Below are 144,179 nucleotides of genomic sequence, written 5' to 3'. Positions count from 1 at the left end.
GGTTTCGTAATGGATGTTGGCTTCAAGAAGTGTGTATCCGAGCATGGAGTGTATGTGAAGACAGATACGAGTGACGAGGTGATTATCCTTTGTCTATATATAGACAACTTGTTGACAATGGGATGCAACGGAAAGTGTATTTCAAAGTTCAAGAGTGAACTTATAAAAAGTTTGAGATAAGTGGCCTTGGCCTCATGACATACTTCCATGGTATTGAGCTCCACAAGTCCAAAAGGGGACTGCTCATGCACCAAAGAAGGCATGCTCTTGAGATAATGAAGAAGTTTGAAATGGAGCATTGTAATGTTGTTGTCATACCCCAAAATTTGCCCGTTAATGTTACAAGGCATTTTTTAAGGCACTCCAACTTATTTTCCAAGGCATTGACCTTAAAGGAACAAAGACCCAACTCACAGATGGCCAAATCCAGAAAATGGCCCAGACTGGCATGCTCGCTAGGCGAGCAACTCCTTCGCCTAGCGAACCCTTCGCTACGCCACTCGCCTAGCGAAGCTTGCGAATACCAGAAAATTCTGGGCTTTATTCTGAGCCCATCAGGTCACAAAAATTATTATAAATAGCAGAGCTTCATTCAGAAAAAGGGGACAGAGGCAGACGGACAGAAACCCTAGCAAGGAAACCCTAACAGAAGCAACACAGAAAACCCTGGAGGCTAACCCAGAGAATTCAGAGCAACCCTAAAGGAAACCCTGAAGGAAACTCATCTGCACCAAGGTTACCTTCGCCCAACTCAATCCGGCGGCAACCCTAAGAGTGACTTGCCAATTCAAGGTTGCAATTCAGGTGCAAACAGGTTTGCATTACTATTACCGCTTTATGTTCTTAACTTGCATGTGGCATTATGATTGAATCTATAAAAATAGCTTAAGTTTTTGCATGTGAATTTAAGCATATATGAATATCTTGAACGTTTAACCATGTAATTTCTGTAATGGATGCCATAGGGTGTGAAGCTTTCTGGAATTGTACTGTCATCAAAACCAGAACCCGCAGTCGCTCGCTAGCACATCGCTAAGCGAGCATGTAGCGAGCATTCGCTAAGCCTTCGCTAGACGAGGCAGGAGCGAACGTGACAGTCGCTGATTTGTCTGTTCTGTTCTATGCTTATCTGATCCGTTTTATTCTAACCATGTGTTCTTTTGCCTGACATTCCTACCGCTGTGTTCCTTTTGTGGTGTAATTCTCGATTGCACCCTGATTTGGTATTCTGACCTGTTTGCTGAATTTTGTAAGGGTTCACATACTCCCGGAGAAGGTAGCTTGCTAGGTATTCTACTTTATTTGTGGGATACCCTTGTGGAGGTTCACCCTAATTACCTAATTGATTATGATGTGGACCTAATTACCTAATTGATTACAACTACCTAATTGATTGTAAAATGTTGCCTTTGAATATGTGATCTTGGACCTCTCTTTGTTGCCTTACGGTATTATGGTCATGTCCCGCGAATGTGGGGATACACTTAGCAAAGACCCTTCGATTAAATCATCATGTCCCTATAAAATAAATCATCGTCCCTCGAATGTTGCCTGCGAATATATGATTTTGTCCCTCGGTGACCCGTCGTTGTAGCCTACGGTTAAATGATGATCGTCCCTTCGAATGCTAAGGTATCCTTACAAAGGTTGCCTTCAATGACCAATCGATGACCCTACGATGACCCTTTTACATCCAAAGGATAAAACTACTTACTTCTCAATAGTAAGGACAGTTTTACCCTCATAAGGATAGGAAATGCCCATAAAGACCTTGGATAGGTATAACTCTTAATTGCTAACTCACAACCTAAAACGTTTTTTTCATACATCATACTTTGCAAAACATCTACTAGAAAATCACCACTTGGTATACATTCGTACTAGAATCATTGCCAAGTTATATTTTTCTAAACCGCTTTCAAAATTAAACGAGATAAATACTTCGTATACATTCGCACAAGAATCATTACAAAGTTAAACTCTCTTTTCAAAATATTTTTTAAGCAATTCACAAACACTTTTTCAGACAAACGTAAGTGATCAAGCAATTAAGAGCCCATGGATAACCATGGATACAAAGGGTGCTAACACCTTCCCTTTGTATAATGTACCTCCCGAACCCAAAATCTAATTAAGGTCTTTCCTGTTCTTTTCCACCTTTCCTTATTGGATAAAAGAAAAGTCGGTGGCGACTCTTGCTATCCGCGACATTTGCTTTCCAAAGCAAAAACACACAAAGTCAGTTCACCGTATGACAGAACTGGCGACTTTGCTGGGGACCACTTAAAGAGAGGTTACCTTAAAAACAAGATCACTTATTTAAATTGTCTGATTTACTTTTAAGGGATTGCTTGGGTATTTTATGCTTGAGTGAAAGATCCTACACCCGGATCTAGTGTACCTTAGGTAAGTAGCAAAAGATCATCACGACTATCCGGCGTATACTGGAATGGTCAAAATGATGGCTACAGTTAATGTGACACTTTGGATGTTCTGATGTTCCTCATGTTTACTTGAGGAGAAATTTGGCGTCTGTGTGGTGTCATCAAAGCATTAACCAGACCTTTAGAACCCTAATTGACTCATCTTGGCCATTAGAAAGTAGTGAGATAACTGACTTCGGTTCCGACTGGGGTTGGTTGAGACTCGATACTACACTCTTTGAGATTGGACTTTAGGGAAGCTTTGGTCAACCACTTGGTGTTGCACTGAAGTGGACTTAAGGGAAGGTCAATGATTGGAGATCCTTTTAGAACCCGGTTACTACTCTAGGACAGGTTGAACCAACCAAACTTCAGTGGGGAGGGTACTTACCTATGGAACTCATGCAAGCCTTAAAACTTAGGAATGATGATTGTGTGACTTGCTTGTGCTTGTTATTTACTTAACATCTTAACATCATAACATCATAACATCATAACATCATAACATCATAACATCATAACATCATAACATCATGGCATTGTACTAACCATTTCAAGGACTCTAAACATTGAAAACATTTCATACATTGCATAGCATAACATACATTGCATAGCATAACATAACATTGCATAACAGGTACTCTAAAGGGATCAATGTTCTCACGATCTTCCTATTGCAAACAGAAAAATGGACCTCGAACAAACTGTCAAAGATCTCTAGGCTCAGAATGCTCAATTCCAGGAGATGATCTTGAACTTATCCAAGGGGCAGGAGGAACTGAAGGCTCTCTTGCTCGAGAAGAAAAAAGACAAGAAACCTGTGAGTTACATTAACCCGGGAAGAAGACTTAAAGGACAGGTTACAGGAGTCAAGATTAGAGTTCTGAAGGATCAAGGAGAGGAGACAGAGAGTGATTCGGAAGAGGAGAATGTTGACCTCTTCAACCCTGAGGACGACAATGAAGATTATGAAAATGAACAGTACTCTCCAAAAGATGATAAGTATAAGTTGCTGGAAGAACGCATGCTAGCTATGGAGGGTCAAAAGACGCCCAGTCTGGATTTCGAAAGCTTATGTCTGGTCTCTGATGTGGTCATTCCCCGCAAATTCAAGGTCCCTGCTTTCACTAAGTATGATGGTGCGTCTTGTCCTCAGATGCATCTGAGAGCTTATGTGAGAAAGATTCAGCCGTATACCACTGATAGGAAGCTATGGATCCATTTTTTCCAAGAGAGTCTGGCTGGCATACAGTTAGAATGGTACTATCAGCTCGAGAGCTCTAACATCCACACCTGGACTGATTTAGCAACAGCTTTCTACAAGCATTACCAGTATAATTCTGAATTAGCGCCTACTTGACTACAGTTGCAGAATATGACTATGGGCTCTAAAGAAAGCTTCAAAGAATATGCTCAGAAATGGAGAGATTTGGCTGGCAGAGTCAAACCCCCTATGACTGATCGAGAATTAGTGGACATGTTCATGAGCACACTGACTGGCCTCATCGGGTTTCACTGAACTTATATTAACAGGTGAACATGTTGAAAGCGGCATTCGAAGTGGAAGGATACATGCGGCTACCTCTGATCCTCCGGAGACTCCTAGTGTCATCACTGCTCCTCTGCCTAATCATGACAAGACTGTCAATGCTGTGGAAGATGCTGATAGCAATTGCGACTTGGATAGCTGGATTTTCCCAACAATTGGTGACGGACTCGACAATTGGAAGGCTGAAGACACTATCCCGATTTCCTTTAGTCAGGAGTAATTGTTATTGTCTATTTTAGTGTTGCAAATTTTTTAATTTTTACGATTGAACTTCTTAAAGCATTGTGTCTATGCCCGGGGCACAATAGCTAATTTGTTAAGGGTTTTGTCATCTTCATAAGCATATTCACATTCAATAAATCAATGGACCTTTTTGCATTCAAATATTGCGCTCTTTATCTTTCCTGTCATCATTCAAACAAGCTATGCTTTCTTACACACACTCACGTAACAAATTGCCGATCCATATCCACTCTGGATCCTGTTGATGATAATTATGCTACTGTTCATTATGACTTTGAAAATCCGATCTACCAAGCCAAGGATGGAGGTGAGGAAAATTGTGAAGTCCCTGGAGAACTTGCCAGACTGTTACTGCAAGAAGAAAAGAATATACAGCCGCATGAGGAATCAATTGAAATTGTAAACCTGGGTACTGAAGTAGACAAGAACATTACTGAGGAAAAATCAAGAGATAATATGGAATGATGAATGTCAAGAAGCTTTAGACAAAATCGAGAAGTATCTCCAAGAACTTCCAATTCTTATGCCACCAGTTAAAGGAAGACCTCTAATCATGTATTTTACCGTGTTAGGAAATTCAATGGGGTGTGTGTTGGGGCAACATGACGAGTCTGGTCGAAAAGAGCATACAATATACCACCTTAGCAAAAAGTGTACCGACTGTGAAACAAAATATTCACTGCTTGAGAAGACTTACTGTGCTTTGGCTTGGATTGCTCGCCGACTAAGACAGTATATGTTGAATCATACCACTTCATTGATTTCTAAGATGGGTCCTATCAAATATATATTGGAGAAACCTGCTCTCTCCGGAAGAATAGCAAGAGTTACCACTGATAATGGTACCAATTTGAACAACAAGCTGATTACTGAACTCGGCACGCAGTTCAAAATAAAACACCATAACTCTTCTCCGTACCGGCCAAAGATGAACGGCTCCGTGGAGGCTGCTAATAAGAATATTAAGAAGATTATACAAAAGATGACAGTGACGTACAAAGACTGGCATGAAATGTTACCATTTGCTCTTCATGGTTATCGCACTTCAGTACGAACTTCGACAGGGGAAACTCCCTTCTCTTTAGTCTACGGAATGGAAGTCGTCTTACCTGTGGAAGTTCAGATTCCCTCTCTAAGAATCATGAAAGAGGCAGGTTTAGACGAGGATGAATGGATTCAGACTCGACTCGATCAGATAAATTTGATTGATGAAAAGAGACTTGCGGCTGTTTGTCATGGGCAGATATATCAGAAGCGCATGACCCAAGCATTCAACAAAAAGGTCAAGAGACGGGTGTATCAAATCGGCGACTTGGTGATAAAGCGTATCATTCTACCACAAGGTGATCCCAGAGGCAAATGGACCCCCACATACGAAGGGCCATTTGTAGTTAAGAAGGTATTCTCTGGTGGAGCCATGATACTCGCTACAATGGATGGCGAGGACTTCCCACATCCCGTGAACGCAGACATAGTTAAAAAATACTACGCATAAAAGAGACCCGCTAGGTCGACGTATCTAGGCAAAAGTAAGGGCATCCCGGCGAACCAAAAGGGTTCGGGCAAAAATTAGGGATAAACATATAAAAATGCACACCCGGCAAGTCGAAAACCAGAAAAGGCGGCTTGGGCAAAAAAGGGTATCCTGGTGGACTAAAAACCTGAAAAGGCGGTCCAGGCAAAAATTAGGGATTAAAAGCGTATGACTATGTCCCGTTCTCAGTCAGCTTCACCCAAGTCAAAGGGACTGAACAAGCCAATCACTTCTATCCGACAGCAGGAGATGAGATGCTTGAAGACATAATGACAGTAGCAGAATTAAAATCAATAGGACTTCTCCTTCATAGCTTTTTCTTTATGTTCTCGACAATTTCCTCTTACTAGGATTTCTGTCCCCGTGTATTCAAATTGCCTGTTTATAGGCCCTCTTTCAAAATCAATACAACTTTACTCCCAAAAAGATGCTTTTACTTTCTCTGTTTTGTTTGCGTAAGCGTCCATTGATTTAATTTGAATTGATATATGCATTTGAATATGATCGATGTTTATCAAATACATGCACAAAACGGAAATAGCAATTACTAAAAGACTTCAGGATCGAGGAGAAGGTCTAACCATGCTTTCCAACGAATCCGGTTGCTAATTCTATTCCCCAGCAAAACCAGTTATTCCCCAGAAGAAATTGGCATCACTGGACAGACTGGTCATCGCTTCCATCCCCAGCCAGGCTCTATTGAATATTTCTACCATCAGATAGAAATCAAGTATCCCCAGCTAAGAAAGGGTCATCAATACAAATATCTCCAACCAGAATATTGGGATTTATTTTCCCCTGGAAGAACCTTCCTCATGCATAGTTCATTCATTACATCATTTCACAGCATACGCATGCATACAACATTCACATTTATTTCCGAAAGCATAAAACATCTCATGCATCATGACATAGCATGAAGCTAACTTTATTTTTCAGGTTAATTATCCTCCTGATGCAGTCAAAATAAAGATCCAATTCAGACGGACATCTTTATCGATCGCGTTCAAGATTCACATACATCTCTCAGATATAATCCATATTCATTGCAAATACAACATATACAAATACTATCAGATATAGCCTAGCGTACGGTTCATTCTGATTCAGCTCAACATATGACTCCTTCAACTCAGATACGATCTAACGTACGATCCATTCTGACCTTCAACAACTCCAATACGGTCTAGCGTACGACCCATTTGGATCTTCAAAACCTCAGATACTGCCTAGCATATGGTACATTCCGGGGTGTAGTCTAGCGTACGACTACTTTCTTCTTCAGATACAGCCTAACGTACGGCTCATTCTGCAACTCCAATACGGTCTAACGTACGACCCATTTGGATCTTCAAATCCTCAGATGCTGCCTAGCGTACGGTACATTCCGGGGTGAAGTCTAGCGTACGACTACTTTCTTCTTCAGATACAGCCTAACGTACGGCTCATTCTGCAACTCAGATACGGTCTAACGTACGATCCATTCTGATCTTCAAATCCTCAGATGCTGCCTAGCGTACGGTACATTCCGGGGTGTAGTCTAGCGTACGACTACTTTCTTCTTCAGATACAGCCTAACGTACGGCTCATTTTGCAACTCAGATACGATCTAACGTACGATCCATTCTGACCTTCAAATCCTCAGATACTGCCTAGCGTACGGTACATTCCGGGGTGTAGTCTAGCGTACGACTACTTTCTTTTTCTGATACAGCCTAACGTACGGCTCATTCTACAACTCCAATACGGTCTAACGTACGACCCATTGGGATCTTCAACTCAGATGCGATCTAACGTACGATCCATTCTGACCCTTTTTTTCTGATACAGCCTAACGTACGGCTCATTCTGCAACTCCAATACGATCTAACGTACAACCCATTTGGATCTTCGACTCAGATACGATCTAGCATACGATCCATTCTGATTCTACCTTCGTCAGATACAGCCTAACGTACGGCTCATTCTGCAACTCAGATACGATCTAGCGTACGATCCATTCTGATCTTTCCTCCCCAGCGAAGTCACCCGCCTAATGAATAACTCATTCTGCAATTCAGATACGATCTAGTGTATGATCCATTCTGATCCTTTATCCCCAGTAGTGTATGACCCATTCTGATCTTTCATTATCGAACTTCCTGGATGGCATCTCTAAGCCCATCTCCATCAAGACTAACCTTTGATTAACAAGTGCAAATTTTTGGGGCATTCTAGTGTTCAATAATCTTCCACCTCCAGACCACGAATGGCATACGTGCCATTCTAACTCTCTTGGTTCAAGAATATTGAACAGGGGCAGCTGTCATACCCCAAAATTTGCCCGTTAATGTTACAAGGCATTTTTAAGGCACTCCAACTTATTTTCCAAGGCATTGACCTTAAAGGAACAAAGACCCAACTCACAGATGGCCAAATCCAGAAAATGGCCCAGACTGGCATGCTCGCTAGGCGAGCAACTCCTTCGCCTAGCGAACCCTTCGCTACGCCACTCGCCTAGTGAAGCTTGCGAATACCAGAAAATTTTGGGCTTCATTCTGAGCCCATCAGGTCACAAAAATTATTATAAATAGCAGAGCTTCATTCAGAAAAAGGGGACAGAGGCAGACGGACAGAAACCCTAGCAAGGAAACCCTAACAGAAGCAACACAGAAAACCCTGGAGGCTAACCCAGAGAATTCAGAGCAACCCTAAAGGAAACCCTGAAGGAAACTCATCTGCACCAAGGTTACCTTCGCCCAACTCAATCCGGCGGCAACCCTAAGAGTGACTTGCCAATTCAAGGTTGCAATTCAGGTGCAAACAGGTTTGCATTACTATTACCGCTTTATGTTCTTAACTTGCATGTGGCATTATGATTGAATCTATAAAAATAGCTTAAGTTTTTGCATGTGAATTTAAGCATATATGAATATCTTGAACGTTTAACCATGTAATTTCTGTAATGGATGCCATAGGGTGTGAAGCTTTCTGGAATTGTACTGTCATCAAAACCAGAACCCGCAGTCGCTCGCTAGCACATCGCTAAGCGAGCATGTAGCGAGCATTCGCTAAGCCTTCGCTAGACGAGGCAGGAGCGAACGTGACAGTCGCTGATTTGTCTGTTCTGTTCTATGCTTATCTGATCCGTTTTATTCTAACCATGTGTTCTTTTGCCTGACATTCCTACCGCTGTGTTCCTTTTGTGGTGTAATTCTCGATTGCACCCTGATTTGGTATTCTGACCTGTTTGCTGAATTTTGTAAGGGTTCACATACTCCCGGAGAAGGTAGCTTGCTAGGTATTCTACTTTATTTGTGGGATACCCTTGTGGAGGTTCACCCTAATTACCTAATTGATTATGATGTGGACCTAATTACCTAATTGATTACAACTACCTAATTGATTGTAAAATGTTGCCTTTGAATATGTGATCTTGGACCTCTCTTTGTTGCCTTACGGTATTATGGTCATGTCCCGCGAATGTGGGGATACACTTAGCAAAGACCCTTCGATTAAATCATCATGTCCCTATAAAATAAATCATCGTCCCTCGAATGTTGCCTGCGAATATATGATTTTGTCCCTCGGTGACCCGTCGTTGTAGCCTACGGTTAAATGATGATCGTCCCTTCGAATGCTAAGGTATCCTTACAAAGGTTGCCTTCAATGACCAATCGATGACCCTACGATGACCCTTTTACATCCAAAGGATAAAACTACTTACTTCTCAATAGTAAGGACAGTTTTACCCTCATAAGGATAGGAAATGCCCATAAAGACCTTGGATAGGTATAACTCTTAATTGCTAACTCACAACCTAAAACGTTTTTTTCATACATCACACTTTGCAAAACATCTACTAGAAAATCACCACTTGGTATACATTCGTACTAGAATCATTGCCAAGTTATATTTTTCTAAACCGGTTTCAAAATTAAACGAGATAAATACTTCGTATACATTCGTACAAGAATCATTACAAAGTTAAACTCTCTTTTCAAAATATTTTTTAGGCAATTCACAAACACTTTTTCAAACAAACGTAAGTGATCAAGCAATTAAGAGCCCATGGATAACCATGGATACAAAGGGTGCTAACACCTTCCCTTTGTATAATGTACCTCCCGAACCCAAAATCTAATTAAGGTCTTTCCTGTTCTTTTCCACCTTTCCTTATTGGATAAAAGAAAAGTCGGTGGCGACTCTTGCTATCCGCGACATTTGCTTTCCAAAGCAAAAACACACAAAGTCAGTTCACCGTATGACAGTTGTCACTACTCCAACTGAACTAATGTTGATGTTGTCTAAGAATGAGGATAAGCAAGATATTGATCCAACTCAATATAGGAGGTTGATTGGATCCTTTCGTTGCTTGTGTAATACGCAATCGTACTTGGCGTTTAGTGTCGATATTATGGGTAGATTCATGGGGAGACTGAAGGTGTCTCACTTGGAAACATTCAAGAGGATCCTAAGATATGTCAAAGGTTATGTTGGCTGCATAGTTCTCTTTCCCGCATCTGGAAAAGTTCAAAGCAAGGTACAATTGTTGATTCTACAACCGAGGCCGAGTATATTGCTGCCTCAAGTACAGCAAAGGAAGTTATTTGGATCAAAAAGTTTATTAGTGAACTTGGCATAGTTCCTAGCATTATGGATCCCATTGATCTCTATTGTGATAACAATGGTGCTATCGCACAAGCTAAGGAGCCTAGGTCTCACCAACGATCCAAACACATACTTAGGCGTTATCACCTCATTCGAGAGATAATAGATAGAGGATATGTGAAAATATTCAGAGTACCTACACTTGACAATATTGCTGACCCACTGACAAAGCCTCTTGCGCAGCAGAAGCATGATGGCCATATTAGATCTATGGCCATTAGGGGTATGCCTGATTGGCTCTAGTGCTAGTGGGAGATTGTTGGTGTAAGCCCTAGAGGCCAATACTTTTGGTGCTTGTATCGAATTATTTCAAGGCTTTTTCTTTATTACGTTTGTATAATAAAGTTCCTAGAATAGCTAGCCCGTTTAATGTATCAAGTGTGACTTGATCATGAGATCACATTAAACATAAGGACATTATTCTTAAAGTATCCGTAGTCGAGCTTTATTGTGAAGTGGGATAACATTAAAGCATTAAGACTATTATGTATATAGACTGATGATCACATCTCATGGATCATGGATAAGGAGTTATCAAGTCTTAAACATAGGTATGAATATTAAGAGTAATATTTATACTGGATTGACCCACTATGAGAATACTATATAGAAAGTTATGCAAAGTGTCATAAGTTATTCTCATGGTGATAATGGTGTATACCACCCTTTGACCTGAAACCACTATGGACCCTAGATGTAGAGTCGAGTGCTTTATTGTTAATCAAACGTTGTCCGTAACTGGATAACCATAAAGACAGTTGATGGGTACTCCACGAAGCATGTTGAGGGACATGAGTGACCTAGATGGAACTTTCCCATCCTGCATAACAAGATAAATGTCTATCGGCCCAATATTGAACTGGACAAGGATGACACGGTCTATACCTTGTGTTCAATATAGACATAAGGGCAAAAGGGTAATTCTACACATAAGTATTATCACAGAAGGATTTGTTATATCACGTGACATTTTCGTGTCTTGGGTAGTAGTGATGTGTTGCTAGATAGCGCTCACTGTTTATTATGTTAAATGCGTGATTTAATGTAATTACCAACGTCGCGAAAACCTACAGGGTCACACACAAATGACAGATTGATGAGAGATAGAGTAACTAAGGAACACCGTAAGGTACAGTGCACTTAAGTGAATTGTAGAACATCGTAAGGTACGATGTACTTAAGTAGAATACGAAATATGGTAAGGTACCACGCACTTAAGTGTTTTTGGGCATATTATAAGATATGGGCCACATACACTTAAGTGGGCTTTTTAGCTTGAAACCCACACAAATGGTTCTATAAATAGAACCCTTGTGTAGAAGCATTTGCTGCGGTTGCATTTTCTCTCTTTCTCTCTCTCTCTCTCTCTCTCTCTCTCTCTCTCTCTCTCTCTCTCTCTCTCTCTCTCTCTCTCTCTCTCACACACACACACACACACACACACACACACACACTCAAAGCCTTCATTCATAGCAGCTAGCACTGAGATTGAAGGAATCCGTTCGTGTGGACTGAGTAGAGACGTTGTCATCGTTCAACGTTCGTGATCGCTCCGTAGATCTGCATCAAAGGTTTCAATCGTCACAAGAGATCTGCATCAAAGGTTTCAATCATCACAAGAGGTAACCTTTCTATCACTGATCATGCCCATTCATAAGGATCACTAAAGGAGAAAATTTTAATTTCCGCTGCATTTTGGATCGCCAATCTCCTTCAGTGGTATCAGAGCCACTTACAAAACCATGAATCTGATAGCTGCTTATTTTCTATATTAATATGGTTAAAAGACATAATGAATCAATTAATTAAATGAGTAATTAAATTTGGCATCATGAGTGTACGAGTTGGATGATTGATGTTGACTATGCTTCGGAACCGACATTAGTATGGTGAAGCAGCGATACATCGATCGTCCATAGGTTACGCAATTGAGACCGATCAACTTATATATGATATAAGTAACCCTAATGCAAAGTACGGTATATATATGATATATTGTTTCTGTTTCGTTCATTCAAACACTAAATGGTTGTTTTCCTTTGAGCGATCAATGGTCATTTTCTTCGGAATCCGACATTAGTATGGTGAAGCAATGACCTGTTGATCAATCATACTGAATCGACAATCGAGGTGTGTTTGACGGTCTGAAATTGGTGCATTAGGGTTAGTGACGACACAAGGGTTGTGATGTTAAGGAGTTGTGTTTGACGGTCTCAAAGCGCTGTTTTTTTGGCCGCGTGATGATCGTCATGGACTTGTGACGATCGTAACAAGCTGGACATGACGGTCGTCACATGCTTTGTGACAGTCGTCACATTCACAGATCCAGAATTCTAGACGTTTCTGTTATTTTGGCCGCGTGACGTTCGTCATGGGCCTGTGACGGTCGTAACAAGCTGGACGTGACGGTCGTAACATGCTTGTGACGGTCGTCACATTCACAGAGTCAGAATTCTCGGGGTTTCTGTTTTATGACTGCGCAAGAGTTGTGACCGGGCAGCGGACCCCCGGCTAACTCTGCGTTGTGTGATCGGTCGCTGAAATTTAATTTGGTTTTAATTAATTAAAAGAATTAAAATTAATAATAATAATGTGTTTATTATTATTGTCTTGTGGTGATCAGTTATGGCCTTAGTTATCTTTTATTTTGTTTTGGGTTTTTTAAATACGACATGCGTGTCGTGCCTCTCCTTTTAATCTCTTAATGTAACTTCTTTTCTCATCTCAATCCCTCGTATGTAAAACGAGTTTCTTCTGTAATGTAATGTTATGAAGAAAGAGAAGAATTCAATATCAAAGGAAGACAATGTTATGAAGAAAGAGAAGAATTCAATATCGGAGGAGGACAACCTTGAAGATCTTGCTTGGAGAAGCTTAGATCGTTATTAGGTTAGCTTAGGTTCTCTCATTGGTTTGGGAGAACAATTGCGCTAGGGGCCATAACTGTTTCATTATGTATGTTGATGCATGTGAATGTATGTTGATGCATGTGAGAGAAGATTTATATGATAAATAAGCCGGTGAGATCAGAACAATTGCAATTCCCTCAAATTAAATATTAAGTTTATGCTTTCCAAGTTTTAGCACTCATCAAGACTAGTATCGGATAATGTAGGTTTCGCCTACGCGAGGTGCATGTTCTATATTAGTAAGGCGCGATAGGATAATTGTAATATCCAATTGCTAAAACAATGGGTCAAACTTAACTAAACAAATTATAATAAGATTATATATGTTTAGAAGCAAGAGTTGAATATGGTCCATATGATGGATTGGTATAAGGAGTTATTCACCCAACTGAAATTTTCGAGAGTTGTATTAGATACAATTGGAAGGAGTTCCTATCTAAATAACCTAGTTTTGTGTAATCCGCCTACGCGGACTTAGAACAAAGTGAAATATGGATCTCGACCCACTAGAAAATCTTCCAACGGGATTTTCCGAATCAAATGATGAGGGTCATTTGTTTTGAGTAAAATAGTGGGAGCATATTTAATTAAAGGCCTAATTAAATATGTCAATGATACTTATATTTTCATTAATCTCAACAAACACCTCTAACAAACATTTTGCGATCAATCCTTGACAAAGAAAAATTGTCTGGGACAAATTTTCTGGATTGGCACCGAAATCTGAGGATTGTCCTCAAACATGATAGAAAGTTGTATGTCTTGGAGAAACCTGTTCCTGAAGAGGAACCTCCTAGTTCTGCACCTAAGGCAGAAAGAGATGCTTATAAGAAGCATGTCGATGATGCCAATGAAACTGCTTGTCTCATGCTAGCTACCATGAACTCAGAGTTGCAAAAGCAACATGAGAACATGGCAGCGTTCGATATGATCGAACACCTGAAGATGCTCTATCAAGAGCAAGCAAGACATGAAAGGTCTGAAGTTTGAAAACCCCTTTTTCAAGGCAAGTTAACTGAGGGAGCCCCTGTAGGTCCCCATGTGCTCAAGATGATTGGTACGTGGAAAACCTTGAAAGGTTGGGTTTTCCCCCCAGAAAGGAACTTGCGAATGATGTGATCTTGCAATCGTTGCCAGATGGATTCAGTCAATTTGTCCTAAATTTCAATATGAATGATATAGACAAATCTCTTCCTGAACTGCTAGCCATGTTAAGAACTGCTGAGCAGAATCTGAAGACAAAAGGGAAGTCCATTCTGATGATCGGAAATGGAAAGAGACAGAACAAAAGGCCCACCAAGCAGGGTGATAAAGGGAAAGGCAAAGAAGTTGTCAAACCCAGACACACTGGTGCTGCTTTGAAGCCTAGTGGAGGCATAACAAAGGCAGGCACCTGCTTCCATTGCGGTAAGACCGGACACTGGAAGAGAAACTGCCCAAAGTACCTGGAAGATATGAAGAATGGAGTAGAGACTTCATAAAGATCTTGTTTAAGTGGAAAGATGACAAAGTCTCCATTCATAGGAAAAGGTGAAAGAGTTGATGATCTTTTGGGCCTCATACATACTGATGTATGTGGACCACTGAACATACCAGCCAGAGGAGGTTTTCAGTACTTTATCACATTTACTGATGATTTCAGTAGATATGGTTATGTGTATTTAATGAAACACAAATCAGAGTCCTTTGAAAAGTTCAAGGAATTCAAGAATGGAGTACAAAACCAACTAGGTAAGAATATTAAAACTCTTCGATCAGATCGAGGTGGTGAGTATTTAAGCCTAGAGTTTGATGACCATGTGAAAGAGTGTGGGATCCTATCCCAACTTACTCCTCCTGGAACATCCCAATGGAATGGTGTATCTGAGAGAAGAAATTGAACCCTGTTAGACATGGTCTGATCCATGATGAGTCACGCCGATCTTCCAAACTCCCTTTAGGGACATGCACTATTGACAACAGCTTACACACTTAACCGTGTTTCATCCAAAAAGGTTGAAAAGACACTATATGAGATATGGAGTGGTAAGAAACCACATATGTCTTACATGAAGACTTGGGGTTGCGAAGTTTCTGTGAAACGACAAACTTTAACTAAGCTTGAGCCCAACTCTGACAAATGCTTATTTGTGGGGTATCCTAAAGAAACAAGAGGGTATTACTTCTACAATCCTTCTGAGGGCAAAGTGTTTGTCGCTCGAACTGGAGTTTTCCTAGAAAAGGATTTTATTTCCAAAGGAATCAGTGGGAGGAAAGTAGAGCTTGAAGAAAATCAAGAATCACAAAGCATTGATACACATATGGAGGAATTAGAGCAGGAAACACAAGTAGTTCTGTAAGAGCAACCTGCTCAAGTAGAACAAGACCAGCGTAGGTCAGGCAGGATACGTCACCTACCTGAGAGATATGGATATCTCATAACTGATCAAGGTGATGTATTACTCATGGATCAAGAACAAAGATGAGCCTTGTGTCTACAAGAAGGTTAGTGGGAGCATGATCGTTTTTCCTGGTATTATATGTAGGTGACATATTACTCATTGGAAACGATGTCCCTACCCTGCAACAAGTAAAGTATTGGTTAGGAAAATGCTTTTCTACGAAGGACCTAGGTGAAGCAGCCTATATATTAGGAACCAGAATCTATAGAGATAGATCACAAAACTGCTTGGCCTAAGTCAGAGTACATACATAGACAAAGTGCTGAGACGCTTTAATATGTATGATTCCAAGAAAGGATTCATATCTATGCAACATGGCATGTGTCTACCAAAAACACAATCCTCTTCAACTAAGGAAGAAAGGGATCGCATGAATAAGATTCCATATGCATCTGCAATAGGATCTATCATGTATGCCATGTTATGTACTCGACCAGATGTCTCGTATGCTTTAAGTGCAACGAGTAGGTACGAATCTGATCCTGGTGATGCTCACTGGGTAGTTGTCAAGAATATCCTTAAGTATTTGAGAAGGACTAAGGACTCATTCTTGATATATGGAGGTCAGGAAGAGCTGGTTGTAATTGGATATACCGATGCTAGCTTCCAGACAGATAAAATGACTTTAGATCGCAATCTGGTTATGTGTTTTGCTTAAACGGTGGCACTGTGAGCTAGAAAATTTCAAAGCAAGGTACATTTGTTGATTCTACAACCGAGGCCAAGTATATTGCTGCCTCAAGTGTAGCAAAGGAAGTTGTTTGGATCAAAAAGTTCATTAGTTAACTTGGCATAGTTCCTAGCATTGTGGATCCCATTGATCTCTATTGTGATAACAATGGTGCTATCGCACAAGCTAAGGAGCCTAGATCTCACCAACGATCCAAACACATACTTAGGCGTTATCACCTCATTCGAGAGATAATAGATAGAGGAGATGTGAAAATATGCAGAGTACCTACACTTGACAATATTGCTGACCCACTGACAAAGCCTCTTGCGCAGCAGAAACATGTTGGCCATACTAGATCTATGGCCATTGGGGGTATGCCTGATTGGCTCTAGTGCTAGTGGGAGATTGTTGGTGTAAGCCCTAGAGGCCAATACTTTTGGTGCTTGTATCGAATTATTTCAAGGCTTTTTCTTTATTACGTTTGTATAATAAAGTCCCTAGAATAGCTAGCCCGTTTAATGTATCAAGTGTGACTTGATCATGAGATCACATTAAACATAAGGACACTATTCTTAAAGTATCCGTAGTCGAGCTTTATTATGAAGTGGGATAACATTAAAGCATTAAGACTATTATGTATATAGACTGATGATCACATCTCATGGATCATGGATAAGGAGTTATCAAGTCTTAAACATAGGTATGAATATTAAGAGTAATATTTATACTGGATTGACCCGCTATGAGAATACTATATAGAAAGTTATGCAAAGTGTCATAAGTTATTCTCATGGTGATAATGGTGTATACCACCCTTTGACCTGAAACCACTATGGACCCTAGATGTAGAGTCGAGTGCTTTATTGCTGATCAAACGTTGTCCGTAACTGGATAACCATAAAGACAGTTGATGGGTACTCCACGGAGCATGCTGAGGGACATGAGTGACCTAGATGGAATTTGCCCATCTTGCATAACAGGATAAATTTCTATCGGCCCAATATTTAACTGGACAAGGATGACACGGTTTATGCCTTGTGTTCAATATAGACATAAATGCAAAAGGGTAATTCTACACATAAGTATTATCACAGAAGGATTTGTCAGATCACATGATATTTTCGTGTCTTGGGTAGCAGTGATGTGTTGCTAGATACCGCTCACTGTTTATTATGTTAAATACATGATTTAATATAATTGCCAACGCCGCGAAAATCTACAAGGTCACACACAAAGGACGGATTGATGAGAGATAGAGTAACTAAGGAACACCGTAAGGTACGATGCAGTTAAGTGAATTGTAGAACATCGTAAGGTACGGTGTACTTAAGTAGAATACGAAATATGGTAAGGTACCACGCGCTTAAGTGTTTTTGGGCATATTATAAGATATGGGCCACATACACTTAAGTGGGTTTTTTAGCTTGAAGCCCACACAAGTGGTTATATAAATAGAACCCTTGTGCAGAAGCATTTGCTGCGGTTGCATTTTCGTTTTCTTTCTCTCTCTCTCTCTCTCTCTCTCTCTCACTCAAAGCCTTCATTCATAGCAGCTAGCACTGAGATTGAAGGAATTCGTTCGTGTGGACTGAGTAGAGACGTTGTCATCGTTCAACGTTCGTGATCGCTCCGTAGATCTGCATCAAAGGCTTCAATAGTCACAAGAGATTTGCATCAAAGGTTCCAATCGTCATAAGAGGTAACCTTTTTATCACTGATCATGTCCATTCGTAAGGATCACTAAAGGAGAAAATTTTAATTTCCGCTGCGTTTTTGATCGCCAATCTCCTTCATTTATATATATATATATATATATATATATATATATATATATATATATATATATATATATATATATATATATATATATATATATATATATATATATATATATATATATATATATATATATTATATATATCACTCCATATTCCAATTCTCTCCACCATTGTTCATCAATCTTGTGGTGCAAAATTCCAATACCAAAATCACGCAAACATTTTATTTTCTATGTTTGACTCCAGTTTAAAAAAAAGTATGGTCTAGAGATGCATCTCAGTATACTATTTGAGTGTATCCGAAGATGCATCTCTGAATAACCCCCTGAATCATTTCAAAACGTCACCATTGTCTCAACATCATAATGTTTTGAGACCAACTTATAGTAGAGTAAAAGCAAAGTAAAATCAAAGTAAAATGAAGTTATACTAAAGTTAAATGAAAGCAAAAAGTCATATGTTAATCCAAAAAATCAAGACCATACATAACATTTATCCTAAAATACTAAAAAATAATACAAAACCAAACATAAACTAACAATTGAGTATGTCTGATTCCCTGCCTCCTCCTCCGTCTGTACTGCACGGCATGCCGTAACTCAGCAACCATACATTCCACGATGGACAACTAGGGATTGTTATCCTCAAAGATTCATTCCCTTATGGCTCCTCTACCCATCTATGCAACACGCTGACAGACTGTCGTCACGCTCTTTGTCTGCTCATCCTGAACCACAAGTATCTCTTGGTTAGCTGGCCTGGGTGGCCTTGCAGGAGCATTTGGTGTCATGATAGTGTGTGACATCATAGAAACATGTCATGTAGCCCTCAACATAAGCCTAGTGTACATGAGCTAGCTCCCAATGGTACTCTTAATGTACCAGGTAACTCTCGAAATCATCTGGTATCACCAGTAGATATCTACAGAAGACGCCTGGAGGAGCGGACTCATGGGGAGGTCTCGGAATAATCTGCAAGTAGCCAAACTGGCTCATCACTCGCTCGGGAAGATAGGGATACATAAGAGATGACTCACATACCAACCATTCAGAGTATAAGGAAATGACGTCAAACTGACATGTCTGGCGGTGACCCTAGTATGGGTAGAAGAAAATGTCATTTAGTGTCATATGATCAAGAGAAAGTCTAAATGGACCGGTCATACCATTCCCCATGTACGAAACAAAACCTACTTCATGTGGTCAATCCTCGTCATAGGCAGGCGCAACTTCTCACCCGTTGATGTGAGGAAAGTAGGAGATGATTCATCACTGTAAATGGTTTGGATATAATATTAATAACAAATGTAACAAATGAATTATCAAAATAATAGTAACAAGAATTTACCGTAATAAGTGTGCAGCTCCCTGTCATTTGCTTTGTCTTTTAAAGACAACTCTCGACCATCTTCGAGTACAGGTATACCAAATAGGTGGGGGCCCGGTTGTACTCGTGAATCGCAATTAGGTCGGAGAAATACTTAAGGTAGACCACATCGACATAGGTTGCACTTTTTTCCACAAATATGGATGTTCCAACCAGGAAACAAGAGGTAACACCTCAATGCGCAATGTCGGTGGTACTCAACATGTACATCATCACCTTCGGCATCCAAGGCCCCCTACAAATGGTATTTATAAAGCTTTTCCAAAAAACTAAATCTTGCGTTAGCACCCTTAGTGTTATGCGCCTTATGTGCGGCGTTAGCAGAGTCAGCTCCCAAATGGGTGACCATCATGTCGACCCCTTCCTCTCGCCCGATCATCCCGAGGTCCAGTAATCTCCCCCTAGTGGGAAGATGCATAAGGCATGAAACATCATCTGAGGTGATTGTTATCTCGCTTATAGGTAGGTGGAAAGATGACGTTTCTAAATGCAACCTCTCAGCAAAAGCTGACAACATGTCGTTGTTTATGGTCATGTAAGCCGAAGAACATAAACCAGCAAGCCCGGGATAGCGAATAGCATCAATGAACCAAGCAGTGGTGGGTTGTGTCAGCTCCAAAATCTTTCTGCTGTTGTTAATCGTTTTCAAACAATAACCATCAGTATGAATTTAATTAGTCGACAACATATGTATTGCAAAAGAAAAGAAATATACATCTTCATGTCAGACATGCCTAGCAGCATGGATTGCATAAAGATGAAGTATGGAGATGTCAAATGGGCCTCGTGGATAACTCTCTAATGGGGGATTGGGATCGACAGCGGCATCCTCCTGGGCTTCAGGAACTTCAGGTTATGTTGCTTGTGAGGCGTGAGAGAGACGGCTACGAGAACCAGACGGGTGGAAGCCTCGGGGTTGTGATGTAAATGCACCATCAAACGAGTTATCAACAACTTGTGGGCTCGTGGTCCTCGATGCGGCCTCTAATGTTGTACCGACGCAGTTTGGGACACACGTCTGAGCCTAATCCGACCGGTGTTGTTATCGCCATTGCACTTGCTTTAGAAATAGAGACAGATATAAACAACATGTCCGAAAAAATTCACAAAATCACCCTTTTTTTTCCTGAGTTCAATCCAGAGACGCATCTCTAAAAACAATGTAAACCAAATTCGGAGATTCATCTTTGGACATACCTGCAATTGTCTCACCCATGGCAGATACATCATTTCTGCTCTAACAGTCCCAAAAAAATCTTAATGCATATTCTTCTACCTATCAATTTCATTTACACTACTATCTAATGTACCTAAAGTAACTAATGTATCCTAAAAAAACTAACTACAAATCAAAACATAAAAAGAAAACAAAATTTAAAAAACTTATCAAATGAAAATGATTGATGAGAATTAACGGTTTGAATGTTATGAGATGTTAAAAAGGAGGAGAAAGAGCTTCATTGATGCTTCAATGAAAGGATGAGATGCTTCAATGGTAGAGAGAGAGGTCAAGTGTTTTTTTAGAACTTTCGAGAAATGAATAAGGAGGAAGAGAGAAGGATTTGGCGCGCGATATGAAAGAAAAACGTCTAAAGTACACTCTGGACCATCCACAAATGTTTGAATAAATAATTATTACGAAGATACATCTTCAGACGCACTATTTACACATACGGAGATGCACCTTCAAATTAAATTTTAATGTAAAAGGATTGTTTCTTCAATTTGCTCTAAGAAATGACTAAAATAGGTATGTCCGAAGATACATCTCCGAACACTAGAGAGTCCGAAAATTTTAATAATGGTGTGGGATAAGATATAAGGAAGAAAAGAGTAATTCTCATTTATTTTCCTCTCCTTTATTTTCCTCTCCTTTCTCCAACCGGTCTCCTTCCAATGGCAAGACGGTAGTAGGCAGATCCGCTCGACAGATCCGTCCGTTACACTTTAACCATGTATGACAGACCTTACTCAGCACTCCACACTCCTGTACGGATGAGTGGCGTGAGTTACGCATGCTCTATGTAGACTGTTGTATGCAACAACTACGCTCTTATACAGACGAGTTGTGTGGATCTCAAAAGTTAAACCTAATGGACATATTCATCTAGGACAAACAATGTACTTCATTCTTAATTTTTTTTTAATAATATTATTGGGATTTCTTCCGGTGCATTCTATTGAATAACTCATTTGTTGTAATTATTTTGTGTTTACATATGTAAATAATATATGAATCTCAATAATTTTACTCGTGAAACTCATACACTAGATCCTATCTACCTAACTGATTCCTAACTGAATTTGAGTTGGCTTAACCGCCCTAACTATAAAGGTTCGGAATGCTGAGTTGACTCATATTTGGTGGTGTTATCTTCCGCCGGCTCCTTTAACAAAATCCAAATCCAAACCACTCGAGATTGAATCAAATTGAAGTTTATAACAAAACTGATTACCAGATAAAACAAGGAGAGAAAAAAACCAAATAGATTAATTGGGTCGATTTTCCGCTTCAAAAAACCCTAATATTTATAAAACATTAAGCATGGAAATTATATTGATGGATTTCCAAAAAATAAATATATCAATGGAGAACCAACACTAAAATAAAATGCGCTCAAAGCATGGACTTGAGTATGTAATGCCAAAACTATTTACACCTCCCTAGTCATCAAGAAACTTGCTAGGTTTCATACTTCAACACCAAAAACCCTGCACAAGTTTTCAGAGATATAATCTAATAAAGCTTTATTCTAGTAGCAATGTTACTCCTGCAAATGGGGCATAGCTCAAGATCTTGACCGCACTCGCAGCATGTCTGCAAATTAATTTTAAAAATTCACGTTACTAATCGGCAATCAATCATTTAAAATGTATGAGAAAAAGCAAAGTGGTCAGCTTCCTAACCTGATGTCCGCAACCAAAGGCCATATCCTTCGGATTGGAAAGGCAAATGGGACAAAACTGCAGCGATGACAAAACAGAATAGTTTATAGGTTTTGAATTTGTATTAAACCGTTTATGTTTAAGTAAACTTATCATTGCCACTTTGATCCATAAATAGACTTCTACATGAGGATCGAGAATGAAAATAGACAAGTAAAAATGCTACTTCAGTGACAGTACACTGTAGAAGCAAAAAGGCACCAGTAAGAGAAAGCAAAGAGACAAAGTACCTGATTATCAGAAGCAGAACTTGCATGTGGGTTCGTGATAACACTTGGTTTGTTGTGAGATGGCGCACTGGGGCGAAAATTGTTTTGATTGGAAGATTTTGGGGTGTTGAAAGACGATGTACCATATTGAGGTGGTGGTAGAGGAATCCTATGTATATCATTCCTTCTACGATTGCTGTTTGAAAAAACAATACACGGGGATTTCATATGCAGATTTTATATTCAAGTCCAATACAGCAAAAGCTTACAAAGAAAAAGATTCAACATTGTTACCTCAATATATTAAGTTCTAGTGTTGCCTTGTACTGCGAAGGTATTTCCATTAACGCAGAAAGTGCAAACTCGGCTTCCTTTCTAGACCGATCCATATTCTTTGACATTAATTCGGTGAAATTCACAAACTACACAATACAAAGCAAATAAGGAAAGAAATATAAAGTTTAGCATTGTTTAAAGTGTAAACAGAAAATGCTGTGTAGAAGCAACAAAATTGACTTGTTCTCTGAATAGGAGATACATGCCTGGAAATTATCAAATGCTCGAGCAGGTATGTTATCGTCAAATTCTTTCATCATGTCCCATGGCCCATCTCCAACTCCAACTAGTATAATTGACAGGGGATATTCACTGCAAGTAAACTCGTAATTATTTGTTATCATTTGTATACACATTATTATAACCAAGAAAAAGAAAAAAGAACCACAAGCAGATAAATTACCTAGCTTTCACAATTGCTTCTACAGTTTTTCTTTCTTGTGTACTCAATTGCCCACGCTCAGTGTCAACACTTCTTGTCACCTGCGAAAAGTTGACAGTCTTCAACATCAATCATTTATCATACTTAATCTCTAATTGCTAATTGATGGCCAAAGGCAAGCATAACCACAACGTGATAGAATGATGTTCCGCTAATGCTATCTCTATGTTTCATGCTAGTTCCATATGAAAACTATATAGCTAATTCTTACTTCGATTTCAATGTCATTTAGCAGCCACGTTTCACCATTAAACTTAGATCCTCTGAATTCATATAAAATAGAGATTATAAAAGAAATCTACCTAAGAAAACTATTTCATATCAAAGTTATGTGATAAAGCATTCAATTAGCCCATAATCTAACCTTGTATTGCAGTCTATATCTCTTTTTAGGTGGTGTTTTTAGAGGGTGAAAATCGGTCGGATCGCCCAACAAGTTATTGTATTATCTCTTTATCCCTTTTAACAAAAAAATATCTAACTCTACCAATAAATGTTACATTCATTTGATTACATGCGCAACCAAGTGTCAAGGTATCGAGTATTGAAGGAAGGTCTTAATTTCAGCATCAATAACAATCCCAACTTTCTACCCCTCGAAAGAAAAGAAAATCGTCAATAAAAAGAATCCATGTGCAAGCTACTTATACCACTTCTCAATTACATGATCTTGATATGCACTCGATTAAATAACAAGCAAATCTATTGTCACTTTCAGCTCTGGTAATTCTCTACCTGCCCATCTGCTATAATCAATAAAACATGGTATTGGCCTTCACTTTGCTCAACTATGGTGATTGCCATCTCAATGACAGGGGCGAATGATGTGGGTCCTGCCATGAATTGGGGGTGATAAATAGCATAAGCAAAGAGCTGAATGAAATACATATAAAGAATGAGATGAAATTTGACCAATGTCCAAATACCTGCAAGCCTTAATTGAGGGACCAATTCTCTATAACGTGACAACACTTCTTCAAACCCATGACAAAATCTATCCTCGGCATTGAAACTAAAAACTTCTTGGTCGTGTGTTGAAGCTGTCAATGTAAACCAACACACAATATAACTCACACAGACAGTAGATTATATCTTAAAGAATTAATGTAATAATTCACAAAAAGTATCTAATTTACCATCTCCGAATCCAAAACAAGGAATCAAGTTATCCTCATCAAAGGAGGACAGTGTTTTCCCAATGATAGATATAGCTTGTTCATAGGGATTTTGTTCATGCCCGATGTGATGAAGGCATTTCCTTTGAAAAGACCTTGCACCTAATAATACAAAGGCAAGTCATGCAGAGTGACACAAAGAAAAGAAGGAGAAAATGAAAATTAGTCAAACGAGGCTAAACCTGTCCACTCATTGCTTTTTGTAAAATCGATACCAACAATGAGATTGGAAGACTCTAAACCAGCACTTGCCAGAGCCTCAGTTACCTTCCAAAAATGGAAAAGAAAAACACTTCAGAATGTCACAAAAAAAACAAATAAATAGTACTACCTCTAGTCCTTAATATAAGAAAAAATAATTACTTTTTAGATTCATTGAAAAATCAATGTATCTGGATTATGTGTTGTTGAGATACATTGATTCTCCAATAAATCTAAAAAGTAAAATTTTTCTTATATTAAGGACTAGAGGGAGTAACCATCAGTATAGTGCCACTGTGATCTGACATTTACATTCTCCAAATACATAAACACCTTGAAACTAATCATTGCGCAACAGGTCAAAATGATGATGCAAGTATGTATTATTAAACACGAAGCATCAAACAGGTCCAAATGATTCAAAACCTAAACACTATTGTTTGTCAAAAACTTAAGAGCTTTAAAGTCAAAAAAAGGACCTGAAAATTACCTGTTCCAAACTAGTATAATTATCACCTATCCTTGTAAACTTCTTGTCGGAACTCTTACTTTGTTGATGAGCAACACTACCACCATAGCTTTGAGGAGGAGGCGGAGTCTCATAATTATACCCCATTACCCCATGATCTTGTGGTTGTGGCAAATAAGGAGATTGATATTGAGGAAACATAGGATTTGACCTTGAAGATGATGAAGAACGCTGCCTAGAGCTTCTAGAGCCTCTCCGTTTTGAATGTGATCCACCCATGAATTCTTTATCCTAGAGAAATTCAACACAAACCACAATTCAAACATTCAAATCAAATCTCTAATAACAAACTTAACTTCATTATGCTAAATTCACATTCTTAATCATTTTCACAACAATTAATTCCCTTTTTTTGCATGAATTTCATTTACAATTCAAGTAAAACACCCCCATATATTGGTTTCAATTCAGCAAATTGAACATAGAATAATGTATATAAGAAATAAAAAACTAGAAAAAAATGGAAAATTTTGAATCTTGAAGAAAAGAAATACCTTGAAGAGGTTGAGAGAGAGTGAATGAGTGGAAATGGATGAGCGTGTGGGTGTCAGTATCAGTGGAATTGATGAACGGTGAAGGTTGTTTCCACGAACTTTCTCTCTCTGTAATTGTGCTTTCACCCACTTTTCTTTTTGTGCATAAACTACTCTCATAAACAAGGTTTAGTGTTAATCATACTAGTAATAGGGTTTTTCTTTCTTTTTATGGTCAATAATATTACTGATTAAGACTTTCTTAATCGGGTTTCAAAAATAGTCCACGATCGTTCAATTAAATTAATTACGCAAGTTAATGGTGAAAGCTCTCTTACCTAATAGGTTGGTCGGGTATATTAGTATTATACTAGTACTACCTTATCAATCATTAATGATTAACAATTAATGATTTTTGGATTTTAGTTTTTATTTTTAAATATATGATTTTGGTTTTGGATATTACTGATTTAAAAATTAAGTTATTTATTTTTAACAATATAATTACTACATTACCGAATTAGAATTATTATAAGAATAAGAATAAATATCTTCATGTTATCCAAAAGTTAGACAAAAACAATATTTTACACTTTTGTGCTCTAAAAGAGTAATTGCTTTATCTTTTGTAATGTTTTGTTTAAATAATAATACATGACCTTTCACATGAGGGTTACTGTAGCAGTAGAAGTGAAGAGATTGTTTGGTTTGTTGATTATATTATTAATTATAATTGGTAAACAGTAGTATATCAAACAGTTTGATATAGGATGTATATTTAAAAGAGAAATAACTATATTATAATTATTTAAAATTTCTCTTTAAATACTATAAAAAAATTGGTTGTCCAAAATAAACATTTGAATTTCGTTAATTTTTTTAAAGAGAAATAACTTATAATATATTTAAATTTCTAAATATTATATGAACTGTAGTATTTTTTTAATTATACAGTCTAGTCACTGGAATTTGCTCTTGAAAACAGAAAAATTCTCATATCATACTTTATGAATACTTTCATGCTCGTAAAGTATAATAGGAAAAATTTTCATTTTTTGTGGTAGTATAATTGTATTTCAATTCATATTTTTATTAAATTAATTTTTTTGCTAAATTTACTACAATTTAATATTTAGAGTGATTAATCTTAAACTACATTTTTCTTTTCACAAAATTAGTAAGATATTTGTGCGTAGGTAAATTATAATACGGTATAAAATATATTTAAATATACGTATAAATTAAAAATTAAAAAAAAAATATATTTAAAAATAAAGAAGTCAACTCTCAATTAAAAATAATTATTGATTAAAATAAAATAAATACATATTATTTTGATAGTGATCCGTAAGATAAAAAGTTAGTTGTGTGCATCTTTATTAAGTGATATTCAATTTGATACAATATAAAATAATTTTAAATACACAAGTTAATTTATAATGTGCTACTTAATTATAAAATTAATAATTATCATATAAACTCAATTGTATTAAAAAATCGTATAAAAAAATAGACATGTGAGATAGAGAAAGAAAGAAAAAATTCACATTTGAAAATAAAAAATTTGCATCTAAAATAAAGTTAGATATTATCTTGATACATTTGAAATAGAAAGTTAGTTGTGTGCATTATTATTGAGTGTTATTCAATTTGATATAATATAAAATGTATTTAAATACACATGGCAATTTTAAATAAGTTACTTAATAATTATATAAATTATGAATATAACGAACAATAATCATATAAATTATAAATATTTTTTATATATAATAATTATGATTTTATTTTAGATAAATTTTGTGTTTTAAAAATTCAAAAAAATTATGTGTTCTTTTTCATTAAATTAAAAAGGTGTTCAAATTATGTTATTTATATTTACAAAATAAAATTAAAAAAAAAAAAAAGAGAATGGGGAGAGAAAAATTAAAATGAAAGTGAAAAAGTGTGAGAAAAAGAAATGTGGGGAAAATTTAAATTTTGAATTAAGAGAACAAAAGGAAAAGTGGATAGTTAAAAGTAAAATGTGAGAAATGAATGAGGTGGCAAAATAAGGTACTTTCAATTTTGGTTTTTTTACCGAGATAACCCATTTTTTCGAAAAAATTCCTAAAATACCCCACTTTTCAGCAAAATTTCCAATCTACCCCACTTTTAGGAGGAGGCGCCAATTGGATTGGCGACCCCTCTTAAAAATTGCAAGGAGGCGCCAATTGGATTGGCTAGGGCAGGTGCCCTAGCCAATCCAATTGGCGCCTATGTGTAATTTTTAAGAGGAGGCGTCAATCCAATTGGCGACTCCCTTAAAAAAGGCTCAAATGAAAAAACCTCCAACATGAAAGTTGTAGATCTTTTCAAGACAATGAATTTGGATATAACTTTTGCATCATTTAGATTTTTTATGAGAAAGTTATGGGCAGTTGAAGTTGGACTTCTGAGTTTTTGACCTGTTATCTGACCTATAATATTTTGTATTATTGCATGTGTTTGTGTTAGAGTTATGAAATTTGGTCCAACATAACAACTGAAGTAGACATCTTAAATTTTCCAATGCACTTAGTCCCACCTCAAAATAATTAAAAATGAGTGAGTTAGGTCCTTGCGAACTTGACCCAAAATTAGGGTTTTTGTCAAAACATGTGTATGTGAATTTTGCCAAAAGGGACCAACTTCAAGCCCTTCTGTTTGAATGATAAAAGCCTCAAATGACAAAACCTTCAACATAAAAGATGTAGATCTTTTCACGATAATGAATTTGGACTAAATTTTTGCATCATTTGCAATTTTTTTGAGAAAGGTATGGGCACATGAACTTGGACTCTTTGACATTTTAACTATTATCTGACCTATAATGTTTTGTATTATTGCATGTGTTTGTGTTAGAGTTATGAATTTTTGTCTAACATAACAACTAAAGTAGACATCTTAAATTTTCCAATGCACTTGGTCCCACCTCAAAATAATTAAAAATGAGTGAGTTAGGTCCTTGCGAACTTGACCCAAAATTAGGGTTTTTGTCAAAACATGTGTATGTGAATTTTGCCAAAAGGGACCAACTTCAAGCCCTTCTATTTGAATGATAAAAGCCTCAAATGACAAAACCTTCAACATAAAAGTTGTAGGTCTTTTCAAGATAATGAATTTGGACTAAAGTTTTGCATCATTTGCAATTTTTTTTAGAAAGGTATGGGCACATGAACTTGGACTCTTTGACATTTTAACTGTTATCTGACCTATAATGTTTTGTATTATTGCATGTGTTTGTGTTAGAGTTATGAATTTTTGTCCAACATAACAACTGAAGTAGAAATCTTAAATTTTCCAATGCACTTGGTCCCACCTCAAAATAATTAAAAATGAGTGAGTTAGGTCCTTGCGAACTTGACCCAAAATTAGGGTTTCTGTCAAAACATGTGTATGTGAATTTTGCCAAAAGGGACCAACTTCAAGCCCTTCTGTTTGAATGATAAAAGCCTCAAATGACAAAACCTTCAACATAAAAGTTGTAGATCTTTTCAAGATAATGAATTTGGACAAAAAATTTGCATCATTTGCATTTTTTATGAGAAAGGTATGGGCACCTGAACTTGGACTCTTTGACATTTCAATTGTTATGTGGCCTATAATGTTTTGTATTATCATATGTGTTTATTTTAGAATTATGAAATTTTGTCCAACATAACAATTTAAGTAGACATCTCAAACTTTCCAATGCACTTTGTCCCACCTCAAAATCATAAAAAATGAGTGAGTTAGGTAGTTGGGTAGTTTTGCCAAAATTAGGGTTTCAGTCAAAACATGTGTATGTGAATTTTGCCAAAATGGAGTTTAGACAAAGAAACCTAATGTTTGGAGTTTACACAAAGATAAATTTGATATAATACGAATTGATATTAATAAATTTTGGATTTTACACAAAGAATCCTAATGGTGATGACCGGGATCACCTAACCGACCTCCGGTCCCACATCCCCTAGCTACCCTAACCCTTGGCCCTAACCCACGTTGACGATTCTGCACCGGTGTTTGTTCATCTGATGGTCTAGGAGCGTCATTACCTCCTACAGGAGAAGATCCGTTGAGGTATTCAGCCAACTCAGCATAGTCTTCAATATTCAATGATGGTGTACCGGCGTAGCTGAGCTCATGACCCATGCCAGAGAAGTTGGGGTGTGGTTGACTCATGGATGGGCGACCGGGACGGTTGAAGGGAGACATGGGTGTGAATGATGGGTCTAGGAACGGTTGGAAAGGTTTTTGGGGTGTTTGGAAGAGATATGGTTGTGGAATATTTTGGTATTGTGATGTTTGGGGTTCTTGGCTACGGTAGGAGGAGGGGCGGTTAGTGTTTTGGCTAAGGCGACTTTGGTAGGGTGATGGTGTGGGTGCGAAGCGATGTTCGGTCTGAGTTTGATGGTCCATTTGTTGGTGGTGGTATGGGGGATGTTCTTGGTATTGGGGTTGGGTGAATGGCATGTTTTGGTTGTATGTTTGTGTGTTTGTGGAACGGAAAGTTTGACGGATAGGTGGTTGTGAGTAACCGGGCTGAGAATGTTGTTGGGGGTTAGATGTTGATCCTTCTTGCGTGTAACTTGTCTGGCGTGGGTCGTAGAGGTACATATCATCGACGATGAATTGAAATCCAACTGATATGTACCAAGCCATATAAGTACGACTTGGTTTTACCTTATTTGGCATGACTGCGTCAGTTAAGACATGGTCATGACGGTGCTTCCACTTGCGACACTCTGATCTTGCGAAGGTTTGCCAAGGGTTGAAGTTCCATTGGTCATTCACTTTACGCATATGCCATTCTCCTAGGCTAGCTGGGGGGTCTGGGATATTCTGGACCATACCGAACTGCAACTTCACACGATCGGTGTTGTGCATCTTCACTTTACGTATGTTGCGATGTTTTCAACTGTTCCTCTGTGTGCTTCGCCCATTGTGAGTAAAGACATATTGTTGGGGAGTTGGTGTAGATGAAATTGGAAGATGTTGTTGAAGATGAAATTGTAAAAGAAGTAATGTAGATGAAGTAGTGAGAATGTTGGTGTGGAAGAATTGTTGAAGGAGTGGATGTATTTATAGGCAAATGGATGAGAGCATAAAAATTTGTGTTTGCATGGTGTCTCCACCTCATTTGGCGACCATGTACAATCCTAAATAGGGGGCGCCATTCAAATTGGCGACACCATAGGGTACATGCATGCAAGGCTAGTTCTGAATGCTTGGTTTCAAGGACTGACTCCATGGGGGCGCCATTCAAATTGGCGATCATGTACATGCCTTAAGTGTAGGCGCCAAACCAATTGGCGCCACCATCTGCATGTCTGACACGTGGCATTCTTGTCTCCTGCATGCTGAACAACTCACTTGTGGATGGCTTGCATGATTGACACATCATCTCTGACTATGTTACATGTCCGACACGTGTCTGTCTTGTCTCCTGCATGCTGATGACTAGCTTCTTGATAGCTTGCTTGGTTGACACATCATCTAAGACTGTCTTGCATGACTGACACATCATGTCTGACCATCTTAGGTGTCCGACACGTGGCTGTCTTGTCTCCTGCATGCTGATGACTAACTTCTTGATAGCTTGCAAGGTTAACACATCAACTCACACTGTCTTGCAGGATTGACACATCATCTCAGACACGTGGCTCTCTAGTATCCTGCATGCTAAAGACTCACTTCTTGATAGGTTGCCTGTCTGACACATCAACTCACAATGTCTTGCCTGACTGACACATCATCTCAGAACTGTCTTACATGTCCGACACGTGGCTAACTTGTCTCCTGCATACTGAAGAGTCACTTCTTGATAGCTTGTCTGGTTGACACATCAACTCACACTGTCTTGCATGACAGACACATCATCTCATGACTAGCTAGCATGCTTGACACATCAACTCACACTGTCTTACATGACAGACACATCATCTCAGAACTAGCTAGCATGCTTGACACATCAACTCACACTGTCTTGCATGACAGACACATCATCTCAGAACTGACTTGCATGCTTGACACATTATCTCAGAGTAGCTTCAATGTCCGACACATCATCTCAGAACTAGCTAGCATGTGAGACACTGATACCATCTATTTAAGTGTCTTACTATCAACATCCAAGACACTTCACTCACATTCATCTGCACTTGCAAAATAGTTTTCATCACCAAAATGTCATCTTCATCATTATACAGTGTCAACGTTCACTGTAACGGTGAAACTTTTGAGTTTGAGCTTCATGGTTTTTGTATTAGAAACACCGATACCATTAGAGTCACGATGAAGAGAAATGCAACATTTTTGCATTTGAAAAAAAGAATACAATCCTTTATAGGATCAGGTATTGTGTCAAAGATGACATATCAAAATCCTATATTTTTTGAGAATGGTCAATGCAAGTTTTTCCCCCTTAAGGTACGAGACGATGAAGATGTTGAAAACATGTTTCTTAGTCATGAACATTCAGGCATGGATTGTATCGAGTTGTACATTACTCTAAAACCATGTATACTGTCTCAACAATCTCAACTAACCGATCAGGATGCAGCTGGTGAAGATGCTGCAGATGATGCACAATGGTCAGATGAACTCAACCCAGAAGCAGAAGTAGAAGTCGACGTTGTTGATGAAGAAGAAGAGGAGACCGAGATACAGGTTGATCACATCCTGAACAACGACGATGAAGATGAGGCTCAACCACCACCAATACCTCCTAGTCATGCCTACAATCCTCCTCAACATATGACAAATATAGATCTTCACGATGATGAAACGTCCGACAGTGTCTTCTATAATCCGTATCCGAGACCAGTAGGCGAATTAAAGGTGGGAGACATGTTTCGTACCAAAGAAGAATGTGTCTTGGTAATCAAAAAATTCCACATGAACAACTTTGCTGACTTTACAGTGAAACGCACTGATTCTAGAAGGTATGTTATCGAATGTCGTAACATGCTTTGTAAGTTTCGTTTGGCTGCATCTTACAAGAAGAAAAATGACTCTTGGGAGATCGCTTCAATAGACCCACCACACAGTTGCGTTGCAACTAACGTTGAACAAGATCACCGTAAACTGAGCACAGCTTTGATATGTCAAGACATTCTGCCATTGGTAAATAAAGACCCATCAGTGAAGGTGAGTATAATTATATCCCATATCCGAACAACATATAATTATACTCCATCTTACAAGAAAGCATGGATTGCAAGGACAAAGGCTGTTGAACAGGTTTTCGGCAACTGGGAGGATTCATTCAAGGAATTACCACGGTTTTTATGGGCACTAAAAACTTATGTCCCAGGAACTGTGGCAATTCTGGAGACAGTGCCAACAATGATGCCAGACGGAACCTGTGCTACAGGTAATAGAATATTTCACCGTCTCTTTTGGGCATTTGACCCGTGCATCAAAGGTTTCGCTTTCTGCAAACCTCTCCTGCAAATTGATGGCACTTGGTTATACGGAAAATACAAGGGTACTTTGCTCATGGCAGTTGCACAAGACGGTAACAACAATGTATTTCCCATTGCCTTTGCTCTTGTTGAAGGTGAAACAGTTGGTGGATGGGGTTTCTTTCTTCGACATCTCAGAACGCATGTCGCTCCACAAGCCAATCTATGTTTGATTTCTGATAGACATGCTGCCATCGAAAGTGCCTACAACAACCATGACAACGGATGGCATGATCCTCCTTCTACACATGTCTAATGTATCAGACACATTGCACAAAACTTCACGCGTGCTATAAAAGATAAGAATCTTCGCAAGAAGGTGGTGAATGCTGGGTATGCTTTAACTCAACCGTCATTTCAATATTATCGTGATGAAATTCGACTGTCTAATGAAGACGTGGGGAGATGGATAAATAACATCCCAGTAGAGCAGTGGACAAGAGCATTTGACGGTGGTTGTCGATGGGGCCACATGATAACAAACATTGTGGAATGCATGAACGGGGTTTTCAAAGGAATTCGAAATCTGCTGATAACCGCCTTGGTAAGATCAACCTATTATAGGTTGGCTTCTATATTCGCAACCAGAGGTGAAAGATGGAGTGCAGTGTTAATGTCCGGACAAGTATTCAGTGAGTGTTGCATGAAGGTCATGAAAGAGGAGAGCATCAAAGCTATGACACACGCTGTAACAGTGTTTGACCGTCATAGACAAAATTTCAGCGTCCAGGAAACAATGGGCAACAACGAGGGGAGACCAAATTTAGCCTACGCGGTTAAACTACACAGAAGTTGGTGCGATTGTGGAAAATTTCAGGCCTTCCGCATACCTTGCTCCCATGTCATTGCAGCATGCGCTTATACTCGTCAAGACGCTTACACCCATTTATCTGATGTGTACAAGGCCAACACCATCATGAATGTATATAGTCAAAGCTTTTCAGTACTACCAATGGAGGATTACTGGCCTCCATATGAAGGAGATATTGTTTGGCACAATGAAGAGATGCGTAGAAAGAAGAAAGGAAGGCCAAACAGCACACGTATCAGAACAGAGATGGATTCCACAAATAAAATGATAAGATTATGTAGTATCTGTCGTCAACCAGGACACAACAAAAACAACTGTCCCAATCAAGGAGCATCATCTACATCTTAAGCTTTTTGTAACATGGTATCTAGATCTTAAGCTATTTGTGACATTGTATTTCTGTAACAATCAATCATTATATATCATTAAGTTCTTGTTACAACGAGTTTCATAACCAACATCAATACAAAAATCTGAAAACATAAATAATTCTAACTTATTACAACAATCAAATTAATGTCGTCTCGACCGAACATCATTTCCCTAGCATCCTTATCAGTCTTCATTCGCACCCAACCAAAGATACTGTCAAGTCTCTCAATACTTCTGATTTTTTCCCCTTCTGGTATTTTCCCGTCTAACCATCGAACCAGCTCCCTCTTCAGTTGATCTAACATGGTGATGTTCCAAAACAGCATCAGTAATTGAGGTTTGTCTCTCGCATAAATCACCTTACCGTATCGACGACGAACACCAAACATGATAGCCAAATGATTATATGAGTTGTGGAACAATAGGTCACACAACGCATCTATTTATAAGACAAAAAAGGCATTTTATGAGGGAGTCGCCAATTGAGTTGGCGCCTCCTCTTAAAACCTACACATAGGCGCCAATTGGATTGGCTAGGGCACCTGCCCTAGCCAATCCAATTGGCGCCTCCATTCAAGTTTTAACAACAGTCTCCATATGAACAACTTTCATGTTCATCAAAAATCCATTTGAAACTTGGAAGCTCATCATTCATTTCAAAACATTATAGGTCATTTTGACAAAAACCCTAATTTTGGGTCAAGTTCGCAGGGACCTAACTCACTCATTTTTAATTATTTTGAGGTGGGACCAAGTGCATTGCAAAATTTGAGATGTCTAATTCAAATGTTATGTTGGACAAAATTTCATAACTCTAAAAGAAACACATGCAATAATGCAAGACATTATAGGTCAGATTACAGTTGAAAAACTCAGAAGTCCAACTTCAACTGCCCATAACTTTCTCATAAAAAATCCAAATGATGCAAAATTTATATCCAAATTCATTGTCTTGAAAATATCTACAACTTTCATGTTGGAGGTTTTTTCATTTGAGGCTTTGTTAAGGGAGTCGCCAATTGGATTGGCGCCCCCTCTTAAAAATTACAAATAGGCGCCAATTGGATTGGCTAGGGCACCTGCCCTAGCCAATCCAATTGGCGCCTCCTTGCAATTTTTAAGAGGGGTCGCCAATCCAATTGGCGCCTCCTTCTAAAAGTGGGGTAGATTGGGAATTTTGCTGAAAAGTGGGGTATTTTGGGAATTTTTTCGAAAAAGTGGGTTATCTCGGTAAAAAAACCTTCAATTTTTTTAGCATTTGTTTTGCTAGTACATTTTTTTAAAAAGAAAAGAATATATTAGGGAGTTTGAAGGTAGTTTATTTTAATGAATAGATAGTTGATAGAATGAAGAGGAGTTTCCTACTGCAACACCATAATTATATATTAAAAAGAAGACTTAATATATGTTTTAGACCCTTAACTTAATTTAGAATTTTTTACCCAAATACCCCTAATTTTCAAAAAAAAATCCCAAAATAATCCTGATTTCAAAAAAAATTCTCAATCTACCCCACTTTTAAGAGGAGGCGTCAGCTCCTAAAGTTAGAGAGGAGGAGTCAATTGGATTGGCTACATGTATTGTCAATCCAATTGGCGCCCATGTGTTAGTTTGTAGAGGATGCGTCAATTGGTCTGGTGCATCAGTGTAAAGTGCAATTTTTTGTGTTATAAATGGATGTGTTGTGTGAATCATTTTTCCACATCTCATTTCATCATTTCGCAAACATGTTTGGTGTTCGTCGCCGCTATGGAAAGGTGGTTTGTTCGAGAGACAAACCTCCGATGTTGATGCTCTTCTGGAACATCAGTAGTTTCGATCAACTGAAGAGGGAGTTGGTTCGTTGGTTAGGTGGAAAAATACTAGAAGGGAAAAAAATTAGAAGTATTGAGAGACTTGATAGTAATTTGGTTGGGTGCGAGTCAAAACTGATAAGGATGCTAGGGAAATGATATTTGGACGAGATGACATCAGTTAGAAATGATATGTTTTAAGTTTGCTTATGTTGTAGTGATGTTTGTTGTGAACCTTGTTGTAACAAAAAGATAATGATATATAAAAATGCAAGGTTACAAAAATTAAAAGGAGATATTATCTTATGATGCAGATGTTGCTCCTTGATTGGGACAATTGTTCTTATTGTGTCCTGGTTGACGAAATATACTATATAGTCTTATCATTTTATCAGTCGTATCCATTTATGTTCTAATACGCGTGTTGTTTGACCGTCCTTTTTTCTTTCTTCGCATCTCGTCGTTGTGTCAAACTATGTCACCTTCATACGGAGACCAGTATTCCTCCATTGATAGCACTAAGAAGCTTTTGTTATACACATTCATGACGGTAATGGCCTTGTAAACATCAGATAGATGGTTGTAAGCGTCCTGGTGAGTATGTGCACATGCCGCAATGACATGGGAACAAGGAATACTGAAGGCCTGGAACTTTCCACAGTCACACCAACTTATATTTAGTTTGACAGCATAGGATAAATTTGGTCTCCCCTCATTGTGGTCCATTGTTTCCTGTACGCTTAAATTTTGCCTATGACGGTCAAAGATTGTAACCGTGTGTGTGGTAGCTTTGATTCTCTCCTCTTTCATCACTTTCATACAACATTCACTGAATATTTGACCTGACATTAACATTGCACTCCATCTTTCACCTCTGGTTGTGAAGGTAGAAGTCAACCTATAATAGGTTATTCTAACCAAGGATGCAAACCTCATAACTAAGCATGCAGAGCCATGCATGTGTCAGGCTAGGTCAAGATGTAGCATGCATGAGCCTAGGGGAGGCGCCAATTTGATTGGCGCTAGCATGTGGCAAATGCACATGGGCGCCAAACCATTTGGCTAGCACACGCAATCACAATTTTCCCTGCATCCACACTTTTGCATGTCACACCTTATAAATAGGCAAGAAACTCTCACATTTTTCCCACACCAACACTCACTTCTTCCTCAACAACATCAACTCTTTCATCTGCAACAAACACTTTTTCAACATTTACTCCGATAAGATGTCTCTCCTCACAATGGTTGAATCGCACAGAGGAATAGTTGCAAACATAACAACTTATGTAAGCGTTTAATTCTTCTGTTATTTGTCTAGAATACCTTTTAATAACGATATTTAGTTTGTTGTTTATCTTTTATAAAGTAACATATTTTGTTGTTTCTTTTATCGGATGTTTCAAGGTTTCGAACTCGGGTCCACGAATATGTACACATGGACCCGATGATTCAACTGTATGGTATATAGTGATTGTTTACCAATGTCTCCCTGTGGAGCTGTCTGCGAAGAAACTCTATCACTTTGGAAAATTTATCAATTCCAGTTATCTATCATTTCAAATATGTGTAAATAATGGTTTACCATGAGGTCTCATATGGTTTATTCACAAATGAAAATTAGTGTTTATAAATCTCATTCATACTTGAGTTAATGTCATCTTATGTATTGGAGTGAGATTGAAAGTGAATGGACTATAAGTCCAAAGTATTTCTTTTATAAACTTTAAAACTAATTAATTTCTAAAATAATTGAATTAAAATTATTAATTTATTCTATAAAATAATATTAAATAATAAATTATTTGGTCATTAATGATAGGTAATTAAAAATATTCTTTTAATCTTAATCATCATTACCACATATGCAAAAATGACGGGGATTACAAAAATCCAAAGATCATCAAAATTAAGGAATCAAAATCGCTAATTTTGTAATAGGGGAACCAAAAGTGCATTTAAACCGATATTTAAAAAAACATGCACCCTTAAAGTCCAAGGTCTCCACCATGGGGTGCCACACACCCTTTTCAACCCTTTAACAACTGCATAGAGTTTGTCTGGCACATTAGGACTTCCATGTACTAAAATGTATTTTTAAGTCATTTTCCCCGATTTTATCAATCCTAAAAGTCCATGATTAATGTCTATTTATTAATCATACAAGTTATGTTACATATTTTTATTCTTTTTAGTAATTCCAAATATAATATTTAATTAGTTTGTCTCATTGCTTATTTTACTTTTGAATAAGCGGTCATTAATCTTAAGATTCTCTACCATGTGATTGGTGGATTTTCCTAGCTCATTATTGGTTGGCTTGTAATCAATCATATATATTTAAACGGTGTAGCTCTTGAATGAAAATATCAATCATTTTCATAATTTTTCTTCTTCCTTAACCTTTCCTTTTATTATTTTGTTTCTCTACAACTCTTGTGCCATCAGCCAACATTCTGTTGGAAATCCCCCAAAACCTATCGAGAATTTCAATAAATCTTGATGAACAAGATTAATGGAGAAAGAAAGTGTATAGAACGATGAAGGAGAAGAAGAATTAAATTCTGCAGAGTTTCTCTCTGCCCACAAACTGTGGAAAACTTGTTATTCACTTTGCAATTGCAAAATACTGTGAATACGATATGTTGTGAATACTCTATTCACCTCTATTACAAAATAAGGGTTACTCCCTCTATTTATAGATTTAGGTTAACTTGGACCTCAAGTCAAAGCCCAAAACTATAAAAGCCCAAAACTATAAAAGCCCTAAATTATAAAAGCCCAAAGATAGCTAACACTACTCAACACACTAGGTGGTTGGACACTTCCCTGCTTCTGTCGAGCAACCTGCTTCAACACAAGGAATTACAATTCAACACACCACCTAATTCATTGTGTCTAAGTTATCTACATTCATCATAGCTCTTAGCCTTCTGAACACTTCGACCTGTACTCCATTCGTCATGATGTCTGCAATCTGATTCTTAGTTCTGCAGTGTTCCACATTCATCTTCCTATCTGCTACCTGCTCTCGAAGATAATGGAACCTCATTTCGATGTGCTTGCTTCGACCATGTGCTGTCGGATTCTTCGCCAGATTGATAGCTGACATGCTGTCGATCTTCATGGTAATTGCTCAATGACTCTTCGTTGTTATCTCTTCGACCAGATTCACCATCCACGTTGCTTGACATGCACAAAGAGAAACAACTATGTATTCTGCTTCGCACGACGATAATGCCACTACAGGCTCTTTTCTCGAACTCCAAGCAACTGGTGCACCACCTAGCATAAACACATAATCAGCTGTGGATTTTCGATCCTCAACATCACTACACCAACTTGAGTCGGTGTATCCCACTAATTTGCATTCTTTTCCTTCATCAGCTGCAGGAAACAAAATGCCATAGTCGAGAGTTCCTTTCAGATACCTTAGTATCCTCTTCGCCTCTGCTAGATGTGATACCTTTGGCTTCTACATGAACCTACTCACCATACCTACATTGTATGCTAAGTCAGGCCTTGTGTGACAAAGGTATCGAAGTGACCCAATAAGTCTTCTGTATTGGGTTGGGTCGACATCATCTTCATCTGAGTCTTTCGACAATTGTAATCTGGGCTCAGCTGGAGTCGAAGTTGGGTTGCAATCTTGCATCTCAAATCTCTTGAGAATTTCGCCTGCATACCTTCTTTGGTGCATCATCAAACCTCTACCACTGTTGCAGAATTCGATGCCAAGGAAATATGAGATGTCACCCAGATCTGACATTTCGAATTCCTTGTTGAGATCACCTTTGAAATCTTCGATCTCCTTCTTGCAACTACCTGTTATCAACAGGTCATCGACATAGAGACATAGTATAAGCAATTCACTCTTGCTTCTTCTTACATATACTCCATGTTCAGATTTTCACTTTACAAATTTCTTCTCCCTTAGAAAGTCGTCTATCTTCTTGTTCCAAGTTCTTGAAGCTTGTTTAAGTCCGTACAGGGCTTTATGGAGCCTGTACACTTTTCTTTCTTCGCCATGTTTCACACACCCAGCTGGTTGTGCAACATAAACTTCTTCTTATAAGGGGCCATTAAGGAATGCATATTTCACGTCCATCTGGCACATCTGCCAGTTATTCATGTTTGCTATACCAACAACCAACCCGATTGTTTCGATCCTAGCAACAAGTGCAAATACTTCATCGAAGTTAATTCCTTTTTTCTGAAGAAATCCTTTCGCCACAAGTCTCGCCTTGTGTCGAGTCACTTCTCCTTTGGGATTCAATTTACCTTGTATACCCACTTCACATCGATTGCCTTCTTGTCTTGGGGAAATTCGACAAGTGACCAATTGTTGTTGACTTCGATTGACTTCAGCTCTTAATCCATTGCTTTCATCCACTTCGAATCTTTCAATGCCTCAGTTGTATTGACAGGTTCAACATCTGCGTAGAAAGCATAATGTACCAGCTCACCTTCATCATTGACCACATCATCTGATGTAATCAGACATTCTTGCAACCTTGCAGGCATGTGTCTTGTTCTTTGAGGTATGTTTGTGCTTGCTTCACCTCTGATTTCTTCCTGTCGAACTTCTCTTTCGACTTCACTAGCTGGTTCATCACAAAAAATTCTCACAAAATCTTTCTTGACATTCTCATTCCAATCCCACTCCTTAAGCTCATTTATGATCACGTCCCTGCTGATCACTACTTGCTTATTCACTGGGTCGAATAACTTGTATCCTCCAGTCGAATGATATCCTATCAGGATCATCTGACTGGACTTGTCATCAAGTTTTCTTCTCAACTGATCTGGCACATGTCTATGTGCTATAGATCCAAACACCCTCAGATGACTCAAGCTAGGCTTGACACCAGACCAACATTCTTCTGGCGTGATTCCTTCTAGCTTCTTCGTCGGACATCTGTTCAGGATATATGTCGCAGTCGACACAGTTTCTCCCCATAATTCTTTGGGTAGATGCTTGCCTTTCAACATACTTCTAACCATATTCATAATGGTTCTATTCTTCCTTTATGTGACTCCATTCTGTTGTGGAGTGTAAGGTGACACCACCTCATGCACAATCCCTTCTTTCACACATAATGCATCGAAGTCTTTCGACATATATTCTCCACCACCATCAGTTCTCAAAATCTTGATCTTTCGACCGCTCTGTCTTTCGACCATATATTTAAACTTGGAAACAACCTCGATCACTTCACTTTTTATCTGGATCAGGTAAGACCACAGTTTTCGACTGAAATCATCTATGAATGTAACAAAGTATTTGTTACCTCCAATCGAATCCACCTGGAGAGGACCACATACATCAGAGTATATGACTTCAAGAATTGCCTTCGACCTGCTTCCTGCATCCTTACTGAAGTTATTCTTATGTTGATTTGCCTGCACACATTCTTCACACACTTCGTTTGGAATGTCGATTTTTGATAATCCTGAAACCATATTTCCTCTCTTCAAATCTCTGATTTCTTTGAAATTGAGATGGCCACGTCTGTAATGCCATATTCATTCATCTCCGCTGGCTGCTGTTGCAAGGCACTTATGCTCCATCACATTTAGTTCAATCTTGAAGGTTCTATTCTGAGACATTGGAGCCTTCAATATCAACCTTCCATTTGAGTCGAGAACTCTCATCATCTTGTCTTCAATTGACACCTTGTAGTTCTTTTTTACAAACTGCCCTATGCTGAGCAAATTACTCTTCATACCTGGTATGTACAACACATTTAAAATTACCGACCTCTTGCCATCTTTCCTCATAATCAGAACATCACCAACACCTTCAGCTGCTAGAGTGTTGTCATTTTCAAATTTCACCATGTTATTCATTGAAGGCTTTATGTTGACAAACCAATCTTTTCTTCCAGACATGTGTGATGAGCATCCTGAGTCCAAGTACCACTGGTCCTTGAATCTCTCTTCTTCTCTTGCTGTAACTATCAACAACGTCTCTTCTTCTTCATGTTTCGCCAGCTTTGCATAAGTTTCTTGATTCTTCTGCTTTTCTGGACAATCACTAGAATAATGATCATACTTCTAACAATTGTAACACTGAATGTGACTCTTGTCTGGCTTTTGACCACCACATCTTCCTCTACTTGCAACACCACCTCTTTGGTTGCCTTGATTCCAGGGTTTTCTCTGATTCAACCAGTTTCCTTCTTTCTGATTTCGACCAGTCAAATTGTTGTAACCTCCTCTGCCTTTGTTGCCATTCCAGATTCCTTTGCCTTTTCTTTCTTTTGCCGATTGAGCCTGCAAAGCCATATCACTTTTCGACTTTCCTGCAGCTCTTTCAACCATTCTTTGTTCATGAGATTCAAGCGTCCCTTGAAGCTCTTCCTTTATCAGTTTTGATAGATCTTTCGACACTTCTATGTCTACTAGCACGTGGTCGAACTTTGGAGCCAACGATCTCGAGATCTTTCCAACAACAGATCTTGATGTCAACATTTCTCCACATACCTTGATTTGATTCATCAGTTTCGTAACCTTGGTGAAGATATCAATTATGCTTTCATTGTCTTCCATCTGAAGCAATTCATACGTTCTTTTGTGAGTTTGTAACCTCACCTCTTTCACCTTCTCCACGCCTCCAAACGATTTCTCCAGAATTTCCCATGCTTCTTTCGTTGACTCTGCATCACTAACCTTTTCAAAGTTATCTACATCAACACATTGATGGATTATAAAAAGAGATTTATAATCTTTATTTTTCAATTCTTTATGTGCAGTCTTTTCTTGATCCGTCACGGCTTCTGCAAGCGTTGCTACTCCTTCCTTCACAAGATCCCAAAGATCTTGATAACAAAACACAACCTTCATTTGCTTGCCCCAATTCTCATAATTGTTGTTCTTGAGAATCAGAAGATTTGCTGGAAAATGTCTGTTTGGATGATTCTTTGCCATGGTGATTTTCTTCCCACAAATCGATTAAACCAGAGCTCTGATACCTGATGTTGGAAATCCCCCAAAACCTATGGAGAACTTTAATCAATCTTGATGAACAAGATTGTTATTACCCACACAATAACAACGAAAAGAGAAGAACAATGGAGAAAGAAAGTGTATAGAACGATGAAGGAGAAGAAGAATTAAATTCTGTAGAGTTTCTCTTTGCCCATAAACTGTGAAAAACTTGTTATTCACTTTGCAACTGCAAAATACTGTGAATACAGTATGTTGTGAATACTCTATTCACCTCTATTACAAAATAAGGGTTACTCCCCCTATTTATAGATTTAGGTTAACTTGGACCTCAAGTCAAAACCCAAAATTATAAAAGTCCAAAATTATAAAAGTCCAAAGATAGCTAACACTACTCAACACACTAGGTGGTTAGACACTTCCCTGCTTCTGTCGAGCAACCTGCTTCAACACAAGGAATTACAATTCAACACATTCACCATTGTTAGTTCTGGTCTAGAGTGAGGACTGGTCCACTCCCTAATATCCAAAGGTTGGTATCAATTGGTATTAGTACAGCGCTACGTGGCCTCTCCATCGAGCTCTCTGAACGAATTGGAGCAATGCCTTGAAGAGCGTCTCACACAACTGCAACTTCAAGGAAACACATGCATGAACGATATTCGTTCATTATTACGTGCTCACATCGATCAAGGTCCCCCGTGTCAAATGTTCGACAATGATCTACCAATACTCGTAATAATAACACAAACATCTAGGTAACTCGCATATCCAAAGTCGAGTTGCCTCGTTTTGATAGAAAAAACGTGTGTGATTGACTCTACAAATGCGACCAATTTTTCATGTTGGATGAAATTTGGCGCCGTCAATGGTGCGCTTGGCTTCTATTCACCTTGATGGGTTAGGTTTGCAGTGGCATCGCATCAGAAGTTTGATATCTACCCGTCTTGGTCACAATACGTCACATATGTCACAACTCACTTCGGTGACGTCTATGAAGACCCATTATTTTTGTTGTTGCAGGTGAAACACAATGGTCAGGTTCAAGAATACATTGAACAATTTGAGCTTGATCTCACCCAGGTTAACTTGATTTCTGAACATTCTCTTAGCATTCTCCTAGTTGGTTTGAATTATAATATACAAATGCATGTTCGAATGTTTAATCCCATAACCAATGCTCATGTTGCAAACTTAGAAAAACTTCACGAAGCTTCCATCCCTCCACCACCAAAGACCAACTTTCATTCTCCATCTTTCACAAAAAACACATGTCTCCTGAACAAACCTATCATGTCACCACCTTCATCTTCCCCTACTATTCCTACTGGGATTCCAAATACCAATCAACAGGCAAATTTTCCACAACAAGCTCGTACTTACTCTGCTCTTGAAATGGCTGGCCGCATAGCTAAGGGCCTTTGTATGTTCTGTGATGAACAATTCACATCAGGCTACCAACTTAAACATATAACGTCTCAATTAATGGTGCTTGAGGTCAATGATGACGATGAGTCCCCTGAAGACGATTCTGTTGAAGCAGTTCCTGTAGCTGATAATGAATGAACTCCGATTTTCGACAATCTTCAATTATCCCTTCAAGCTCTTATAGGTATTGCAAATTTCCAGACCATGCGTGTGACAGGCTTACATGATAAAAAAAATGATTCACATACTCCTTGATAGTGGAAGCACACGCAATTTTCTAGACTTAGAAATTGCTAAGTCCATGGGTTGTAAACTTGAAGTTATCTCACCATTAGTTGTAACTGGTGGAGGAGGACACAAATTAGAGGATGCATTCATTTGTCGTGGTTTCAAATGGAAACTGCAGCAAGCTGAATTTACTGCATATGTGATTGTGTTACCTCTTGTCTGCTATGATTTTATCCTAGGAATTCAGTCGTTGAAATCTTTAGGACCTATGCTTTGGGATTTTGACAAACTCTAAATGGAATTCACCATCAATGGTAGAAAGTTTGTTTTGAGAGGTGCTAAGACTACAAGTTTCAAAGTGATTAACAATAAAACCTTTGCACAAGTTGTGCACAAAGGAGCTGGATTGCGTTTTCTTTCCACTATAAATGTTCCTTTGAGATTCCTACTTGCCACACCATGTCTACCACTGACCAAACATAGTTATTACCTGAATCATTTACTGCATTGATTACCATTTATGAAGATATATTTAAAACCTACTACGTTACCTCCAATTCGCCCGAGTTTTGATCATAAATTTCCTCTTAAGGAGGGGTCACGACCTTTCAACCTACGCTCTTATCGCTTTTCAGTGATCCAGAAGGATATAATCGACAATATTGTGCAAAACATGTTGGATCATGGAATTGTTCAACACAACAATAGCCCATTTGCTTCACCAACAATCTTAGTATGCAAGAAGGATGTCTCATGGCACCTCTGTGTTGATTTTTGGAGGCTCGATGATTTAACTATCAAAGATCATTTTCATATTCAACTGATTGAAGATCTACCGGATGAATTACATGGTTCTATAATATTTTTAAAACTGGACATGAGGTCAGGTTACCATCAATTGAGAATTGCTCATGGTGAAGAATATAAAACAACTTTTAAAACTCATAGTGGACACTATGAGTACTCAGTAATGCCATTTGGCCTTAAAAAAATGCTCATGCATCTTTCCAAGCACTCATGAACCAGGTTTCCAAACCATTCTTAAGAAAAATTGTCACTATTTTCTTTGATGATTCATTAGTTTATAGCCATTCTCTTGAGGATCATTTTCACCACTTAGAGTTTATTTTCCAAACTATTCGAGAAAACCATGTATTTCTCAATCAACCTAAGTGGAACTTAGCTTTGCCTAGAATTGAATATCTAAGACATTTTATCTCCAAGAAAGGAGTGTCCACTGATCCTCACAAGATTCAAGTTGTTACTTTATCGCAAATACCATCTAACCTTAAAAACAATTAAGAGGATTCCTTAGCTTAGCTGGATACTACCGTAGGTTTGTGAAAGACTTTAGAAAAATAGACAAAACCTTTGACTGAGCTACTTAAGAAGGATTGTTTTACATGGAAAGAAGAATCTACTCAAGATTTCAACACTTTGAAACAAGCTCTGGTATTTGCCTCTGTGCTGAATTTACCAAACTTTTCCAAACGATTCATTGTTGAAACGGATGCTTCAGGAAAATGCATTGGAACAGTGTTAATGCAAGATCACCATCATATTGCTTACATCGGTAAAGCCTTGGGTCCAAAACAACATGCCATGTCTATCTATGAAAGGGAACTATTGGTTATAGTTGATGCAGTGCAAAAATGGAGTTCCTATTTGGCACATGCCCCATTCACCATTAAAACTTATCAAAAAAGTATCAAATACACGTGGGAACAAAAGCTTAATACTCCTTTTCAACAAGTTTGGGTCTCCAAACTACATGGTTTTGATTTTGACATATTGTACAAAAATGGGTCTTCAAATATGGTTGTTGATGCCTTATCAAGGAAGAAAGGTGATGAACTCTTAGCATTAATTCTTAATAATGCAAGCAATGATCCCTGAGACTCTATCAAATATGAGTGACAGCAAGATTCACAACTCAACTCCATTATACAAGAACTTCAACAAAATCCAAAATCTCACACTAAATATACTTGGATTCGTAATGAATTAAGAATAAATGGTAAACTAGTGGTTGCACAGAATCCTGTCATTAAAGAAGCTATTTTAAATTGGCTCCACAACTCGGTTGTAGGTGAACATTATGGTAGAGATGTCACAACTAGTAGAGTCAAGTCCCTTTTTTATTGGAAAGGCATGACCAAAGATATTCTCATTTTTGTCAAGAATTGTGGAGTTTGCCAAAAGAACAAACCTGACCTGGCTGCCTATCTTGGCTTACTGCAACCTTTACCAATTCCAAATCAGATATGGACTAATATTAGCATGGATTTTGTGGAAGGGCTGTCAAACTCTGCATGAAAATAGGTCATCTCTGTGGTGGTAGACATGCTGAGTAAGTATGCACATTTCATGGCTTTATCTTATTCATATACTACACTTGATGTAGTTCAAGTTTTCATGGACAATGTTTTCAAACTTCATGGCTTACCTGAATCAATCACAAGTGATAGGGATCCAATTTTCCTTAGCAAATTCTGGCATGAAATCTTCAAGCTCCAAAGAGTAACTTTGTATAAATCCTCTATTTACCATCCTTAATCTGATGGTCAAATTGAGATGGTAAACAAGTGTTTGGAACCTACATGAGATGTATGACTTATGATCAACCAACTCATTGGTATAAATGGTTGCCTCTAGCTGAATAGTGATACAACACAAACTATCACTCTTTCATTCATGCTACTCCCTTTGAAATTGTCTATGGACAACCTCCACCTATTCACTTACCCTATTTTTATGGCACAACTTCAAATCTGAATGTTGATAGATCATTATTGGCAAGAGAGACAACTATCAAGCTCCTCAAATTTCACCTTATGCGAGCCCTGAATAGGATGGTGCAGCAGGCCAACAAACATAAGACTGACTGTGTTTTTGCTGTAGGAGATTATGTCTATCTCAAGCTTCATCCATATAGTCAGATTTATATGAAATCTCATGCTTCTCACAAGTTACTTCCTAATTTCTATGGACCTTTTCCAGTTGAGGATCACATTGGTGTAACAACTTACAAACTCCAACTCCTTGCATTTATTGCTATTCACAATGTCTTCCATGTTTCTCAATTAAAACTATGTCCAAATCCATAAGGCCAACCTGTGCAACACATGGAAGACATTGTGAATGTAAATTATTCGATCTGCAACCTGCGACTGTTATAATAGTGTCGATAATTACAACTCATAATGACTAATCACAACTAATTACAGTTCTTAATGACTAATTTTCTATTATATGAATGTAAATTATTTACAATAAATGTGTTTGATTACTGAGTACTGACGTGAGGAAGTGATATTATTCGATCATCGTAGGCGTCACGTATTAAATGACAATCAACTTTGATATGTTTGATGCGTTCATGAAAAACAGGATTTGCAACAATTTGAAATTGTCAGCATAAAGTGAAGTTGGCTCTGTTTGGGGAAATCCAAGTTCAGCCAAAAGACCACGAAGCCAAAGTATTTCTGAACAAGCAGCAGACATGGCACGATACTCTGATTCAATAGAATATTTAGAAACTCTTGTTTGCTTCTTACTTTTCCAAGAGATCAATGAAGAACCAAGAAACATACACCAACCAGTAACAGATCGACGAGTATCAGGACACCCTGCCCAATCAGCATCACTATAAGCACTCAACTGAAGAGAAATTCCAACGGAAAAGAATAATCTGCGGTGAGAGGTTCCCTTTAAGTAGCGAATTATACGATGAACCGCAGCCAAATGAAGATGGCGAGGAGAATGCATGAATTGACTTACTTGTTGAACAACAAAAGATATGTCGGGGCGAGTAATAGTCAAGTAGTTGAGGCTACCCACAAGTTGTCAATACAATAAGGGATCAGGCAAAAGATCACCATCATCACGATGATATTTAACATTAACCTCAAGAGGAGTATCTACCGGATTAGCCGATTCGAGACCGACCATAGAAATCAAATCTTTAGCATACTTGTGTTGATGGAGAAAGATGCCCTTGGATGTAGAATGAACCTCAAGACCAAGAAAATAATGTAGATTACCAAGATCTTTCATGTGAAATGATGCTTGTAACTGTTGCTTAAGTTGCTGAATGGAAGCATGATCCGAACCAGTAATAACCATATCATCAACATACAAAAGAAGCAGAACAATACCCATAGATGTGCTATGAATAAATAAAGATGAATCATACTGACTTTGAGTAAAGGAGAATCCAAGTATAGTGGAGCGGAATTTCTCGTACCACGCTCTAGGTGCCTGTTTCAAACCATATAAGGAGCGTTTGAGCTTACACACGCCTTTAGATGAAGAGAATAAGCCTTGAGGTGGAGTCATATAAATATCTTCTGTCAGGTCACCATGAAGAAAAGCATTCTTCACATCCATTTGATGAAGAGTCCACCCATTAGAAGCAGTTATACAGATGATCGTGCGGACAGTTGTCATTTTGGAAACCGGCACAAATGTCTCATCATAATCAATTCCATATTCCTGCTTGTTTCCTAAAGCAACCAAACGAGCCTTGTAACGATTGAGGGACCCATCAGAATTCAATTTCACAGAATACACCCATTTGCAACCTATAGGTTTTACATCAGGGGGGCAAGAGACAATATCTCATGTGAAATTCTCTTGAAGAGCTTGAAGCTCTTCATTCATTGCTTTTATCCATCGCACATCCTTAACAGTCTGTGAGTAACAAGTAGGAATATATATGCTAGAGAGTGTGGCAGTCAGAGAAGTATGTGAGGAATCATACCTGTCTGGTGAATATCTATCTGGTGCACGAGATATTTGACCAGAACGCCGTGGTTCAACCGGTATAGGATCAGGTGGCGGTTCAGTGTCGGGAAGGGGTGTGGGAACCTGCTGCCTGTTTTGTCTAACATGTACATGACCTGGTTTATAACGTTCAATAGATTGAGGCATAATAGAAAACTTAGGAAGAGTAACAATATCATGAATGACAGGAGAAACACATGGAAACATAAACTGATTATAAAAAAAATTGTCACATTTCTAGAAATGCGAAAACGATGGTTAGTGACATCATAACACACAAATCCCTTATGAGAGTGACTATATCCCATAAATGCACATTGAACAGATTGTGCTCCAAGCTTATGCCTTTCAAAAGGAGGCAAGTGAACAAAACACACACATCCAAAAGTATGTAAAGCACTATAATCAGGATGAATTTTAGAAAGACGAAAGAAAGGAGAATCAAGTTCAAAAACCGTAGAAGGAAGACGATTGATCAAGAAGACAACTCTGGAAAGAGCTTCTACCCAAAATCGGGATGGTACAGAAGCTTGGAGAAGCAATGTGCGTGTTACATCAAGCAAATGACGATTCTTACATTCTGCCATACCATTTTGTTGAGGGGTATTGGGACAAGATCGTTACGACAAGATGCCTTTTTGTTGAAGGTATTCCTGAAACTTATGAGACATGTACTCACCACCAGAGTCAGAGCAAAATTTTTTAACACTTGCTTGAAATTGAGTTTCAACATATGTCAAAAATTTCTTAAACATAGATGTTGATTCTAAGTGTTGGCAGCAATTTTGGTAAAACAAAGAGTGTTCACAAGATGTCATGTGTGATGTCTTAACATAAGATATCTATGTACCTGCTGGAGTTCAAGAACATGTGCAAGCAGGATTGTTTCAGAATGCCACATACAATGCCATGGCTTCTGATATTGCTATGTACCTGCTGGAGCTTAAATGAAAGACATGTTCATGCAGGATTATTTCAGATGACATACACAATGTCATGGCATCTGATATGGCTGTACCTGCTGGAAGTTATAAAAGGAATTATTGGATTATGCAGGATTTTTCCAAGATGTCAGACCCGATGTCATGACATCCTGTACACAGAACATTCAATATGAATGTCTGGTGTTTTGTGATTGCACAATTAAAGGCAATCTTTGAATGATTGAAGATATGGATAGCTGGCGCATTCAATCATGGATTACAACCAGATTTACTTATTTTCCAAGGAGATCTATATAGCTGTTATAAAAAGATTTGATTGGAAAATACATTTAGGGTTTTCAAGATGTCCAAGCCCAGCTGGATGCTTCTATAAAAAGGGACTTAGAAAACCTGTTTGAATACACAACCAAGACTGAGCGAAATATATAGAGAGAGCTAGGGTTTGTGTCTGTTTAGTCGTAAGACTTGTAGGTCATTCAAGTCATCCATTGATGATTGAATTGGACTGATTTGTGGTTGTAATTTGTCACTCTAAAGTTGTTAAGCAAGAGTGTGTGTCTACTTGATCAAAGCTGTGAAGCAAGATCAAGTGTGTGTCTTCTTGATCAAAGATTTGAAGTAAGATCAAGAGTGTGTCTTCTTGATTGAAACTGTGAAGTAAAATCAAGAGTGTGTAATTGAAAAGTATTTTCTTTTCACAAGGGATTGTTGTTTAGAATCACTGGTGTGTGATTGTAAGGGAAGTGAGTGGGTTCTCATATCTAAGAGTGCTTAGGTAGAAGTTGCACTGGTAGAGATTAGGTGAGAAAGACTGTAACTTGTTGAAGTGTACGGATAGTCTTTGAACTAATTCTATTTTAGTGAATTTCCTTCCTGGCTTGGTAGCCCCCAGACGTAGGTGAGTTGCACCGAACTGGGTTAACAATTGCTTGTGTTATTTGCTTTACCATTCTGTTTATTTATCCATTGTGTGTTGACAGATGTCAGTGTCGTAACATTACCTTCGACATCTTATATCTGATACCAGAAATTCAATTGGTATTAAAGCAGGCATCCTGCTCTGGTTCTGGGTGAGATTTAGGGGCAATACTTTCTGGTACAATGGAGAGAGATGGAGGATCTGTTCATAGGCCACCAATTTTGGATGGTTCTAACTATGACTATTGGAAACCTAGAATGGTAGCGTTTTTGAAATCCCTTGATAATAAGGCTTGGAAAGCTGTGTTAACAGGTTGGGTACATCCTGTCATTACTAAAGAAGGAGAAGCCACCACTAAAAAGCCTGAAGAACAATGGTCCAAGGAGGAGGATGATCTTGCTCTTGGAAACTCTAAAGCCTTGAATGCAATATTCAATGGGGTAGACAAAAATATTTTCAGGCTGGTAAACAACTGTGAAGTGGCCAAAGAAGCTTGGGACAATCTCAAGACCACTCATGAAGGCACCTCTAGGGTAAAGATGTCTAGACTCCAGCTGCTCACCTCCAAGTTTGAAAACTTAAGGATGAAAGAAGATGAAAATATTCATGAATTCTACATGAGTATCCTTGAAATGGCCAATGCCTCTGGAGCCTTGGGTGAGAAGATGTCAGATGAAAAGTTAGTAATAAAAATACTCAGATCACTCCCCAAGAGATTTGCTATGAAAGTAACAACCATAGAAGAATCTAAAGACATCTCAAATATGAGAGTTGATGAGCTAATTGGATCCCTCCAAACATTTGAGATGGGAATATGTGATGGAGCTGAAAAGAAAGCCAAGAGCATAGCATTTATGTCAAGCACTGAAGAGGAAGATGAGGAAGGTGGTCAAGATATTGATGAAGACCTGGCAAATGAGATAGCAATGATGGGAAGACAGCTCAACAGACTGATAAAAAGGGTAGATGTGAGAGCAAAGGGAAATATCAAGAACATCACATCTGACATCAGTAAATCCAACAGCTTTGGTAAGAAACCAAAGTCTGAAGAAAAGCCCAAAGAAGTTCAATGCTATGAGTGTAATGGGTATGGTCATATTAAAACTGAATGTGGGACCTACCTCAAGAAACAAAAGAGGAGTCTTGTGGCCTCTTGGTCTGATGGAAGTGAAACAGAAGAAGCCACAAACCATGTGACTGCATTGACAGGAAGATGGGGGTCTGAAGAAGAGTCAATTGATGATGAAAGAACCCTTAAAGAGTTGTGCCACAGAAAGGCAGGAGTGTGCGGACAAGTTGAAAGCCAGAAGAAAGTGATAGCTCAGCTGGAAAATGAAAAGGAAGAGCTTGTGGAAACCATCTCAAAATTAAAGGTGGAAGCTGTATTCTTGAATTCCAAACTAGATAAGATGACTAAGTATGTAAGAATGCTTAACAATGGATCTGCCATCTTAGACAAGGTTCTCCAGACTGGCCAAATAACAGGAAACAAATCTGGTATTAGATTCAAGGCTGAGTACAGTTACACTGGTTGCAAACCAAAATCCAAACCTAATTGCAACCATGTTAAAAGCAAACCTGAGATGTTACATCAGATGTCACAACAGCAAAAAGGAAGCATCAAAGATGGAAATGCCAATACTGTGGAAAATTTGGCCACCTGAAGCCCTTTTGCTATAAGCTATATGGCTATCCTGGCCCTGTTCAGTCTCAATACCAATTAGGGTCCAAGCATCACAAGACTGTCAACAAAAGGCAATGGACTCCTAAGACAAAGGTCACAAGTCTCATAGCTCACACTTCCCTCAGAGTTTATGCCAAAGAAGATTGGTACTTTGACAGTGGTTGCTCTAGACATATGACTGGGAACAAAAATCTGCTAACTGAACTTCATCCTCATGCCATGAGTTATGTTACCTTTGGTGATGGTGCAAAGGGGGAAATCAAGGGAATGGGTAGGCTGGATTGTCCTGGAGTTCCTGACCTTGATGATGTCCTACTTGTTAAGGGATTAACTGTTAATCTTATAAGCATCAGCCAACTATGTGATCAAGGTCTGAATGTAAACTTCACCAAAACTGAATGTCTGATTACTAACAAAGAAAACAAAGTAATCATGAAGGGAGTTAGGTCCAAAGACAACTGCTACATGTGGAGCTCTCAAGAAACTGGATACTCCTCAATGTGTACCTTAGCCAAAGAAGAAGAGGTGAAGATATGGCATCAAAGATTGGGCCATCTGCATCTTAAAGGTATGAAAAGGATCATATTTGTTGATGCAGTTAGAGGAATTCCCAACTTAAAGATTGATGAGGGAAAAATCTGTGGAGAATGTCAGATTGGAAAACAAACAAGGATGTCACACCAGAGGCTTAGACATGACGCAACTACCAAAGTCCTGGAGCTACTTCATATGGACTTGATGGGTCCCATGCAAGTAGAAAGCCTTGGTGGGAAGAAATATGCATATGTAGTGGTAGATGACTTCTCCAAATACACCTGGATCAATTTCATAAGAGAAAAATCTGATGTATTTGAAGTCTTTAAGGAGCTTTGTTTGAAACTTCAAAGGGAAAAAGAAAGTCATGTTGTCAAAATTAGAAGTGATCATGGGAAGGAGTTTGAGAACAGCAAATTTGCTGAATTCTGCTCTTTAGAAGGAATTCATCATGAGTTCTCATCCCCCATCACTCCCCAGCAAAATGGTGTGGTGGAAAGAAAAAATAGGACTCTTCAAGAATCAGCCAGAGCTATGATTCATGCTAAGAAATTGCCCTATCATTTTTGGGCTGAAGCCATGAACACAGCCTGCTAACAACAGAGTGACATTGAAGAAAGGAACTCCCACAACCCTTTATGAAGTCTGGAAAGGAAGAAAACCCACAGTCAAATACTTCCATGTATTTGGTAGCAAATGTTATATCCTGGCTGATCGTGAGCAAAGAAGGAAGATGGATCCCAAAAGTGATGAAGGAATATTTATGGGCTATTCAACAAACAGTAAAGCCTACAGGGTCTTTAATTCCAGAACTAATGTATTGATGGAATCTATTAATGTTGTGGTTCATGACCAACAGACGGATGTCACAGACGATGTTGAGACATCTCTGAATGAGTCTCCAGTTGACCACTCAGACAGAAATAAGGAAGAAGAACCTCCTCAAGCTGAACCTGAAGATGACAAAATAAACAAGGGACCCTCTATCAGAATTCAGAAGGATCATCCCAAAGATCTTATCATAGGAGATCCAGATAAAGGAGTCACTACTAGATCAAGGGAAGTAATCTCACATGGCTGCTTTGTGTCAAAAATTGAACCCAGAAATATCAAGGAAGCCTTGACTGATGAGTTTTAGATCAATGCAATGCAAGAGGAGCTAGGCCAATTCAAGAGGAATGAAGTATGGGAACTGGTTCCTAGACCTGAAGGGGTAAATGTCATAGCAACAAGGTGGGTTTATAAGAATAAATCTGATGAACAAGGGGTTGTTACTAAAAACAAAGCTAGATTAGTAGCTCAAGGATATACTCAAGTTGAAGGAGTGGACTTTGATGAAACATTTGCTCTTGTAGCTCGCCTTGAGTCCATTAGACTATTACTTGGAGTGGCATGTATTCTGAAATTTAAGCTGTTTCAAATGGATGTGAAAAGTGCCTTCCTGAATGGCTACTTAAATGAAGAAGTATATGTTGAACAACCTAAAGGATTCACAGATCCAAATCTTCCACAACATGTGTACAGATTAAAGAAAGCCCTCTATGGGTTGAAGCAAGCTCTCAGGGCTTGGTATGAGAGACTCACAGTGTTCCTCACTGACAATGGATACAAAAAGGGAGGTATTGATAAAACTCTGTTTGTGAAGAATGAAGGAGGAAAGCTCATGGTGGCACAAATATATGTAGATGATATTGTTTTTGGTGGGATGTCAGAACAGATGGTTGAACATTTTGTTAGACAAATGCAATATGAGTTTGAGATGAGCCTTGTTGAAGAACTGACCTACTTTCTTGGGCTACAAGTCAAACAGATGGAAGACTCTATCTTTCTATCTCAAAGTAAGTATGCCAAGAACATTGTGAAGAAGTTTGGAATGGAAAATGCAAGCCATAAAAGGACATCTGCTCCTACTCATATGAAAATCTCCAAAGACGAAAAATGGTGTCAGTGTAGATCAAAGTCTATACAAAAGCATGATAGGAATTCTCCTATATCTCACAGCAAGCAGACCTGACATTGCATTTGCTGTAGGTGTTTGTGCTAGGTATCAAGCTGAACCAAAAGTCAGTCACATAAACCAAGTGAAGAGAATACTGAAATATGTCAATGGCACCAGTGACTATGGGATGTTGTATACTCATGGATCTGGATCCATGTTGACTGGGTTCTGTGATGCTGATTGGGCTGGAAGTGCTGATGATAGGAAAAGCATATCTGGGGGATGCTTCTTTTTGGGGAACAATCTGATTTCATGGTTTAGCAAGAAACAAAATTGTGTATCTCTATCCACTGCTGAAGCTGAATACATAGCAGTTGGGAGTAGTTGTTCTCAACTGGTATGGATGAAGCAGATGTTGTCTGAATACAATGTCACACAAGAAGTCATGACATTATACTGTGATAACCTGAGTGCCATAAATATTTCCAAAAATCCTATTCAACATAGCAGGACAAAGCACATTGACATTCGTCATCACTTTATCAGAGAACTAGTAGAAGAGAAGATCATAACTCTGGAGCATGTTACTATTGAAAAGCAATTAGCTGACATTTTCACTAAAGCCTTGGATGCCAACCAATTTGAATGTTTAAGGGGGAAGTTGGGGATCTGTGTTCATGAGAACCTATAGCAAGCAAAGGAGTGTGTGGTTATCCCAGAGGATATTTCTGCCTGGGAAAACTGTGTTGTGGCAAGGAAGCTATTCGGATGCTGATGTTTGAAAGATTGAAGTTATAAGGTCACCTTTGGTCAATTTTGACTAAAAAGGGGGAGAAGTGCTTGATATGGAAGCTATTATGGAAGTTGGATGTGGCTGGACAGAAGGACAACTATTATTGAAAGAAGTGCACAGGTGCTACAACAGAATGTTGTTCTGTTTACAGATGTCAAACAGGATGTCTGATATGGTGCACAGGTGTTGATGTTGAAGCAGATGTCAGTATGACATTCTGGCTGGTACAGGTGCTGGAGTTACAGTAGCTGTTATTTGATGAATGCACAGATTTAGGGGGAGAAGAAGTACCCTTGTGCATTGTGCATTTGTGTGTCTTACTAGTTGAATCCATAACTAGTAATTCTGTTGTTTGTTGCACAGATTTAGGGGGAGGAGAAGTACCCTTGTGCATGTGTGTATTACTGGTAGCCATAGCTAGTAATTGTTTTGCTTCTGCTGCTGATTAAACTTCTGTTATGTTGTTTAACTGCTGATAGTTTGCCTTGTGAACAAAAAGGACAAATATATGTTTTAGCCAAAATTTGCCAAAGGGGGAGTTTGTTGATTCTAAGTGTTGGAAGCAATTTTGGTAAAACAAAGAGTGTTCACAAGATGTCATGTGTGATGTCTTAACATAAGATATATATGTACCTGTTGGAGTTCAAATGTGCAAGCAGGATTGTTTCAGAATGCCACATACAATGCCATGACTTCTGATTTTGCTATGTACCTGTTGGAGCTTAAATGAAAGACATGTTCATGCAGGATTATTTCAGATGACATACACAATGTCATGGCATCTGATATGGCTGTACCTGCTGGAAGTTATAACAGGAATTATTGGATTATGCAGGATTTTTCCAGGATGTCAGACCCGATGTCATGACATCCTGTACACAGAACATTCAGTATGAATGTCTGGTGTTTTGTGATTGCACAATTAAAGGCAATCTTTGGATGATTGAAGATATGGCTAGCTGGCGCATTCAATCATGGATTACAACCAGATTTACTTATTTTCCAAGGAGATCTATATAGCTGTTATAAAAAGATTTGATTGGAAAATAGATTTAGGGTTTTCAAGATGTCCAAGCCCAGCTGGATGCTTCTATAAAAAGGGACTTAGAAAACCTGTTTGAATACACAACCAAGACTGAGCGAAATATAGAGAGAGAGCTAGGGTTTGTGTCTGTTTAGTCGTAAGACTTGTAGGTCATTCAAGTCATCCATTGATGATTGAATTGGACTGTTTTGTGGTTGTAATTTGTCACTCTAAAGCTGTTAAGCAAGAGTGTGTGTCTACTTGATCAAAGCTGTGAAGCAAGATCAAGTGTGTGTCTTCTTGATCAAAGCTTTGAAGCAAGATCAAGAGTGTGTCTTCTTGATTGAAACTGTGAAGTAAAATTAAGAGTGTGTAATTGAAAAGTATTTTCTTTTCACAAGGGATTGTTGTTTAGAATCACTGGTGTGTGATTGTAAGGGAAGTGAGTGGGTTCTCATATCTAAGAGTGCTTAGGTAGAAGTTGCACGGGTAGAGATTAGGTGAGAAAGACTGTAACTTGTTGAAGTGTACGGATAGTCTTTGAACTAATTCTATTTTAGTGAATTTCCTTCCTGACTTGGTAGCCCCCAGACGTAGGTGAGTTGCACCGAACTGGGTTAACAATTACTTGTGTTATTTTCTTTACCATTCTGTTTATTTATCCATTGTGTGTTGACATATATCAGTGTCGTAACATTACCTTCGACATCTTATATCTGATACCAGAATTTCAATAGAAAACACTTCAGATTTAGACCGAAGGAAATATATCCAAACAAAACGACTATAATCATCAATAAATGTGATAAAATATTTATAGTGAGAATGAGAAACTACAGGAGACATACCCCATACATCACTATGAATCATTTCAAAACAAGTGGAAGCACGATAAACACCAGACGGAAAAGGAAGTGTTTTACTCTTAGCCAATTTGCAAACAGAACATGAAATAGAGGCATTAAAAACATTTTTATTTCCCAACAAACCATTTTTAAATAAATGGGACAAACCAACAGAGTTTGGATGACCTAATTTTCTATGCCAATCCTCATAAGAGTTCAAAACATTATTACAAGCAAGAGATATATGATTAGAAATAAACTTGAGTGGAAACAATCTTCCCACTTTAGGCCCCTTCGCAATCACCTTCCCCGACACCTTCTCCTGCACAAGACAACCATCACTAAAAAAGTTAACATCATAATTTTTATCTACCAATTGACCAACAGATAATAAATTAGACGCAAGTACAGGTGATATAAGCACGTCCCAAAAATCAGAGTTTATGTCGCCAATATCAGTAATAGATAAAGTATTACCATGAGCTATTTGAATTTTCTGATTACCATGATAAGAATGTAAATTGTGCAAATGCTCTGAAGAACCTGTCATGTGATTGGATGCACCCGAATCAAGAAACCATGGGCTAGAAACATTAGAAGACTTACCCTGAATTCCCAATGCCGAAAGAGCGGAAAGTATCATTTGTTGAATCAATTCAGGTTGTATAGCACTATTGTTTGATGCCCCATTAGTGGATGGACCAACCGCATGATTTGTAGTTGCATGGAATGCCTGTATTGAACGTTGTGTTGGTCGTGGAGGACGTGTGAGACACTCAGAGATAATATGACCATGTTGCTTGCAGTAATTACAAAACTTCTTATTGCAGCTACGAGCAATATGACCAAATTGTTTGCAAGAGAAACATTGAACCTGTCTCATATAACGACTTTTACCTTTACTTTGAGCAGCATATGCAACCGTCACGGGCTCGGAAATGGTAGCTTCATGAGACATGACTCCTTGAGTAATAAGACGTTGTTCCTCCCTTAGAAGTTCTCCAACACATGTATCTAAATAAGGAACAGGATTCCTATTCAGCAAGGCACCTCTGACAACCTCAAATTTCGGACGTAATTTCATGAGAAATTAATCTCGCCCACTGGTGTTGTAAACCTCTTGAACAGCCGCGAGAGAGGTCTTGGGAACATTAGCATGTATAATAGAAGAGTGTTCTGTCCAGAGATTTAAGAAACCAGAATAGTATTCTTGAATAGACAAAGCACCTTGTTTATAGTTGGCTATTTCTAACTCCAACTGAAAACGTTTTGTCGAATTGTCCCGGTTGTAAATATGCTTCAAATAATTCCACATTTCTTGAGCAGTTGAAAAAGAGCGTAAATTATTGATCATCTGAGGATCAATACTCTTAAGAATCCAAGTGATGATTTGAGCATCTTTAGTTTCCCACGCATCTAAAGCAGTTTTCTCCCTCGGTGCCTTAGAAACATCATCTAGATAACTCCATAATCCTTTTCCTTTAACATACATCTTGAATTAAAATTCCCATGCAGAATAATTTTTGCCGGTAAAACGGATACAAAAATTCTTTTTATTTTCCATGGCCCTCACACGTGCAGCAAATCTATTCTAACAAGAAACAAGATTTCAAGAGCGACCTAGCGGGGTGTCGCTATTTCGGCCAAGAGAACAAGGATTCACAGGTTAGATCAAACCTTCTGATACCATGTTAGAAATTCTGGCTTGATGCCTTTCTCATTGCATTTGATACTATATATAATAGTGTCGGTAATTACAACTCATAATGACTAATCACAACTAATTACAGCTCTTAATGACTAATTTTCTATTCTATGAATGTAAATTATTTACAATAAATATGTGTGATTATTTCCTAATTAACAGCAACACCTACTTGTAATGCATACTACTGTTGACAAAATTTCTGTACCAATCCTCGACAGAAAATGGTGAAGAGAGGTCATGTAACAGCTACTAAGGCATTGGTACAGTGGAAGGACATTCGATTGACAAAGCTACATGAGAATTCTATTATGACTTGCTCAAGAAGTTTCCCAATTTCCACCCATGAGGACATGTGTGATGTTAAAGAGAAAGAGTATGCCCCTATAATATTTTTAATTTTTCTTAATTACCATTATTTATATATATATATATATATATATATATATATATATATATATATATATATATATATATATATATATATATTATTTTAAAAGTTTATTTTTAAATTAAAATATAATCAAATTGATTGTGCTTAATTTCAAAACATATTTTTAGTAAAACTTTTAAAAATAATTTTATTTTATATATTTTTATTTTAATATTAAGATATCATCACCAAATATCACATATAATTAGTCATACTACATTAATTATTTATATATAGAGATAAATATATAATTTTGTTAATAATAAAATTGAAAAAATTACATAAATAAAAAAATTATATATATTACATTACTAATTTATAAACTAATATGTTGCCCCACAGTTTAAAATCTTAAACTCCGATTCTATCTCATAGTAATTCAAAATATCATATTTAATTAATTTATCTTATTGCTTTTTTTTTTTTTTGTATAAGTTGCTATTAATCGTAAGATTTTCTACCGATGGATTTTCCTAATTCATGATTGGTTGTTTTGCAATCAATCATATCTATTTAAACGTTGTAGCTTCTGGAATGAAAATATCAATAATGTCTCTTCTTCCTTAACCTTTTCTTTTATAAATTCCAAACATCCAAATAAAAGTTCTATATTTTATATTTTAGAAAAAGGTACTAGAAGAATAACATTTTTATTGAATTTCACCTAAATATTTTATACAAGAAAATAATTAAAATGTGTATTTATTATTTTGACACGGTATATTCAAAATCGCTATGTACTCAGAGATAAGGGTAATGTATAAGAACATTTTACAGAATCTAGATAATGGGGTCACTGTCTCTGAAGTTAGTTAGAGTGCATGCAGAGGATACAAATTACAACAATCCATTTTGAACTTAAGTACTTTTTCCTTTAATCTAATTATTATGGAAGCACTATCTCTTTCCCTTCCCACAATCACCGTTACCAATTCCAATCTCAACTACGTTTCTCTGAGCGCTGCTTCTGGTTATGCCTCACTCTCTTCCTTACAACACCGTCCTTCTTCCTCAACCAGACTCTTCGCTATGGTTCGTATTCCTTATTATGATTAGGTTTCTGCTTTTTTAATTGTAATTTTAAGTATAATGATTGTAAACAAAAATTGATATTCTTGCATTTCATTTTACAGAAGAAGAGTGTTGTTCGTGTACGAGCCGAGAATGAAGATTTTGAATTGAAGCAAGTCAGGGATATGGCTGCTGCCAAAAAGAGATGGGAAGCTTTGGTATTATTTTACATTTTTAATTCAATTTCTTTTGGTGATTGTGTATAATTTAAGTGAAGTGCAAATTGAAGAGTTCTAAGTTCTAGTTCTTGTTCTTGTTTAATTGAATTTTCATATTATAGCTATTTTCCACTAAGGAACCATTTCATTCTGCGGCTTTCGTACGCAGTTGGTTATGGGGATTTAAATAGGGTTTTTGCTTGTTTGTTTTTGTAGCTCAGGGAAGAAAAAATTAAGGTTCTTACTCCAAGGGAAGCTGGGTATGCTGTTCAGCTTTCAAACAAGCCCCTTCTTGATGTTCGCCCCTCAAATGAACACAACAAGGTTTCTCCTATGATGCAGCCCTTGCTTTTTTTTACCTTTCTCAATATAGTTCAAATATGAATTAGTTATTTACATACTTTCTCATACGAGTCAGTAGGAACGGATCAGGGAAGAAACTTGAACTTTTAGAAATGTTGTTCTGATGGCCATGCATTCATGAAGCTAATTATCACGAGTAATTGATCTTAGTAGTAGTTGTTGAAAGTATGAGATTGACGTTTTCATATACATTTGATTCTATTCAACTTTCATAATTCTAGTTCTTATTGCACATAAGTAATTTGACTCTTCTGCTTTTGTTTTTCATTTCTTTGAAAATATCCACATATTATTGCTGTGATCTATGATTTTGCTATTTTTGCATGTTTTGAAGGCATGGGTGAAAGGTTCGACCTGGATTCCGATATTCGATGTCGATAATGGACTAGATATTGGAACTATTCCCAGAAAAGTTACAAATTTTGCTATGGGTATTAAAAGATCTGTGCTGGTTCTTTCATTACATTTATGCAATCAGTCACTCAATTTCATTGGAATTCTATTACATTTGACTCGAGGTTTTGAACAGGTGGTTGGTGGAGTGGCATGCCTACACTGTCTTTTGACAAGTATGAAGTATCATATAGTATTATTTCTTTGTTCTTTTGACTATTTCTCTGTGCACATAAATTTTATTTTTTCATTTCTTTCTCTCTTCATCAGCTCCTTCTTACCCAAAGTTATGGAGAAGTTCCCCAAAGATGCAGAATTAATCGTTGCATGCCAGAAGGGACTAAGGTGAGATCTATACACTCCATTGATTACGTACTGAATTGGGTTGCTTCGAATTATAATTTCCATTTCCTTAATATGCTGGTAATTGGTAGACACTTGTGTTTTGAATCACATTTCAATTTTTAAATCTTTGGTTCAGTCAAATTCTGGTGGGTGATCCATCTAATCATTTCACAAGTGTCTGTCAAACCAACATACAATGTAAATCTTGTGTTGTACTGAACATGGTTTTTGGCTAGATCCTTAGCTGCATGTGAACAACTGTACAATGCTGGCTACAAAAACCTGTTCTGGGTTCAAGGAGGCTTCGAGGCTGCTGAAGAAGAGGCATGTTTCCCATTTCAATATTCTGAAATTTACTCAATTGTTTTTTCTAGGGCTTTACTCAAAAAGGGAGCCCTTCTAGAAATTCTTCAAGGCCTGGGTTTTAATCTAGGCTCGGAGGGGGTTTGAAAGTAGTTTTCAACCAGCAATAGATGGACCTCAGTTAATACCTCACTAGCTGTGTCATTACCCCAAGTGCAAAGATATATTGTGCTTTACTCTGATTAAAATTTGGAAAGTAAAAATAACTTATCTAGGGAGCCTAATCCTTGTGGCCTGTTCTGGAGCAGGATCTTGTTGTGGAGGGTTCAGTGCCACTCAAGTTTGCTGGAATTGGTGGTGTCTCGGAGTTCCTTGGGTAACTATCTAATCTTCCCCTTTTTCCCTTACTTCTAATGCATGAAATGTAATATCATTGGTGAAGTCTAATATGACCTATTTAATTAAAGTTTTCTCCAATGGATAACATAAATTATTTTCTACTTTATATTGTTTACTATGTTTTTATCATGAATTCATGCCACGTTAGACCATATACTTCTAAAAAGTTATGATTGGTTAGTAACACGAATAAAGTTCAAAATCACTATCAATTTTGGTTTATGACACAGGCAGAGTTTTAAGTTGCTGCTTGTTAAACACGAATAAAGTTCAAAATCACTATCACTTTTGGTTTATGATACAGGCAGAGCTTTAAGTTGATGCTTGTTAAAGGCCCGTGGTGATTATTTTTAAACAATGAAAAAAGAGAAGTTTATGTTTTTCATATGTTGGGTTCTCTTGATTTTTGTTCAAAAATTTTAATGCCCAAGGAGGAGTTTGATGGTAATAGGTATCAATTTCGGAATTGATGTATTTTTGTTACAGATTGATTGACAGCTATTGGCGGTGAATTTTATTTTGTCGTGCCAAAAGCTGAAATTACATACCTAGTTACATTCAAATCAATTTTTAGATCGATTGTCAACTTGTCAGTATTAAGCATACATATAACTTAACTACACTTTTTGTTGTGAAGAAAGTTCTTGAAGATTTCAGTGAGAAATGACATAGGAACCCTGTGTTATGTATTTCCAGATTGCCATGAATTCACGTAAACGATCCTGTAAATTCTTGCTGGCAATAGTAGCACAAAAATTGTATAAACTACTTTTCCGGCTGCGAAACATAATAAGAAATTTAATATTAAGAGAATATTACATAGATTTGAGTTGTGGTTCACCATCTATTTGATGACAACTTTCCTGTATGTAGCAGAATGTCCCTAGCTTGTGGGAATAGTAATTGCACAGACGTAATTGCATGATATATATATATATTTCAAATGAGGCTTTACACAATCTAAATAATTCAAACAATTTTTAAACATGTATATTACAAATTGACTGCAAGATTATTTCCAGTTGGACAGATCAACAGAGAGCCGCCGCAGCCAAGGAAGGCTGGGGATACAGATTAGTGTTTTCTGCGCGCCTGGTAATCTATATACTATATGCTTTAAGTTGTGAATTGTTTTCTCAATCTTGACATCACTAATTTGAATGGTTATTGCATAGATTGGACTGTTTCTTGTTGCCGACGCATTATTTATCGGTGCTCAGCAAGTTGGACACTATCTTCAGGAAATCAGGACCCATTGAGATTCTACGGCTACATTTGAGTTATTGATTAGTCCTCGTGTAGACAATGTTCTTTGTTGTGGATGAGAAAATAGAGACAACAGGCTGAGGAACTCAATTTTGAATCCTGACCCTTGGCAGAACCCATCCTTTTGTTAGATTTACTAGCAGGTGCTATCTGGAATTTATGTCATAATATTAGGCTCATCCTATTCCTAGTCACTACATGATTATAAATCCAAATTTAGCTGGGAAGCAAATTTAGTTTAGGTTTCTTCCACGTGGCTATGCACCAATACTTGCTTTTTCGACCAAATTGTTGTACGTTTCTTAGAAATTTCCAGAACCCAAAAACATGTCATGATACTGCTTCATTATTGTTAATATTTTGGCATGAATATGTGTATTGAAGCCGTTGATGTACTATATGAATTCCGAACCGTGATTATTTTTTTGCAGAAACCCTCTCAGGGCTGGTTAAATTAAGGTTTATTTTGTGCATGGTTGTGTTCTAATTGTATCCGTTTAGAATTTTCATCTTTGTATAATTAGGTTGATGATCCTTTCCGAAAAGGACAAGACATTTTATAAGAAATGTTAACATTTAGGTTTAGTGATTTCCACTGCCTTCCCAAAATTGCAAAATCAAGTTGTAGAAAACAAAATTACCAAACCAAATGGTTGACGAATCGCAGATGCTTCTCAGTTCCTTGTTCTTTCTTCGTCTCTTATTTGAGCTGATTTTTGTGCATTTATAAACAACTTTTGGAAACACTTGGTCACATAGATTGCAGGTGTTACAAAGTGCAAACTAATGAAAATAGTTTCTGTTAACTTTTTTCCTTCCTTTAGTCCCCTCAAACTTTTGATTTCAAGTTTTTTTTTAGGAATCCCTTGGGTTTATGGATGTGATATTATGAACTACTTTTTTTCCTTCTTTCCTGAAGCACTAGAAATAGCAGATTTTATATAGGAAAATAGAAAACTTCAAACTAAGTCCTTCCAAATTATGATGTATACTGGTAATGTTTTAATCTTTGATGAGAAAATTAAAAGTTGATTTTAGTTACACATATATGCTCTTTCTGCTGTATCACGAATCTTCACAGAAAATAAGGCTTAGCAACAACCAGAAGATTTTCTCTCCTGTGCATTGAAATGCCAAAAACTTCAATGAGATCCAAGTCTTTTGCTGTAATACCAGGAGGAAGCTCCCAGTCAAAGCTATAGAGTAGTTGAGCAAGAGCAAGCTCAACAACTGCAATGGCAAATGTAATAGCTGGACAGCCTCTTCTACCCGCCCCAAACGGTATTAGCTCAAAATCCTTCCCCTTATAATCAATATTACTCTCTAAAAATCTCTCTGGTTTAAATGCAGCAGGATCTTCCCAACTTTCCGAATTCCTGCCAATTGCCCAAGCATTGACAAAAATTCTTGTTTTAGCCGGAATTGTATACCCTTCTATGGTAATATCTTCCATGGATTCTCTTGGGACTAATACCGGTACTGCAGGGTGCAAGCGAAGTGTCTCTTTAATTACAGCTCTCATGTACTGCAGTTGATGCAGGTCAGTTTCTGCAACAACTCTTCTTTCTTGCAGAATGCTACGCACTTCCTTTTGTGCTTTTTCCATAACATGAGGATTCATTAACAGCTCTGTCATTGCCCAATCAAGCGTAATGAATGTTGTATCAGTTCCAGCAGCAAACATGTCCTGCAAAAAAAGGATTATGAGCTTCTCATTTGTCAACTAAGCAAGACATGGTTGTCATTAAGGCTTCACTTACCAGGATTATTGCCTTGATATTATCAGTGGTGAGAGGCATTTCATTCTCGCCCGAACCATTCCTCTGCACTTCGAGTAAAATATCTACAAGGTCCTTATGCTCCTTTACTTTATCGCAAGCCTTGTGTTCATTCACTATCTGATCAAAGAGCTGATCAAATTTTCTCGAAGTATGTTGGAGTCTCACTTTCATACCTGTCAAGCTATGTATGAACTCGAGCGAAGGAAAAAAGTCACCAACACTGAATCCTCCAAGGAGTTCCTGATACTCATCAAGCATCTTTGGGAACCCATGTTTTTCACTCTCTCCTCCTTCTGAAAAGTCCTTTCCAAAAGCTACACGGCATATAGCATTATTTGCATACTGTCCCAACATCTTAGACAAATTGGTAGTTCCTGGATAACACCCTGCAACCCTTTGAACTAAACTAGAAACTTCTTCTTCTCTAACAGCACTATATGAGTTTACTCTTTTGACACTTAGAAGCTCAAGTATGCAAATTTTCCTCACATGTCTCCAATAAGCACTGTAAGGAGCAAAAGCAATATCTGTGCAGTTGTAAAAAAGGTATTTAGCTGAAAACAACTGTGGTCGGCTTGCAAGTGCAAGATCATGAGTTTTCAACACCTCCTTTGCTAGTCTAGCTGATGAAACAACCACTGTTGGGATTTGTCCAAGCTGTAGGAAAATTATGGGTCCATATTTGTCTGCAAGACTTTGTAAAGATATGTGAGGCATGGTGCCAAGCTGGTGGAGGTTTCCAATGAAGGGTATGGTAAGAGGACCAGGAGGTAGATTGGATTTTCTCTTTCTTGAGTTGTTTACAAAGAGATGTATCATCAATAGAGGTATGATAATGGATACACAGAGGAGGAATGATGTATAGCTTCCCCAAAGCCATTGGAGCTGAACCATTTGATAGACCAGCAGAGGAGCTTAGTTTGCAAAGTACTTAAGATATGTTGTCAGTGTTAAGATTTATCTTATCTTAAATTGAATCATATATATGAGGAAGTCTGGGCGGTCATAACCATTTGAGAAGACTATTCAAACAAACACGCAATCTTTTTTTATATTAAAAAAAAAACAAGAAAACAAACTACTGTTATAAGGATGCTGCCTCAGGAGGGGACACCTGTTGGAGAAGAGAAGAAACTCACAACTTATGATTAATCAATACATTCATTTTCTTTTCAATACAAATCTAACTTTTAGAGTTGTGGTTGGGTCAACCTGTGGATGAGACTTTTTTAACACTTCCACACGTAACACAATTGAACTTGGTATGATTCATTAACATATTTAAGATATGAGAAACTCTTTTAACACTTCCACACGTAACACAATTGAACTTGGTCTGATTCATTAACATATTTAAGATATGAGAAATCCTCTTTCTATCTCTATTTTTTTATGGGTGCTCCTATACCATTATGAAAAGTTTACTCTCCTTAGAGTTCAAAGATGCATCTTCAGACATATTTATTTTAGTCATTTCTCAGACTAAATTGAAGAGACACTATAATTGTGTCAAATATTAATCCGAAGATGCATCTTTGTATGCGTAAAAAGTGTGTCCGAAAATGCATTTTCATAAACACAATTTATTCAAAAGTTAATGGATGATCTGGAGATGCATCTCCAAACACTTTTGTTTCATAACCCGCATCATACTACCTTTGCCACTTCCTTCTTGTTCATTTTTTGGAAAAAACAGTTATCTTCCTGCTCTAAAGCTTTTGAGCTCTTTGTCCCATTCAAGCTTCTCTTTGTAGCAAACTTCTATCATTAGAGCTCTAACTCATCCTTTCCAGCATCTCATAACTCATACATTCAATTTGATTTTGTAAGTTTTTAAAAATTATATCTCTTTTTATATTTTGATTTGAAGTTAGTTATTTAAGCTACATTAGTTTTTTTAGATGCATTAGATAGTAGTGTAAACGATTTTGGTAGGATAGAAGAACATGCATTGAGGTATTTTGGTATTGTTATGGCAGAAATGGTGTATCTTTCATGAGACAATCGCATGTTTTTTCGGAGATACATCTTTGAATTTGATCTGCATTATTTTCGGAGATATATCTCCGGATTGAACTCAGGCAAAAAATTTGTTGATTTTGTGGAATTTGTGAATTTGTCCTAACATGTTTATATTTGTCTTTGTTTCTAACGCACATGTAATGGCTAAAAACAACACTGGTCGAATTAGGCTCGGACGTGTGTCCCAAACCACGCTGGTATGACATAAGAGGGTCGCAACGAGGACCATGAGACCACGGGACCACGAGTTGCTGATAACTTATTTGACATTGCATCTACTTCGCAATCCTGAGGTTCCTAGACGTTGGTTCTCGTAGCGGACTCCTTCAAGCATATGATACAATAGATCTTGAAGTTTCAGAAATTCCTGAAGCCCCTGAAGCGCAGGCGGAAGCCGCTGTCGATGCTCCTTTAGAAAGTTACACAGGAGACCCATTTGACACCTCCTTACTTCATTTATATGTTGACCATGCTGCTGGACATGTATGGGAAGGGGAGGTATACTTATTTTCTTTTGAAATTCATATGTTTTCAACTAATTAAATTGATGTTGATGGTGCTATTTTATTTTGACATAAGCATTATTGTTTGAAATCGGTAAACCACGACAGTAAGATATTGGAGTTGGCACAACCCATTGATACTTGGTTGTTATCAGTTATTGTGGTCTTGCCGGTTTATGTTCTTCTTCTTACATGACCATAAACCACGACATGCATACGACTTTTGTTGAGAGGTGACACTCAGAGTCATATTTCCACCTTCCTATAGACGAGATGACCATCATCTTGGATGACGTCTCATGCCTCCTGCATCTTCCCATCAGGGGGAGATTACTGCACCACTAGAGGATTGGGCGAGAAGAAGTCGTCGATCTGATGGCCACCCATTTGGGGGCTGAGCCTACTAAGGTCGCACAGGTAGCATATGACACTTGAGGCGCTCATGCACAGTTTAGCTTTTTGGAAAAACTTTATAAAGAACATTTGTAAAGGGCCTTGGATGTCGAAGGTGATGATGTACATGTTGAGTACCACCGGCAATGTACATTGAGGTGTTACCTCTTGTTCTTGGTTGACACGTACATTTTTGTGGACAAAAGTGCAATCTATGTCGATGTGATATACCTTAAGTATTTTATCGACCAAACTTTAATTCACGAGCATAACTGGGGGGCTGACTGTTTGGGGTACATGTACTCGAAGCTGTCGAGGGTTGTCTTTTAAAGACAAAGTAAATCATAGGGAGCTGCGCACTACTTACAATATTTTCTTGTTACTAATATTTTCATAATTTATTTGTTACACTTGTTATTAATATTGTATCCGAACCATTTTTTAGGGATGGATTATTTCCCACTTCCCTTGCATCATCGGTTAGGAAGTTGCGCCTACCTACGATGAGGACTGGCCACATGCAATCGCTTTTGTTTCGTACATGGGAAATAGTGTGGTTGATTCATTCAGAGAGTATCTTGACCGTCATGTACCAGATGATATTTGTTTCTGCCCATATGAGGGTCACCGGGGGACATGTCTATTTGATGTCATTTCCTTATACTCTGAGTGACTGGCATGTGGGTCATCTCTTATGTATCCTTATTCGTCTGAGCGAGTGATACGCCAGTTTGGCTATTTGCAAATTATTCTGAGACCTTCCTATGGGTCTTCTCCTTCCAGCGTTCGCCATAGAGATCTTGGTGTGATACTGGATGATTTCGAGAGTCATTTGGTACCATTTCATAGAGCCAACTCTTGTACATTGGGTTGTTGTTGACGACTATATGACTTGGTTTTATAGGGTGTCATACCTTATCATGACACCAGATGCTCCTGGAATACCACGTAGGCCAGCTAACCAGGAGCTACTTAAGGCTTAAGATGATCAGGCCGAGAGTATGACGGCGGTCTATCGACGTGTTGTGGAGATGGATAGAGTAGGCATAGAGGAAGGACTCTTTGAGGCTGTTAGTCCTCAATTGGCCCTCGTGCAGAACATGATTTTCGAGTTATGAAATGTCATGTAGTACAATCATTGGAGGAGAAGGCAGGGGTTCGACATATGTAGTGTTTATGTTTCGATCTATTATTATATTTTTTGTATCTTGGGACAAATATTATGCATGGTGTTGCATTTTTGAATTAATATATGATTTTTTAATTTTATTTATCTTTAATTAAACTTTATTTTACTTTGATTTTACGTCAATATAACTTGGGCTCGAAAAATTATAATGTTAGAACAATGGTGATGTTTTGAAACCATTTAGAGGGGTTTCCAGAGATGCATATCCGAAATGATCTCCCCTGCAATTACAACTTTCAATACATGTAAAAGGACTTTATGGGACATTTAGGAGATGCATCTTCGGATACACTCAAATAGTATACGAAGATGCATCTCTGAACCATATTTTGATCAAATGGGGTGAATATCAGAATAGCACATTTTGGTGTAGTTTCGGTGCATTTGGAGATGCATCTTCATATGCATGAATGACAATTTTGGATTTTCAAGGGTGTGGAAGACATCACCAAGGTTGGAAAGAGCATCTCCTTTAAGACATCCTCACGTCGAACCAACAAAGTTGAATTTGGTGTGTGAATATAAATGGTAGATAGTTCGATAACAACATTATTAATTTTTATTTCTCAACCTGGAATATTTTGGTAATAATGGTAGCAATATCTTCCTTTTAACATATTTTGAATCACATTTCATATAAAGTGATGTTTTTTAGCATAAATCAGATCGAAGAATCTGGGATGAGCTTTACATCTTTCTAAACTTTTGTCTCATATTCAACTCCTTCTGATCGAACAAGTACTTCAAACTCTTGTGGTTACTAAACACTTCAAATCTGGAACCAAATAGATAATGTCTCCAAATATTTAACACAAACACCACGCCTGGCAATTCTAGATCATGCGTAGGATAAGTCCTCTCATGAACTTTCAATTGTCTAGAAGCATAAGCCATAACTTGACTATTCTGCATCAGCACACCACCTAGACTCGTCTTCGAAACGTCATAATACACAACAAATTATTCACTTGGACTCGGTAAAATCAACATTGGAGCAAACGTCAACTTCTTCTTGATTTATTGAAAACTCTCTTCACACTGTGTCATACCTCAAAATTTGCCCTCCTTTTTTTATTTTTTATCTAACCTATAACTTGATATTCATTTTAGATTCAAAGCTTGAGGTTAATAATAAAAACTAGGGTTTTGTTTGAGGATTGGAGGATTGCTCACCACATGGAATGCAAACCTTATTTCATGCTCTCTTGAATCTTAATTCATGGAGTTCACATCATGACATTCATTTATGTATTCAGAATCCTAATGATTGAGTCTACCATTCATTGACCTCACGAGTTTTGATTTTATCACCTAAATCCTAGCTTTTGACTTTGGGTATTCATTTTGCTTTGAGTGGTTATGAAGCCCCGATTTCATGAGCCAGTTGTCTTGATTGGCTTGAAAAGCATTATTTCCTGGATCATGTGGCTTGCAACCCTGATTTTTTTCTTGGTTCACATCATTTAATGATTCTTTGATTGCTTGTCTGATCGTCCTTGTCCATGTTACTTGATATTTGTGATCCATTGATTTGCATAATGGTGTATGTTTAACATTTGTGGATGATGGTTTATCTGTTGATCTTGAGAAACCCTAAATCATGCATTGAATTACTTAGTCCCTTTGGTTTGATTCACCACTTGGCTATGGTTTAGTACATGGTTATTGGTTCATTTCATATTTGACATTGTTCCATTCATATAAATCATTAATTCCATTCAATCCATACTTCATTGTTCATAATGCATATCTTGAATTCAATTAAGTTTTGGTGGAAAATTCTTATTTGAAATAAGGCATTTCTTTTTCATTTGATTCAAAGAAGTTTTTGCATTCAAAATTAACCATTACATTCAAATCTCAATTTACATTGTCCATACATATTTACAAAAATTGGGAGATTTTGGCAAAGTTGACTTTTTGGTCAACGGTTAGTCAACCCTTGATTCCTAAAAAGCCCTTTTCTATTTTTGATCTCTCTTCATGTTGGGTTTTGGGCTCCCTTCCTATGTGGAGAAAGGTCCAATATGTGCAAGCCCATGTGTCTCACTTAACCAAGTGGAGAGAGGTCAGATCAGAGAGTGTGAGAGAGCTGAATTCAAATAGTGAGGCAAGAGAAAAGTGAGAGAGGAAGAGCAAAACCCATTTTCGCATAAAACAGAGCAGCTGCACTAGATTCGCGATTTCTCCTTTGTTCACCGTCGGATCAGGCTGAAATTTGGACAGCAGGTTCGTGACTCGTGGTACTTCAATCTGACCGGTTGAATCGTCGATCAGAGGTCTGAGGTGGGAGAAATCGAGCTCGGACAGTAGTAGTATTTTCTGGTTTTTCTGCTGAACTTTGTTCTCAGTTTCATGCTTGTTTTCTCATTGTTTTGGTTGATTGTTATGCTGGTTACCTTACTTTTTTTAGCTGGTTACTGAGCACGAATTTGTGTCATATTTAAAACTCTCTTGTACCCATATTTTGATCATAGTGGAGCTCTATTACTAGCTTGGTCCCGTGGTTGTTTACTTCTCACATTGAGAAGGTTTTTCCACGTTAAAAATTATTGTGTCCCTTGTGGTGGTGATTTTAGTTGCCGTGATTATTTGTTGTTGTTCCTCACAGATTCTTGCAAGTTTGGGAAATTGATTATCCGCTGCATATTGCTCTGTTAGAGTTGTTATTGTTATTTGTTGTTGAATTTCCCATCAGAGTGGCATCAGAGCTCTTTGGTTAAGGGGCTGTTTGACTTGTTTGAATGATGGAGGCAAATACAAATAGAATGATTTGTTTGAATGGCTCTAATTATCACTTGTGGAAGGGAAAAATGAAGGATCTGTTATTTGTGAAGAATTTGCATCTTCCTGTGTTTGCTAGTGAGAAGCCAGAATCCAAGACTAATGAGGATTGGAGTTTTGAACATCAGCAGGTTTGTGGTTTTATTCGGTAATATGTAGAAGACAATGTTTATAATCATATTGCTAATGAGGAACATGCAAGATCCTTGTGGAAGAAGATTGAATCTTTGTATGCTTCTAAATCAGGGAATAATAAGTTGTATTTGTTGAATTCCTTGATGAATTTGAGGTACAAGGAGGGGACTTCTATTTCAGATCACTTAAATGATTTTCAAGGGCTCCTAGATCAATTGTCAGGTATGGGTATCAAATTTGATGATGAAGTGTTGGGACTATGGCTACTGAATACTCTACCAGATTCTTGGGAAACTTTTCGGGTTTCAATTACAAACTCAGCTTCTAATGGTGTTGTCTCTTTGCAAAGTGTAAAGGGAAGTGTTCTTAATGAGGAGATGAGAAGGAAGGCACAAGGTACTTCATCTTATTCCGAGGTACTTGTCACTGAGAACAGGGGCCGAAGTCAAAGAAAGGAACCGAAAGGGAACAGACAGAATAGCAGAAGTGCGAGTAGAGAGAACAACAAAAGCAAGTCCAAATCCAGATACAAGAATGTGGAGTGCAATTATTGTCACAAAATGGGGCACATACAGAGGAACTGTTTCATATGGAAAAGGGAGAGCAAAAACAATAACAGTAAGCAGAGAGATAAGAATCATGATGATGATGACCGTGTTACTACTGCTACTTGTGATGATCTGATTATTCTCCGTGACTATGATTCAGTAAATCTTATATCAGATGAGAGCATGTGGATTATTGATAGTGGTGCTACACTGCATGTTACACCAAGGAAGGAGTTCTTCACATCTTACACTTCTGGTGACTTTGGAGTGTTGAAGATGGGTAATGATGGTGTGTCCAAGGTAGTTGGTATTGGTGATGTTTGTTTGCAGACCAACATGGGAGTGTAGTTGTTGCTTAGAGGAGTCAAACATGCTCCAGATGTTCGCTTTAATTTGATATCTGTGCTGATGCTTGATGATGGTGGTTATGATAATCACTTTGGTTCAGGAAAATGGAAACTCACCAGAGGTAACTTAGTTGTGGCCAGAGGGGAGAAAATTAATAAACTGTATTGGACTAAAGCATTGGTTGCTAAAGACAGTGTGAATGCCATGGATATGGAGGCTTCTTTGTGGCACCGCAGGCTTAGTCATATCAGTGAAAAGGGGCTGAATTGTTTAGCTAAAAAGGATGTACTTCCGGGATTAAAGAGTGCAGAGTTGGAGAAATGTTCTCATTGCATGGCTGGTAAGCAGACTAGAGTATCCTTCAAGAAACATCCTCCCTCAAGGAAGTCAGAGTTGCTTGAATTGGTGCATTCTGATGTTTGTGGCCCGTTGAAGGTAAAGTCATTTAGTGGTGCACTATATTTTGTTACTTTTATTGATGATTGTTCCAGGAAGCTTTGGGTCTATGCTTTGAAGACAAAAGATCAAGTTCTGGAGAAATTCAAAGAGTTCCATGTTATGGTGGAGAGACAGTTAGGCAAGAAGCTGAAATGCATTCGTACTGACAATAGTGGTGAGTATTATGGACCATTTGATGTTTATTACAAGCAGCACGGTATCAGACATGAAAAGACTCCTCCTAAAACTCCTCAGCTAAATGGTTTAGCAGAGAGAATGAACAGGACATTGATTGAAAGAGTTAGGTGTATGCTTTCTGAAGCAAAGTTGCCTAAGCATTTCTGGGGTGAAGCATTGTAGACGGCAATGCATGTTATTAATCCGAGTCCTGCAATTGCTTTGAATGCTGAGGTGCCAGACAAGATTTGGTTTGGCAAGAATGTCAGGTATGATCATTTGCGTGTCTTCGGTTGCAAAGCATATGTGCATGTTCCAAAGGATGAGAGATCCAAGTTGGATGCGAAGACAAGACAGTGCATCTTTATCGGTTATGGTCAGGATGAATTTGGCTACAAGCTATATGATCCAGTTGAGAAGAAAGTTGTTAGAAGCCGTGATGTGAAGTTCATGGAAGACCAAACCATTGAAGACATTGATAAGATGGAGAAGACTACACCTGAGTTCGATAATGGTTTGTCTGATGCTGATCTAGTTCGGATGCCTATACATGATCCGGATACTGCTGAAAATAATGTTCAGAATGATGAGCAACCTGATGATGTTGGTGATCAGCAACTTGGAGATAATTTTGATGTTCCTAATGATGATGCTGAAGAGGAACATGAAATGTCACAAGATGAGGATCTTGGTGATGCTCCTGAACTCCCTCAAGCTCAAGTTTGGAGGTCTACTAGGCAGAGGAAACCATCCACCAGGTATCCTTCTGATGACTATGTTACCTTGACTGATGGAGGAGAACCTGAATGTTATGATGAAGCCATGGAGAGTGATGAAAAGAAGAAGTGGCTGGATGCTATGCAAGATGAAATGAAGTCTTTGCATGATAATCACACTTTTGATTTGGTGAAATTGCCTAAGGGTAAGAAGGCTTTGGAAAACAGGTGGGTCTTCAGGGTGAAGCAAGAAAGCACTTCTACATCTCCAAGGTATAAAGCCAGATTGGTTGTGAAAGGTTTCAGACAGAGAAAGGGTGTTGATTTCAATGAGATTTTTTCTCCTGTGGTGAAGATGTCATCCATTAGAACCGTGTTGAGTTTGGCTGCTACTCTTAATTTGGAGGTAGAGCAAATGGATGTCAAAACCGCTTTCCTTCATGGTGACTTGGAGGAAGAGATTTACATGAAGCAACCTGATGGCTTTCTGGTTAAAGGCGAGGAAGACTATGTATGTAGGCTGAGAAAGAGTCTATATGGTTTGAATCAGGCCCCACGTCAGTGGTACAAGAAGTTTGAGTCAGTTATGTGTGAGCAAGGCTACAAGAAGACTACTTCTGATCACTGTGTCTTTGTTAAAAAGTTTGCTCATGATGATTTCATTATCCTGTTATTGTATGTTGATGACATGCTTATTGTTGGGAAAAATATTTCTATGATTGACATGTTGAAGAAGCAATTGGGCGAGTCATTTGCCATGAAAGACATGGGAGCTGCTAAGCAGATTCTTGATATAAGAATCATGCGTGACAGGAACAAGAAGAAACTTTGGCTGTCACAAGAACACTATGTTGAAAGAGTGTTACAGAGGTTCCAGATGGAAAATGTTAAGGTTGTAAGTACTCCTCTTGCTACTCATTTTAAATTGAGTACTAGTCAGAGTCCTTCTAATGAAGCTGAAAAATCAGATATGCAACGGGTTCCTTATGCATCTGTTGTGGGTAGTTTAATGTATGCAATGGTGTGTACAAGGCCTGATATTGCACATGTTGTTGGTACAGTTAGTAGATTTCTGTCTAATCCAGGTAGAGAGCATTGGAATGTTGTGAAATGGATTTTGAGGTATCTTCGTGGTACTACCAGTTTGAGGCTTTGTTTTGGAGGTGATAAGTCTACTCTTGTGGGATATACTGATTCTGATATGGCTGGAGACATTGATTCCAGAAAGTCTACTTCAGGCTACTTGATTAAGTTTGCAGGGGGAGCTGTGGCATGGCAATCCAGATTGCAGAGGTGTGTTGCATTGTCCACTACTGAGGCAGAGTTCATTGCTATTACAGAAGCATGCAAGGAATTGTTATGGTTGAAGAAATTCTTGCAGGAGCTTGGTTTTGTTCAAGATAAGTACTTGCTATTTTGTGATAGTCAAGGTGCAATTCATCTTGGTAAGAATTCAACTTTTCTTTCTAGGTCCAAGCACATTGATGTTAGGTATCATTGAATACGTGATGCTTTGGATGATGGGTTGTTGGAATTGGCCAAGGTTCATACAGATGATAATGGTGTTGATGTGATGACCAAGGCATTACCGAGAAACAAGTTTGAAACTTGCTGTGAGATCGCCGGTTTGACGGTCACCTCCACATAGTTGTGAGGGGGAGATATGTTGGGTTTCGGGCTCCCTTCCTATGTGGAGAAAGGCCCAATATGTGCAAGCTCATGTGTCTCACTTAACCAAGTGGAGAGAGGTCAGATCAGTGAGTGTGAGAGAGCTGAATTCAAATAGTGAGGCAAGAGAAAAGTGAGAGAGGAAGAGCAAAACCCATTTTCGCATAAAACAGAGCAGCTGCACTAGATTCGCGGTTTCTCCTTCGTTCACCCTCAGATCGGGCTGAAATTTGGACAGCAGGTTCGTGACTCGTGGTACTTCAATCTGACCGGTTGAATCGTCGATCAGAGGTCTGAGGTGGGAGAAATCGAGCTCGGACAGTAGCAGTATTTTCTGGTTTTTCTGCTGAACTTTGTTCTCAGTTTCATGCTTGTTTTCTCATTGTTTTGGCTGATTGTTATGCTGGTTACCTTGCTGTTTTTGGCTGGTTACTGAGCACGAATTTGTGCCATATTTAAAACTCTCTTGTACCCATATTTTGATCATAGTGGAGCTCTATTACTGGCTTGGTCCCGTGGTTGTTTACTTCTCACATTGAGAAGGTTTTTCCACGTTAAAAATTATTGTGTCCCTTGTGGTGGTGATTTTAGTTGCCGTGATTATTTGTTGTTGCTCCTCACAGATTCTTGTAAGTTTGAAAAATTGATTATCCGCTGCATATTGCTCTGTTAGAGTTGTTATTGTTATTTGTTGTTGAATTTCCCATCACTTCATTCCATCTTCACTCTCATAAGTGAACTCTGAAACCATTTCAATTGAATTTCAAAACCATTTGAACTTAACTTTGAAATCATTTGAGCTTAAGTTTTCAAAACCATTTCAAACTATTAACATTCCCATCCATTTTCAAACTAATCTTCAAAAACCATTCAAATTAAACATTCAAACCGAATTAATTCCCATCCATTTTCAAACTAATCTTCAAAAACCATTCAAATTAAACATTCAAACCGAATTAATTTCATCATAACTCTATCATTTCTGACTTGTCTAATTAATCTTAATAGCAATTTTCCATAACAATTTAATTCCATATATATTCAAACTTTCATTCATGCAAATTTAATCCATTCAATTCAGAGTTAATACACAACTAGCTTTTCATTAATTCAAACTTTTCTATCAATATAAATTCAATAACATTCAATGCAATTTAATACTTAATTCCAAATATATTCAATACAAAAGTCGTACATTCTTAACCCCTTTCACAATGCATCAATTCCAAGTTTCCTATTTTGATCTCGAAACGCTTCAAAACAGAGTTACCATTCAGTCTACCACCCTGCATAATTCCAAATTCCACAAGTCAAAATTAACAGCAATCTGAATTTTCACTTTCTACCATAACAAATTCAAATGCAACACACATTCAAGAGGAAATTGAAACAAAATTTAAGTCAAATGCACACAGTCTTTGAATCATTGGGCTATTTATCATCTGTGGTCAGCATTTTCGGAAGGATTAGCTGCTTAGGCAAATAACGGATGATATATTTTAAACATATGAACTTAGAGTGATACATATCTAAAAATATATGAACCATTACCAGAGTTTATAGAAGCTAGAAATTGAAGTGTTTGCTGATGATATTGGTTCAACATATTGGTCTAACTGAAAACTCATCTGATGATATTGATTCAACATTTGATCCAGGTGATGATATTAGAAATTGAAGCTATGGATTGGGCTCGAGTAAGCTGACCTTCAACTGAATTACACAAAAATCTAAACACAAAAAATTAATTAAGTAATTAACTTTAACTAATTGCCTTAATAGAGCTCACTTCAAACCAAGATAACTACAAATTAATAGCTAACCCTCTCTCAATGTATTAACTCTAACAGAAAACCCAAACCTTTGCTGAACCAAGCTTTCACCCTTGCTTCCTATTGCTGCATTTTTTCGGCTTGGTATGCATCACCTATAGAAGTTAAGGGTACACCCTGTAAATTCAACAACAACATATCAGTTGGGACCTCATCCATTAACCAAATTCAGATCCATTCATAACTACATTAACAAGCTCATTACAACCGGCTTAACAGACTAATCAAAGCACTAACAGCAACAAACTTGCACCTAGTTAACTAACCATCATAAGTTAACCTACAACTAACAAAGCAATTACACTAATAGTTAAATTAACACAACAAGTAAGAAGAAGAAGAACAAAAACTGGAAAATAAGCAAGGATTTCGGAACTCACGTGGAAGTCGTATTGCCTTTGATTTCTTCCAGCTCCATCTTCGTCTCCTTCAGCAGATAACCGAAGCAAATCGAGGCTTCTTTGATCTGATAAAGTTGAAGATGAATCCAAGTGTAGCAGAATGTTGGTAATGGTGATTTCGGATTCGATTTACCCTTTGTGTTCGAGACAAGTGCGAGAGGTATTCGTTTTTGGCCGTGTTTGTGAGCATGAAATTAATGAAGGATAATGTGCGAGAATTAAATGGCAAAAATTTAAAAGTTAGAAGTTAGCATGTCATAATATAAAAGTTACAAGTTAAATATTAGAAAACAATTACCTAGTGGTCATCTATCAACGAATCAAAGGACCCGAACATATACTTCTTTAAGGGATAACCTATCATCAACTCAAAGTGTCAAAAATGATCAATTGATCAGTTATCAATATTTTTGAATTGAAGAAGATTGAATCAACCGAAGGATATTTATTTATTAATGATTTGAGATGATGAAGATTAATCAACCAAACAATCAAAAGATGAATAAAAATTGAAAAAAATAATTAAAAAAGTTAGTAGTTAGATGTTAATTCGTATTAAGAATTAAATCAAATTAAAGTATTAACAAAATGCAAAAAATAAAATCAAAACAAAAATAATAGCATAAGAATAATAAGAGAGGAAAAAAATTCAGCAACATGCTTCATCAACATCTCTACACCTCATGTGCAAAGATTCATGTCAAGAAGCAACCATCGGCGGAGCTCCGATACCACCGCGCTGGAGACGGCGAAATTTTCCGGAATCAAGAAATAACACAACTCTTATATTCCTCTCAACCTTCTTTATCTTAATCTCTCATCTATTCTAACCAAGAGTTGTGCAACTCCAAAAATTAGAGCATTAAAGTCAAGAACCCAAGCACAAAAATTGAAATTAAATGGAGATGGAGGAGAATCAAGTCATTAAACCTCGGGGCATTGATTCTCCATTGTATAGGCTACACCGTGGTATCAAAAATTCAACAAACAAAGAAGGATAAAAAATCGCTGACCTGTAAGACGGAGGATTGTCTTGGAACTTGCTGAAATTTGAAAGTGATGAAGATGAAGAAGATATAGGTATGCTTCTTTGATCTTCTACTTCTACTCTTCAATGATTTGGCTCTGAAAATGTTGAATTGAATTGTTGTTCTTGATGTTGATTTTCTGAATTTTGAGGAGTGTAGAATGTCGGAGGTTTAGCTTAATTGATAACAAGCTCCAATGTGAAGTTTGGTCTAATAGTTAAAGAGCTTTAATGTAGGGATATAAATAGGAGAAGATGAAGTGATAGGAGAAAATTTGAATTTGTAATGAATGTCCCTCCAAAAATGAATTGTGGAGAATGAAATTTGATTTATAGAAATTGATCAAGGGTAGATTGGGAATGAAATTGAAATTATGTTATTTGGATTTGGATTGAACGGTGGAAATGAATTTGAATTATTTGTGAATTAAATCAAAATAAAATGTTGTTGGAAAATGAAAATGTAGTGTAATGTGAACCATTTAGCTGCTATGTGAATTGATGCATGCATTAGAACTAGTTTGATGTTGAATTAGGACTGCAATGCTGTTGAAAAATACAATATTTTGGTATTCTATCTCAAGTGTAATCGGTTAAATAATTTGGTGTAACCGGTTACACAAGCAAAAAAGTATGTTTTGTGGCTATTTTTGGGTGATGTAACAAGTTACCTGTTTTTGCGTAATCGATTACATGCAGGAAAACATGTGTTTTTGGGATGCTGAGAGGCTTGAAAAAGCAGGTGTAATCGGTTACCTGATTTTGCATAATCGGTTACATGCGTGAAAAAAGTGTACTTTTCTCCTTTTCACTATTTTGTGGCATGTTGGGACCGCGACTCATTCTGTATGTTTTTTGGTATGTTTTTGCAGGTCTGACTCGTGACATGGTGTTAAACAACACTCTAACATGGTGCGGAGGCTCGAACATGAAGAACTCACAGAGAAATGAAATGAATAGAGTATAGCATGGTCAACTGACTTTGGTCAACCGTTTGACTGAAAAGTCAACCATTGCCCAAAAGTCAATTGTGGGTTAAATGATGTAAAAATGTAATTTGGTTTTCTGAGACTCTTTTGTAATGGAACGGGATAACTTTCCATCATTTCTTGTATTGAACATTTGGATTTGTACTTGAATGACACTTGCATGGAACAATGAATTGTTTGCTTTGACTCTGATTTGTAAAGTCTTGTCTCGAATTCATACCAAACGACCAACTTCATGAAAGATTAATCAATCCCGCTTACAGTTCATAACCAGATCCAATGCCAGGACACAGTCCACCTGATCCACAAGCATCTTACACCGAAATTAATCGTAATACCAAAATACCACATGTTGGGTTTTCAAGAACACCATAACAGGAGTTGTCAAACGCTTGAACCATAAACACCGTCCCTTGAATCATGATGCAAATGGATGAATATGCAGATGAATATGCGAACAAATATGCGAATAAATATGCAAATGAATGCTAAGGTCAAAAGTCAAATGAATAGTATGAATTAGGTAGGGCAAATTTTGGGGTATGACAATATCCATGAATGATGAACATTAAATTTTCTTCGAATTGCTTCTTATAGAGAGTTATTTTTGTTAGAGAATCGGGTATGATAATCCTGGATAACTTCGAAGAATCGTGTTCGTACACTTTCCGAACAAAGTATTTCGACCCTATTCTTGCCTGGGTTCACGAAATCTTTGTGGGGATAATTCTTGAAGAACAATTTGTTTCTGGCAAAGAGAAATGTTCAGGAGTGTAGAGAGAAAGTTTGGTTTCGTTATGTCTTTTAAACTGAGGTCAAATGACTCCTTATATAGGAGATCAATAACAGAAACCGAAAAGACGCAACTGTTCAGAAACAGTTACGTCGGTTGGGAAAGGATTCAACTGTTCAAAAGAAAATTTCGAACGGGCCGCTGCCCCGCACCCCGCCAGGGGCTTCGCCCCTTGGAACCCCGTTTCAATTATTCACATTCAATTATACGTTGGCTCGACGAGCGTGCACTCCGTACTACCCCTAACTCGTTTCCAAGCTTTAACGCATAATTGCATCGGCCTGTAGTAAATCACATTACTACTAAAATACATTGATGATACTAAAATCACCAACAATTTTCAATGTTAATCATTTCATTTGTTTTGTTTGTTTCAGATGAACAAAGTTATACATGGTGAAGAAATTGGGATATTTGAAGGTTATCATCAACTTTTTAAGATCAACAACATTCTACACAACTGAAAAATCTTTTCAAATAGCATTATGCAATTTACATTTAGAATCCAAGTTGTTATGATGAAGACACCCGAAACTTTATTTGTTCAATTTTGATTTGAATTCTTGACTTTGTACCATGAGTATTATTTTAAATTAATGAATTTACTATTTTGTTTACATTAATGAATGTAAATCAATTTAAAATATATTTAAAAGGTGTATTTTATCATTGTAGGTGATATAGCATTGCTATAATTATGTCATATATATATATATATATATATATATATATATATATATATATATATATATATATATATATATATATATATATATATATATATAATTGCTACAAACATACACGAGTTGTTCAATTGTAAGATTCAATAAAACTGCAATAACTAAAACACAAGCATACATTAATTTGATATTCTGGATAAATGCAGAACATCATACAACAATAGTGCAATTACAATTTTTTAAATCAACATGCTTCCTAAAATTCAAAGTCTGAATATCTTAAAACTAATATAATATAAACAATTCCCATGGCATGTATAATGATGTGACAACATAACAACCGATACAACATCAAAACCAACAAGAACTTGATCATATGCTACTTCCATGTCTTAAGAACAACATGCAAACACCACACTACAAACATCAACCCCTAATTAAAAAAACATCCATAAAATCTGCATGAAGTCTCATGCTAAAAGTTAACACATCTCTAGCTTCGACCCTCTTCTCTTTGGAAAATTCATACCATCCATATCCAATATCCTTCTCATATGAATTCCTTCTAGATATATGACTAACACAATTATACCCTTTTTCCAGCTTCTAGGTCTATCATCTTTATCACCTTTAGATTTTCACCAAAACATTTCTTTGATATCTGAATTGGGATGTGCTGCAAAAATGATATAAATGAAGAAACATTTTAACTTTCAATACAATAGGAATACGATGTGCATAATAATACTGAACAAGACACATACCGTCATATTTTACCCTGACTTTTTCACTTATGTTATTTTATAAACCCAATTGACATTGTTGTTATCATCCGTTGTTTTCTCTGACTCATCATCCTTAATGAGAGCTTCAATTTTAAGGTCGTGCTCTTCTTCAAACTATTTGCGTATCTTAAGAAGACGTGTCTTCATTTCTTCATTCGTGTAACTAAGATATTCAATATAATTAAGTTAGTGATTTTATTACAATTAAAATACAACTATCATACAATAGGATCCACAATATTGTAGAAGATTTACAAGTCCTAAAAGAAGAGTTGTACAAGATGTTGAAACCATATCATAAAAAATATTATAAGAACCTATAAAACCAGATTCACTTTATAAAAAAGAGTTGTAAGGATGTTGAATATGTATTCAAAGAATTTGTTTGAACAATCCAAGCAGACAAATAAAAAAAAATCGGACACACCTACCTGAAGAATACATGTCATAGATGTTATTGAATATTGTTTGCCTCCAACACTTACAATGGTACTATAATTGTGTACATGAAACCCTATTCCACATGTTATATAGTGATAGTTGTAATGAGCTTAGAGATAGGTATTAACCTGCATGCCCATTAAAATTTTAAAACTATATAGTTCAAGATATTTTCATTTAATAACATCTATAACTATATATATATATATTATATATATATATATATATATATATATATATATATATATATATATATATATATATATATATATATATATATATATATATATATATATGATAACCAAAACAAATAAATTACCATGATGAGGAAATAAATAATAATCTGTTTCAACAAATAAATCTGTTAACTTTATTGATTATACACTTATCATATTTGTTAACTTTACATGTATAATATGTTAGCTGATATAATAAAAACTCTTAAAATTTATAAAGTTGTTTAAACTAATCACTGACATATAATTTATATCCCAACTAAACACTTTAACATACAATACCATAACAGTAACATAAAAGACTCCAAATATAATACTAAACTTTAACATAAAATTGCCAAATAACTTACAATTGCCCAGTCTTGAAACACACAACACATACTCCCATACTAGTAACATTATAATTAGTCTTTGATTCTAAAATGCCTAAATAACATCCAAAATAAATATAGAAAAAACACAAAAAGAAATCATCCACACCATGCTAACTTCCACACCCCGTGATCATCATAGATTCCGACTCTGAAGACATACTGAACATGAGTTCCTCTGCAAAGTTACAAACGTGTAGGGGAAAACGTCCCATTCTCCAAACCAAAGTATGGCCATCATATAAATTTTTGCTCTTAGCAAACTCATACCATCCTTGAGCAACGTACTTCTCATACGCACTTGGAGCGTTCTTCCATCTTGCAGTGTGAATCACACATTTGAAGATTTTGTTTACTTAAATATAAACAATTTGGATCTCTTTTTTATTTGCTCTTAGGCTTTTTTTTTATATTAGTCTTGGAAAATATTGCAAAGATACAAAAAAGCAACACTGCAAGTTATAAATTGTTCTAAGAATAATACAATATAAACTATCTACACATATATGCTTACCAAAATATTTCTTGCTTTCCTGTATGCATCTGCTATATTGCTCTCCCATGAATATTATTTGTTCCCCATGATCCATTATTATTTAACTTCATTTTATGGTTTCCCATTCATAAGATTTTGTTGACTTCCTTTCTTATGCATAAATTTTGTAACAAGTTTTTTCTTTGCAACCATTTTTTTCTTTGCCGCTGATTTTTTACCAGGACACACATTCTTCATGATTTCTTCACATTTCCCCTGTAAATTACTGTAACATATGTAGTTATGTTCTCTTCTTCTTTAACAACTTTCAAAACATCATTTTAATTATCTAAAGGTGAAACTACCACCTCAACATCAATATGGACTTCAACGATTCTCAAAGTGTTTTTCCAACTCTATTACTGGGACAAAAATTCTTAGCAGACTTTTGTTTTTACTGAACTTTCGCCAATCTCCCGAACCATACCCTTAATGATGCCTATGAAAGTCTCCTCACTAAAAATACACAATATTAGACATTAAGATGTTTATGTACCAGATCCATATATATTGATAACAACATTTTCCAAACTAAACACAGTTGTTTGAAACCACAATTTCTACAAATTTTAATTATAGAATACCCAAATAGAATTTGTGATTTCAGAATACTATATTTTATAAAAAACATAAACTGTAATATGAACTAATCTTTACAAACCCCATCATATAATCCGTAATGAAACACAATTCTTTATTCTAAAACAACAACTCTTCGGATTTCTGAAAATTCATTATGAAATGTAATATGTAATCAAATAATATAATTAAAACAAAGAATTTGTGGAAAATTGGAAAATATTATAGAAATTACAAATAGAACTACTCTAGATTTTTATAAATTCCAATATGTATGCTCAAATTAAACCCACTCCGAAACCCTAAAAGGACCAATGATGCATTGGAATTTCATAAAACATACTACAATTGTAAATCTTAAACAAAACATAAGTTATTACCTCATCACTGGCAGAGTATCATCCAAAATGTAACTGTAACAAGGTTTTCGTCGGTCTTCCATTCTTCAATTCCCTGTCTGTGTTCGACCTTCTGCAAAATACAAAAGTTTAAGAAAGAGAAAGAAAATTTTAAGAAAGATAAAGATACAAAACTTTATGAAGGAGAAAAATGGAACGTTTCTTTTCTGATGTTAATTTCTTTTAATAATTACTGCACGAATAAATTGTGAAATAGGAAGTGTGAAAGTTTAACACTATTAAATTAAATTAAAAAAATCAGATTATTATTCTAACAAAAAGTTAAAGGGATGACATGTTTTATCTTAAAACATGAATTCCACCATGCAAATGAATAGTATGACACATTTTTTTAATTATGAAAGCTGTCATTATAGCAACCATTATGGCAGAACAATTTTCAGAAGAAACAACATTATTCATTCTCACGGTAACATCAAATCAACCACTATATCAAATCCATTTTCAAAAGGAACATCAAACCTGACATTTGCTTATTTATATACTATGCAATAATATTAAATCCCTACATTGCATATCTAATATATCAAGTGTTTTAAAAGCTTTACTGCACGCTCTGCATGGAATTTGAAGCAATCTCACTATGTCTTCTTATACTTCTAATGAGTAACATACCATATCTAATACAACAAACCTGACATTTGCTTATTTATATATTATGCAACAATATCAAATTCCTACATTGCATATCTAATATATCAAGTGTCTTAAAAGGTTTACTGTACGCTCTGCATGGAATTTGAAGCAAGCAAGTTCAATAAGTTTATTTTATGTATTTGTATTAGGTTGCATGCATTTGTCTTAGTTTAATACATAATATTGTTCCTTTCCGTCTATGAATTTGCATATTTTTATCTCTTGACACAAATGATATTTATGAAATTATTGGAAAAACTGTCGAAGAAGTGAACCGACCTCCCTATGATGTTCAAGTGGATGAAATATTCCCTGAGATCAATATGACTCAGTTAAATGGTCATGGTGTACATGTGAATTAGACCGTAGCATCTCAAGTTGATGAACTTTTGCCTGGGATTAATTTGGCTCAGGAACATGGTCCAACTGAGCAAGTGAATCAACACATAGGAGAGTTGACATCTGATCTGTTTGGAGAGAATAAGATTACTAGGTCACTGAAGGGCGGAAATCAAGTTTTGGTAACAAGTTACACAAATTATAATAACAAAAACTATATATACTGTTTTGTATTTTTATACGAACTTAAAATTCAATGCTAATGTTAACTTGCAAAAACTCATACTATGCAGCATTTCCCAACTGATGTTATAAGGAGTGGTATTCGTCCAGACCAAACTGAGTGTACCCTAATAGATATTGACATTATGGACTAGTATAATTGTGAGATCATTAAATCGAAGAGAGATAAGGTGGAAATGTACCTCAACTATGAGTGATATGAATACGCTAAGGAAAAAAACCTTAAGGTTGGAGATACGTTGTTATGTCACTACCACTCTGATTCTCAAATGATATACATCAAGTTGTCAAGACGTCCTTGAAGGAACAATGCTTAAAGGAAATGTTGCTCATTCATATGTCTTTATAATTCTTATTATTAAAGTTTAATATTGTCGTTTTAGTTGTTTATTGTAGGAACCGTTATTTCATTTTTACCAAGTTGCGTTTGGGTTATATATATATATATATATATATATATATATATATATATATATATATTTTTTTTTTTTATCTAAGTTGAAGTTGTATTTGAACTATTAAACTTTGTCTACCCGATTGTTTTTTGCTGCAGCCTAGACCAATTAATATAGGTTGTTTAATCATATATTTTTTATTAACTTTATAAATATAATTAACTGAATTTTTGTTTTTTTTAATCAATCTAATTTTGATTTAATAACAATTAAAAATACCATATAAAATATTAACAAATATTTACTTAATTGCATAATTCAAACATTACACAACAATACTATTTTAATTTCTGTTTTTCAAAATTCTATGTGATACTAACACTAATAAATCTCTTTTAAACTTTTACAACTAAACTAATCTCGACCACAAATTCTATAACAATATATAAATATAATCTTTATATTAATATTTTTTTATCCAATAAACTACATTAATATTTAGATGATAATTATACTTTAAATATTTTTTTTTTTGTCTTGAATGTCCAAATCTCTTCCTAATTCAATTAAAAAATTTGGAAATGTTGGATAAAAAACTTCCATAATCTTTTTTCATTAAGAAAAAGAAGAAGCTACACTTAAGTTAAATAAAAAAAAACAAAAAAAATAAAATAACAGACGTAAACCATGGTTAAAGCAAAGACCATCCTTAACCATACCGTGCAGTTAAGACCACAACGAAATCAACCAATCAAAGAGCAATCTACCAGGACACATGTACGATCCTATTTCCTCACAACCGACTCAACTAAGTTGTTAGAAATTTAGGGTTCACTGTGTCCAAACAATCCTTATCGTTACTTTCACCTGAAACTCACCGTTCTTCCGAACTTCCTTTGATTTTCCTCGTATAATCATGGAGATGGAGCGCATGGTTGAATTCTCACGCACTTACATGGATCGTCCCCCACGAAAGAGGGCTCGTTTGGGCTGGGACATCCCCGAAGCCTCAAAGGTAATTTTATTTTTCATCATAAAATCTCAGATCTCGTACTTTTTGAGCTTTTTCTTTGTCTATTGTTGTAGATCTGGTGGATTATTTTTATTTTAGGTATGTTTGATGTTTGATTCAGGTAAAGTTGATTTTTTCCTCTTATAAAGCTTTCGGCTTTTATCTAACGATTCCCTATTTTGTTTGATTGAATTTTAGGGTTTGATCGTTCATAACTTTTCATCAAACCAAAAAAGTAGTTTATTTGTATATATTTTTAATTTTTGTATGATGTCATATGTTTATTTTGATGTTGTAGAATGATTATTTATTTTGTGATAATTTGTGATGGGGACAAATGCGTAGGTTCTGAAATCATGATGGTGTTTTTGTTAACTATTTTTAAAGTGGTACATGTATGGATTACTGTGTGTAGGCTCAGGTAGGATTGTTTTGTGGACAAGAGGTTGAGAATATTTCAAGCTATGCTCCTTCAGAACATATCACTAGTTCTCTATTTAAGGGAGTTGCTCGAAATGGTTCTCCCCCATGGCGAGATGACGACAAAGATGGCCATTACGTGTTTGAGCTTGGAGATAATTTAACTTCTCGCTGTAATTACACTTTACCATCATTAGTTAATAACAAGTTTACATTCATATCTCATGGTTGGTTGTCTCAACAGTGTGTTTAAAATTAAACCAGTCGTTTACCTGAAATTTAGCTCATAGATTTGTATCCAATCCATAAACTTTCAAATGGGGACTTAATTTTAAGAATTTGTTACACCTTAAGTAATCCTGTTTTAGGTTTAGGAAGGATTTAATAACAATAACAATGTTGTGCACATTTCAAGATTTATAACTATTTTGAACTTTGAATGTATAAAAATGGAGTTTGGAGTTTTTGTGTGCTATGCTTGGATTGTTAACACCCCATTTACATGATTACAGATAAGGTCCATGGAAAAATGGGTGAAGGAACTTTTGGGCAAGTCTTGGAGTGTTGGGACAGAGAAAGGAAGGAAATGGTCGCCATTAAAGTTGTTCGTGCAATTAAAAAGTATCGAGAGGCAGCCATGATTGAAATTGAGATGCTGCAGCAACTCGCAAAACATGATAAAGGTGGCAATCGGTAAGTTTTTTGAGCTTTAATTGCTATATATAATCTACTATAATGCACCACCTTTTATTCCATTGCATCGGTTAAATGGGTTTATTCCTTGCAGTTGTGTGCAAATACGGAACTGGTTTGACTATCGTAATCATATCTGTATTGTAAGTATTTGATTGATTTGTGTGGATTAATTTCCCCAATATACCTAATTTGGGGGTTAAAGACGTGGGTGAATTCAAATGATTGCAACAGGTGTTTGAGAAACTTGGACCAAGCTTATACGATTTTCTTCGGAAAAACAATTATCGTTCATTTCCCATTGATCTTGTTCGCGAGATTGGAAGACAACTATTGGAATGTGTAGCATGTGTGTAGTTTATTCTTGAACTACTTTTCTTGAACTATTGTAGCACTTAGTGCAACATGTCTGTTGTTTTTGGTCAATGAAGGATGGTTTTCTAATGGTGTTTTACTTTTCTATAAATTGCAGTCATGCATGACTTACACATGATCCATACTGATCTGAAGCCTGAAAACATTCTTCTGGTTTCATCAGAGTATCTTAAAGTCCCTGATTACAAGGTACTTTTGTTGTCTATGAACCTGTTTTATTTTCTCACGGATTTTAGCTATTTTATACATAATCGTACTAGATGAGGCATGTTCAGATCTAATGCTTCAAGAAAAAAAAATTATTTTTCTTTGATGCATAATATTTATCTTTTAAATGCTTATCGGTTATAGCATCTATATGGGATGTTAGCTTAAATAGCAGTTGCCAAATGAATTGTTGGTTGTAATATCTGACATCCATTGTTGGATAATCAACAGAGTTCATCCAGAGCACCGTTCTCCTTTTTCAAAAGAGTGCCCAAGTCAAGTGCCATAAAGGTTATTGATTTTGGCAGCACTACGTATGAACGAGAAAACCAGAATTACATTGTATCAACACGTCATTATAGGGCACCTGAAGTTATCCTTGGTATGCATACACATCTAATAATAATTGCTGTATTGCAAAGAATGATGTTTCTTGTGATAAATGGTTTATAGTTATATACCATGGTGCTCTTGATGCCAACTGAATAGTTGATTTTTATAATGGTTTTGTAGGACTTGGGTGGAGCTATCCATGTGATGTATGGAGTGTGGGATGTATATTAGTCGAGTTATGCACTGTAAGTTTGGTTCTGAACCGAAAAACATCAGCTAGTTTCTGTTGTGTTTTAGTATTGTGTTTAAGTTGCCTACATGCTTCTACTGCAGGGTGAAGCTTTGTTTCAGACTCATGAAAATTTAGAGCATCTTGCCATGATGGAGAGGGTGCTTGGTCCATTACCACAGCAGTTATTGAAGAGAGTCGAGTAAGTAATAATTTACTGCAGGAACTTTCTATGATTGTTATTTTATTGGTATTGAAATAACTTGTGTTTCCTTTTACTGTTATGATCAGTCGACATGCTGAGAAGTATGTCCGAAGGGGGAGACTGGACTGGCCAGAGGGTGCAACTTCAAGGGAGAGTATTAAAGCTGTAATGAAGCTTCCTCGACTGCAGGTTTGTTTTCAAATCTGGCCATAGAAAAGTTCTATTCAATTCTTGAAAAAGTGATGTTAAATAGTTCATTTTGGGCTTGACTTACTCTTTTTCTCTCATAATAATTGCAGAACCTTATAATGCAGCATGTTGATCATTCGGCTGGAGATCTTATACATCTATTGCAGGGGTTACTTAGGTTTGACCCCTTTGAAAGAGTTACAGCTAGGGATGCTCTGAGACATTCATTCTTTATGAGAGATCACCTTAGGAGATGATTAGCCAATTTTAGAGGCCTAATGTCAAGTTGAATCTGTCAAAAGTGCAAATTTGAGTGCAGGGAGGAGGAATGCTTGTAAATAAATATTTATATTATCAGCTTGTCTGATAAGTGAGGATGTATACAGCACAGCAGCAGCTTCCCCTCTAAGCCTGTCTGACCTGATCCTTATTTATTTTAAAAATTTGAAGAACATGTAAACTTACAAACAACTAATCTGAGTGTGATATACAAGACAAATGTAGAATGTTGAGTGCATTATACTCAGTTGCATGGATTACCCAGAAAACTAAGGGGTTATTATTGGGAGCAAATCAATTAAATTTTAGAGCAACATACAGAATTGTTGCTAGGAGCAAATAAATTAGATAGTTATTACTGGTAAAATAATAGTTAATATTGCAGTAAATAGTAAAAGTTATTTGTCTGCAATATATCAAAGTTATTACCAATGGAATACAATTTTGAGAAAACGACTGTTTCATAACCTGTTCAATAAATTAATGTCAAGCACATATTCACAATTTAAGATAATCTGTTTTATAAATTAATAAGAACATAATCACATTTTAAGAAAAAGACAGTTTCATGACCCGTCTTTAGATCAAACCAGAATATTAGAGTTCAATGAAAAATGAGATGATCCGAGAAAGAATCCTCGTCTACTATCACCACCTCTAAAACAACTGATGCATGAGATAATTTCAACAGAATATTTAACCATTTTCTTCTGCATCACTAGCCTTCTTGGCCGCCGAAGCTACGAATAATTTGCAATCTTTCACTAACCAGGCACACTGCCACATCAATCTTTCCATGTACTCTCCAAAAATGGACCTCTCAACATGCCGAAACTAGGCAAAACTCCAGCTACTGTAGTTTCATCTTTAGATGTTGCCAAAGAAACGTTCAAAAACCATGATGTTTTTTCTCCAACAAGCCTCAGAACACAGCTGCGAAATAATTCTCCACGGAGAAGAGTGGAGACAGAGAAGGTGGATCCGTGTCATTGAGCTTCTTAGCCTTAATAGGGTGCAATCATTTCACTTCATAAGAGAAGAGAAGAGGAAGTGTAAGAATTGGTTTATACTTTAAAGGAAACACGTGCAAGGGCAAGTGTAAAAGCTCTTCAGTAGTGAATCTTGAGTGAGATGCTCACTGCAGCCTCAAACGTATGATACATGTTAGTGGTAGCTTAGATTGGAAGAAAGATGACGAAACAATTAGCAGCTTTTAAGTGTTGAAGATTTTTTTTCTTCATTGAGTTAGATTGATACTTTTATAGAACAAATACGGAACTTAGGGAAATACAGAATTTAAGGACACACTCTATACATTAGATTCTTTATTTGATTAGGTGATTGCAAGTCACGAGAGAATGAAGAGTGAAGATGGTCAATCAGATAAGAAATACTTTATTTACATAATGAGTTACATAACAAAGTCAAACACGGTTTATATCTAGGTCATTGATGTCAATCCAACAATTCCATATTTGGTGTCACATTCATTGAGAATGACTCTAACTGCCGCTCATATAAAAGTGTGGTTTTGCACCACGCCAAGATATGACTAACACAATGTTTACAAGTTACATTTCTCTGACCTCATCGACTTGTGTATTGGAATGTTAACCTTACATATATACACCTCTACCAATTAGAGACTCTCACTCCGTACTAGAGCGCTTCCACATCGAACTTCAATAATACATCTTCTATTTTATGTTCCATATCAGAGTAGTGGTGTCGTCTGTGAAAATTGTTTCTTGATTTTCACGAAATTCCACTTCATATCCCTTCATTTTTCTCGTTGTGCTGTTACAATCGTTTTTGCTAGTCAAATTTGATTGTTAATTGTTATAACTAGAAGTAATGCCAGCTTCTGAAACCACGTGACCAACCGCTCGTCCAAACACCATAACACCAACATCTATTGTTCCGCCAAAAAAGTCACATTCCCCATCTGAAGTAGAAGTTTTCAGTTTTCTATATTTCTCCCACACCTTTTTAGTAGCTATACCTATCGGTGTTAGTGATGACTTCTCTACCCCTCTATCATCGACGAGACTCATCTCCATTCATCTCTTTAATCACGAGAAGATTATCCCACTTGAAAGAACCTCTCAAGAAAACCATAAAGAGACAGGTCATGAACGAATAACGAAAAACCAAACAAGGAGAGATACTTTCAGGGTTCAAAGATAACGAAAAGGTGGACGGTATCCCTAACAATGTAATTCCATTGGAAATATCATCCATAATAGCCAATCACGAATTGTCAAAAATTCAGATTGACAGAGAGAGTTTATGGTCACTCTTGAAGAAGGAACATATATGAGGACAATACACTTACATTTCCTAATTGTCTCTTACAAAAGTGTTTACAACTGCATCATGGGAAGAATCTTCTTTATATCTCTTAATATCAGTGTTTCTACCACCCACATGAAGATGAATTATCGCTATGTTCAAGAAGAACTAATAATCGTCCACATGAACTTGAACAAATTAAATCAAATACATAAAACACTAATAAGAGACTCAATTGTGACGATCCTCTGACGACAATAGGGGAAAGTGAAAAGAGTATGCCTTTCCAAGCAACATGAATTAGACATCAACATTACAAGTTTTGATTCACATTTAGACGAGATCACATAGGAAGACGAACTTGACCTCCCAACTAAAGCAAAAGTGAATATCACAAGATCAATTCCAGGCGGTGAATTCATAGTCATTCAACTCGATGAAAATATAACTAGATTGGAAAAAAATAGGACTCATCATCCCTGACTTTTTCGAAAGAGAGCTCATTAAATGCCTCAAGACCGACACCAAATTCTCCGTCCTATCCCTGGATGAGATGCCCGACATCGACCATAATATGGCCTGTCATAAGTTGAACATTGACCTCTCTGCCCGATACGTGGTTCACAGGAGAAATCGCCAATCACCAGAAAGAGCGAAAGTTATCAAGAACACAGTTCAAGGACTCCTTTAGGATAATTTTTTCTATAAGCTGAAGTATACCAAGAGGTTGTCCAATGTCATTCTAGTAAAGAAATCTTTAGGTAAATGGAGAATGTACGTTCACAAACCTCAACAAGGCACCCCAAAGATACGTACTCATTGCCTAACATTGACAAATTGGTCGGATACAAGCTAATATCATTCATGGATACCTATTATGGATACAATCAAATTCACATGCACAAATCATATAGAAGCAAGAAAATCTTCTTTAAGGAGCACTCAAGTTATACAACGTCATTGCCCTTTGGCCTAACATACCATATAATAATGAACAAGATATTTGAAGATGAGTTCAATGAGATGCTGGAAGTATACATGGATGAAATGATCATCAAATCCAATGAAGAGCAGTTATATAAAGGTTATATCACCAGTGTGTTCATTGTGTCCAACAATATAACATGAGACTTAATCCAAATAAGTGCACATTCGACATAAGAGCCGACAAATCTTTTGGATTCTATTTAACATAAAGAGGCATTATAACCCTGACAAATGTGACACAATCATCAAGATGGAGACCCCAACCACAAAGGATAAGATAATGAAGATGAAATGACCACCACTCTTAGCAGATTCATTTTGAGATCATCCCAACATGGGCTTCCAGACAATCATGAGAAAAAAAGTGCAATTTGATCGCATCTCAGAGTGTGAACAATCCTTTATATTACTGAAAACCTTTTTTTTCCATCCCTTTGGTCTTACTCAGGCCCATAGTCGGGGAAATCTTATTGCTCTATCTTGTTGTATTTGTCGTGGCAGTAAGCATAATACTCATCAGAGAAGTGGAGAATATCCAGAGTATGATATATTTAATATTAAAGGCATTGACCAGTCCAAAGACATACTATAAAAAAATTGAGAAAATCTCCCTTGCTTTCTGAAGAATAGGGATGTCGAATTGCATTTGTTAACGGGGATCTCCGTGAGGATTGTCTTGTTCGGGGCACCAAAAATGGAGAATTTCACCTACGGGAGCGGGGATGGGGAGAAAAATTCTCTCGAGAGCACTTCGGGGGCGGGGGCAGGGAATACATCCTCCGCTCCGCCTATTTATTTTAATATAGCTAATTTAATATATAATTTATATTACACATTAGATTTTTTTGTCATTTCTTTTATGTTTATTTTTAAAAATAAATATTAATGTATTTATTAAGAGAGAGAAATGTAGATATTAAAACCCTAAAAAAGTTGAAGCGTTCATTATTCACATCTCTTACAATTAAATCAATATCATTTTCTTCTATCAGACTCGTTTGTTTTTTCTTCTGCCGTCAAACCTCCATTCAGCTTCCTCATCCATCTTCTTTGTCACGCCTCACCATCGTCCATTATCTCCTCTGTATCGTGTGCTACAATTATTCACATCTCTTACAATTGCATAAATAATGTTTGATTCTCATAAACTTGTTCATGTAATTGTTTATAGGAAAAAATAGATTGTTTCTCCTTGGTTCTCATAAATCTATTCATGTAATTGTTTATAGGAAAAAGTAGATTGTTTAAATTAAATTGTTTAGAAATTTTAGAGTTATCAAATCATTGGCATATGGGAAAAATATAAAATAATAAAATAATTATTCATTTTTATCTCTTTTGAATATCTTTGTGTTCATTTTTTTTAATTATACAGTATATTTGTAATTAAAATAATGTCATTAATTTTCCTTAAAAAATACTAAAATATACTTTTTCTATATTAATACTAGCGTTCAGACGTCTGTCCACTTTCTCAGATACTAATTCGTATAGAATATAAATAGTATTATATTTTTGTTTATTATAACCGTCTTTTGTGGGAAAGAGAAGTTAATATTTAAAATAAAAAATTAAAAAAGATATATTTGAAAAAAAAAAGTTACACCAAATTTATATTTTTCCTTTATATTTTAATAATATAGATATCACAATATGATTTTACTTTTTTAAAATAAGCAAAAAATATTTTATTACTTTTGTAGTGAATGAAAATATCATGCTATCAATCAGAAAAATCAAATATGTTCTATTTTTAATTATAAGACCAAAGCCAATAATTATATATATACTAAATTAATTGATATGTGTTATTATTTCTATTATGAGTATATGTCCTCGCCTTTTTTGTTCTTTCTGTGTTACTTTTTGTCTATAAAACAATTCAAAACAAATAGATGCACTCGGTGCATTCAAATTGTTTCTAAAGTATATATTTATGATGCAATAATATCAACAAGGTTTAATACAGTGAATGCATGACTGGATTGCAAAATTAATTGATATCTAAAAAATGGGATTATATATATATATATATATATATATATATATATATATATATATATATATATATATATATATATATATATATATATATATATATATATATATATTACTATTTTTTATTAGAGTATATATTTTATTATTATTTTTTATGATGACCTAGTATATCAGGAATGAACGAGCAATCATGTATTCAATAAAAGCTAAAAATATGTAAATTTCATGTATTTATTATTATTTTCATATATTTACTATTTTTGTTCTACTTTCATGTAACCTTTTAAAAAATTGTGTTTGTGTGTAGCAGGTTTTTGGTAAAAAAAATAATTGGTGAATTTCAATCATCTAATAGTCCTAATATTGCTTTGGAAAGGAATGAAGTTCCTATAGAAAGTAATGGAGTTTCACCCACAAAGGAAGTTTAATCTACTATGAATGAAGCAAATATAGAAAACTAAATTCCTGAAGCTCCTGTTGAACCCACTAAAATCAGAAGCTTAACCCTACTTAAAAGGCAAAAAAAATAGGAGGCTTTTGGAAGGCCATATGCAAGTCTTGTGATAGGAAACTTAGCGGTGATACAAAAAATGGTAATAAACATTTAATTGACCATAGAAAAAACATTCGGAAACCAACATGAATCATTTGTGGTTGGAAATTATACATTTAATCAAGATGTTTAGAAATGAATTCGGGAAGATGATTATATTACATGAATATCTCATTGTAAGACTCCAATTTTGACCCTAAGATCCCTCATGCTATCTCATCATTTGCATTGACTTTGAATCACACCTTGACATCCTCCCTCATTCATTGGGTTTGCATTGGGAGAGATCACCAAACACATTTTATTGTATCATACTTTTTTTTCATTGTTTACTAACCAAAATACCAAAAATATGTCAATGTATAACTTTGTTTCTTTTGTAGGTAGTGTATGCTTTCACCTATGCCCTATCAAGCTCATAACTAGGGTTTGAGATCCTCAATGCAAGGAGATCAATAAAGAGATGGTTCACAATGGTTCTAGACATCATATATGGATCCACATGGTCTTCATTTATCATTTTGATCAAGAATTCATCAAGAGATTGAAGCTTGTTTGCCTTGGAAGCCCTAATTCATATGGGTATCTTGTCTGACTTTCTCATCAAGTTTCTTCAACAAATTGATCAAATATCTCAAAGGATACTTCATTATACATCATCTTATACATATATGATCCTCCATGAGTCCCAAAGATCAAGAATATTTCAAGTTTGCAAGTTGGTTCAAGGTGGTTGACCAGAGAAAGTCAACTGGGCAAAACTGGGATTCCCTAGACCTTATCTCCTACAATTTTTGTCATATGAAAATGATTCCAAGCGAAAATTTACTCTTTATGATATTCCAAACAACTTTCATGTTGACATCAAGATCTAGTTTTGTTTGGAAAGTCTTTTTTATGGTGAAAGATTATAGGTTATTTTGTCTGTCCCCTAGTTAGGAGGTTAACTTCCAAGGATCATAACTTGCTTAATTTTATGATATGAAGGCCATCCAAGTTTCATGATCAATTTCAAGATGTCTTATCCAACTTTTATTCTTTGAGAAACTTCAAATTTAACTTTAAAGGGCATGTTCCAAGAGGAAACATTATATATCATTTTGGGCCATCATCATTGAACAAATAATTTTCCTCAACTTCTAAAATACATAACTCCCTCATGAAAAATATAAATGATGTCATATTTGTGACCAAATTAAAGATTAATGAAAGAGCTACAACTTTTAGGAAGGATTTTTTTTCCATTTGAAGCTCATAAAAAAAGTTATTTAAGGTGGAAGAAGTGGTCATTTGACTTGGTACTTAGAAAAATTTCAAATATGTTTGATTTCTCAAACTTCCATATCAAAATTGATCATGATCCAAGCTCCAAATGGAAAAGTGTTCAACATCAAAGTTGTTACCCTTGATGTTACCTTTCTAAAAAGTCCAAGATCACCTCATTTGGACCAAGATTGAGGGACTTGTGTATGGTTCCTTTCATAGGTTTGTTTTGGCAATATTTGAATTCAAATAATCGTTGCCTATTGCATGCTTACATGTTATTGTTTCAGTACTCAATGTGCACAAATTGGAGTTGAATTGCATCATGAATTGGGACCAAATCATTGTCCCTGTATCCATGCATCATTGTTAGTAATTTTGGCAAATTTTCAAAGGGTGCAAAAATGAATCCCATTGCCTATATAAACAAGTCCACTGCTTTAGAAATAATAGACACACATTGCCCAAACTTTGCCAAGAGATCCCAGAACCTCACACCATAGAATACCTTGAGGATTTCTTAGAAATCGAGTTTGAACTTCACCTTCTGTTTTGAGGTTCAAACTCCAAGGATTTATTTCCTTTTTCATCTTAATTGGTCACTGCAAGCAAGAGGAGGAAGAACCAAGCAAATTCAGATCGAGATCAAGCCGATTTGAAGTTACCTGAAGGTGATTTTTCAGAAACTTTGAGCCTTCGATTCTCTCTCAATTCTTCACCATTCTCTTTGATTTTTGGTTGACTGAAGTCCTACCAATGTAGGCAACAAGATTGAGTTGCTTTGAGATCAAATCGAAGCAACTCAGATCATGAACCTCAAATTTCAAATCCATGTATCTTTCAATATACTGGGAATTGGAAGAAATGGAGGTCAGAATCGAGCTCCTGAGCATTTTTCCTTTAAAATCATGTCCTTACTTTTTATTTTTATGGTGGTTTGTGATGGACCAGTCCAGTGAGGTCCACCGGAGAAGATGACCGGAGCTAGGGCTCCGGTGATGTGGTGGCTTGCTCCTATCCATCAGATCTTCCCTCCACTTCTAATTCTGATCATCCATTCTGATTATCACTTTTGCCTTGCGATTGACTTGAGCGTATCATACACCTTAGCGCGTGACCATCAGATATGCCACCTTAAGTAAATGAGGAGCATCTGATGACCCTTGTTTTTTTTATTTTTTTTTTAACTTTCATTTAATCTACTTATTTTATTTAATTCATAGAAATTTCATTTTTAATCCAAAAAATATGGGACTTTCACCAAAAATCTTTAAATATTTTTATCTTCCATATTTTGAATTAAATTTATTTTTTGGATTAATTTCGGTATTTTCATGAATTAAATGTTTTTGTGCATATTTTTAATTGTTTTAAAATACTTCTGACTTTCTAAAAATTGTGGAATTTTTTGTCTAAGGTCCTTTGACCTTGTTTGAACTAGGATAAATTCATTGGTAATTTATTTGGTGTTTTGAAGGGATTTGAAGTTTTGTCCAAATTAAAATGCATTTTAATTCCTTTTTAATGTGATTTTTAATTGATTAAATGTTTAAAAATATTGTTGAGTCATTTTTATGGTCTTGTGATGTTTGACTTTCTGTTTGGGCATTGGTCATGGTTGATTTGACTTTTGTTTCACTACGCCAAAAACTGGAATAGACAGCGCCCCTTAGAGGGCGCTTTATTACAAAAGCGCACTCTAAAGTAAAGAGAAAAAATAAGGAGCATACTATTGGAATAGACAGTGCACTTTAGAGGGCGCTTTTGTAACAAAGCGCACTCTAAAGTGAAGCGAAAAAATAATGAGGAAATGGAGGGACACCAATAGAGGACGCTTTATTGAAAGCGCCCTCTAAGGGTAACCTTAGAGGGCGCTTCTAAAAAAGCGCTCTCTATGTCCATGTACATTTCCAGTTTATAAGGCGCTTTTTGGAAAGCCTTAGAGAGCGCTTTTATAAGCGCCCTCTTAGGCCCCCTTTAGAGGGCGCTTTTGTAACTAAGCGCCCTCTAAAGTGAAGCCAAAAAAAAAAATGGAGGGACAACAATAGAGGGCGCTTTTGTGAAAGCGCCCTCTAAGGTTACCCTTAGAGGGCGCTTTTGAAAAAGCGCTCTCTAAGTCCATGTACATTTCCAGTTTAGAAGGCGCTTTTGGAAAGCCTTAGAGAGCGCTTTCAGAAGCGCCCTCTTAGGCCCCCTTTAGAGGGCGTTTTTTTTAAAAAAGCGCCCTCTAAGGTCCCCTTTAGTAAACATTAAAATTATAACATATACTGCATGTCTCTTTATTTTCCCTCTCTATAAGCTATTTCGTTTACGTAACTGGGTTTTCTCTCAACTGCGATTACTCTCTACTGCGATTACTCTCGTCCTCCGTTCGTTCTCCCTCCCTCACCGTCATCGTCGCCGTTCGTTCTCCCTCCCTCACCGTTCACGTTCACTGCGTTAACCTCTTCCACCGTCACTGTTCACTTTCTTCTCCATCGTTACCGTCACCTTTAAGGTATTTCTCTTCTCCATCGTTACCGTTCACTTTCTTCATGTGTTTGATTAGGGCATTTTCTAAACTTAGTTTTTCATTTTGTGCATTATGTTGATTAATGTTGTTTAGGGCAAACTGAGTTTTTTATTTCTGATTGAAAACTGATATATTTGAAGTGTGTTTGAGCTTGTGCTTGGAAGTTTGATGATTATGGATGCAAGTTTGTTCATGTTCCAAACACCATAAGTTTGCATTGGTCTTTTGCATGCAGTAGGTGTGTGTGAGTAAATGTGTATGCAGTAAGTTTGTGCATGCAGTAAATGTGTTCACGTATTGAATCATTGTCTTACTTGGGTCTTATTGAATCATTTCTATATTACAGATAAAATGGCTAACCAAGACGATACCCATGCCGCGAATGAATCACGTAATAATGTTGAAAAAGAAATCAAACGAGGATTGACTGTTATGAAGTCAATCATTCGTGCAAGAGACAAGGGTGTAAAATTTGAAGTACATTGGAGTGCTGAAGACCAACTAATTGAGCCTAACGGTTCAATGTTGGCAAGTTACATTGGTTTCCTTGTTCGCCAACATATTCCGATTACATGTGATAATTGGAGAAGTCCGGACTTGAAGGTTGGCAAGGAAAAAATATGGTCGGAGATACAGGTACTTACCATATATTGTTATATGTTTTTTTTGTTGACTATTTGTTAACCATATATTGTTATAATATTACTTTATAATAACACACTCCATTTGTATGTTTTTTAGAGATCCTTTCACATCGATGAAAGCCGGCAAAAATATTGTATTCAATTGGCCGGAAAAAGACTCCGAGGATTTCGATCCTTTTTGTCCAACAAATTTCTCAAGGATGAGGAAGGAAAATTTGTTGAAGGAGAACGGCCAATGAAGTATGCCGAGATTATTTCAGCCGATGAATGAGATAACTTTGTCGCCAAACGCAGAAACGAAAAATTCCATGTAATGTCTATTAATTATGGTATTATACAATTGTTAAGTTACTTGGTTCTAATATGCCTTAAACTTTTTTATCCAGGAAATAAGCGACATAAATAGGAAAAGGGCATCAAAACCCGCGTATCCGTACAAAAAAGGGCGTACGGGTTATGCACGGTTACAACAAAGAATTGTGAGTATATTCAAATGCTATGAGCTTATACATTGTCACAATATGTTATAATTGATGATCTTATAATCTAATTCAATGTGTAGCTAGCCGAGGAGAAAAGTGACGCAACATCTCTTCCGGACCACGTATTATGGAAGGCTGCTCGGGTTGGGAAGGATGGGGCTGTCGTTGAAGCGGTCCAAAATGTTTATGACGAATGTGTAAGTATATGTAACATTATTTCTTTAATTATATCGAAAATTTTGTTAGACATATAATTCATTTTTAATCTCCTCTAATAATATTTCAGGAGACTTTATCCCAAACCCCTTCAACCGAGGTCCAGGATTGCAGGAGCGTACTTAGTCGAGTACTAAATGTTTCTGAGTATTCCGGTCGTGTGAGGGGTAAGGGTTTTGGTGTGACTCCGTCGTCATTTTATAAAAAAACAAAAACAAAAAATCCTACCAACAAAGAGGTGATGGAGACCTTGGCGGAGTTAAGGGCACAAGTACTCCAACTGCAAAACGAGAATGCAAGGTATAGAGAGGAAAGGTGCGCTTCCGAGGCAAAAGATACTAGTGACCGAGCTAGTATCAATCATCAACCGAAATTTCCCGAGGTAATTATATATGTTATTATGAAATTAAAATAGCACTTTTTTACTTGACACATATACAAGTTAACAATAACATTTATTATTGGTTTAGGGCATTTCACCTTGTCAGCTGTATCTATCGTCACCAACTTATCGCATGGTTGGCAAGGGAAAAGTGCATAATACTTCGGGTGAATTACTTCACCATAATCCCCTCCCGGTGGGATTTATGAAAGTTTCGGTTGACCTCGTATTAGATACGGACGCCCGTCTACCATTACCCGACGTTGTTTCAGAGACAACGTTGATGCGAGATGCAGTCGGATCCTTTGTTGGTTGGCCGTCAGATCTAATTTTCCCTGATGCCGAGGTATATATGTTCTAAATGATTATGAATATTTAGAATTCACATTTCAATTCAGCTACAATTATGATATTTAATCAATCCTTATTACATGGTAATGTTAGACTCCTACAAGACCCACCCCTAAAGCTGGTAAAGGGATTTCAAGACGCATCGAGTCGGTTGCATCTCAAAAAGAGGTACAAATATATATACCCATTGAATTATATACACAACGATTTTTTTGCATCACAAAAAGTAATGATTTATTTTATATGAATTTTTAGGTTCCCGGTCGAAAGTTGAAAAGCGATGGTAAGGATATTCCAACGAAGGATATTCCAACGAAGGATATTCCAACGACGGCCGGGACAAAATCTCAAATTATGATGCGTCTTGAGAAAATGGTGGAAGAGTCCGATATTATGGACGGGTCCATTCGTAGTATAGATTTTGATGAAGGTGTTTTCGGAAAAGCTCATTTCGAAATAATTGGAAAGGAGGACATGCAACAACTTTTTGAGCACGACGAATTGGGCATCGCTATCATTCATACATACATATGGTACTCCGATCAATCTATAATTTACTTAGTTGAACAATTTATTTACACATTTCAATGAGTAGTCTAATATTTATTATGTTTCTATTTAAGGTATATGTATGACAAATTGATGCGGGGAACTGAATTGTGTAACCGTTTCAATTTTATTGCTGCTTCCCGTGTCAACGCAACGTTAATATCGAAAAATCCAACATCCGTAAAGAATGATCTAGTCGATAGATTCATGGCGGCCGGCGATAATACTACACGCAGTTTGTATTTTTTACCGTTTAATTCTGGCAACGGGTTAGATTTTCTTTCTAATAATTTCATTCTAATCTATGTATATCTTTTACGTAGAAAATTTTCATTCATCTAAATTTTTGTTTTATTTTACAGTGGCCACTGGGTGTTGGTTGCTATGGATCTTTCGAGACTAATAGTGTATTATCTCGATTCGTTATCGGGTGATTGGAGTAAATATCCGGGTTTGAAGAAGACGGTTGACACGTAAGTGAAATTCCCCTAAATATTCGTGTGTATTTCTATATTTAATTATGTCTGTCAGATTGATCTCAATATACGTTTTTATTTGTTAGGGCAATACTAAAATTTAGATCGAAAAAGAATTACCGCATTAGGAAGGACATTACCTGGGTCAGAGTTCAGGTATATATTAAGTATCTTATTTTTGCTTATAATAGTGTTTGTTTTTTTGCTTATAATAGTGTTTGTAAGAAATTAACTATATATATATTGTTTGTTTTTCTGTGTAGTGTCCTCAGCAAAATAATTCGGTCGATTGCGGATTTTTTGTATTGAGATTTATGAGAGATATCATTGCATTGAATTGTATAGACATCCCAAAAATGGTATGGAATAATAACTTAGGGTTTATTTTAATATTATTGGATAACTAATCTAATTTGTTACTAAATCATGAATATGTTTTATTCTCTTAATTGTAGTACTTTGAGGAATACAAATCTTACTCAAGAGCTCATTTGGATGAAATGAAGGATGAATTGTGTCAATTCATTGTTGATCAAAGAATCATATAGCTAGGTTGTATATTGTTGTACATATATGTATGGAATGTTGTTGTTGTATGCTGTTGTTGTATATATGTTGTATATTGTTGTTGTACTTTTACTAAATCATGAATATGTTGTTGTATATTGTTGATCAAAGAATCATATATTAATGTTGTATATATGGAGGATTAATGTTGTATATAAATGGATTCATGTTGTATATATCAATGGATTAATGGTATATAACATTTGATTAAAGGATGAAATCAATATGAATTTTACACTTTTGCAGCATGCGAACAGGTTACCAATTAAATATCCACTGTTTTTCAAACAATTTTTTTTAAAATAACTAACACTTTAGAGGGCGCTTTCTGTAGGAAGCGCCCTCTAAACACTTTAGATTGAGAACTTTAGAGGGCGCTTTGTCCAGAAAGCGCCCTCTAAACACTTTACATTGACAACTTTAGAGGGCGCTTTCTGCAGAAAGCGCCCTCTAAAGTGTTAGTTATTTTAAAAAAATAAGCGCCCTCTAAACACTTTACATTGACAACTTTAGAGGGCGCTTTTTCCAGAAAGCGCCCTCTAAACACTTTACATTGACAACTTTAGAGGGCGCTTTTTCCAGAAAGCGCCCTCTAAGGTGTCCCTTTTGTGGACCACTCCAGAGGGCGCTTTTTTCATAAAACGCACTATAATGTGGGCCTTTAGACAACGCTTTCTCCAGGAAAACAAAGCGCTGTCTTTACCTATGCCAGCGCCAGATTAGAGGGCGCTTAAAAGCGCTGTTATAGGCCAAAATAAGCGCCCTCTTTTCCCTTATTTGGCGTAGTGTTTGATCAAAACCATTGGATTTAGGGGATTGATGAAATATATATTTCATCTCCCAAAATGAATGGATGGTATTGATCAGATGGATTTCCTCTCATGATCAATTTTTGTTTCTATTTCCCCTTCCTTCTTCATCTTCATCCCTATTCTTTCCCATTCCCTTATTTGACCAATGAAATCTCTAATGTCTCAAAGCTAATTGATTCATCAATGACCTTGTGTCAGATGAATCAATACAAGTATGACTGAGATAAGTCCTTCCAATTTTCTTTTAGTGTGTAGTATGTTTTAGGAGTTTGATTCTTTGTACCAAATCTCTAACATGCATTAACGCTTATATTTTTATTGTCTAACCTCAGATAGTTGTGACTTCTACATAAGTCCAATTACGATTTCTCAACATAGAGCTAAATTTGATCAAGAAGGCATAACATTCTAGTAAGTGAGATTGTAAGTCTCCCATTCTTCATGGTATTGTGTGGAAACTTGACCTTTTTTCCTTTCCTGAGAGCTAGTTGCATACTTGTTGAATTATCCAAGTTGGAGCCCTTCTCATGGAAGATGTCTTGGTTTAAGGATTCATACTTGTGAATAAATGGTTGAGTGTTCTCCAAAGAATGACTTAATCAATTAAAACTCAACACTAACATTTGACTAACCATTGACTAACTCGGGTTAATATTGCTTTACTTTCAAGTCATTTACTTTATGCAATTTAAATTTCAGTACCTTTATCATTCATTGCCATTTACATTTCATGCAACTTATTTATGTTTCAAGTCATTTTCACTTTGCTCATTTGAGCCATATTTTATGATTGTATATATTGTTTTCTTTGTCTTTGTTTTGTTTGTGGTCTTAGGACCTTAAAACACCTAATAATAACAAAAACCTTAAAAAACATTTGGTGGAATGTTGTACTTGATCTGAACTTTTGGACTTAGGATTAGGCAACACTCCCTATGCTAAAGGACTTAGCAAATACCAATATTTGAGACTGAGCTATCTTCGATTGTGCCTTCATCTGATGTAAGACCTTGAGTGCCATTGATTCATCTGTTACTCTGTCTTTGTGCTTAATTGCTTATTTTGTTATTATTGTCCATTTTTGATGTTTTATTCTGAGTTGATCAAGGAATATTTCATCTGATACATTGGAAGACATTTGAAGACTGCTAGCTATTGGAGTGCTTACTTGGGATATGACTATCTTTATTTGATGCCTTGATATTCATGATGTTTGAATATTGCTCATTGCTTGATTAAAGTCCAAAGGAAAATGAGTTTCTATATGACATTCTTGCCTGTTGGATTGCATCCCATTGGTCAGATCTTTTCAACTCTCAACTTTTAATTTTTTGCTTAGGGTAGTCTCTTCATCTCCTCCCATTTCTTTAATTTCAAAATCTCTCCCTTTTTTTCAAAAACATTTCCTTGCTTGTGATTTCAAACTTAGACATGTTTTAATGATTAGAAACTTTGATCTTATGCCATTGAATTTTAAAATTTCTTAAATCAAACTTGTAAATAAACTTAACCATATTGACTTTAATTTCAAAAAGACAAAAAGAACTAACCATCCCATTCAAATGTTTGGCCTTTTTGTGCCCTTTTTTCTTGTTAAACTTTTGTTAAAAATCAACTCACCAACTTCTTTGAAATTTTTACCACGAACTACGGGGTTTTGATCCCTCATTTTTATGTTGGTATGTAGGCATAAGACCGAAGGTCTTATCAAACACAAAAATATAATCAATGAATTCTTTTCTCATCCCCACACTCTATATTTTATCAAACATCTTTTATACCCAAAAACATGTGCATACAAAAAGAGCTCCCTAGGAGTACCTATGACACTTTGGGTGCTAACACCTTCCCTCTGTGTAACCAACCTCATTACCTGTAATCTCTGGCATTTTATTAGTTTTGATTTGAAAATTTATTATCTTTGAGTTTTGTTCATACTTTTCCCTTTTCCTTTGGAAATAATAAAAGTGCGGTGACGACTCTGGTTTTATTGAAGTCAAGTTTATCCATAGCTTGATGGTCATGAATTTACCGCTACACCCATCATGATGGTTAAACATATTGGTTTTAGAAATTATAGTCATTCTCTTCAACCTTTGTTCAAGATAGTTTCTCACAATACCATAATGAAGTTGTATGAAAGTGAGAAGACAAAGAAAATGAAAATACTTGCAAAGAATAAAAACCGCGTTGTAATAACTACTAATATGTGGACTCTTAGCAATCAGAATAAATGATATATGTCTATTACAACTCATTACATTGATGAAAATTGGAATTTGCAGAATCGAATCATCAGATAACTTCTTCCTTCCACTTATTTATTATTATAATGTAGTTATTTTATGTGATATTTACTATAATTTATTTTTAGGTTCATTTATGTCCCCACGCTACATAGTTCATTTGTGATTTTTGGTAGATTGTTTAATAAATTGGAATATTGATAGAAAATTGTCAACATAAATTGTTGATAATCGTAGCTTCAATGATGCTTTGATTGATCATTTGATTGATAAGATGTCACCTTACTCTTTTGTTTTAAAAGGGAAATTATTTCATATATGTTGTTGTGCCCATATATTAAACTTGATGGTAAAAGATGGTATGCAAACAATTTCTAGTTCAATTGAAAAGATAGGGGAAAGTGTCAGTTTTTGGGTAGCAACACCAAAGAGGGAGGAGAAGTTTAAAGAAACTTGTAATCAATTGAACATAACTTATTAAAAGAAGTTTGCACAAGATTGTATAACAAGATGAAACTCTACTTATTTAATACTTGCTTCTAAGTTGCCTTGTGAAGAAGTCTTTAAATGTTTAAAACAACGAAGTGATTCTCAATATAAATGTGTCCCAAGTGAATAAGATTGAAAAATGGCAAGAGAAATTTGTGACAAGTTGAAATTGTTCTTTAGTGTCACTGAGTTATTCTCGGGTACTATGTATCCAACATCAAACATTTATTTTCCCAAAGTTTATCAAATAAGATTAGCTTTAAGAAAGTGGAAAAATTATTCTAGTGATACTATACAAAGTATGACAACAAGTATGATAATGAAGTTTGACAAATATTGGAGTTTGATTAATGGGGTGATTGAAATAAGGGTTGTTTTGGATCCTAGATATAAAATAATATTGTTGAATTACTTCTTCCCGCTTATGCATGGGGATAATGCTCCCAAAAAATTGGAAAAGATGAAACAAATGTGTGAAAATTTAGTTGATGAATATCAACCAAATGATGACATGGTTCCTACTACAAGTAGTAAAGTTAGTGAATCAATATTGGTAGATGACCTTGATGTCACAAGTCAATATTGAGAGGAGGCTTATTCAGAATAGGTGATGAAAAATACTTCAACTACAAATGTCAAGTCATAATTTACTTCATACTTAGAATATGGTGTCTTGTTTGATAAAAAAAAAAGAGAAGAAAATGGATAAGATTTCATGGGATCTGTAGCGGTGTATTCGTCGCTATATGATCTATCAATTAAATCACAAGCAATGTATACAATGAACATAGAGTCGCCACCGCACTTTTATTTATCCTAAGGACTGGCTAAAAAGCGAACAAAAGCCTAAGAAGTTTTACTCGTAGAAAACCAATGAAAAGATCAGAGATCGGGGTAAGGGGTAAATTACGCAAAGGGAAGGTGTTAGGCACCCAATGCGTCCTAGGTACTCCTAGGGAGCCCTTTTCACACTTTGTTGTTTGAAAATTATTATTTGTCATGACATAAGTATTGTGCAAACATGATTGGGATGATGAGAAAAGAATGTACAAATTAATTATTTTTGTGTTCGAACGGATGAACCCGTTGCCTACGTACCTTCCCATCAAAGGTAAGGATCAAAACGCCGTAGTTCGGCTAAAAACTTCCAAAAGTTAGTGGATTCAATTTTAAAGCACAAGCTCAAAGGTCTTACGTTACCCATGGGAGAAAACTCAACCTTAAGAAACAACAAGTCCACCATGTGAGAAAAGCTTCAACTTGCTAGAGAGGGGTTAACCCTATAATAAGCAAGGAAGACTTACAATTCAATCAACTAAGGACAAATAGGTGAGATTAATATCAACCAACTAGGGTAAATCAAACCTATAGCTAATGTATGAAAACTTAACAAACATGGACAAAGCCACAAAATCATTTGAATGGGTGAAGTTATTTGGATTATTTACAAAAAGGTCAAAGTATGATTAAAGTCAATTCAAAATGAAGTATTTACAAAAATGAAGTTTGGAAAATCATGGACTTAAGGTCCAGGTTTCTAATTTGGAAAGAAGTGAGAATGTTTGCACAACACTTATTTCAAGTTTTTAAAAGTATGTGTGAAAAGGTAGGACACAATGGGATGAATGGATAATGGTGGAATGTAAAACTTCTTAGGAGGGTCCACCTCTTGAAATCATATAGAAGATGATTCAAGTGGGTCCTTAGGAATAGGCTACAAATGAGCAATAATATGAACATGGTAACAGATGAAAGTAAATAAAAGCGGATACTGGATGCCACTCAATGGTCTTATACCTGTCTCCTAAAACAAGTAAGGATATCAGAAGCCACTCTATGGACTTACACTAATCTCTATCAGAATAAAACAAAAAAACAAAACAGGGAAGTCAACTGCCAATCTATCTGGACTTATGTTAACCTCCATAGTATGATCCTAGGCATACAAATGCCACATCACAGGGACTTACAATGAATCCTCACATACAACAACAATGCTCAAACAAAGAGCAAAGAAGATATGAGTGACCAATGAGGTCTTACACTCTATCTCTTCCATGTCATAGGAACAAAAGCCAATCAATATGGACTTATAATTGTCCTCAATGGGAAAACAACAATGTCACAAGGACAAAAGAAATGATCATGCACTAATGGCAAACAAAGATGGTAAATGCACAATGGCAATCAATGATAGTAAATGCACAATGGCAAATCAAGTAATCATGTATAAATGAATCAAGTAATCAATCACATAAATTCAAGTAGCACACGCTATAACCATTCAATGAGGCTCAAGCAAAAGGGTTTGACTATGAAAGTCCACTGTAAGAGGTAAGTGTCGCTCTTAACCTTACCATTGAGGGGCTAAGGTGAAGCAGATGAAAGGATATGAGGGGTGTGCCTCATTGCTTCTATCTCAAGTCCGAGAGAGCATGTAAATATAAGAATGTGGGGGAGTTCAGAAAGATGGAACTCTTTCCCCAATTAGACTCGATAGATCTTGGGTTTGGATCTCAATGCTACAACCATGTAATGGGAGCAAGGAGAAGACTCACAGAATAGTGGGAGATAGGCTACATATCTCTTATATCCACCAATTGCCTCAAATGAGGACTTTTCCTGCTTGGGACAAACATAAACAATCACAAACATCGCCTCTTAAGGAGGACTTCAGACAGTTTGCCCGGCCAAATAACAGGCCGGGTCTCCAGACTACATGGAGACAAGAGAGTCTACCTCAATGCAAATTGCTATTAAGCAAAGCAAAGCAAGTTCTTAAGAGAATTGGCAAAAATGCGTGATGAATATCTGAATGTTTTATGAATATGCATGAATATGCGTGATTTATGCTTGATGAATGCTGACAAAACAGACATTTCTAACACAACAGGTCCAGGAATCAAACGTCCGGTATTACACTTCCAGGGGAAAACCAACTGGAAAGCCAATTCTGCTGGAGATCTCCATGCTATAAAGCAAAGATCTGAGGGTACTGCTGGGAAGCAGAAGCAAAAGAATCAGATAGATCCGGAAAATACCAAATCTCTGAGCGATGGATCAGCGATCACCCCAACTAGGGCACAGGAAGTCACAACGGGCAAAACAGCCACCAAGACGAATCTGTCGGGGAACAAGAGAAAATCTCAAAATCCTGCAGGGGATCCTAGCAAACGCTGCCATGAAAACGGATCCAACATAACTCCATTGGGGAACAACCCACTGAGGGAGCAAAGGTCACCCGGATAGATTCTGGCTGCATAAGCAACTCTACTGGGGATACTGTCAACTACTCTCTTGGGGAACAACCCACCGAGGAAGGAAAGCACCAAACAAGTAGATTCTACAACAAACCCCTCTACTCGGGGCGAACACGCATCTGATGGATCACATCAGCAGATTCTGCAACAAAACCCGCTCTACTGAGGATCGAAAAGTAATCAGGAAATCCATACAATCTCTGGATGACGGAGCTATCGACCGACCATACCGGGGATTGAAAGAGGTTCAACAGGAAATGCTGCCACAACAACCGCTATGCAGACAAATGCTGGAGAAAGTTGGATGAAAATACCGGGATATCAACCCAATCAACCACGGAGTAGGAAAATAAATCCTGCTCTGCCGAGGAGATCAACCATTCTGATGGAGAGGAGGCAACAAATCCACTGACGACTTTGCCGGGGAAAAGGTAAAGTACCGGGTATCAAACCACTGACTCACCGAGTCTTCCAAGAGGAAAGCGACCGTGCTGAGAAAACATGCAAATCCGCTGGCAACTGCGCTGGGGAGAGTGACAACAACTCTGCTCGCGACTGCAATGGGGATATCAATAACAGCTCTACTGTGCCAAGGAGACAAATAAAGTCTGGGGATAGGGACCCACTGGAGAAAGTGGCGAGGCACCAAGGTGGCAAACCATCAACCGCCGAATCTTCCACAAGGAAAACATCCATGCTGGGGAAAACTGCTGCTGGAGAAAACTGAGTCTTCAACAATACTCTGCTTGGGGAATAACCCCACCAACAACTCGACTTGCAATTATGCTGGCAACTCACTTGGGGAGAAATACGGGATACGGGGATATCAACCCACCAACCGTAAATATCCTGAACGACTGAGCAATCAAGCCGGGGAGAGACTACTGCTGGAGAACAGGCCGAGTCTTCAACACCACTCTGCTTCGGGGAGTCAAAATCCACAGAAGCTCTGCTTGGGGAACAACCCCAACAATCAAATCTGGAGAAGAAGGATACAAACCAAACCAGGAATATGAACAAATGTCTTACCTGTTGGAAATCATGCCACCCTTGGGAGAGCACTGAGAAATTCTTTAAGTATCCTTTTATCATAGTGAATGTTCACTTTGTTTAAAACAATAATTTTTGAAAAAATTTGTTTTTAAAACAATGATATTTTTATCAATTAAAACATGCAAAACATTTGTTGAATTGAAACAAATAAGAGTGCAAATAATTGGATAAAAGCTCAAATTTATTTGATGGAATGGTAGCCTGCAAATGGCAAGACTCCATAGATCTGTACAAATTTGAAATCAGTGATATATATTGGAAGAGGGCTACATTGAACATAATGATCCTTTCTCTACCAATTTGAATCTCGATGTATTCGAAGCTTCAGTTGACGACGAACCGAGAATCCTCTGACGAAAAGACGGCTGATGAAGCAGAAAGTCTTGTTAGGATGCAGTTACTTGCCTGATCCCTAATTTTTGCCTAGATTGCCCCAGAGTGAGGTACTCAATCTAGCGGGATGCAAATATGCTTTTTTATCAAGTCTCTAACTTTTGCCTGGATTACCCTTGCAGGTTTTCCACCGAGACGCTCATTTTTGCCTAAGTCGCCCTTTCGGGTTTTCAACTTAGCGAGCTATTCTGTTTTTCATTTGCATATACTTTTTTTTAGGCAAAGTATCTCTTAACTGCATCTGAATTCACAGGACGAGTGAAATCCTCCCCATCCATTGTTGTAAGCATCAAAGCTCCGCCTGAAAAGGCTCTCTTAACAACATACGGACCCTCGTAGTTTGGAGTCCACTTGCCCCTGGAATCGGGCACGAAAGACAAAACTTTCTTGAGCACAAGGTCACCTTCTCGGAACATACGAGGCTTGACCTTCTTATCGAATGCTTTCTTCATTCTCTGCTGATATAACTGACCATGACACATGGCAGTTAATCGCTTCTCTTCAATCAAATTCAACTGGTCATAACGACTTTGAATCCGTTCAGCATCAGTCTACTAGGGACTTGAGGGTATACTTTTTCTTTTTTCTTTTGAAAAATCTTGAAAAAAAAAATTCCTGATTTTTGATTTTTTCATCTTTTTCACCCTCCCTTTTTTTTTACATTTTTTTTATTGCATTTGCAATGCCCCAGTTTGACTGTCTTGCTGATTTTCATAATACAGCTGAATGAGCTTCTTTCGTGCTTAAGAAGGCGGGTACTCTCATCAGGAATCCCCTTCAACATCATCTTCCTCTGCCTCGAATACAAGGAATTCAAATTTGGGAGATGGCGTTGGATCATTATGTTCAATGGGTTTAGAAGTCCCTGCATAATGATTCTGGATAACGAAAAGCTTTTGATTTTAAACAAGCAAATCATTTATGCAGATGAAAAAGCTGTTTTCTTGTTTTTCATGGTTTTTTGGTGATCACTGATTTCATGCAAAAAGCAAAAAGTGAAAACAAATGGAAAAACAAATGTTTAACAATGCATTAATTGAATGGAAACATCATTGTATATATGAGCCAAACAATGTCATCACTTCTCCTTTTGGCATGGGAGAAGGGTTTCAAACAAAGTGAACATATTACTCTGACTTATGGATGACTGTAGGAACATCCACAGCGACCCAATTGTGGCAGACACCACCAGGTATAACGAAGTTGTTCACATCCTCTGCATCCTCTTCCAGGATAGCAGCAACTTCTTCCGGTTGATCATCATGGATGAATTATCCACTCGTGAACAAACCTTGCTCATTATATGCCCCAGAACAGTAGCCAATGCCAGCCCAGGATTTATCCATCAAATGCACTCTGTCGGGAAAATTCCTCCTTGAGTTCACAATTCTCTTGTTCAAACTGATCCATTAATTTCGAAGAAATGGCTCTGGTATAATACCGGCGAGGTGCGCCTTCAAAATAAATGAAGGTCGCAGGGTCAGACCACAGGACGGGAGACCGGAATGAAACACCCGCTTATGCAAATGATGCATGAAGTGTTTATGCATATGCTTGTTTTTTATTTCAAAGGGACTCGAAGGTTCTATTTGCAAACTTTGAAATTTTAACATTTTGATCATATATGAGAATATCTCATCAGATATATCAGGTGAAAAAATTTTCCCGGTTTTTTCATGTTTGAAAATATTTGCAAATAAACTCCTTTGAGTTCCTTGAAAATTTTCTTTTTATCCGATGATATGGATGCAGATGAATGTATGAATGCATGAATGCAACAATCACACTCAAGGATCAAGCAAAGCACACCAAACAAAGGTCGTGGGAAAGCTCAATGTATCCCTAATATCAATCATCCATTTTGGTGGATTTAGGTTTTCACCTTATCGACACCCAAGTTCCATTGATATTAACGGTACATGAACCGGCTCAAACATCCTTAATATCAACCAGCCGCTTTGGTGGATTTAGGTTTTACACCTGATCCGGGATCCATTGATATTAACGATGTTTGAACGACTCAACCACGAATCACGGGTTTGCTGAGAGTCACGAGCATGGAGTCTCGGTTAAGAACCATCCAAAGGGAGTGTACTAGGGTTTAAACCTGCCAGACATGTTCTATCAGAGGTTCCCATAATCATCGTCCCATCTCTCGGATATTATCGGAGGAACGAATACTCGTATTCCAAAAATATTCTCAAGAGAGACTCTTATGAGTGTAGTATCGCGTAACAATCGCATCAGAACTGACATCTGAACGACCTCCGCACTACGTCCTAAAAATAGGCCAAGATGGGTTTGGTAAACTAAGGTCCTTGGCTTCTAAGGCACATGATTGAAAGAATAATGCCTAACCACAAATAACTTGTGTGACATTATTAATCCAACATGACCTCCACCAAGTGAATGGACTCGCAAGTCAACTGGCTAAGGACTACTCCACACCAGTCAACAAGACTACGCCATTCTCCTATCCTAGAGTGCACTCGAGTTCGGGTATAGAACTCATCTCACAGAGATCACCAAAGCAAACAGCATTTGTATATCAAGCAATTCAAACATTACAATCAATACAGTTATCCCAAATTGTACAAAAATATGTCAAATAACGAATAATAATATATCACACAACAATGGTGAAAAGTAGGCAATACCACCAAGGATTTTTGCAGTCCCCAGCAGAGTCGCCACTTTTCTGTAGCGGTGTATTCGTCGCTATATGATCTATCAATTAAATCACAAGCAATGTATACAATGAACATAGAGTCGCCACCGCACTTTTATTTATCCTAAGGACTGGCTAAAAAGCGAACAAAAGCCTAAGAAGTTTTACTCGTAGAAAACCAATGAAAAGATCAGAGATCGGGGTAAGGGGTAAATTACGCAAAGGGAAGGTGTTAGGCACCCAATGCGTCCTAGGTACTCCTAGGGAGCCCTTTTCACACTTTGTTGTTTGAAAATTATTATTTGTCATGACATAAGTATTGTGCAAACATGATTGGGATGATGAGAAAAGAATGTACAAATTAATTATTTTTGTGTTCGAACGGATGAACCCGTTGCCTACGTACCTTCCCATCAAAGGTAAGGATCAAAACGCCGTAGTTCGGCTAAAAACTTCCAAAAGTTAGTGGATTCAATTTTAAAGCACAAGCTCAAAGGTCTTACGTTACCCATGGGAGAAAACTCAACCTTAAGAAACAACAAGTCCACCATGTGAGAAAAGCTTCAACTTGCTAGAGAGGGGTTAACCCTATAATAAGCAAGGAAGACTTACAATTCAATCAACTAAGGACAAATAGGTGAGATTAATATCAACCAACTAGGGTAAATCAAACCTATAGCTAATGTATGAAAACTTAACAAACATGGACAAAGCCACAAAATCATTTGAATGGGTGAAGTTATTTGGATTATTTACAAAAAGGTCAAAGTATGATTAAAGTCAATTCAAAATGAAGTATTTACAAAAATGAAGTTTGGAAAATCATGGACTTAAGGTCCAGGTTTCTAATTTGGAAAGAAGTGAGAATGTTTGCACAACACTTATTTCAAGTTTTTAAAAGTATGTGTGAAAAGGTAGGACACAATGGGATGAATGGATAATGGTGGAATGTAAAACTTCTTAGGAGGGTCCACCTCTTGAAATCATATAGAAGATGATTCAAGTGGGTCCTTAGGAATAGGCTACAAATGAGCAATAATATGAACATGGTAACAGATGAAAGTAAATAAAAGCGGATACTGGATGCCACTCAATGGTCTTATACCTGTCTCCTAAAACAAGTAAGGATATCAGAAGCCACTCTATGGACTTACACTAATCTCTATCAGAATAAAACAAAAAAACAAAACAGGGAAGTCAACTGCCAATCTATCTGGACTTATGTTAACCTCCATAGTATGATCCTAGGCATACAAATGCCACATCACAGGGACTTACAATGAATCCTCACATACAACAACAATGCTCAAACAAAGAGCAAAGAAGATATGAGTGACCAATGAGGTCTTACACTCTATCTCTTCCATGTCATAGGAACAAAAGCCAATCAATATGGACTTATAATTGTCCTCAATGGGAAAACAACAATGTCACAAGGACAAAAGAAATGATCATGCACTAATGGCAAACAAAGATGGTAAATGCACAATGGCAATCAATGATAGTAAATGCACAATGGCAAATCAAGTAATCATGTATAAATGAATCAAGTAATCAATCACATAAATTCAAGTAGCACACGCTATAACCATTCAATGAGGCTCAAGCAAAAGGGTTTGACTATGAAAGTCCACTGTAAGAGGTAAGTGTCGCTCTTAACCTTGCCATTGAGGGGCTAAGGTGAAGCAGATGAAAGGATATGAGGGGTGTGCCTCATTGCTTCTATCTCAAGTCCGAGAGAGCATGTAAATATAAGAATGTGGGGGAGTTCAGAAAGATGGAACTCTTTCCCCAATTAGACTCGATAGATCTTGGGTTTGGATCTCAATGCTACAACCATGTAATGGGAGCAAGGAGAAGACTCACAGAATAGTGGGAGATAGGCTACATATCTCTTATATCCACCAATTGCCTCAAATGAGGACTTTTCCTGCTTGGGACAAACATAAACAATCACAAACATCGCCTCTTAAGGAGGACTTCAGACAGTTTGCCCGGCCAAATAACAGGCCGGGTCTCCAGACTACATGGAGACAAGAGAGTCTACCTCAATGCAAATTGCTATTAAGCAAAGCAAAGCAAGTTCTTAAGAGAATTGAGCAACTAAGGGTACCTGAAATCAATCAAATATAATCAGCATCCCAGCATAAACAAAACAACAACATAAGAATCAACAACAAGGTACAATCAATAATGCAATATGTGCATAGCACCAATCTCAAGTGAACCAAGCACCCTACAAAACAAATAGGTTAGTCAACAATAGTCAAATGAATTCAACTCAAATATGCATCAACCTCCTTAAGGCATTAGCTTTTTAACCTGAAAAGTCAAAGTCAAGCTCAAACATAAGTAACAAGACCACTAGGACAAGCCTAGGGTCCAAAGGAGGGAAAAAACTTAAAACAGCAAGTAAAACATAATCAATGTCAAGATAATTCAAATAAGAAGAGATCCCAAGTGGTCTCACACCCAAACTATGCACTAATCTCATTTTATGCACAAATTAAGACAAAGTAAGCAACGTTGCATCACATATGGACAACCAGAATGATTTCAATCTAAAAAATATCAAAACAGCACAGTAAATTCCACAAAAATTATGTCCTAAACAGAGGACATCCAACAAGCTACATATCAATTTTCATGCCATTTGGACTAGTGGAGCTATGGGAATTAAATCAACATGTCAAAGCATGCAAAAACACAACCAAATCAAGTCACAAAATGTACACCAACTTCAATTAAATGGTAAACAGTGATATTACATGGGAAATGGATGGGACCAAAGCCAAATTGTAGCTTAATGTGTTAAAAAACACTCTACCAATTTTCATTATCATAGGGTTAGAGATGAAGATTTGGCAACATATATACAAATGTGTCACAAACAAAGCCCTAAAAATACTAGGCAGTGGACAAAAATCCTAATCAATTAGGAAATGGATTATTAAAATCCACAAAAAATCATATTGAAAGCTAACATACCAAAGATATCTCATGCAAAAAATCAAGGCCATAGGCCACAGGGAAGCATGGAAAAATAATTGGTGAATTCAGCATATCATGTTGTGTCACATATTATCACACTCAAGTTCAATAAATCATATTGAAAAAACCAGAGGTCCAAAAATTGCAAATAATATGTCAAAAATTCCAGAAGAGTGTCAAGAATCTACACCTAAAATTTCATTTCATTTGGATTAGGCATGATGATTTTATGATTAAAATAGTAGAACATGCAATTATATCATACATGTCAAAAATCAATTCACCATTTAAAATTCCACCAAGCACAATTTCAATTTCTATGTCTAAAAAATAATAGATTAAAAATGGAGATTATCAAAAAAAGTCTCAAATTAATTGGATTAAAATTGATGATTTTATGATTTTTTAAAGATTTATTAATTTTAATGAATATTTATTTAAGGGACACGAATTAACTATGGATTATTGAATTATTAAGTTAATAGCAGTATTGTAATATCCTACAGCCATGCCAAAAACGTGCAGTATCATTTATTTGCTGGCGGCTTCCTATTGGTTAGGCTCGGCGGGAAACGGATTTTCAAACGGAAACCACGGGAATGAAGGATCGAAGCACGTTTTCTGCAGAAAATTATCATCTTCTTCGCACAGCTCAATGTTCTTCAACGGCAATAACGGCTTCGCACTTTTCTTCACCAAATCCAACAAACCGTATACCGTTGGAATCGTTATTCCACGTACAACAACAATATGCCAATGAAATCTCCTAACTCCTATCGTATAGCACAGATCGAGCGAAAGAAGATTTCGCATCAAAGTGTAAATTCAAGATTGCTCTCTCTAATCTTAACGGTTTTCAATTCTACCAATTGCTGCGTGATCTGCAAGCTACGTTCTACACTAACCACAACATAATTTTGAGAATGGTGGTAATCGAATCCGAACCTTCTTGTAGTGCAGTACCGGAATCCGCGAGTTTCAGAACTCCAATGGTGAAAACAACAGCGGTACAATGCGTAGGGAGATGATTGGAATGCGCTTCGTAGCTCAACAGTGCTCCAGATTGTAGAATTCTTCAGCTGTCATGAACTTGTTCTTGCTTCAACAGCTGCACTTTCTTGATGCCATCGCCATGATTCGGTGGAAACAGATCCAAAATAGCGTTCCTGGAAGATGATTATCACCGTAGAAAGTACAAAGGATCAAGCAATTCAAAGAAAATTGAAAAAAGTGTGATGAAGAATTGTGAAATTTTGAGAGAATTTGTGAGATTTCTTGAGATTTTCAGTTGAATTTGTGAAATGTGATTAGTCTCTGCAAAAACAGTTAACATTAAGCTTATATACTACCAATTAATCTCACAATTAATCATGATTAGTGGAATGGAAGTGATTTAGCAAATGTAGCTTATGTGTATTTTTGGCCTTTTTGCCCTTGAATGGTTAGAAGCATTGCAGCAGTAATTTATCACTTTGAACAATTCACAAAACTCATTTGGAAGCTAATGGCATTGGTCCCATGTCCATTGGATGCATAATTCTCAATTTCACTATGTTATGGTACTTTGTCCATTTTTCAAGTTCATTTCAAAAGCTAATTTCCAAACCATGAAGCCTTAGCATGTTATGAATATTCCAACCATTTTCAAATGCCATTTGTGAGGTGTTGCAAAAATCCCCACTCAAAAATTCCAATTATTTCACAAGTTGGACAATTTTGCCCCTGGTTCATTTAACAGTCCAGTTGAAATTTGACCTTTTGCATTGACCACTTTTGAAGAAATCCAATTATGCACCATGAAATTACATGTCAAATGGAGTTTGTGCATATAAAGAACATCCAATTTGGACACTCCATGTGGAAGTTATGCCCTCCTGATTACGGGTCTTTTTTGAAATTCACTGGACCATATCTTGCAAACCACACATGGGATTTTCAAGTTCTTGGACTTTTTGGAAAGGTGAGACCAAGATCTTCAACTTTCATGTTGGGCAAAATTCCATTTGAAGCTTTCTTGGATACGTAATATTTGGGAGAAAAACTTTCCATTTTGGGCAGGCGAGAATTACAGGTCATTTCCCTTTTTGGAAACTTTTCGTCTGACTTCAAATCCTTCAACCTTGATCTTTGAGATGCCAAATTAGGCTTATATGGACATGAATGAGGTCTTTCTAACCATCTCACACCTTCCAATCCCTGATTAAACGCACAGTTGACCACAGTTGACTTTTGTTGACTTTTCTTGACTGGGCCAAGTTCTGATGAATTCCAAGCCTCTTTCTCTTGAGATCTTGCTTCCAAATGATATCACAAGTTATATGAACTTTTTATGAATGATCATGGTGTCCAAATTCTTCAAGAATGGTCACCATCCAATGCTCAAGGCCTGATTTGACTGTTTTGACCTGGTCAGCTTCATCTGCAAGCAACAAGGTTAGATGACAATATTTTTGTACATTTGGTTAGTAAACATATGAAAAGCAATGATATACAAGTGCAATACATGCTTGGTGATCAAGAACCACACTCACAAGGTATCCCACCCACTAGGAGGGAAGCAAGGGTATGCAATGATCCTTGAGGCCATGATATGATATGATATGGGCCATGAGGGATCTTAGGGCCAAAATTGGGGTCTTACAGATGCCCCTATTTAAGATCATTCTATCCGGAGAAGTGAAGTTTAGAAATCTTCATCTCGACGCGGTAGAATGGGCTTAAATAATAGTAATGAGACAAATTTTGGTCCCTAAGAGACCTCATGATGCAGATGTATGCATGCAAAAGCAAATTCTGTGGAGAATATATGATTCGCACAGAAGAAAAGACGATCCATCGGAGTAATACACTCACCAGGAACAGAGACTCTAACAAGACTCTTATTGGGACTCTTTTTTTTTTTTAGGGGATAGTAAGAAAAAGAATGTGTGAGCAGGACACGACTTTGATTAGGGAAAACAAAACTGACACAGCGTGACCAAGGCACGACTCCGAGTGGGGATAACAGATATCAGACTGGAGAACTTGCTGGGGAAGCAAAGGACTCACACCGGGGACTAAAGAATTCCAGAGGAAGATAAATCCATAGGAAAGACATAAGCTGACTCGAATTATCCATAAAGGATACTTCGGATAAAAATCCGGACTCGGACCAGGAAAAGATTCACATAGAACCTCCCTGCTGGGAAATGCATATATTGGGGGAAACGCCCATATAGCAAAGGGTAAAAATCACCAAAGGAAACTCCGCAGGGGAATGTCTAACAAAGAGACTCTCCTGGGAAAGCAACAAGAAGTGAGGTGTTACCGGTATAAGGGTAACAAACTCAGGAAGAATGAATATCTAAGACCGGTATAAGGGTGAGAGATATCAATCAACCAACATCTGAGGAAGACCAACAAAGGGTACAAAACTCAGGAAAATCTAACTCCACAGGGGACCAAGGTCATAATAGGGAGTAGACAGAAAGGAACACCAGGGATACCGAGGTATATAATAGGTGACCGACCGAAATGTGAATTGGTATATATGCCAAGACACTCATCATCCGAAAGGAGGGCTTGAAAAAGCAAATCAACTTAGAGGATGGACATTCGAATCCACAATGGGAGAACGAATCTTACTCGACTGGGGACATAAACCCAAAGAGCGCATGAGATATAATATCCATTACCGGCAGACCGTGGATAAGATACTCGCATGAGACATATTATCTATTACCGTCTGAACGTAGATAATAAACTCGCATGGTAAGAAACACCAGAGATACCGAAGTATATAATAGGTGATCTACCGAAAACGTGAATTGGTATATATGCCAAAACACACATCCGAAACACAAACTGGTTAAAGGATGAAATATTCGATTCTACAAAGAATACGAATCTCGCTCTACTGGGGAAAATCAACAAAGGATTCCAACCAAAGAGCGCATGAGACATATCATTCATTACCGGCAGACCGTGAATAATATACTCGAAAGGAAAAGACACCAGAGATACCGAGGTATAAAATAGGTGACTAACCAAAAGAGAGACAATCGTTACCAAGCATCCGGGTAAACGAGAGACAACTCAAAGAGATAAATTGCAAGCATCCGGAAATCATCCAACAACAAGGAAGAATATTCGACTCCGCAAAGGGAAATAACGAATCTTACTCGACCAGGGAAACACAAAAGGCTTCAACTGAAGAGTGCATGAGATATATTATCCATTACCGTCAGAACGTGGATAGTATACTCGCATGGAAGATTATCCACAACCGGTATGAGGGTTAATAAAGGATAAATCGTCCGAAAAGAGAGGCATCGGGATACCAACAGGTATATAATGATGACCAATCAAAGGGGGTAACAACATTACCAACAAAAGGTAAGTGAAAGACTCACTGGGGATAAATTGCAAGCATCCGGCAATTATCCACACAAGCTGGGAATACATTGATAAACAATCAATGATCCAGGGAACAAATCACTAGCAAACGGTGAAAAGACCCACTGGCGACTTCAAAAGGATAACATTGCAAGCATCCGGCAATGATCCAGAAGTCTGCTGGGAATACAAGTGCTTACTCAAGAGCAACTACCCAAGGCAGGGAGAAATATCAACATCGAACATTGAATGAAGATAACCACAAAGAGAGAAATTAGGGTTTATATCTACCGAATACGGGGCAGAAGACCAAAAATCTGGCTGAGAAAACAAGGGGTTTAACAATACCGACTACTGGGTAAGAAACCAAAGACTCAGCTGAGGATAAAATTGCTAGCAACCGGCAATTATCCATATGTATCATAAGATACCACTCCGCTGGAGAGACAAATCACAGCGACATAGAATTTACAGCTACCGAATACGGGGTAGACCACAAACTCCCCTGGGGATATAAATCACCGCAAGGAACAAAACTCTGTTTGGGATAACACCACAACAACAGGAAATCCACCAACAAACAGATCGAACCGCGAAGGTTACCACTGCTAAGGGAAAAGAGATAGGACTCACGACTACCGGTATAAGGGCAGTAGCCAACACTCTGGTGGGAATAACCACAAATTAGGGTTTACATCTACCGAATACGGGGTAGAAAACCAAAAACTCTACGTGGGGATAGAATAAATCACGAATCCGCACGGAAAATCAAAATGAGGTTTATAACAGACCGCAAACTCTGTTGGAGAGTAAGGAATTAGGATTTACGACTACCGACTATCAGGTAGAAAACCAACAACTCTGGCTGGGGACTAAAAGGTATATAACCACAAGTTCTGCCAAGAAGCCAGGAAAATAGGACTTACAGCTACCGGTATGAGGGTAGAAGCCCGAAATCGACTCTTGCGGAGGAATGAAAGGTATATAACCACAAATTCCGCCAAGAGGAAAGGAACAATAGGACTTACAACTACCGGTATAAGGGTAGAGGCCCGAAATTCCGCTGGGGATAAAAATCACCACAGGGAAGCACAAGGAACAAACGACAAATGTCAATTCAGGAAAGATCCGAAAAGACAGACTGAATCAAGACACGTCCTAATGAGGATATAACTCAAGTAGGAACCTCCGTCCCAATATATGTGTTGGGAGGGAACGGAAGAAACCGTCATCCACGAGGAAATATCTCAGTGGGGAACTGCAGAAGGAAAGACAGGCACTTTCTGCTTATGGGGCTGACTCTACATGGAGAGATTTAACACCCGACATCTGCTTAGGAAGATCTATAAAGATCTATATCACCATAGCAGGGAATAACAAACAAGGGATATATGGCAAAAATGCAACATGAATATCTGAATGTTTTATGAATATGCATGAATATGCGTGATTTATGCTTGATGAATGCTGACAAAACAGACATTTCTAACACAACAGGTCCAGGAATCAAACGTCCGGTATTACACTTCCAGGGGAAAACCAACTGGAAAGCCAATTCTGCTGGAGATCTCCATGCTATAAAGCAAAGATCTGAGGGTACTGCTGGGAAGCAGAAGCAAAAGAATCAGATAGATCCGGAAAATACCAAATCTCTGAGCGATGGATCAGCGATCACCCCAACTAGGGCACAGGAAGTCACAACGGGCAAAACAGCCACCAAGACGAATCTGTCGGGGAACAAGAGAAAATCTCAAAATCCTGCAGGGGATCCTAGCAAACGCTGCCATGAAAACGGATCCAACATAACTCCATTGGGGAACAACCCACTGAGGGAGCAAAGGTCACCCGGATAGATTCTGGCTGCATAAGCAACTCTACTGGGGATACTGTCAACTACTCTCTTGGGGAACAACCCACCGAGGAAGGAAAGCACCAAACAAGTAGATTCTGCAACAAACCCCTCTACTCGGGGCGAACACGCATCTGATGGATCACATCAGCAGATTCTGCAACAAAACCCGCTCTACTGAGGATCGAAAAGTAATCAGGAAATCCATACAATCTCTGGATGACGGAGCTATCGACCGACCATACCGGGGATTGAAAGAGGTTCAACAGGAAATGCTGCCACAACAACCGCTATGCAGACAAATGCTGGAGAAAGTTGGATGAAAATACCGGGATATCAACCCAATCAACCACGGAGTAGGAAAATAAATCCTGCTCTGTCGAGGAGATCAACCATTCTGATGGAGAGGAGGCAACAAATCCACTGACGACTTTGCCGGGGAAAAGGTAAAGTACCGGGTATCAAACCACTGACTCACCGAGTCTTCCAAGAGGAAAGCGACCGTGCTGAGAAAACATGCAAATCCGCTGGCAACTGCGCTGGGGAGAGTGACAACAACTCTGCTCGCGACTGCAATGGGGATATCAATAACAGCTCTACTGTGCCAAGGAGACAAATAAAGTCTGGGGATAGGGACCCACTGGAGAAAGTGGCGAGGCACCAAGGTGGCAAACCATCAACCGCCGAATCTTCCACAAGGAAAACATCCATGCTGGGGAAAACTGCTGCTGGAGAAAACTGAGTCTTCAACAATACTCTGCTTGGGGAATAACCCCACCAACAACTCGACTTGCAATTATGCTGGCAACTCACTTGGGGAGAAATACGGGATACGGGGATATCAACCCACCAACCGTAAATATCCTGAACGACTGAGCAATCAAGCCGGGGAGAGACTACTGCTGGAGAACAGGCCGAGTCTTCAACACCACTCTGCTTCGGGGAGTCAAAATCCACAGAAGCTCTGCTTGGGGAACAACCCCAACAATCAAATCTGGAGAAGAAGGATACAAACCAAACCAGGAATATGAACAAATGTCTTACCTGTTGGAAATCATGCCACCCTTGGGAGAGCACTGAGAAATTCTTTAAGTATCCTTTTATCATAGTGAATGTTCACTTTGTTTAAAACAATAATTTTTGAAAAAATTTGTTTTTAAAACAATGATATTTTTATCAATTAAAACATGCAAAACATTTGTTGAATTGAAACAAATAAGAGTGCAAATAATTGGATAAAAGCTCAAATTTATTTGATGGAATGGTAGCCTGCAAATGGCAAGACTCCATAGATCTGTACAAATTTGAAATCAGTGATATATATTGGAAGAGGGCTACATTGAACATAATGATCCTTTCTCTACCAATTTGAATCTCGATGTATTCGAAGCTTCAGTTGACGACGAACCGAGAATCCTCTGACGAAAAGACGGCTGATGAAGCAGAAAGTCTTGTTAGGATGCAGTTACTTGCCTGATCCCTAATTTTTGCCTAGATTGCCCCAGAGTGAGGTACTCAATCTAGCGGGATGCAAATATGCTTTTTTATCAAGTCTCTAACTTTTGCCTGGATTACCCTTGCAGGTTTTCCACCGAGACGCTCATTTTTGCCTAAGTCGCCCTTTCGGGTTTTCAACTTAGCGAGCTATTCTGTTTTTCATTTGCATATACTTTTTTTTTAGGCAAAGTATCTCTTAACTGCATCTGAATTCACAGGACGAGTGAAATCCTCCCCATCCATTGTTGTAAGCATCAAAGCTCCGCCTGAAAAGGCTCTCTTAACAACATACGGACCCTCGTAGTTTGGAGTCCACTTGCCCCTGGAATCGGGCACGAAAGACAAAACTTTCTTGAGCACAAGGTCACCTTCTCGGAACATACGAGGCTTGACCTTCTTATCGAATGCTTTCTTCATTCTCTGCTGATATAACTGACCATGACACATGGCAGTTAATCGCTTCTCTTCAATCAAATTCAACTGGTCATAACGACTTTGAATCCGTTCAGCATCAGTCTACTAGGGACTTGAGGGTATACTTTTTCTTTTTTCTTTTGAAAAATCTTGAAAAAAAAAAATTCCTGATTTTTGATTTTTTCATCTTTTTCACCCTCCCTTTTTTTTTACATTTTTTTTTATTGCATTTGCAATGCCCCAGTTTGACTGTCTTGCTGATTTTCATAATACAGCTGAATGAGCTTCTTTCGTGCTTAAGAAGGCGGGTACTCTCATCAGGAATCCCCTTCAACATCATCTTCCTCTGCCTCGAATACAAGGAATTCAAATTTGGGAGATGGCGTTGGATCATTATGTTCAATGGGTTTAGAAGTCCCTGCATAATGATTCTGGATAACGAAAAGCTTTTGATTTTAAACAAGCAAATCATTTATGCAGATGAAAAAGCTGTTTTCTTGTTTTTCATGGTTTTTTGGTGATCACTGATTTCATGCAAAAAGCAAAAAGTGAAAACAAATGGAAAAACAAATGTTTAACAATGCATTAATTGAATGGAAACATCATTGTATATATGAGCCAAACAATGTCATCACTTCTCCTTTTGGCATGGGAGAAGGGTTTCAAACAAAGTGAACATATTACTCTGACTTATGGATGACTGTAGGAACATCCACAGCGACCCAATTGTGGCAGACACCACCAGGTATAACGAAGTTGTTCACATCCTCTGCATCCTCTTCCAGGATAGCAGCAACTTCTTCCGGTTGATCATCATGGATGAATTATCCACTCGTGAACAAACCTTGCTCATTATATGCCCCAGAACAGTAGCCAATGCCAGCCCAGGATTTATCCATCAAATGCACTCTGTCGGGAAAATTCCTCCTTGAGTTCACAATTCTCTTGTTCAAACTGATCCATTAATTTCGAAGAAATGGCTCTGGTATAATACCGGCGAGGTGCGCCTTCAAAATAAATGAAGGTCGCAGGGTCAGACCACAGGACGGGAGACCGGAATGAAACACCCGCTTATGCAAATGATGCATGAAGTGTTTATGCATATGCTTGTTTTTTATTTCAAAGGGACTCGAAGGTTCTATTTGCAAACTTTGAAATTTTAACATTTTGATCATATATGAGAATATCTCATCAGATATATCAGGTGAAAAAATTTTCCCGGTTTTTTCATGTTTGAAAATATTTGCAAATAAACTCCTTTGAGTTCCTTGAAAATTTTCTTTTTATCCGATGATATGGATGCAGATGAATGTATGAATGCATGAATGCAACAATCACACTCAAGGATCAAGCAAAGCACACCAAACAAAGGTCGTGGGAAAGCTCAATGTATCCCTAATATCAATCATCCATTTTGGTGGATTTAGGTTTTCACCTTATCGACACCCAAGTTCCATTGATATTAACGGTACATGAACCGGCTCAAACATCCTTAATATCAACCAGCCGCTTTGGTGGATTTAGGTTTTACACCTGATCCGGGATCCATTGATATTAACGATGTTTGAACGACTCAACCACGAATCACGGGTTTGCTGAGAGTCACGAGCATGGAGTCTCGGTTAAGAACCATCCAAAGGGAGTGTACTAGGGTTTAAACCTGCCAGACATGTTCTATCAGAGGTTCCCATAATCATCGTCCCATCTCTCGGATATTATCGGAGGAACGAATACTCGTATTCCAAAAATATTCTCAAGAGAGACTCTTATGAGTGTAGTATCGCGTAACAATCGCATCAGAACTGACATCTGAACGACCTCCGCACTACGTCCTAAAAATAGGCCAAGATGGGTTTGGTAAACTAAGGTCCTTGGCTTCTAAGGCACATGATTGAAAGAATAATGCCTAACCACAAATAACTTGTGTGACATTATTAATCCAACATGACCTCCACCAAGTGAATGGACTCGCAAGTCAACTGGCTAAGGACTACTCCACACCAGTCAACAAGACTACGCCATTCTCCTATCCTAGAGTGCACTCGAGTTCGGGTATAGAACTCATCTCACAGAGATCACCAAAGCAAACAGCATTTGTATATCAAGCAATTCAAACATTACAATCAATACAGTTATCCCAAATTGTACAAAAATATGTCAAATAACGAATAATAATATATCACACAACAATGGTGAAAAGTAGGCAATACCACCAAGGATTTTTGCAGTCCCCAGCAGAGTCGCCACTTTTCTGTAGCGGTGTATTCGTCGCTATATGATCTATCAATTAAATCACAAGCAATGTATACAATGAACATAGAGTCGCCACCGCACTTTTATTTATCCTAAGGACTGGCTAAAAAGCGAACAAAAGCCTAAGAAGTTTTACTCGTAGAAAACCAATGAAAAGATCAGAGATCGGGGTAAGGGGTAAATTACGCAAAGGGAAGGTGTTAGGCACCCAATGCGTCCTAGGTACTCCTAGGGAGCCCTTTTCACACTTTGTTGTTTGAAAATTATTATTTGTCATGACATAAGTATTGTGCAAACATGATTGGGATGATGAGAAAAGAATGTACAAATTAATTATTTTTGTGTTCGAACGGATGAACCCGTTGCCTACGTACCTTCCCATCAAAGGTAAGGATCAAAACGCCGTAGTTCGGCTAAAAACTTCCAAAAGTTAGTGGATTCAATTTTAAAGCACAAGCTCAAAGGTCTTACGTTACCCATGGGAGAAAACTCAACCTTAAGAAACAACAAGTCCACCATGTGAGAAAAGCTTCAACTTGCTAGAGAGGGGTTAACCCTATAATAAGCAAGGAAGACTTACAATTCAATCAACTAAGGACAAATAGGTGAGATTAATATCAACCAACTAGGGTAAATCAAACCTATAGCTAATGTATGAAAACTTAACAAACATGGACAAAGCCACAAAATCATTTGAATGGGTGAAGTTATTTGGATTATTTACAAAAAGGTCAAAGTATGATTAAAGTCAATTCAAAATGAAGTATTTACAAAAATGAAGTTTGGAAAATCATGGACTTAAGGTCCAGGTTTCTAATTTGGAAAGAAGTGAGAATGTTTGCACAACACTTATTTCAAGTTTTTAAAAGTATGTGTGAAAAGGTAGGACACAATGGGATGAATGGATAATGGTGGAATGTAAAACTTCTTAGGAGGGTCCACCTCTTGAAATCATATAGAAGATGATTCAAGTGGGTCCTTAGGAATAGGCTACAAATGAGCAATAATATGAACATGGTAACAGATGAAAGTAAATAAAAGCGGATACTGGATGCCACTCAATGGTCTTATACCTGTCTCCTAAAACAAGTAAGGATATCAGAAGCCACTCTATGGACTTACACTAATCTCTATCAGAATAAAACAAAAAAACAAAACAGGGAAGTCAACTGCCAATCTATCTGGACTTATGTTAACCTCCATAGTATGATCCTAGGCATACAAATGCCACATCACAGGGACTTACAATGAATCCTCACATACAACAACAATGCTCAAACAAAGAGCAAAGAAGATATGAGTGACCAATGAGGTCTTACACTCTATCTCTTCCATGTCATAGGAACAAAAGCCAATCAATATGGACTTATAATTGTCCTCAATGGGAAAACAACAATGTCACAAGGACAAAAGAAATGATCATGCACTAATGGCAAACAAAGATGGTAAATGCACAATGGCAATCAATGATAGTAAATGCACAATGGCAAATCAAGTAATCATGTATAAATGAATCAAGTAATCAATCACATAAATTCAAGTAGCACACGCTATAACCATTCAATGAGGCTCAAGCAAAAGGGTTTGACTATGAAAGTCCACTGTAAGAGGTAAGTGTCGCTCTTAACCTTGCCATTGAGGGGCTAAGGTGAAGCAGATGAAAGGATATGAGGGGTGTGCCTCATTGCTTCTATCTCAAGTCCGAGAGAGCATGTAAATATAAGAATGTGGGGGAGTTCAGAAAGATGGAACTCTTTCCCCAATTAGACTCGATAGATCTTGGGTTTGGATCTCAATGCTACAACCATGTAATGGGAGCAAGGAGAAGACTCACAGAATAGTGGGAGATAGGCTACATATCTCTTATATCCACCAATTGCCTCAAATGAGGACTTTTCCTGCTTGGGACAAACATAAACAATCACAAACATCGCCTCTTAAGGAGGACTTCAGACAGTTTGCCCGGCCAAATAACAGGCCGGGTCTCCAGACTACATGGAGACAAGAGAGTCTACCTCAATGCAAATTGCTATTAAGCAAAGCAAAGCAAGTTCTTAAGAGAATTGAGCAACTAAGGGTACCTGAAATCAATCAAATATAATCAGCATCCCAGCATAAACAAAACAACAACATAAGAATCAACAACAAGGTACAATCAATAATGCAATATGTGCATAGCACCAATCTCAAGTGAACCAAGCACCCTACAAAACAAATAGGTTAGTCAACAATAGTCAAATGAATTCAACTCAAATATGCATCAACCTCCTTAAGGCATTAGCTTTTTAACCTGAAAAGTCAAAGTCAAGCTCAAACATAAGTAACAAGACCACTAGGACAAGCCTAGGGTCCAAAGGAGGGAAAAAACTTAAAACAGCAAGTAAAACATAATCAATGTCAAGATAATTCAAATAAGAAGAGATCCCAAGTGGTCTCACACCCAAACTATGCACTAATCTCATTTTATGCACAAATTAAGACAAAGTAAGCAACGTTGCATCACATATGGACAACCAGAATGATTTCAATCTAAAAAATATCAAAACAGCACAGTAAATTCCACAAAAATTATGTCCTAAACAGAGGACATCCAACAAGCTACATATCAATTTTCATGCCATTTGGACTAGTGGAGCTATGGGAATTAAATCAACATGTCAAAGCATGCAAAAACACAACCAAATCAAGTCACAAAATGTACACCAACTTCAATTAAATGGTAAACAGTGATATTACATGGGAAATGGATGGGACCAAAGCCAAATTGTAGCTTAATGTGTTAAAAAACACTCTACCAATTTTCATTATCATAGGGTTAGAGATGAAGATTTGGCAACATATATACAAATGTGTCACAAACAAAGCCCTAAAAATACTAGGCAGTGGACAAAAATCCTAATCAATTAGGAAATGGATTATTAAAATCCACAAAAAATCATATTGAAAGCTAACATACCAAAGATATCTCATGCAAAAAATCAAGGCCATAGGCCACAGGGAAGCATGGAAAAATAATTGGTGAATTCAGCATATCATGTTGTGTCACATATTATCACACTCAAGTTCAATAAATCATATTGAAAAAACCAGAGGTCCAAAAATTGCAAATAATATGTCAAAAATTCCAGAAGAGTGTCAAGAATCTACACCTAAAATTTCATTTCATTTGGATTAGGCATGATGATTTTATGATTAAAATAGTAGAACATGCAATTATATCATACATGTCAAAAATCAATTCACCATTTAAAATTCCACCAAGCACAATTTCAATTTCTATGTCTAAAAAATAATAGATTAAAAATGGAGATTATCAAAAAAAGTCTCAAATTAATTGGATTAAAATTGATGATTTTATGATTTTTTAAAGATTTATTAATTTTAATGAATATTTATTTAAGGGACACGAATTAACTATGGATTATTGAATTATTAAGTTAATAGCAGTATTGTAATATCCTACAGCCATGCCAAAAACGTGCAGTATCATTTATTTGCTGGCGGCTTCCTATTGGTTAGGCTCGGCGGGAAACGGATTTTCAAACGGAAACCACGGGAATGAAGGATCGAAGCACGTTTTCTGCAGAAAATTATCATCTTCTTCGCACAACTCAATGTTCTTCAACGGCAATAACGGCTTCGCACTTTTCTTCACCAAATCCAACAAACCGTATACCGTTGGAATCGTTATTCCACGTACAACAACAATATGCCAATGAAATCTCCTAACTCCTATCGTATAGCACAGATCGAGCGAAAGAAGATTTCGCATCAAAGTGTAAATTCAAGATTGCTCTCTCTAATCTTAACGGTTTTCAATTCTACCAATTGCTGCGTGATCTGCAAGCTACGTTCTACACTAACCACAACATAATTTTGAGAATGGTGGTAATCGAATCCGAACCTTCTTGTAGTGCAGTACCGGAATCCGCGAGTTTCAGAACTCCAATGGTGAAAACAACAGCGGTACAATGCGTAGGGAGATGATTGGAATGCGCTTCGTAGCTCAACAGTGCTCCAGATTGTAGAATTCTTCAGCTGTCATGAACTTGTTCTTGCTTCAACAGCTGCACTTTCTTGATGCCATCGCCATGATTCGGTGGAAACAGATCCAAAATAGCGTTCCTGGAAGATGATTATCACCGTAGAAAGTACAAAGGATCAAGCAATTCAAAGAAAATTGAAAAAAGTGTGATGAAGAATTGTGAAATTTTGAGAGAATTTGTGAGATTTCTTGAGATTTTCAGTTGAATTTGTGAAATGTGATTAGTCTCTGCAAAAACAGTTAACATTAAGCTTATATACTACCAATTAATCTCACAATTAATCATGATTAGTGGAATGGAAGTGATTTAGCAAATGTAGCTTATGTGTATTTTTGGCCTTTTTGCCCTTGAATGGTTAGAAGCATTGCAGCAGTAATTTATCACTTTGAACAATTCACAAAACTCATTTGGAAGCTAATGGCATTGGTCCCATGTCCATTGGATGCATAATTCTCAATTTCACTATGTTATGGTACTTTGTCCATTTTTCAAGTTCATTTCAAAAGCTAATTTCCAAACCATGAAGCCTTAGCATGTTATGAATATTCCAACCATTTTCAAATGCCATTTGTGAGGTGTTGCAAAAATCCCCACTCAAAAATTCCAATTATTTCACAAGTTGGACAATTTTGCCCCTGGTTCATTTAACAGTCCAGTTGAAATTTGACCTTTTGCATTGACCACTTTTGAAGAAATCCAATTATGCACCATGAAATTACATGTCAAATGGAGTTTGTGCATATAAAGAACATCCAATTTGGACACTCCATGTGGAAGTTATGCCCTCCTGATTACGGGTCTTTTTTGAAATTCACTGGACCATATCTTGCAAACCACACATGGGATTTTCAAGTTCTTGGACTTTTTGGAAAGGTGAGACCAAGATCTTCAACTTTCATGTTGGGAAAAATTCCATTTGAAGCTTTCTTGGATACGTAATATTTGGGAGAAAAACTTTCCATTTTGGGCAGGCGAGAATTACAGGTCATTTCCCTTTTTGGAAACTTTTCGTCTGACTTCAAATACTTCAACCTTGATCTTTGAGATGCCAAATTAGGCTTATATGGACATGAATGAGGTCTTTCTAACCATCTCACACCTTCCAATCCCTGATTAAACGCACAGTTGACCACAGTTGACTTTTGTTGACTTTTCTTGACTGGGCCAAGTTCTGATGAATTCCAAGCCTCTTTCTCTTGAGATCTTGCTTCCAAATGATATCACAAGTTATATGAACTTTTTATGAATGATCATGGTGTCCAAATTCTTCAAGAATGGTCACCATCCAATGCTCAAGGCCTGATTTGACTGTTTTGACCTGGTCAGCTTCATCTGCAAGCAACAAGGTTAGATGACAATATTTTTGTACATTTGGTTAGTAAACATATGAAAAGCAATGATATACAAGTGCAATACATGCTTGGTGATCAAGAACCACACTCACAAGGTATCCCACCCACTAGGAGGGAAGCAAGGGTATGCAATGATCCTTGAGGCCATGATATGATATGATATGGGCCATGAGGGATCTTAGGGCCAAAATTGGGGTCTTACAGGATCATAGGCACTTTATCTGGTTTTTTGTGAATGGAGAAAATATTATTCTGGATGCCTACATATTCAATCGTCTTTGTGATGCTATAAAGGAAAGCCACAAGAATGACGTGAAGAATGTACCTTATGTTAGGATTCTGTCTGAACTATTCCATCAGAGAAAATTGATTGATACTCTAAAGGAAGCCGACGGTACTCATGATTTAGAATAATCCTTTGGAAGCATCTTATATGTTGTTGTTTTGGGTAACATGAAGATTATCAGAAAGAAGGACGTTGTGAAACCAAAAGCAGGACTTAGAATCATAAGCACCAAGTCAGACTATAATGAGGACTTCCTAATCATCTCCAAGCTGGATAACCTAGAGGTGATTCTGGAGTATATTAAAATGGCCAAAGAAGAAGTTGGTGTAATTCTGACAATGGATGATATACCAGATGCACCAAAAAGAGTGTACAAGCCTTCAAGGAAGAGAAAAGAGGTTGCTTATGAAGCTTATAAGGAGATCTAGAAGCCACCTAAGAAGGTTGTGACACTGGTTTAGAAGGAAGTCTAGGAGGTAGTCTCATCAACTATTTTGATGCCTACTACACTAGGAGTGGATCCTCTAGAAAATCTCATATGAAGACAACTTCTTCATCTGTCATATCAATTAATGTGAAGAAACTCATGAAGATAATTCTACCAGCAGAAGATGCCAATAAAGAAGAAGAAGAGGAAACTTATTAACCCCCGGTAAGAAAGACTAAGAAGGTGGAGAAACAGGCTCAAGACCTGTTTAAAGAATCTGTGCAAGAAGAAGCCAAAATTCTAACATCTACTTTGAAGGATAAGGCTTTGGAAGAGCCATCATATGCTAAAATTCTGGAGCAATGGGCCAAGGAAGTAGAAGCTACTGCTAAAACTATTGTAACACCTCAAAATTTGCCCTCTTCTCTTGGGACTAGCATTAACATATTGCATTACATTTTTAGGTCATTAGGCATTGCATATTGCATATCATGTGGTTACATTGTGCAAGCCATTCTCCCAAGTCTTGATCAGAAGATAAGGAAGTCAAAGTGCAAGCCTAGGGTTTGTTGACTGATCATGGGCCATCTGAGGATTGGGCTGTGAATTAGGGTTTTATGGTTCTCAAAGGATATTGGTCTTTATCTTGATTGCAATGATACATCATCATCATCATGGTTTGTTGTCATCAGGAGATTGAGGAAGATTCCTTGAGATTAGGGTTTTGACCACTGGTCAACCCTAATCAGTTGCATTGGGCCAATCAGGGCATAATCAGGAGATGAGGTTTATGATGGCTATGGGGTTCATAATATGATTATTTTGTGCTTATTGAAGTTAGGGTTTCACCCTTGTGCCATTTCGTCAGATGATTGGGGTTCAATTTGATCTATGCATGGCCAAATTCATCTATCAGATAAAAAGTCAACTGTGGTCAACTGTACATGATCTGATGGATTTGGAGGTGGAAATGAGTTGGATACACTTCATTCATGTTGAAACAAGTGTTATATGACATCTCAAAGCTTAAGAATGAAGAAAATCAAGTCAGGACAAAAACTGCCAAAAATAGAAAGTGACTTGTAATAGAAGTTTCCAAAAATGGAAAGTTTTTGACCTCAAGACCACGTGTCCAAGGAAGCTTCAAATGAAAATTTGTTAAACATGAAAGTTGTAGATCTTGTTCTCACCTTTCCAAAAAGTCCAAGAACTTGAAAATCCCATGTATGGTTGGAAAATTATGGCTCAGTGAACTTCAGAAATGACCCATAATCAGGAGGCCATAATTTCCACATGGTTTGTCCAAATTGCAAGTTCTTTATATGCACAAACTCCATTTGACATGTACTTTCATGGTGCATAATTGGATTTTTTCAAAAGTGGCCAATGCAAAAAGTCAATTTTCAACTGGACAGTTAAAATGGACCAGGGGCAAAATTGTCCAACTTGTGAAATAATTGGAATTTTTGAGTGGGGATTTTTGCAACACCTCACAAATGGCATTTGAAACTTGTTGGAATCATCATTACATGCCTAGGCCTCGTGGTTTGGAATTTGACTTGAAAAATGAAATTGCAAAATTGGACACATAACCATTCACATGTGATTTTCCAAAATACACATCCAATGAGAGTGAGACAAGTTGCAACAGCTCACACATGTCATTTAGAGAGTGTGTGAGCTGTCCATGAGGTGGCAATGAGCTGGCATGGGAAATTCCAATTTTGCCCTTTGCTTGAAATTAACATTTCACTAACACATTCCATTTGGTTAATTAAACATGGTTAAGTGGTGATTAAGCAATCATATATATTCATAATCATCATCTAATCATAACAGAAAATCATTTCACCAAAAACCAGATCTGAAAACTCATCACATTCTCTCAAATTCCTCAAGAACACAAAACCTAAAAACTCATCAATCTTCCTCAATCCTTGATCAATCTGCGAATTTCTTTTTGATTTGGACTCCTCTCATCATCATCTCAATCTGTTTGTGGAAGTTGGAGTGAAAAGCAGTGCAAATCGTAACTGTCCAACATTGCATCATCAATGGTGAATCAAGAGTTTGCGCGCTAGGAGTGAAATCGATCAAGCCTGAGCCTAGCATTCAACTTCCTGGAGCTTGTGCTGCTGCTGTTTTGGATCAAAACAACCTGAATCGTCAAAATCAACACTGTCTTCAAGATCAAGGTCAGAATTCGAGTTTTACGTTTCTTTGATTAGTCATATGCGTTCTATAGTTCGTGGATTGTAGATTGTAGTGGTATGATTGGTTTGTGAAATGGATAACCGTAGAGGAAGTAATCCTGATTTGAAGTTTTGAGGACAAACCCTAACGCGATCGATTCATGAGATAGAGGAACTTTTAGGTTAATTTGAGTTGATATTTGAGATCTACGTGTTAAGACGAGTCCAACGGCTATCCATTTGCTCATTTTGGTTAAGATTGATTGATCATCGATTTCTTGAATTTCTGGAATTTTGCTGAGTTGAAAACGATGAAGAGAGTGTGTTTGATCTGAAATGCTGTTTGAATTTTTGAATTAGGTGTTTCCCTCCCCCGCGCCATGTAATTACAACTCTGCCATTGTAAATTTATATTAATTCATAAAAATTGTAAAAAATTCATAAACATGTTAGAAAATTCATAAAAAATCATAGAAAAATCAGAAAAATATGAGAATTGTTTCTTTGACTTCCTGGTTGACTGTAGATGTTTTTTGACCTATTGGTCAAAGTTGTGCATGGTGGAAATTGTGTTTGACTTAGGGTTCTTTCACATGTATGTAAATTTGATACACTTTGCCATTTTGTTCATGAAATTCTCATAGTTGCAAATAAATTCTTGAAATTTTTTGTGATGATTGTGGACTGGTTGATGCTTATTTACATGTAAATTTCATGAATTTGTGATACCTGGTGATTGAGTTACAAATTTTGGAACTTAGGTGTGACAATTGGTGTCACACCTCATTGTGTCAACTTGCTGGATTTATTTGAATGACCTAGGCTTGTTAGAATGGAATGAAATTTTGCATGATGGTTGATTAACATGTTAAGATGCTATGTGAATTTTTGTGGAATTTTATGTGGCATTTTCAATTTGATTGCTATTTTTCATCTCTGTTGGTCAAATTTGCAAGTTCATGTGACATAGGTTGGTAGATTTAATGTGAAATGCTCATATGGTATTGAATGATCATGAAATTTGGTATGAATGTTGTGGACACATGATGGAACATCCCTGTTTTGGTCCCACTCATTTCTTTACTGTTTTCATTGAGTTATGAATTTTTGAAGTGAATGCATATGTTGATGTTGTGATTTGGAGCATGTAATTGTGTCTGTTTTTGTTGATTTTCATTGACATGGTTCCCTTTGCCCAATTAAGCTAAAATTTGACATGCTAGCCCTTGATTAGGTCCTGTTTAGGTGTAATTTATTTGAGATTTTTTTGGATTTGTTTTGATATGGATTTGAATGCAATAGTTCTGTTTGGATGTTTTGTGTTCCATTTGACATAAGTTGACATGTTTTGATCATGAAATGAATATAATGAATGATATGGACATGGGACTAATTGTGGGGGCTTTTGTTTGACATTAATTTGACTTTGGTTAGAGATACCTTGCTGTTTAGGAATTTTTCTTGCTTTTGGACCCTAGGCTTGGCCTAGTGGTCTAGTTGCTAATATTTGCTTGATTTTTCAGGATGAATAGCATAAGGCTCATGGAGAATGATCCAAGTTGATTGAAATGATGTTGTTTGATGTTTGTACCCTAACATAACATTGTTTTGTAGGTTGTGAAGCTTGGGCTTGAGCTCATAGCTTGCCTTTGTGTGCCTTGGCTTGCATAGTTTGACTGATTAACTTGTTGTTTTCTGATTGGTTGTCTGAGTTATTAACTGGTTAGCTTTTGTACAGGTACCTTTAGTCGCTCTAGTTCTTTTAAGAACTTGCTTGGTAGCCGCTGCTCGGTTGTGTAAACCGCTTGAGGTAGGTCCTCTTGACTTCATGTAGTCTGGGAGACCCGGCTATTACAGGGCCGGTTAAATGTCTGAAGTCCTCCTTAAGAGGCAATGATTGTGGTTGTTTATTTTTCGTGCCAAGCAGGTGAAAGTCCTTTAAATAAGGAAATTGGTGGAAGGTAGGGGTATGCAGTCTACCCCCCACTATTCTGTGAGTCTTCTCCTTGCTCCCATTACATGGTTGTAGCATTGAGATTACAAGCCCAAGATCTTGTGCAGTGCACATTGTGTCAGAGTCTCTGAGTATAGAAGGGTTCCCCCATTCTGGACCCATGCTCATTTGTCAGAAGCTCTCCCTGGTCAGGGATAAGAGCTGTGAGGTCTGATCCTCACTTCACCTTTCATCTGCTTCACCTTAGCCTCGTAATGGCAAGGTTAAGAGCAAACACAGCCCGTACAGATGACTTGCTGAGGCAGTCAAACCTATTGTGTGAGCCCCCTTGTTTGGTTATAGTGCGTGCTATGTGGATATCTGTTTGAGATGCTTGTTCTCATTTGATGTATGCTTGAATTATTTTGTATGCTTGTATGCTTGCTTCTTTCCTGGATAGGAGTAGTTTGCTTATGCAAGTAGGATAGAAAACTGAACTTAGGGTAACGATGCATGACAACACTAGGCTCGAGTCCAGCTCCCTGGTAGTGTGTCTTTCCCTGGTTTCTGGCTAGCAATTCAGTCCCTTTCAGGGGAACTACATCGCCCTGATCCTTGTTCCAGACGAGGTATGTAGGCAGGTGATCGTGCGAGACCACTCCGGGCAACCTTTTTCTTTTTTGCGTGTGTTTACCTTGTTATCTGATTATGTTTTGGTTCGGATGCCGACGTAAGCCCAGTGATTGGCAGTCGGGCTCCCCGTTTGCCGTTTTGTGCGTGTTTTGGGTTCGGATGCCGACGTAATTCCATCCAGTGGTTGTCGGGCTCCATGTTTGCCACCCTTGCTTGTTTGTATGTTTTGTGTTGTTTGGCGTGCGTAAGCCGAACTACAGTGGCTCTGATTCTTGTTCCAGACAAGATATATAGGCATAAGGTGCGATACCTTATCGAGCCCGTTTCTCCTAACCCCACCTGCGTTCCCTGTGTGTGTGTGATGTTTAACAACCTTTTCTTTATTCTAGGACGTGGATCCCGTCGAGTACGACGGACGTGAGGGGTGCTAATACCTTCCCCTTGCGTAACCGACTCCCTTACCCTTTCTCTTTGGTCGCGAGACCATGTTCTTTCCAGGTTTCTCTGAGCGTTTCCTTTCCCTATTTTGGGATAAATAACGCGCAGTGGCGGCTCTGTGTGTGTTTTGTTTTGAGCTTCGCCGGTTGTTTTTCGCGGATGCGACAGCTGGCGACTCTGCTGGGGACTTCCGGATGTAGACCTGTGCTGGTCCATCTTCCCTAAGCGAGACTCTCCTAGCGTTTTAGGGTAGTTTAGGTTGCTTGTTGTGCTTTATTTATTGCATTTATTATTCTAACCAGTGTATATATATTTGCATTAATGTCTGCATGCATCATACTATCATGTTGTTGCCGTCCTCTGTGCAGGTGGTTCCTCTGTTTTGGGGTGGGTGTTCTGAGTGAGGCCCAATACCCAGGCCTGAGTGCACACCTAGGATTAGCGTGGTCTCATGTCTCTTCACATGTTGTACGACATGATGCGGAGACATGTCACCACAGCCGGACGAGGTTCATTTGAGAGAGTCCTGCCGGGTGGAGTTATTCCGCTTAGGTTGGATTATCTCTTTTGGGCTATTGACTTCGGTGACCGATCATTTCCCGGATCTTTAGTTTAGACGGTCTCAGGAGAGCTACAATGGCACACCCGAAAGGGAAAACCCATTGAGTATCTCTGCCCGATTGTCGAGACTATTATCCGCCTTAGGATGACCTGTTTAGAATTTACCTGTGAGGGGAGGGTGATTCTTTCAGATGCATGTTCAGATGGCGACTTTGATGGTGACTAATTGTTCCGTGGATCAGAGTCCTATTTATAAGTCGGATTTATGGCCGTTTATTTCTGAGACGCCGGAGTGCTGTCCGTGATTTATCAGCGGGGATCCGTTTATTTCAGGATTCCCCGGGCCGAGTTATTTATCAGTGGGGATCCGTTTATTTCAGGATTCCCCGGGCCGATTCAGTGGTTATGGTATCTGCTCAGAGATTGTTTGGAGATGACGATGATGATGATGATGGTGTATTTGTCTTCCGTTTATTTCGGAACCCTCGAGTCGGACTTATGGTTAATCAGTACCTCAGATGGTTGTGATCGGTTCAGAGATCAGGGCTGTGATTCAGAGCAACAGATGATCAGATGACTTGGAGGATGGCCCAGTGCATTGCATACATCTGCATCATTCTCATTTTGCATTCATCTGCACTCAAACTCACGTCTAGCCATATGGGGAGTATTATTGATTGAGAATCTGGTTGAGAGACATCTTGAATTTCAGAATATGGATGTCAAAATGTTGTCTGTCTCGATGAAATCAGAATCAAAGGACAGAAGCTTCCTCATATGGACGGACGTTGCATTCATGCATATTAACCTGTTTGCTGTTTTGCAGGAATCATTGCTCGCGCTCGAAGAACAGTACCTTTGCACTCAACCCGTCCTCACAGATACTTCACCAGACGCAACACTCCTAGGCTGATGGATCTTCCAAGTACTGATCTCCTCGAGCTGAAGGACAAGATGACTGAGCTGATCAACATCATGCAGGGTTTTGCAGTTGATCAGAAAGCTTTGGCTGACAAAGTTGAAAAGCTCGAGCGGGCTTCAGCTGTTAACAGTGTTGTTAATCTGGATGGTGTCTCCAATCAGGGGCTGGGTGGATCCAGAGACGGTGAAAAGAGAGCGGCCGTAGGTATGGTGAACAACAATGCTGGTGGACTTGGTGCTGCTACTGGTGGTGGGCCCGGTCTGGGGCATAACTTGAAAGACGGTTTTTTCCCTCCATTCTTTGGTGTTGAAGATGACAGAGAGGAGGACAAAGAAGCTGACCAATTCTCCATGCTGAATGAGCCACTTGGGCAATATGGTGTCCAACCACCTAACAAAGAGATTCAGTTGCTGGCAGAAAAGGTAAGGGCTCTGGAAAGCCATGCTACTCCGGGGTTTGTCAACATGTCCAACATGGGGCTAGTCGAGGGGATTGTGATCCCACAGAAATTCAAAGCGCCTGCATTTGACAAATACAATGGGAGTTCCTGCCCGGAAACCCACCTTCAAGCCTTTGTCCGCAAGATCTCTGCATACACTACAGATCAAAAATTGTGGATGTACTTCTTCCAGGACAGTCTGTCTGGAGGATCTCTGGAGTGGTATACCAAGCTGAAATCTGCTGACATCAAGAGTTGGCAAGATCTTGGTGACGCTTTCTTTAAACAGTATCAGTTCAATGCTGATATGGCCCCGAGTCGTACCCAGCTGCAGGGTATGTCTCAGAAGAACAACGAGGGGTTTAAAGAATACGCTCAGAGGTGGAGAGAGTTGGCTGCCAGAGTTCAACCTCCGCTGGTGGACAGAGAGATGTCTGATCTCTTCATGGGTACCCTGCAAGGGGTTTTTGCTGAAAGGATGGTGGGTTGTCCTGTAACCAACTTTGCCGACATTGTGGTGGCTGGAGAAAGAATCGAAAGTTGGCTGAAAATGGGGAAGATCCAGGGGGGTAATGCTTCGTCATCAGCATCGAAGAAGCCATTCGGGAATGGTCAGCGCAAGAATGAGGGCGAATCGAGTGCTGTGTATGCCCAGAGAGGACACGGTAGGGATCGTTACTACCAGCACACCGCTGCTGTAACCATCCCTGCTGGTAATCAGTCAGTCCGACAGCAACGTCAGCCACTTCAACAGAGAGCCGGGTACCAGATGAGAGGTAAAGGGATTGATCGCCATTTTGACAGGCCACCCGTGACATATGCTGTTCTGTTCAAAAAGCTGATGGATCTTGGGTTGGTTCAGCCGAGGGCGATGGTTCCGATGAGAACAAATCAGAGGCCTCCCAACTATGATGAGAACGCCCAGTGTGAATTCCATTCTGGAACACCGGGGCATAACATTGAGGGCTGTAGAGCATTCAAGAATGTTGTCCAAGACCTGGTAGACTCCAAGGCTATCAATTTTGCGCCATCTCCGAATGTTAATGCCAATCCCATGCCGGCACATGGTCAGGCAATGGTGAGTGCAATTGCTGAAGATTCGGATCACGCCTGTGGGATGGGTGAAGAGATTGACAGTAACTGCAAGTTCAATAGTTGGATAAAGCCGTGCGTACCAGGAAGCTG

General features: G+C 37.4%; 5 protein-coding genes, 1 long non-coding RNA gene and 1 other non-coding gene across 9 annotated transcripts; 2 read left to right on the top strand and 5 right to left on the bottom strand.

Annotated features, from left to right (window-relative positions):
* Nucleotides 1-22,097: 22,097 nt before the first annotated feature.
* LOC127083735 (E3 ubiquitin-protein ligase RGLG2) lies at nucleotides 22,098-26,095 on the bottom strand. Its single transcript, XM_051024067.1, has 12 exons — nucleotides 25,919-26,095; nucleotides 25,386-25,655; nucleotides 24,877-24,961; nucleotides 24,656-24,796; nucleotides 24,446-24,559; nucleotides 24,255-24,352; nucleotides 23,481-23,560; nucleotides 23,284-23,389; nucleotides 23,036-23,163; nucleotides 22,763-22,937; nucleotides 22,494-22,550; nucleotides 22,098-22,404 (listed from the first exon to the last, which is right to left on the bottom strand). The coding sequence occupies exons 1-12, from the start codon at nucleotides 26,075-26,077 to the stop codon at nucleotides 22,324-22,326; spliced, it is 1,494 nt and encodes a 497-aa protein (XP_050880024.1). The 5' UTR covers nucleotides 26,078-26,095; the 3' UTR covers nucleotides 22,098-22,323.
* Nucleotides 26,096-48,288: 22,193 nt separating this feature from the next.
* Nucleotides 48,289-48,714, bottom strand: LOC127080110 (uncharacterized mitochondrial protein AtMg00810-like). The gene has a single exon (XM_051020438.1). It carries the CDS (start codon nucleotides 48,712-48,714, stop codon nucleotides 48,289-48,291), a length of 426 nt encoding a protein of 141 aa, XP_050876395.1.
* Nucleotides 48,715-61,263: 12,549 nt separating this feature from the next.
* LOC127083734 (rhodanese-like domain-containing protein 11, chloroplastic) lies at nucleotides 61,264-65,247 on the top strand. Its single transcript, XM_051024066.1, has 10 exons — nucleotides 61,264-61,583; nucleotides 61,685-61,780; nucleotides 61,997-62,104; nucleotides 62,478-62,574; nucleotides 62,673-62,712; nucleotides 62,807-62,881; nucleotides 63,118-63,205; nucleotides 63,493-63,560; nucleotides 64,606-64,678; nucleotides 64,759-65,247. Exons 1-10 carry the CDS (start codon nucleotides 61,440-61,442, stop codon nucleotides 64,840-64,842), a joined length of 873 nt encoding a protein of 290 aa, XP_050880023.1. The 5' UTR covers nucleotides 61,264-61,439; the 3' UTR covers nucleotides 64,843-65,247.
* On the bottom strand, nucleotides 63,256-63,407 carry LOC127090046 (U4 spliceosomal RNA). Its single transcript, XR_007791581.1, has one exon. It is a non-coding gene; the product is annotated as a U4 spliceosomal RNA (small nuclear RNA).
* Nucleotides 65,248-65,807: 560 nt separating the features above from the next.
* Nucleotides 65,808-67,731, bottom strand: LOC127083733 (cytochrome P450 71AP13). The gene is made up of 2 exons (XM_051024065.1): nucleotides 66,610-67,731; nucleotides 65,808-66,536 (listed from the first exon to the last, which is right to left on the bottom strand). Exons 1-2 carry the CDS (start codon nucleotides 67,522-67,524, stop codon nucleotides 65,925-65,927), a joined length of 1,527 nt encoding a protein of 508 aa, XP_050880022.1. The 5' UTR covers nucleotides 67,525-67,731; the 3' UTR covers nucleotides 65,808-65,924.
* Nucleotides 67,732-78,627: 10,896 nt separating this feature from the next.
* Nucleotides 78,628-80,035, bottom strand: LOC127083732 (uncharacterized). The gene is made up of 4 exons (XR_007788520.1): nucleotides 79,764-80,035; nucleotides 79,413-79,500; nucleotides 79,103-79,281; nucleotides 78,628-78,837 (listed from the first exon to the last, which is right to left on the bottom strand). It is a non-coding gene; the product is annotated as an uncharacterized LOC127083732 (long non-coding RNA).
* Nucleotides 80,036-88,979: 8,944 nt separating this feature from the next.
* On the top strand, nucleotides 88,980-92,435 carry LOC127083731 (serine/threonine-protein kinase AFC2). Of its 3 annotated transcripts, XM_051024061.1 has the most exons (11): nucleotides 88,980-89,267; nucleotides 89,680-89,857; nucleotides 90,197-90,377; nucleotides 90,472-90,520; nucleotides 90,612-90,726; nucleotides 90,850-90,941; nucleotides 91,191-91,341; nucleotides 91,473-91,537; nucleotides 91,626-91,723; nucleotides 91,813-91,915; nucleotides 92,026-92,435. In XM_051024061.1, exons 1-11 carry the CDS (start codon nucleotides 89,169-89,171, stop codon nucleotides 92,170-92,172), a joined length of 1,278 nt encoding a protein of 425 aa, XP_050880018.1. In that variant the 5' UTR covers nucleotides 88,980-89,168; the 3' UTR covers nucleotides 92,173-92,435. The 3 variants fall into 3 exon arrangements, with proteins under 3 accessions (XP_050880018.1, XP_050880020.1, XP_050880021.1); XM_051024063.1 differs by lacking the exon at nucleotides 89,680-89,857 and having other exon boundaries at nucleotides 89,011-89,267; XM_051024064.1 differs by lacking the exons at nucleotides 89,680-89,857; nucleotides 90,472-90,520; nucleotides 90,612-90,726 and having other exon boundaries at nucleotides 89,012-89,267.
* The last annotated feature ends 51,744 nt before the right edge of the window (nucleotides 92,436-144,179 follow it).

This window comes from Lathyrus oleraceus, chromosome 5 (assembly GCF_024323335.1).
Source record: "Lathyrus oleraceus cultivar Zhongwan6 chromosome 5, CAAS_Psat_ZW6_1.0, whole genome shotgun sequence".
NCBI lineage: Eukaryota > Viridiplantae > Streptophyta > Magnoliopsida > Fabales > Fabaceae > Lathyrus > Lathyrus oleraceus.
The sequence above is the reverse complement of the archived record's forward strand: the minus strand, read 5'-3'. Positions and strand labels throughout refer to the sequence as shown.

Excerpts from the sequence above, each read along its gene's own strand:
- LOC127083735 (XM_051024067.1), bottom strand. The coding sequence starts at position 26,077 with ATGAGAGTAGTTTATGCACAAAAAGAAAAGTGGGTGAAAGCACAATTA. Across the intron at positions 24,353-24,445 it reads CCCTCAATTAAGGCTTGCAG|GACCCACATCATTCGCCCCT; the intron begins GTATTTGGACAT and ends AATTCATGGCAG. Across the intron at positions 23,164-23,283 it reads GAGCATTTGATAATTTCCAG|TTTGTGAATTTCACCGAATT; the intron begins GCATGTATCTCC and ends TGTATTGTGTAG.
- LOC127080110 (XM_051020438.1), bottom strand. The coding sequence starts at position 48,714 with ATGCATTCTCCTCGCCATCTTCATTTGGCTGCGGTTCATCGTATAATT.
- LOC127083734 (XM_051024066.1), top strand. The coding sequence starts at position 61,440 with ATGGAAGCACTATCTCTTTCCCTTCCCACAATCACCGTTACCAATTCC. Across the intron at positions 61,781-61,996 it reads AAAAGAGATGGGAAGCTTTG|CTCAGGGAAGAAAAAATTAA; the intron begins GTATTATTTTAC and ends TTGTTTTTGTAG. Across the intron at positions 64,679-64,758 it reads TAGTGTTTTCTGCGCGCCTG|ATTGGACTGTTTCTTGTTGC; the intron begins GTAATCTATATA and ends GTTATTGCATAG.
- LOC127083733 (XM_051024065.1), bottom strand. The coding sequence starts at position 67,524 with ATGGTTCAGCTCCAATGGCTTTGGGGAAGCTATACATCATTCCTCCTC. Across the intron at positions 66,537-66,609 it reads ATATCAAGGCAATAATCCTG|GACATGTTTGCTGCTGGAAC; the intron begins GTAAGTGAAGCC and ends CTTTTTTTGCAG.
- LOC127083731 (XM_051024061.1), top strand. The coding sequence starts at position 89,169 with ATGGAGATGGAGCGCATGGTTGAATTCTCACGCACTTACATGGATCGT. Across the intron at positions 89,268-89,679 it reads ACATCCCCGAAGCCTCAAAG|GCTCAGGTAGGATTGTTTTG; the intron begins GTAATTTTATTT and ends TACTGTGTGTAG. Across the intron at positions 91,342-91,472 it reads GGCACCTGAAGTTATCCTTG|GACTTGGGTGGAGCTATCCA; the intron begins GTATGCATACAC and ends ATGGTTTTGTAG.